This window comes from Molothrus ater, chromosome 9 (assembly GCF_012460135.2).
Source record: "Molothrus ater isolate BHLD 08-10-18 breed brown headed cowbird chromosome 9, BPBGC_Mater_1.1, whole genome shotgun sequence".
Classification (NCBI taxonomy): Eukaryota; Metazoa; Chordata; class Aves; order Passeriformes; family Icteridae; genus Molothrus; species Molothrus ater.
Window position 1 is genome coordinate 26857324 of NC_050486.2, and position 118080 is coordinate 26975403.

General features: G+C 46.4%; 4 protein-coding genes across 6 annotated transcripts; 2 read left to right on the forward strand and 2 right to left on the reverse strand.

Moving 5' to 3' along the window:
* The first annotated feature begins 14399 nt into the window (after nucleotides 1-14399).
* Nucleotides 14400-38301, forward strand: PRKAA2 (protein kinase AMP-activated catalytic subunit alpha 2). Of its 3 annotated transcripts, none has more exons than XM_036387661.1 (9): nucleotides 14400-14493; nucleotides 20703-20844; nucleotides 22802-22895; nucleotides 24185-24329; nucleotides 25151-25238; nucleotides 28090-28314; nucleotides 29268-29772; nucleotides 32151-32277; nucleotides 32500-38301. In XM_036387661.1, exons 1-9 carry the CDS (start codon nucleotides 14400-14402, stop codon nucleotides 32736-32738), a joined length of 1659 nt encoding a protein of 552 aa, XP_036243554.1. In that variant the 3' UTR covers nucleotides 32739-38301. The 3 variants fall into 3 exon arrangements, with proteins under 3 accessions (XP_036243554.1, XP_054371706.1, XP_054371705.1); XM_054515731.1 differs by having other exon boundaries at nucleotides 14401-14468; XM_054515730.1 differs by lacking the exons at nucleotides 14400-14493; nucleotides 20703-20844 and adding an exon at nucleotides 21298-21470.
* A 3513-nt stretch (nucleotides 38302-41814) lies between these two features.
* On the reverse strand, nucleotides 41815-64798 carry FYB2 (FYN binding protein 2). Its single transcript, XM_036387856.1, has 19 exons — nucleotides 64586-64798; nucleotides 60728-61433; nucleotides 59609-59803; nucleotides 58505-58538; nucleotides 55396-55484; nucleotides 55195-55223; nucleotides 54236-54267; nucleotides 53326-53410; nucleotides 52867-53008; nucleotides 50915-51035; nucleotides 50773-50816; nucleotides 50434-50503; nucleotides 48516-48599; nucleotides 47275-47303; nucleotides 46433-46493; nucleotides 45812-45904; nucleotides 44051-44135; nucleotides 42002-42176; nucleotides 41815-41852 (listed from the first exon to the last, which is right to left on the reverse strand). Exons 1-19 carry the CDS (start codon nucleotides 64796-64798, stop codon nucleotides 41815-41817), a joined length of 2325 nt encoding a protein of 774 aa, XP_036243749.1.
* An 8194-nt stretch (nucleotides 64799-72992) lies between these two features.
* C8A (complement C8 alpha chain) lies at nucleotides 72993-94602 on the forward strand. The gene is made up of 11 exons (XM_036388028.1): nucleotides 72993-73099; nucleotides 75186-75282; nucleotides 76211-76355; nucleotides 78070-78214; nucleotides 80404-80593; nucleotides 82439-82639; nucleotides 83926-84166; nucleotides 88489-88614; nucleotides 89235-89392; nucleotides 91383-91605; nucleotides 94451-94602. The coding sequence occupies exons 1-11, from the start codon at nucleotides 72993-72995 to the stop codon at nucleotides 94600-94602; spliced, it is 1785 nt and encodes a 594-aa protein (XP_036243921.1).
* Nucleotides 94603-100146: 5544 nt separating this feature from the next.
* On the reverse strand, nucleotides 100147-117692 carry C8B (complement C8 beta chain). The gene is made up of 12 exons (XM_036387987.1): nucleotides 117622-117692; nucleotides 116150-116285; nucleotides 114960-115101; nucleotides 114155-114296; nucleotides 111986-112118; nucleotides 111161-111358; nucleotides 109565-109805; nucleotides 107968-108096; nucleotides 107096-107259; nucleotides 104300-104453; nucleotides 102328-102396; nucleotides 100147-101014 (listed from the first exon to the last, which is right to left on the reverse strand). The coding sequence occupies exons 1-12, from the start codon at nucleotides 117690-117692 to the stop codon at nucleotides 100863-100865; spliced, it is 1731 nt and encodes a 576-aa protein (XP_036243880.1). The 3' UTR covers nucleotides 100147-100862.
* Nucleotides 117693-118080: the final 388 nt, after the last annotated feature.

The following is a 118080-nucleotide window of genomic DNA, read 5'->3' on the forward strand; positions in this document are numbered from 1 at the left end:
TGAGGCTCTTTAAGGCAAAACCCCTCCCTCCTCCTCCTCCTGCACATCCCAGAGCCAGGAGCACACACCTCCCATGTCCTGGGTGCTCTGCAGCCCCACAGCTCCCAGGGACCAGCCCAGCTCCGTCTCACCCAGCCCAGGCCTCACCTCTGCACTGCAATGCAGACATATCCTCGGGGCACGTCTATCCACCCTGCTCAGGCTGCTCTGGAGCTGGCAGGGAGCAAGTCAGGTCTGGTTTGGGAGCTGCTGGGTGGCACTGGGCTGCAGAGCCAGCCCCATTTGCCCGGGCACGGTGCCGACCGCAGCGGCTCCACAGCTCGGGGCCAGGGCAGGAGGCTGAGCAGAGCTGCTCCTCCACAGCTCCTCCGCTGCTCCCCAGGAGCTGTGGCACACTCCCACCCACCCCTGTCCTGCTTTTCCCTGCCTCTGCGGGCATCTTGCCCTGCCAGAGCTGGCACGTCCCTGCTCTTCCTGCGCCGAGGCCATCAGGAGCTCTCGGGTTGCTGTTGATGTTCTCTGCCCCGAGATGTGCAGGGTGTCTCTGCTTCAGCCCGCGCAACTGAGGAACGAGTCAGAGCTCTTCACTTTTCAGTCTTGAGGTTGTTTATTAATTCTTATCTATAAAATTTTCTTTCTGCCCAGCCGAGATCTGCTCAGCAGGGCAGCCACAGGCACTCTGACCGCCCCAGAGGCGGTGTTGTCTTTTTAGACTACAAACTACGTATAACATATTCACACTTAATTCCCAATACCTATCACCTATGTTAGACAGTGCACTTCTATCTAAATATAACATATTTACACTTAATTCCCAATACCCATCACCTATGTTAGACAGTGTGCTTCTACTCTAAACCAATCCCAATGTGCCAACATCACTGCAAAAAATGGAGAACAAGAAGAAGAAAGAAGGACTAGACACGCCCTGATTCCTCCATCTTGTCCCCATAACCCCCATACCAAAAATCCTAAAATCTACATTTTCACCCTGTGATCATTTTGTTATTACACCATTCAAACCTGTGTGACTTTCAGGTCCTCATACAAAGCTGGTAACTTGCTCCAGGGGTCACAATCAAATCCCCAGGTGCTCTGGGCAGCATGCCAGGGTCTCTGAGCCCCCTGGCGGGGTCCTTGGCAGCTCTGGGCATCCAAAGGGATGTGCTGAGTTCCGACAAGGAGCATTGCGGTGCCTCTGGGGTGGTGCACAGCTCCTGCCCCCTAATTCAGAGGCACAAGGGCTGATCCTTTTGGAGAAGCTGGAGTGGTTCACTTGCAGGCTGGCCTGCTGTTTTATTAACTCAGGGTTTTTTCATCTGCAATTTCAAGTGGTGCAATTTTGAGATCAAAGCCCTGCCCTGCTCTAATGGCTCCGGCCTTCACTCGCACAGGAGGCTCTGCCTCCAGGAAAGATCTGAGGCTCAGCCTCAGCCAACGTGAACCTATCCACAGAGAAGGCAAAGCTGGACTGAATCTTGCTCTCACTCATCCCCATCCAGAGTTAATTGGCTTTAATGTGGGAAGAACGTACCTGCTCGACTGATCTTGGTCAGGCCAGGCCCTGCAGAGTAGTTAAGAAAACCCAGTGGATGTTGCTGCCTATGAAATAGCTGCAGTTCCCCCTGGCCTGAGGAGAGCAGGAGGAGCTGGAGAGTGTCCTGAATGGACAAGAGGGCAGGACACAAGACAGGGGGCTGCTCCATCTCCCACCAGCAAGAGGAATGTTTGTGTTGGGCTCCTGGAGCAATACTCAGCTCTTTCTCATCTTTGTTTAAAGATGTTGTGTACACTCTATCTTGTTTCTTCAACATATTTCCAACAGTCCCATGTGTGCCCTTTCCTCCCCTGCTTCTGCAGGACAGGAAGATTTTAAATGGGGCCATGGCTTATCATAGAACCATAAAATAGTTTAGGCTGAACATAAAGCCCATCTCATTCCAACCCCCCTGCAATGAACAGGGACACCTTCCACCATCCCAAGTTGCTCCAAGCCCTGTCCAACCTGGCCTTGGACACTTCCAGGGATGGGGCATCCACCACCTCTCTGGGCAACCTGTGCCAGTGTTTTACCAACCACATGATAAACAGATTCCTTCCTTATATTGAGTCTGAATCATTCCTCTTTTAATTTAAACCCACTACTCCTTGTCCTGTCAAAACAGGCCCTGCTAAAATGTCTTTCCTCTTCAATTTTTGAAGTCCCAATCTAAGGTGGAACAGACCTCCCAGGCAGCTGGGGATGCTGGTAGATGTTGCCCAACATCATTCAACACATCAGGAGCAGCAGAACCTGCACCTGGGCGAAGGCTGAAGATTAATCTCAGGTGAACCTGCACAGAAGGGTAATGAGACTTCATTTTTGGCCATAGGAAAGCTTGGCTTAAATTGTTTAGGAATTGTTCTACGATAAAATGAAGCCAAATCTGTCAGAAACAGGTGCATTTTTGCACAGCAGTTCTGGGCAGGAAAACAACAGGGTATGGGCAGAGCCAGTCTCACCAGTTATATTGGAATGGGAACGTGGTCTCTACAGGGCATGGTTGGAATCCCCAGCCTGAGGGCACAGGAGAAGATCCTGAGGGTGTCCCAGCTGGATGAGAGTCAGCTCCCCCTTGGAACAGGGTGCCCTGAGCACTGCCCTCTCCCTTGGGTGCTGCCTGAGGCCATCTGTGTGACAGCTCAGGGGTCACTCTGAGCCAGGAGCAAACCAGCCACCCCCAGGCCTGAAATGAGCTTGATCTTGTTCTCACAGACCTATTCCATCATTCCTCATCTACAAAAAATGTTGTTCTCTCACATGAGCCAGCAAGCAGAAGCACCATGCTGAAAGGGGTCTCTTTCCTGTTGGAAGCTGTATTTATTTGTTGTGCTCAGTGCATTTGATATGTGTGTTGCTGATAAAACACAGGCTGTGGTTTAACAAATCAGTGCAACAGCCCTGATCACAGCCCCTCTGAGCAAAGGGCAGCTGGATGTTTCCTTATCTAATCTTTCACACTTCAGCATTTCTTCATGTAAAGCATTGATAATTAAAAATGCAGAAGGGGATGATCATGAGGAGAGATTAAAGAACTTGAACAAAACAGTTGAAACAATTATAGCATTACATTACAGGGAACAATGTCTTCTATTAACTGACTGCTGTGAAACAGTGCTGAGGGATCCCAAGCTATGGCTCAAAATCCTTCAGTGTTAGGTGACAAGAGCTGCTATAAAAAGCAGACAAATTCCCTACAGGGTGCAAAAGGCAGCCCAGCAGCTGTTTACATCTCCAATTTGTCTGACACAAATCCTTAATTTCTTCTTAGTTTGTTGCTGAATTCCAAAGGTTGATAAAAAGCTGCCTGAATTAAGATTTAAGGCGCGCTGTTCTTCGAGCTACTCTGCATTTTATAAAAAAGAGATTTACATCACATGATACATCAGTTAAAAATAACTGGGAAATATCAAGTAATTATAAGTACGTGTCCCACAGGTTTGCATATCTTGAATACTCAAATGACTCTCCCTAAGCAGCGAGTCTCATTTTTGCCCTTGGAAATATCATACACAGTTCCTTCTGTTTCGATGGGGTTTTGTTTTGGAAAGCTGTCTTAATAGACACTGCTCAGCGTTTGTGTCAAAGAAGGCAGACCAAAAACCTCTGCTTTGCAGCTGGAGTAGGATGGGATATGAGGTTAGTTCTTGTGGGAATTTTTCTTAGGGTTCTGTGCTGGCTTTGGCTGAGGCAGAGTTAATTTTCTTCGTAGGAGTTAGTACAGAGCTGTGTTTTGGATTGTGCTGAAAGCTGTGTTGATAATACAGAGCCTCATCCTTCATGAAAACAGGAAAGCCTTGGACTCCAAATGGAGGATAAGCAGCAAGGAATCCAGACTTCCAGCTATGAGCTGTGCAATAAAAACCCCACAAGCTTCTTCATTATGGCTCAAGAAGCACCAGGGCTGCCTTAAGAGTAAAAATTTCTCCTACTGCACATGGAGACCCAAGAGCATCCCTGTACAAGAGCCCAAACCTGTCTTAAACTGCATAAGCAGCCATTAGCCAAAAATCCCATCTACCATCCCCTACCTGTGTAGCTGCAATCACTTCAGAAAGGAGAAAAAGCAGCAGACACAATTTATTTATCATTTATTATTGTGAGCACAATTCCTCAACACGATTACACTCCTGTAAAGAAATACTTCCTCCTAAACCTCGCCTGGTGTAGCTTTGAACCATTCCCACATGTCCAATCACTGGACACAGGGAGAAGAGCTCAGCACCTCCCTTTCCATGTCCCAGGAAGTTGATTCCAAATGAGACCAGCCCAACATCCCTATCCATTTCTCCCAGGATGTGCCTTCCAGATTTGTTACCCTCCTCTGGATGCATTCAAGGACCTTCAGAAGGAGCAGGACAGCTAAAAAAAATAATGATGAAAGAAACAGGTCAGACTGGACACTTTACAAACTGAGAATAAAGACTCACAGCAAATATGGTCAAGTGAATGTAGAGCACAAGACAGTTGAGATGTAACACACAATGAGGAATTCAACAAATAAAAAAGCCCTCAGTGTTAGGATGCATTAATTTGTTCAGCTAATCCCACTGCTTCTATTTGCCCTAACTAATTTAATAACTAAACCAGAATTTGAGATGCAGGCAGGGCAAGGAAAAGGCAAACCAGAAGAGGTGAGAAGCATTGGGAGCAGCACTTTTTTCCACTATAACCTCTTGTATTTTCCAGCTCTGCCTCGTCAGAGCCCACACATGGGAGAACCTTCAGCAGCCGAGTTTGCAGGCTGTCCTACAAGACATGCTGTCAATCACTGTGTCAGTCATTGCCCTCTTTATTTTTCTCATGCTTGTATTGCAGATCAGACTTTCTCAGCAAAGCTGCCGTTCAGTCTCAAGGAGGGTTATATGGTTTTCCAGCTGATCCCTGGCCACAGTTTCTTTCCACTCTGCTCAAAGCAGGGGCCAAATCCGAGCCTGGCTCTGCGCCCTCTGCTTTCAGTACTACTCGATAAGTTCCCTTTGTCTGGAAAACCCTTCAGATTTATCTCCCACTCCTCCCATGCACAGACAAGAGCCAAATCCCAAGCACCTTCTCTGAACATGTGCGACTCAGATGGTGGGGGAGCACAGCAGGGCTCCCTTTCCATGCGCAGGCTTACAAGACCCAAAGTCCTCTGTTGTATTCCTGCTTGTTACACACCCCAGCCTGGTCCAGATATGTCACTGACTCAATGAGACCTCATTTTGCACTGATTAAGCTTTGTCACTCTAATTCCTGCACAGCAAGACATGCTGGTGGAGGGCTCTCAGGGGAAGCCCACGAGATTCCACCTACATCTGCACCTTCCAGATTTTCCCTCCCGGCCCAGCAAACTTGGCAAAAACATTTTGATTTCTGCTCAAGCGGGCTGTGAAAAATGAAGATTCTCATCTGAGAGCAGGTCTCCAAAGACCTCAGCAGAGGATGTGAGCACGGCTCCCACGGCCACAGCAGCCCCAAGGCTCCCATCCCACAGGGCATCCTCAGGCTGGGAGCATTCCATGGCCTCAGCAGAGCAGGAGGGATTAAACCAGGATGGCTGACTGACAGAAATGATAAAACCAGATAAGGAGATCTAATCTGGAGGCAGCAGGAGCAGCTGATGGGAAGGCCAGCTGTGAAAATCGCTTTCATTTACACAAGGCACGAGAATGGGCCAAAAATGCTACTGTAGGATGGTGTCTGATATCACATGGGTTGGTTAGAAAATATTTGCAGGACTATTACAATATAGCATTTCTCCAATCAACCAGTAAATTCCTGACACAACACACACTGAAGTCCATGGGAAAAGCCAACTGCATTCAGCAGGAATTGGAAAAAAAAGTGGAAAATTATCCTAATGCACAGGCTTGTAATAGGACACAAGTAAAATGATATCCCTGCTTATAAAAGCAGCCATAGCAAGACTGTAAAATTAAATTGATGCACAAACCCACTATACAGCCTAAGTAAAATATGATATCCTGACTATCTAGCACTACTGCTGCACACATCTAGTTAGGGTGTCATGAGGCTGCTGCTTAGGAACACAAAATAGAGACCAAAGATTGTTATTTCTCATGGAGGAGGTTTTGGGTTGTTTGTTTTTAACATGGATGGTTAAATTTATGTTTATTTTCCCAATTTGCTGCTGGGTTAGTAAAGAAAGAATTGGATAGAGGTTAACTCAGAAGCCTGGGAAACAGGGAAGACAGCCTTTAATATGTGTGGTTTGTGGTTAATCTCCTGATTGGTAAAATAAGAGTAATGTCCTTTTGGTGGCGATACTTTGGCCCTTTGGCCCTAACTCATTGTGATTTTTCCATGGCAGTGGGACACATGGGCTGGAGGGGAGCTTCCCTTTGGAATGCTGCAGGTTGGTGTTTGCACACACATTTCAGAGGGTTTTGTACACAGTCAGGGTGCTGTGCTGTGCTGTGCTGTGCTCCCCCTTTTAGCTGAGGGATCATCACTGCCCCTGGAAAAGGTCTCACCTCGCTGTGGAAGCCCAGGAATTCCAGGCTCCATCCATGCCAGGGAAAGGCTGGGTGCACAAAATTCCTGCAGAGCAGCCGAGGGACAACAACTTCTTGGACAATGGCAACTTGTGCTAAAGCCTTGAGCAATTATTTCTCATCAGAGCTGCTGGATAATTAAGGCTGCTCTCCAAATGAGTGTGGCAGCTCTCACACGTTCCCCACTGCGGCTGTGCTGAGCTCAGTGACCCACATAGACAGTGCTGCTGCAGCCCTGGAGGAGCCTCCAGCTCACAGCCACACTGCAATGCCACTCATGGAACCAAAATCTGTTTGGTGGCAGCCTCTGAAGGCCATTACAGACATGGCACTTCTCATCCTCAAAGATGATCCCACCAGGATTGATGTGCAATGAGGGGAGCACACAGTTTTCTACCAGTCAACAAAAATCTGAATTTCTGAATGTACATCCCAATGCAAAGGCCATTTTGGCTGATTTTCCATCTCTAGGAGGCTCTGCGCTTTGTCTCTGATCTGGTTGGGTTTCAGGCTGATGCAAAAGAAGGGGAAAATCTCTACATCTCTTGTAAATAAACTTGCAAATAAATCGAGCCGTCCTGTTGCCATGCCATCCTAATTCATAAGGCAAGATTGGCTCTCAGTTCCACCTCTCCTTGCTGTGCACAGGTTCTAGGAATACATGAGAGACCATTGAATGAATGTCTGCAACTTACACCCACTCCATCTTCATGCCACTGCAACCTACACACAGCTAGATTCCACTCCCCGGACACATTTTCTTGATTCATGTTCAAAATCTGAGTGAGTGAGATTTTATATTTGTCCAGACTTTTTTCCCTGCCTTGCTGGCTGCCACATGGCTGGAATACAGATGCACAAAGTGTTTGGGAAGGTCCTGATGAGCCCGTGGCCACAGTGTGAGCCCCTTCCCTCCTGGAAGGTGATCCCCCTGTCACTGACTGTGGATATCCAAAGGTTATTCAGGCTGCTCTCTCAAAAGTATATATTCAGGAGGAGGGGGAAAAGTTCTGCTGTCAGAAACGGATTTTGAATTTGATTTTTCATCAACCGTCTTGCTAATGCTACTGTGGTTTCCCACAGCTCCTACCAAAACTCATTCCCGTCATGGAACCTAAAATGCTTTTCTTAAGACCTGCAGGATGTTCTTATGCATGGAATCTCTCAGCCTTTTTTCCCCAGTAGTTTCTTTATTAAAGTACTTAATCTCAACTGGACCAGTTCCTCAAGAACTCACCCCAATGGCTTCTGAAGGAAGGGGAAGCCTCCATAAAATATCAGAGGCAGAATTTCACAGCCATAACAGCGAGAGAAGCATCAAATCTAGGGACATAATCACATCGAGTTCCCGATGATCCTTATAATGTGGGAGATTATTTAAAGTCATACATCTTCCAGATTTTTTTTTCAATTTAATAATATTTGAAAGAAGCCACTCAAGCCTCTCCAACCAAGATTTCTGATGCAAGAACTCCCCACCGCAGACCCAAAATAGCAGAATTATGAGCGCTAAAAGTGTCTAGCAAGGCTTTTTATTTTAATTCATATTTGAGAAAGGTTCCTAGCAGCTGGGGAAAGTAAGAGCTGTATTCATAAAACCCTTGGCTATTTGCCACACAAATGGTGCTTTTATTGAGCGGGGGGCAGCGGGGTGGGGGGCAGGGGGAATGTGCCTATTCCGCATCAGGAATGTGTTTCTCCGATTCATAAATCCTCCTCCTCTCCCCCAGCTGACTAAAGGAAACCTTTCTCAGTTTGCCACTGTGATGAGAGAGGGCGAGAGTGATTCCCTGAGAGTGCCAGGGCCAGGGAGAGGGAGGCATTTCAGTGAAAACAGCACGGTTATTAAAAACACACACACACACACAAACAGGACTATGTGCTACAGCCCGGCCCAGGGACAACAGCGGGGACAAATCTGTCAAAGGTACAGTCAACCCATCATACTCACAGCCTGCCACCGAGTGTAATGCCCTGCCATAAATACTGACATTTTTCAGAGCAGGTCTGAGAGTTTCCAGCCTAAAATGCCCTCTCAGACACAGGAGGGGAGGAGGAATGAGTTACGAGGATGGGGAACTGAAACACAGACAGATTGAGGGCTAAATAAAAATAATATAATACCCAGGTTTGCTTAAAAAATGGTGATTGAAGGTGATATGTTGACACAACTGGAAATGGGAACTAGAACTCCTGATTTCCCCCAGGTAAAGCTTAGTCCTGAGCTGCAGGTAGCACAAGGCACTGAAGATGCTCCTAAGATGCAGAGGAATATCAGCCCCATGGGTTATTCTGGGCTTAGTGACCTCACAGCTCAGCCCTGTTAAAAGCAGAGCAGTTTGGGTTAATCAGAGGTCTAACTTTTGGCAGATTCCCAGGTAGGGAGCTTGAAAGCAAAAATAAAATAAAAGCCACTTAAAGATTAGGGCTTGGCAGCAGCCAAGTGGGAGGTTTGGATGGGGATTTTCTTACTTCAGCTCAGCTCCATTTCTCCTACTTTGGGCACTCCAACCCTTAACTGCACGTAACCCTTGACAGCTTTCCCAGCATCCCAGAGGGGTTGAACCCAAATCCTGAGGTCCTGGCTGAGACAGGAAGCAGGCACTGGACGTGCAGGGACTGAGCTCACAGCATCCCTCCACCCCAGGCAGGAACATCTGCACACCACAGCCCCATCCAAATAGCAGATCCTGACACTCCAGTAAGCCTCGCTCCAAGCATTTCTTCATTTCACACCATCTGTGTGTGGTTTAATTTTAGCCCTATTCTTGTCCTGGTCATTGTGAACGTGGAGAACATGCTGCTCCTCCCTGGTGGATACAGAAAATGCTTCAGATGGGGCAAGGAAATAGTGGACTGAGGCTGCAAGGTCACAGATCTTTAAACAGCGTTTCATATCAAGGTCAAAAAAGGCTGGATCTACTGCACAGGCCTAAACTCTTCCTCAGTCTGTCCCTGGGATAGATGCTCATGGCTGCAAAGTGAAGGGTGAGGATAAACTTCAAACTCCTCCTCAGCAGCAAGTGCTTTCCCAGAGGAGCTGGGATTATCTCACAGATTATGCCCTAAAAGAAAACAAACTTGGCAAGCCACTGGGAAAAAACTGCTGCTACAAGGAGCTCACAGTCACTGATTTTGCCTTCACCCAGCTGAAAGTTGTCTTCCAGAATTTGCTGCTGAGGCTACAAAGTTTCTGTAGGAACTGGACTGCCCACAACTTGTAAAGAAAAGGAGGGTAAACCAGCATGAAAATAAAAGAATACACCCTGACCTTTCCGTATAGCTCACCTCACACCTCATATTGGGTTTCATATTTGTGGACAAAGCCTAAAAGATTGATTGCATGATTGCACAAAAGGGATTAGTGCATAGAGAATCATAGAATTTTTTTAAGTTGGAAAAGACCTCTAGGATCACAGAGCCCAAACCACAACTATCTGCTTTAAAAATAACCCCCAACCAAACCATCACACTAATCACAGGGCATATAAAAAGATAGCAGGAATTCATTACTGTTACATTCTAATGGGCTGAGGAATCCAATTACTCATTTGTGCCCTTAATAAAATCTTATCCAGAAGTCTCATTCTCATGTAGGAGTAATCCTCTCAGAAATAATGTCCTTCCCTTGCTGCTGGTTAGAGTGTTGTGCACCCAGTGCCTGCACAGGCAGGCAGTGTCTCCTCAGCAGCCTCCTCATGAACTGGCTGTTTATCATGTGCATGCTTAAAATGTCCTATTTTCAATGCAAGAAATGCCACCCTCCTTCCCCTCTCTGAAAACAGAGTTTTCAGCTCGCATCCCCACCAGAGCATCACATATTGCCACACAGATTTTCACCCAACACCAACAAGTGGCCATAATAGGTTCTGGACCCACACCAATTACATTTTTTGAGTAATGCTGTTTGTTGTTCCATTATATTACACTCACAAGATTGTGTTTGAATAACCAATAATTTTAATAACCCCCAGAAAAGTTAATTTCCAACACTGTAGCGCAAATGGTTCAACATCTGCTCTTGCCTGCTACATGGGGCTTGATAAATGGCATCACTTACATAATATAAATGGGAATTGCTTGGTTACAAATCTGATGTGCATAAGCTGCCTCTGATGCATGCAGTTTCTCCAACATTCAAAAAATCCCATTTCACGTGTCACAGTTTACCCACTGCTGCATTATCTCATTAACTATCTCTCCTGAAACAGACTGGGAATGCAAATCCTACTGAAAATCCACAGATTTAGAACACTTACAAGGGTTGGATAGCATGCCCCAGAAGTTGAGCTTTTGTGTTAACAGATGCACAGCATCCCTGGCATTTTTTTTTTGGTCACATCGAACTGGAAAAATACAGCACCCAAATGTGGTGACAGGGGCAGGGTGTGAGGGGGGAGGCTGGACACAGCTGGAGATGTTCACCTACAAATCCTTCTGCAGGTTCTGGACCCATACCAAATGGTGACTAAAGCCAAGTGTTGCAGAAGGCAGCACCCAGCTTTTCCTTGGTGCCCTCCCAGCCCTTCAGCATCCTGCTGCTTAGCCCTGCATTTCCAAAAAAATTCCCTTTGAATATCCAGTGAAAGCAGTTTGGTGCCTGAGAGGAGCCACCAGCACAATGTGAGCACGAGCCAAAGACTCTGTGGGAGCTGCAAGGGACCCACCTGTGTTCTGCCCAGGACTCCTGCATCCCACAAAAGGGTGCAAAAAAATCTCACATTTTAGCACTGAGACCTAATTTCTCCTGTAAATCCAGCCCTGGCAGCAGACCAGGGAGAGGGAAGGGCCAGGTATTCCATGGCAGCTTTCCCTGTGCCATGGCACAGTCCCTGTCTGTGAGGAGGGTGGACATGCAGCCAGCTGGGATGGGGGCTCCTGGTATAACAAGAGACACAGGCACCAAAGGAAGGGAGAACAAGCCCTGGCAGGATGGATTTAATAAGCCCAAATCCAGAAAACCCAACTGCTAACTCACAGTGACTGAAAAAAACAAGAGACAACCAGCCACAAAGGAACCAGAGGCATGTGGGGATGCCCTCCCCTAAAGAGAGACACATATCCTGCTGCTCACACAAGGGATTTCTCAATGAGCAGGGAAAAGAAAATAGAAAAAGAAAAGATTCTCAGACATTGTAAACACCCAGCCTCCAGCTGGACTGAACACCATCCAGTCTACATTTGATTTGTGTTTTAAATGAGCTGCAACGCTACTACACAAAACAGATCCCTCAGAGATGAATGCAAGCAGGGAGAAGAGATTTCTACCCTGCTTCACAGTCAAATACCATTTTGTGTGATCTGCACCAAAAATAAAAGCGCCACTTTGCCAGACTGGAGTCTCCATCTCCTAGCAACACGCCCCACCCAGCCTTTTCCTGAGACCCTCCAGCTCCTGCCTGCCAGCACAGCTCCCTTCCCCCGTGTCTGCAAGTGAGGAGCCCATGGTACACATACACACACATAAATGTAGGTTCTCAAAAGCCAGAGGGAAATTAAGCAAACCTTCTCAAGGCTGAGCCCTGGCGCTGCTTTCCAGGAGCATCCCAGGCTCTGCTCTCAGCTCCCAGCAGCAGTGGAGAGGGTGGAAGGCACTGACCCACCTGGGGACATCCTTGCTGCCAAGCAAAGCCTTTCTGTGAGTCTCCTGCAAACCTTGAGCCCCCCAAATATATCCTGTCAGTTAAAAAACTGATTAATATAGTTTGATGTTTCTAATAGAGAGCTCCTGTGTGTGTCAAGAGGCGGTGGAAACACTCAGGGCATCAGCTTGCTCTGAGATTTAGTGAAAAATCTCTCATTTTCAGCTTTCAGGAAACGAGCAGGACAGCAGAACAGTGCATCTCCATGCAGCAGCTCTTGTTAAACATATTAGTTTAACCATTAAACAAACACCGCTCGAGCTCACACCTCTTTGTGTGGTGTTTCATTCAGGCAGAGCCAGGGCTTGCCGGGACTGGAAGGGGAGATCAAACAAACCCCAAAGGCAGAGCAGAGCTGCCCAGAGCTTGCAGGGTAGAGGTTTGCACGGGCTGACGGCTTTGCAGCTGCCTGGAGAAGGCAGAGCTTTCTCAGGCATTCCAGGAGATTGTAGCATTGTATCTTACCCAGAGTTTGCTGTTTGTAAATGCTGTTTCTCTTATGCCTTCGTGTACATCAGTTGTTCTGGTTGAACAGAGATGGTTTCATTATCCTATAAACGGTTTGGTGTTACAGCAACCTTTCTGTTCTACCCCCAGCTTGTTATTTTAGTTATTTATGTTATTGGATTTCTTGAATTAAGCTGCTGTTTTATTATTTTTGATAGCACAGTTGCATAGGCTGGTCATTATTTTATCAGGGACCCTGTGTTTACACACACTGTTCCAGCTTCCCAAACAGCTCCTTATTACCTTGGAGCACAGATTGCATTTGTGACTGCCTTCTGCTACTTCGTGCAGCTGAATGAGAAACAAAGAGCTACAAATTAACACTATTAGAATGTGGCAGGACCGCTTTCCAGAATGGCTAGGTGCCGATTTTGGTGTTCAATCATGCTGGTTTTTTGGGATGAACATACATTTTTTTTTTTAATGTAAACAATTCATGTGGTCCAGACAGAGTTTATGTTTTAGCCAGGGAGGGTGTCACTGCACGTAGGGAGGGTGCACCCCGAGCACAGTGCCACCAAAGGAGGCTGTCACCCCCAGGCAGGTGCATGGCAATTGAAGGTGCACACAGAGGACAGTGCCACCGGAGGATGATGTCCCTTGTGGCAGATGCTGCTCCCAAGGGCTGTCACCCCAGGCAGGTGTGTGACAATAGAGAATGTACCTTCTGAACAGTGTCACCCGGGGAGGGCATCACCCCCAGGCAGGTGTGTGACAATAGAGAATGTACCTTCTGAACAGTGTCACCCGGGGAGGGCATCACCCCCAGGCAGGTGTGTGACAATAGAGAATGTACCCTCTGAACAGTGTCACCCGGGGAGGGCATCACCCCCAGGCAGGTGTGTGACAATAGAGAATGTACCCTCTGAACAGTGTCACCCGGGGAGGGTGTCACCCCTCAGCAGATGCCTCTCCAAAAGGATGTCACCCCCGGCAGGTGCACGGCAATAGAGAATGTACCCTGAGTACAGTGTCACCAGGAGAAGGTGTAACCCCCAGGCAGTTGCGTGTCACAGATCGTGTACCCCCTGAACAGTGTCCCTGGAGGAGCGTCACACCCTGGCAGGTGCTTCTCCAAAAGGATGTCACCCCCGGCCGGTGCACGGCAATAGAGAATGTACCTTGAGTACAGTGTCACTCGGGGAAGATGTCACCCCCGGCAGGTACATGGCAATAGAGAATATACCCTCTGAACAGTGTCACCCCCGGCAGGTACATGGCAATAGACAATGTGCCCTCTGAACAGTGTCACCGGAGGAGTGTCACCCTCGGCAGGTGCCTCTCTGAAAGGATGCCATGTCACCCCCGGCAGGTGCATGACAATAGACAATGTACCCTCTGAACAGTGTCACCCCCGGCAGGTACACGGCAATAGACAATGTGCCCTCTGAACAGTGTCACCGGAGGAGTGTCACCCCCGGCAGGTGCCTCTCTAAAGGATGCTACGCCACCCCCGGCAGGTGCGTGGCCACGGAGAACGCGCCCCGAGCGGTGCCACCCGCGGAGGGCGTTGCCCCGGCAGGTGCCGCCCCCGGTGGGTGTGTCCCGCAGGTGTCCCCGCGGCGGGCGCTGTCCGTGCCCTCCCCGCCGGCCGCACCTGGCGGCGCCGGGCGCTCCCCGCCCCCGGGCCGGGCCCGCCGCGCTCCGCTCGGCGCCGCTCCCCGCCCCGCCGGCCCGGCCCTGTGCATTGTGGTCCGGCGGCGGGGGGCGAACATGGCCGAGAAGCAGAAGCACGATGGGCGGGTGAAGATCGGCCACTACGTGCTGGGGGACACGCTGGGGGTCGGCACCTTCGGCAAAGTCAAGAGCTGAGTACCGCGGCCGCGGGCGGGGCCGGGCCGGGCCGGGAGCGCCCCTCGCCGCCGCCTCCCTCCTCCCGCTCCCGCGGCCTCCGCGCCGGCATCGCTGCCTTCCCTGGGCTCCGCTGCCTTCCCTGGGCTCCGCTGCCTTCCCTGGGCTCCGCTGCCTGGGCGGCATCCCGGGGGGAGCGGCTGGCGGAGCCGTGCCCGGGGCGCACGGGCGGGGATGCGGCGGTGGCGGGCGGGCGGTGGGAGATGCAGCGCTGGCCCCCCGGTGCTCGGGGCTGTGGGAGATGCAGCGCTGGCCCCTCGGTGCTCCGGGCTGTGGGAGATGCAGCGCTGGCCCCTCGGTGCTCCGGGCTGTGGGAGATGCAGCGCTCGCCCCTCGGTGCTCGGGGCTGTGGGAGATGCAGCGCTGGCCCCTCGGTGCTCGGGGCTGTGGGAGATGCAGCGCTGGCCCCTCGGTGCTCGGGGCTGTGGGAGATGCAGCGCTGGCCCCTCGGTGCTCGGGGCTGTGGGGGATGCAGCGCTGGCCCCCCGGTGCTCGGGGCTATGGGGGATGCAGCGCTGGCCCCTCGGTGCTCGGGGCTGTGGGAGATGCAGCGCTCGCCCCTCGGTGCTCGGGGCGGTGGGAGATGCAGCGCTGGCCCCTCGGTGCTCGGGGCTGTGGGAGATGCAGCGCTGGCCCCTCGGTGCTCGGGGCTGTGGGAGATGCAGCGCTGGCCCCTCGGTGCTGTCACAGCCCCCGGAGCCCGTGCTGCGAGCAGCACCCACCCGAACTTGGCTGCCGCGCTCGGAGGGAGGTGCTGGGCAGGCTGGAGGCGCACCGGCATCCTGCCCCTCCGTGCCGGGAATGCGCTGCCGTCCTTGCCAGGGCCCGCAGGTGCTCCGGGGTGCTCCTGGAGCCAGAACCGAGGCGGTTCGTGGTGCTGCCCCGCCGCGCTCCGAGCATCGCCCCGCGGGATGGAGGGGCCGGGCGGGCAGGGATGGACGGGCTGCGCCTGCACCTGGGGAAGGGAAGGCTCCAGAGAGACCTGAGAGCACCTTCCAGTGCCTAAAGGGGCTGCGACAGAGCTGGAGAGGGACTTCTGGCAGGGCGTGGAGTGGTGGGGCAGAGGGAATGGCTTGGTGCTGACAGAAGGCAGGGTTAGATGAAATGTTGGGGAGAAATTGTTCCCAACAGAAACTACTAGTAATAGTAATAACTACTAGTTATAACTATCTCTGTTGTGTTGTAAATAATTATTAAGTCTATTAGTCTCAGCATTATCATCATCAATGAAATCAGTATTTTATTCATATAAATATATTTTGTCATCCTTAATCCTCGTGGACCAAGTTGCATGAAGATTCCATTGTAATAACTTAATCAAGCGCTTCTCTCAAAAAGGCTTCCAGTTTGCAAATTCCATTTTTAAACGAATTAATTATCAACTACCTGCAAATAAGAGGCATTATGCGTCATTAGAGTGCCTCAAAATTTGAAATTGTCTCAAAATGAGAAATTGTGCAGGTGAGGAGGCTCTGGCACAGGTTGCCCAGAGGAGCTGTGGCTGCCCCATCCTTGGAAGTGTTCAGAGCCAGGCTGGATGGGGCTTGGAGCAGCCTGGGGTAGTCAGAGGTGTCCCTGCCCATGGCAGGAGGAGGGATGAGATGAACTTTAAGGTCTCTTCCATTCCAAACTGTTCCAGGATTGCAGGATCGGGGCTCCACACAGGGATTCCTTGTCCAGCCATGCCAGAGCAGCCAGCTCACATCCTGAGGGCTTTGCTTTACCTGGCTCTGAGGTTTGCAAATATTTGTATTTCTTTTTTTCCCTGTGGATTCTGCCATTACGTGCAAATTTCAGTTTTTAAACAAGACACTAAAAAAACCAGAAAACCAACAAAATTCAGTGTCTAAGCTGTGTTTCCCCGTTGGAATTTGGTTTAGCATGAGCTGGGGGAGCAGCTCAGTGTCCCCTCACCCCACTGGGATGTGGCTGAGCAAAGGGGGTGCTGTGCCTGCCCCCAGTTTTAAAATAAACCCAAATTGACAGCAGATGAAAGAAACCACCACAACCACTGCAGCTAAGTCCACCTGTGGCCATTAATCACGCCCCTAAAAATATATTGCTGTGTATAATCCCAAACCACAAATTTACTGTCTAAAGAATTATCAGAATAAATACTTCTAACAGTAAGGACCATTTAAATCACTCGTGTGTAGTAGCAGACCCCAAAACTGCTCCAAAGGCAGGTTTTTTCCTTGCAGACCAATTTAAACTTGCCAACAATACCCTTTTTTTCCCTAAACTAGCACAAATACCCCCTACCCCACATATGACCCGAGTGTGGTAAAAACAGACGTTTTCCAAAGAAATATTTCAAATAACATAAAAGAGATTTCCTAGCTCAAAATCCTTTATAGGTGACTGGTACCCTTTGTATGTTTTTTTTTCCCTTAATACTTTGCTTACAACTGACAGGTGAGGTTTGTGTTTGAGACTAGGAACTGAAATGAAGAAATGGAATCTCCCATTTATATAGAATTACAGCATTTTAATCGAATGAGTTTTAGAAAAACTTGTATTCACCTGAGAAAAGTAGGGGTTTTTGTTGATAGATTCAAGCATTGTATTGGGTATAATAATTGCTGTTTCAGGAAGAAGTCAGGTGCCATCAGTGACATTTCTTGTTGCTGATGTGTTTTCTTCAAATTCTGCCTTGCACAAGGTTTGGTTTGGTGCTTTTTGTTGCCTTACTCGTCAAAGTTAGGAAATCATAATTTACAGTTGTTCAGGATTATTGTTATTAGGGACATAAGAAATGGCAATAAAAGGGAGGATTTAGTGACATGGGGTACAAACCAGGGTTTCGACCCATGGCTGGAGGAGAGGAGTCATTTTGAGCCATCAGGAGCCAGAGACACGACAGAAAAAGTCCCTGACTGCCTGGGTCATCCTCCTAAAAACTGGCTGAACACTGCAAGAAACTGTTTTGTTTTAAGCCCATTCAGTTTCTTGATCTCATTTACAGAAAGTCCACTGAAGGCATGGAGGGGAGCAAAGAGGCTGGCAGCTGAGGGCAGAGTTTTGGTGCTAACACTGAAATTCCATCTGGAAGTGGGGATGAGGACCCAGCCTCTGTTAGAAGAGAGGAAGGTGGCAGGAGCTGATGTGGTGGATGGACAGGAGGTGTCATGTCAAGACTTGAAGTTACCACACAGCATTTTTACCAAATGTTGTTATTTTCCCTGTCCTCCAGGCCAAAGATAATTTGCAGAAAATAGAATTATTTGCAGGGAAAAAAAAAATCTAATTTGCAGAAAATCAGAATAATTTGCAGAAATAGAACTGTGGAGGTCTTGGATTTGGGAGTTTAGCAGAGCCTTGGAGGAAGGAGGTGGCATCTCCTTCCCAGGGGATTGGCAGGAACAGATGAGACAAATTGTGCTTGCTGTGGGCTTGTCCCACCCTGTGGGTCCCCAAAAGCTTTTTGGGTCCCCAAAAGCTCTGCTGTGACCACAGTGAGGTTCACAGTAGTAACCCAGATATTTTCCCTGTGCGATGCTGCCCGTGGCATCCTTGGTGGCTCCTTTGCCTGGCTTGTTTGCCACAAAAGTGACGGATTTGTGGTCCCTTGAGGGCTTGGGTTGTGTTTGTGTCACCTCCATGGGCTCCAGTTGGGATCAGATCCCATTTTTTCCCAGGCACTGTGGCATTGCTGCTGAAAGACAAACTTGGTGTCAGAGGGAAGATAAACTAAAGGAGACTGAGAGGAGGAAGGACAGGGAGAGGCTGAGACAACACACAAGCAGAATTAACACAGCATTGCTAAATATATGCTTGGGATGGATTTCATTGTTCACTTTGGGCTGAGATAAGGGCCAGCAGAGCTGATAGGGAAGGAGTTTCCTCACCCCTCCACAGAGCTCCTACATTGCCCTGAAGCATTTGCAAAGATGTTGACTGCTTGTGCTGCCTGAGCTGGTAGGATAAAGAAAGTGATGCAGAAATCCATGCTGTCAAGGGGTTTGTTTGTTTATTATCTGTGCTCATGGTGCTATAATCACTATTCCTCCTCTTTTTTTTTTTCTCCCTTTTATAAAAATAAGCAAATGTCAAGAGTCCCCTTTCCACTTTCTGAATCTGGGGAGGCAGTGGGAGGGAAGGAGGTGTCCTCACCTTGGGGTGAGGATCCTCTGCCAGGCCTGGGGGAGACCTGGGACCTGCCCCTCACTTCTGGGATGAACCTGGGCTTCGGTGGCTCTGTGAGCAGAGGGAGGGCTCTTCATACTGCCCGTGTCTGAATTCCTGCAGTCCAGAGAGCCCTCAAAGGCTTGAGAGTCTCCCACCACACAGGAGATTGTGTTCCCTCTTTGTCTCTCTATCTCTCACCGAGTTCAAGGAGGCTCAACAAGTCACTGGGGACAGAAACAATAATATCTCTGTATCCAATGCTTACTGTAAGCAAAAGATGGATTACAAAATAGGCTGTTTATTTTTAATTATTAATGTGTTTGTGCTAGCAAACCTTTGCAGAGTTACACATTGTTTGTCACAGATGGCAAAGGGGATGAACTATTTGGCAATAGTATTAAAAACAATCATTATTCATTCTGGGCATGGCCTTTTTTTTTTTTCTCCCTAGTGTATAATAAAAAATTTCAAAGCATATGCTGAGGCAAGGCCAGAGAGCGTTGTCCTGAAACAAAGGGTGGTAGAAATCAGGGTTTTCCTCCTAGTTCAGTGAAAAAACTTTGCTTTACCTCCCTGCAGCGCTGCCCTGCTCTCCTCTCCCTGAGGATTCACCAGGGAAAATGCCTCCCTGGACTATTTACAGCCCTCTGAGGAATTATCTGCCTCCTCCAGCCCTCAGCTAATCCCTAAATTGCATCTCTGCTGCAAAGCTGAGTTTATTTTCATTCCACCATCTAGTACTTTTAAGTATTACGAGGAATAAAATGGACATGCAAAGTGGTGCTTTAATTTTCAAGGGCGGTAAAGTGTTTTATTTTTAGGATGCTCTTCTTGAGGAAAGAATCTCTGGCAGGTCTTATCTGGTGGCTAATAATAGTGACCTGGTGTGCCCTGAGTGCTGCTGCCCTGCCCTTCTCACACCTCCTGCTCACCCCGGGTGCTTCTGATCAGCTCATTAGGGCTGCCAAAATTACAGGCTCTAATAATGTAATAACAAGGTTTGCTGGCAATAATTAACTCCTTGCACTGGAAGGGTGATGCTGGTAATTAGAGAGCACAAATATTTACTGTAAGCAGGTTTTTCTGTGCAGGCTTTAGGAAACCATCCGTGTGTCACTGTTGAATATCATGTTGGAAAATGCTGAGAAGGGGCAGCTCGTTCTGAGAACCCTTTTTGGGTATAAACCCCACGTTTTAAGCTCTTTCTGCTCTCAGTTTCAATATAAATCTTGCTATTTCAATATAAATCTTGCTTCCTGGGAGTTTTTTTTTGTGTGTGGTTTGTTTATTGATAACAAATGGATCCCACGCTGAATTAGTTTCACATCATTAATTACAATTCCCCCAGTGACAGTGGCGCTGCTCCTCCCAGTTTATGGGTATGATTTTTCCCTGAACACAGGAGATAAACATCAGCATCTCAATGCACCAAGTGCATTTTTAAAAAAAACCCATATTAGAGTTTGCATCCTTCCTAAAAGCAGAGTTTGCTCCTGCAGTCCAGCAGTGTTCCTGCAGCTTGTCATCAAAGCAAGAAGCACGCTGGGGGAAGTATAAATAGAAATTCATTTTAGTAATGCAAATCCTGCAGTCCTATTTTGGGCAAGGAAAATCCCCATACCATTTTTAAAAAAAAAGAAGTGTGATGGTCTAGTTTTAAGGCTGGGTTTATGAAGGATTTTGTCTACCAGTGTGTTATGGTGGAGATTCTCCTCTGCCATTTAAATATATCTGTTTCTGATTATTATAGCTTTTACATGCTATAAATCCTTGCAAATTAGCTTGGGGTATGACCTCCTCCAGCAACTCACTCTTATTTAGTGGAGTGCTTTTGGCAGATAAGTCCCCTCTCTTCTGCCTTCTATGACTCCACTGGGAAAACAGTGAGGAGACAAAAACTTTAAAATATTTCACACCCTCATCTTCTGCTTTTTTCCCCTTCAGAAGTGGCTTTTTGCTTACAGTGCCCCAAGCTGCTTTGTGTGAACCCTGCTGCACTGTTTAGTGACTTTGCAATGCTCTCTCTCTCTCTAATAGTTGGTGAGCACCAGCTGACAGGGCACAAAGTGGCAGTGAAAATACTGAACAGGCAGAAAATCCGCAGCCTGGATGTGGTGGGGAAGATCAAACGAGAAATCCAAAACCTGAAACTCTTCCGGCACCCTCACATTATCAAACTGTGAGTACCCTCCCTGCCACGTGTGCAGCTGCTCCTCTCTGCACAGAGACCTCTCACACACAGCTGGCTGGCCTTCAGGAGGTGGATTAGGGCACTCAAAATTGGGTTTGGTCAAGTTTTTGTGTGTTAGGCGATCCACTGGCACAGATTTCCCAGAGAAGCTTCCCCATCATTGGAAGCGTTCAAGGCAAGGTTTGGATGGGACTTTAAACCACCTGGGACAGTGGAAGGTGTCCCTGCCCATGGCAGGGGTTGGAATTGGATGGTCTTTAATGTCCCTTCCAACCCAAACCATTCCATGATTCCATGAACTGCAGCATGGTCAGGCTCTGAGAGTGCAACCTTGGCCTCCACTCAATAGGATTTATGTTTTAATGCACTGATTAGCCAGAGCTTAAAAGAACATTTTTTTTCTTCTTCTTCTTTCAAAATTTATTATTCAGACATAAGTTTTGAAAGTCTCCACTTTGATGAACCTGAGTTGGGGTCGTAAATCAGCACCTGCACTGCAGCCTCTGGGATTCCTGCTCAATCCCCAGCTTGTGCAGCCAGCCCACATTAATGAGGCACTCGATAATATCTTTGGCATTCCTATAAAAGAAAGCTGTTGAATGGTAACTGCAAGGGTAAGTTGACATTTAGGTCAGCCTTAAAACTGGCATGAGATATAGCAAATACCTGGGACTTAGAGGCAAGGGAAAACAAATTCTCTCTACAGTTAAATAACTAACCGTGCAGCAACTGTTGACTTTAGAGTAACTTCACAGTTCCATGGATTTATTGGAGAACAGATTGGTATTATTTCATGAAAAAAGCGCCAGCAAGACTCCTCAGCTGTGTGCCCAGCATCCTGCAAGTCAAATCCTGTTCACACATTTGTCAAAGCAGTAAAAATTAAATCCAGTTTGACAATATCTGTGTCCTGTGATACATGTTGCATTCATGAAATACAGTGATAAAGATGTGAGGAGACTGGGGCACAAAAACCTCTTTCAATAAGATTTTTAATGTATATAAAAGAAATATTGGGGCAATTAACAGTAGCTTAGATGTCTGGGTCCAAAGCTCTTCAGAAAAATGAGGTTGATGGTGTTGATTTTTATGGGAGTATCCCACATTCCCTTGCCACCCTCTTAAAAATTGCTGAAATCTCTTTGCTTCAAATTACAGTCCTGTAAAAAGTAATGAAATTCATATGAAAAAAAAAACCCCAAAACAACAGCAACAAATCAATGAATCTGAAATAAAAGAGAGGGAGGTCCCAGCTGGTGCTGCTGTGAATTCCTGGGGCTGCATTGACCTCAGTGATCACTGGCAGTTTGTTCCAGCTGGGACACTGAAATGTCTTTGCAGCACTCAGGGATCATTTTGAAGGAAAATGGAGAATAAATCTGCAAGTTGAAGGTGATACCCTGGGTTTTTCCCTCCATTCTAGAAGGATTTCCCCCCATTCTAGAGAGATTTAATATTTGAAAAATAACTTCAGGGGGTCTCCTTTTTGTTTCTGTACCTGTCCAGAGGAAGTTCTCTCTAGTGCCTAGAGCTCTTTATCTCTTTTTTATCTTGATATGAGGGAGACCAGATGGATCCTCTCCTTGCCCTCAGCTAGCCAGGACTTCATTTCTAAAGCTGTTGTTGCAGATCTTACCCAAAATGGAAATTTGAAAGTCAGGGCAGTCCTAAATGTGGTAAGATTGCCTGGCAGATATTTCAGAGGATTATTTAAAGGGCTGAAGGAAGATCATAGGTCTGGAAAAGAGGTCCTTCCACAGACAAGTGAAAGAGTATACTGGAAACGAGAGACAGCTTTTCAGAAGTGGAAAGCTGTTAGAAATGCAAGATCCAAACAAATCCTTATTTGAAGTGTTGATGTGGAATTAATAATCTGTTTAAAAGCCTTTCCCTGTTCCTAATGATGTATTTTTTTTTTTTTTTAAATCTGCTTGTGTTTTTGAAGGTACCAGGTCATCAGCACACCAACAGACTTCTTCATGGTCATGGAATACGTGTCCGGGGGGGAATTGTTTGATTACATCTGTAAGCACGGACGTGTAAGTGCCAGTCCCGAGCCAGCCCCAGCACATGTGTGGGAAGAGGGGGGTGTTCAGGAGCAAAATCACTGCTCAAGGGAGCACAGTTAAGGTTAAGGCCCAAAATAGAAGTTGCTTCACAGCAACCCCATCTGGGGTGTCTCGTACTGGCTCGCACAAAACTTGCGTGTGATTTTTCGCAGAGTTCTCTGGTGTATTTTTGACCCTCAAACCAAAATATCCAAGGTAACGTGTTGCTTAGGGCAAATATTTGGAAAACTGGCTTATTTTTGTGATTTTTAGCTATAGGTTGCCTCTCAAAACCCCCACGATCAGCAGCAAATTTATGGCATGGGAGGGGGAAGACCACTTGGTGTGGTCTCCACTCCTGTCATTCACCTCTCCCAGAGCCCCCTCTTGGTTCCATGTCAGGCTCTTTGAAGGCTTTTCAAGGATGTGGCTTATCTGAGCAACATTTTCAAATGCCAGCAGTCCCACTGGGTATAAATCACCTGTGAAATGTGAGATTTTGGTTAGAAGGAAAATCGCTGGTGTCTGCCCCATGGAGCAGTTGCAGGGCAAGGAGGTAAAAATGGGCCAAAGTGGACATCCAGGAAAAGGGTTCAGGTGAAGGATCAGCCCATCACATGTTCCCTCTCTGTGCTATAAAATCAATACATTTACTGAAGATTAGGTTAGATTAGTGTAGTGGTCAATGGAGCTGGCTCAGTTTTCTTTCCTATGTACAGTTCTCATTTCTCACACATGTTACCCATCTAGATCTTTTCAGTGGCTGATTTGGATCTTTTCTGATAAACTCAGTTTTTCATGGAGGGAATCTTTTGGAATTCAACAGTAAAATAATAATTGAAAATATAGTTTCTCTGATATAGCTCATACAACTTTAATTAAAATCACCACGATATTCCAGCTTCACCTGTTGCTTCCAGAGGAAGTCCACAAGGAATTGCTCCCAGCAACGTCCTCTGTGGTGTTTTGTCCAGCCTGGATCTGTACCAGTCCCACTGGGACAGCAGGCCACTGTCTGATAGGTGCCACCTTTAAATTCTTGTTGACATCTCAGCTGAACCGAGGTCTCACCTTTCATCTCGGGGCTGTATCATTTTCAAACTCTGGCACATTGTAGAATACAAGGGTGAGAAATCTGCTTTATTTGCTGCTTCTGCTCTCAGGCACTCTGAGATTTTCCCTCTGCACTCTGGAAGCTTTTTTGGCTCTCTGCTAAGTGCAACCTTCCCTGCCTGAGTGCACACCAAGCCCCAGCGCTGTTCCCTCTGCTGTGCCCACAGGTCGAGGAGGCAGAAGCTCGACGCCTTTTCCAGCAGATCCTGTCTGCAGTGGATTACTGCCACAGGCACATGGTGGTGCACAGGGACCTGAAGCCAGAGAACGTGCTGCTGGATGCACACATGAATGCAAAGATAGCTGATTTTGGTATGTGAATGTGCCCAGCAGCATTCCAGAGGCACTGGAGTGTGGCCAGGGAGCAGCAGAGCCTGCTGCCCCAGCCACCTGGAAATCCCACACTCACAAACACTGCCCTTCCTGCAGCAGCAGGGATTACCTGCTGCAGGCTGCTCCTGTAGTGGCACTGAGAATGGAGCAGAGAATTTGTAAATCTCTGCTGTGTTTTAGTGTAATCACCCGACATCAGATTTACCTACTTTGTGTTTGAGGCAGGCTGGGTGCAGCTGATTCAGGGTGAGCTGGCTGTGTGTGCTTATTTTCGTGCATGCTCTCCCTCTGTTTGGCCATGTGCTCATGGCCTCAGTTCATTTTACAACCAGCAGTAACAGGAGTCTCTAAGTGGTATTAGGGGTTGAAATCCATTAAAATACCCAGGCTACCAACTCTGTCCTGGTGAGTCCTTTCTAGCAATGTAAATCCTTCTGAAGATTTACTCGTTTCACAGCCCCAGTTGCCATATGAAGTGAGTGCTCTGGGATGAATTATGTCTCTTCTCTCTGTGCTCTGGGATTTGCAACTTAGAGGAGCAAAATTAGCCTGGAGTGAATATTTCTTGGTTGGATGTGGGAAAAAACCCAACCCAACAAAAATAACAACAACAACAACAATAATAACAAAAGTAATAATTTTCAAATCAGTTCAGAGAAGTCTATCTAAATTATATCAACAGTTCCCTTCCAAATAACGCACTCTGCTTCCCTGCCTTTCCTCTGTGTGACACATGTCACACAGCATGTCTGGACCTTCAGATCAAACATCAGTGTGTAATAAGCATTTTGTTTTTTTAGGACTGTCCAACATGATGTCAGATGGTGAATTTCTACGTACCAGCTGTGGTTCCCCAAATTATGCAGCCCCTGAAGTCATCTCTGGGAGGTAAGACATTCCATTTCTCACCAGAGTCTATGTGAGCACATGGAGTTTAAATTTGTTCTTGGTATTGGAAACAGCTTTGCATGTCTAGTAAAAGCAGCTGAATCCTTCCAACCTGGATTTTGTGTTTGGGTGAATCTGTTGGCAAAGATCTGAAGGTTTTCTTGCTTATTTTACTTCTCAGTAGCTGTAATAGCAAACCATGTTTTGCTACAGGTGTTTACTTTGGAGGAATTATTAATACCAGATGTTGACTGTTTATATTGCTAATTAAAGAGGGTGAAAATGACTCTTTGGATGCAAATACTGAGGTTCCAGGTGGAAAGGCTTTTCCAGGCCACCCCCTCCTCTCCTGCCCACCTGTAATATAAAACACGGTGTTAACGAGGAAAACCATTCACTAACAAAAGGAGCAGGAAGACCTTTAATCCCTTCCCAACACTGGCAAAGAAAATACTTGTCTTCTGGTTCCTTGAGCTTGGGGTTTTGGCTGTAGCAGTCAGTTCAACCTTCAGAGCTTTGTTTTGAGCTGATTCATTGAATTGACAAACCTCCTCTGTGGTTGCATCTCTCAGCATGAAACATCTGTACAGCACATGGAGTGCTGGGCACACCCCACAAGGCTGAATTGGACTTCCACGGGTTGATACAGAAATGTTGTCTCCTGTATTTTGCTGTCAGGAACAGAAATTATATAGAATGTACATTTTGCCCTAATTCTCTCTGTAATACCTTAGCAAAGATGGCAAATACAGATTTTCAAATTTCCCTCCTCTGAATGATCCTTCAAACTGCTCATCTCACTATCTGCTCCTATTTTATTTTGATTTCCCTTTGCCATGAGCTTTACTTTTCCTAATCCAGTGTATTTTTGCCTATATCTGTGGCTTTTAAATAGAACATTTTGTTCAGAATGTGTTTGCTGTGATTTTGATTATTTTATCCCTCTTTACACCAGAGCAAGTGTTGGCAGAGCATCCTAGGAATTAGACTAGCATCCAAAAACCTGTTGTGACTACAGCTCCGTGTGTGAAATGAAACCAAGTAAACCCTCATTGTCAAGAAGGGGACAAAGCAAGAAACTACTGGGATGCCAAAAAAATAGTATTTCCATCTCAGTGGAGGCCAGACACGTGTTTTTCAATTTGTATAGGAGACAAGATAGATCAGCAAGGAGGATTTAGTCCTCGAGTGTTCCAAGGGTCCAGGCAATGCAGCTTAGTGACAACATAAGTAAGAATGAAAACCAAAACCAAGCCCACATGTTGCACTTTTTGGCTGGCTGCAGCTGCATCCCTCCCTCACCACTCCCCCCTGCAGGTTCAGGGCTGCCTGAGTTTCATGGCCCTGCTCAATGTGCCAAGCTGGCCCGTTCTCAGAGCTGCATTTGGGGGGGACAGGCACCATCCACCCTCCCTGCCCTGCTGGTGGCTCTGTGGGGCAGGGGGGAGCTGACTCCTGGCTCCTGCTGCCTGCCCTGATAGAGCACAAAAGCAGCAGAGTGTGACAACTCAGGCTTCAGAGCCATAAAAGTGCATTTCATGTGGGCTTAAAGGTCCAAAAAACTATTCAGGCAGTGCTCTTACCAGTGAAAGAATCAGGTTTCTGACCTGTGGGAGTTGGGCATGGAGGCAGGGCTGAGGAGGCATCCAGCTGAGCCTCTGCCTTTACAAAATGGCTTTGCTGCTGTCCCTGGCCTCAGCGGGGAAACTCTCACCCTTGGAGAAGCAGACCAAGTGTTTTGGGGGTGTTCAGAGAATGGTCACCTGCATGACCAGTGTGATTTCCTCCACACTGATAGGTCTGCAGTGATGCTTTTCAGGAGGAGCAAGTGCAGCATGCTGAGGTTTCATGAAGACACTTCTGTAGGTGCATTTCAACTTCTGTATTTTGGTTGGGCCTCACAGCCCAAGGGTGAGTGTTGCTTCCCAAAATCTCTGGGGAGGCATCAGATGTAGCAAAAAGAGATGAGCAGGAGCAGCAAAGCTGTATTATTTGGGGTGTCCTGAGTTGGTGATGGCAGAGAGCACATTTGGCAGCTTGTAGGAAGCAGGAGCACTTAGATCCCAGCACACCAAAAATAAACACTCAGAGATAGAATTATCTGTTGCTGCTTGATCTGCCATGTTAAATGAACACAAATTGCTGGGGCAAAGGAGCAAACAGCCTGGCAGGGCTCTTGGAAATGTGAGGCTTGGCTTTTTGGAGAGTTTGGTGGAGGCAGGGTTGTACACAGGAATGTGGGCAGCCAGTGCCAGCCCTGCCATTCGTTTCCCTGAGCACTTTTGGCTGAGGCCCATTTGGTTTGGGGGGGAGCCATGTGAGCAGCCCTGGTGTGGGCTGGAGATCTGTCCCTGCTGGAGCTGGCAGGGGGTCCCCCCATCTACACCCTGACTGAGGAGAGGATGGGGTGACACAGAGCCTGAGGAGAAGGTGGGGGTGACACAGAGCCTGAGGAGAGGATGGGGGTGACACAGAGCCTGAGGAGAGGATGGGGTGACACAGACCCTGTACTCTGACTGAAGAGAGGATGGGGTGACACAGACCCTGCACCCTGACTGAGGGGAGGATGGTGGTGACACAGAACCTGCACCCTGACTGAGGAGAGGATGGGGTGACACAGACCCTGCACCCTGACTGAGAAGAGGATGGTGGTGACACAGAGCCTGAGGAGAGGATGGGGGTGACACAGAGCCTGAGGAGAGGATGGGGGTGACACAGAGCCTGAGGAGAGGATGGTGGTGACACAGAACCTGCACCCTGACTGAAGAGAGGATGGGGTGACACAGACCCTGCACCCTGACTGAGGGGAGGATGGTGGTGACAGCTTTCTCCTGTCCTTGTCCTCATGCAGGCTCTATGCTGGCCCAGAGGTGGACATCTGGAGCTGTGGTGTCATCCTCTATGCCCTCCTGTGCGGCACTCTGCCTTTTGATGACGAGCACGTCCCCACCCTGTTCAAGAAGATCCGTGGGGGAGTGTTTTACATCCCTGAATACCTCAACCGCTCCGTGGCCACACTCCTCATGCACATGCTGCAGGTGGACCCCCTCAAGAGAGCCACCATCAAGGACATCAGGTGGGCTGGGGTGGGCTGGCTGCCTGTGGGGGCCTCTGGTGGCTTTCCTGGGGGTCACCTGTTGGCAGGTGGGCAGGGTGGTTTTCAGGAGCTAATCCAGATGGTTTTTGTCCCAGGTGATTCAAGGACCAGCCCTGCACCCCTTCTGTGCTGGCTGGAAGTGAATGATGATGAACAGGATGAGGATTTTTATGTATATTTTATATACAAATACTTAAAATTCTATTTCATTGCATTATAAACTAGCCTTAAAAATCTCTTAACAGCACTTAGCAAAAGCTGTAGCATGCAATAATGCCAAGAATTTAATAATATCCAACAGCCATTTTTCATTATTATATTTCAAGATCACGTCCCTATGGGTACCAGATAAAGGGGGTAATCATTGTACTTAATGTATATCTAAAAGAAAAGGAGGAGAAACCCAAGAGTTACTAATTTAATATGTAAATTACGTGTAGCTATATGCTAAGCATGAACACAAATGTTACTAGGGCTTCCAGGAATTCTCAGGTTTTCAATGGACAGCCTTAATTTTACCCTTCAAGCAAACCCATGCAAACTTCCTTATTTTATTCCTTAATTCCTTAGGATGAGAGGACTTAATTACATGTTAGAGAGGCTGCACATGTGGTGAGATTACTGTCAGTACATAGAGCCTACAGACAAGGCAGTGTGTAAGTTTTAGACACTTAATTATCATTCACCACATTGAAATTAGTGAGAATTGGATATTGGGCATGGGGATTGGGTAGGTTTGATGCTCTGTGTCAAAAAAAAAAAGGAACCTTGGAAGTGTTGAGTCTCACTTCAAACCCAGTGTGCAGAGTGCCATCGGTGTCCCTGTACCGGGCTGGGTTTTGCTCCCTGTTCATCAGCTGGGGTTCACTCTTGTCTGGTGGTGCTTTCCCCACCTCCCCTCTCACATCAAGGCTCCTCTGTGCCTTCCCCAGGGAACACGAGTGGTTCAAGGAGGAGCTGCCCAGCTACCTGTTCCCAGAGGACCCTTCCTACGACGCCACGGTCATCGACGACGAGGCGGTGCGCGAGGTGTGCGAGAAGTTCGAGTGCACCGAGTCGGAGGTGATGAACAGCCTGTACAGCGGCGACCCCCAGGACCAGCTGGCCGTGGCCTACCACCTGGTCATCGACAACCGCCGCATCATGAACCAGGCCAGCGAGTTCTACCTGGCCTCCAGCCCCCCCACGGGCTCCTTCATGGACGACAGCACCCTGCACATCCCGCCGGGCGTGAAGCCGCACCCCGAGCGGATGCCGCCGCTCATTGCTGACAGCCCCAAGGCCCGCTGCCCCCTGGACGCCCTCAACACCACCAAGCCAAAGCCCCTGACTGTCAAAAAGGCCAAGTGGCACCTGGGGATCCGCAGCCAGAGCAAGCCCTACGACATCATGGCCGAGGTGTACCGGGCTATGAAGCAGCTGGACTTCGAGTGGAAGGTAGGGAGTGCTGGAGTGGGTTTCCAGCATCCTTTATCCCATAAAATGAGGAGCTTTCACTTGTTTCCAGATAGACAAATGCCTCACCTGTTCCCAGACAAATGCCTCACCTGTTCCCAGACAAATGCCCCCACCTGTTTCCAGACAAAGGCCCCCACCTGTTCCCAGATTGTTGTATTTGCAAGGAGTCCCGACGAGGGAAGGGAGGAAGGAATGATGCATCTAATTCTATGTTCTTAGAAGGTTAATTCATTATTTTATGGTATTAAATGTATAATATTATATCAATATTATTATATAATATATCATATATATTATTATATAGTATATGTTTTATATATTAATATTAAATATATAATATATTAAATATATTATATATTATATATTTGATCTATATTATTATATATGTTAAATATATATAATATTATATTATAGAATACTATACTAAACTATACTAAAGAACAGAGAAAGGATACAGACAGAATGCTAAAAAGATAATAATGAAAGCTCGTGACTCCTTCCAGAGTCCTGACACAGCTGGACCGTGATTGACAATGAAGTCCAAACAATTCACATGAAACCAATGAAATAACCACCTGTTGGTATAAACAATGTCCAAACACATTCCAAAGCAGCAAAACACAGGAGAAGCAAATCAGATCATTATTGTTTTCATTTTTCTCTGAGGCTTCTCAGCTTCCCAGGAGCATAATCCCGGGCAAAGAGATTTTTCCAGAAAATATGACAGGAACATCAGATAAATGCCCCCACCTTGCAATCATCCCTGCTATTCCTTGTTAAGGCAAACTCACTGAATTAAGGTGCCAGCTGTGCTTATTTGTGCTTATCTGTGGTGTTTCTTTATGGTGTGAAATAAGGTGCTCCAAGACTTCAGGTGGAAGGATGATTCTGCCTTGTTTAGCTGCAGGGATAAGAGGAGCTGTTCACATTTCTAATTTTAGTGGCTAATTCCTTGCGAGGTCATCTCGACTGCTCCTGAGCAGAGGAACTCTCATTATTTCTGCCTGGTCCTGTCAGGACAGAAATGGTACAGTACAAATTGTCCTAAAGGATGCACAGATGAGGGGCAAGGGGGCCTTGGGTGCAGAATTTGTATCTTTGATGTGGTGGCTTTTGCCTGATGGAGATGCAGCAGTGCTCACAGACCAGATGTGTTTTCAGACACTTATGGCTTCTTTAGTTTAGGGCTCAGCTTCTTGATTTAAATCCAGATGTTTTAACTGACAGTATTCACTGCAGGTATTTCTCCAGGGCTGTGCAACATTTAGGCACAGTCCTTTTCAAAGTTGGAATAATAAATCCCTAAGTTAGCCCTGGAGCTCTGCTGCTGTGCCTGACTCCCCAAATCCTGGTGCAGCCCCTGAGGTGAGCTCTCCTGGCTCGTGGCCTTTGGCAGCAGTATGATGTGAGCATTGGGAGCCAGGTAAGGAGAATTTCAGCCCAGATCTTCATCACCAGAGGGGCTCCCCTCCTCCCTCCAGGTCCCTAGTGTGGTACTGTGTGCATTTCACTGTTCTACTTCTTGAAAACCTCCTGCCTCCTCCTTATTTTTGATAATATTACATCTTTAAAACCAAGTAGCTTCGAGAAACCCCATTTCCCTGCACCAGACAGGAGATGGACCATGGCCAGGTGCATTTGCCCACATCAGCCAGACATTTTTTAGCTGCAAGGTTTTACAGGCAGTGAACAAACCTGCTGTATTTCTGCTACAGCCTCAAAAACCAACTCAGCCCAACATCTCTGTGTAGGCAGTGCGGCTTATTTCATACGAGGAGGTTTCACAATAGCCTTTCCCACCCTAAGAATAGCTTCAGATGTGACTCTTCATCAGAATTAACTCTCCCATCCACACAGTTGCTTCATAAATATAGCACAGAGAAAAGATCTCATTGTAAATGAGATGCAGCAGATTGTGAGGTGGGAAGCAGAGAGGGGAAATACTCAGCCTGAGGCTGATCCACAGGCACTGGGTTTGGCTGTGCTGATGGGGGAGGCTGCTCTGCTCTGCCCAGCTTGCCCTGATTTCACAAGCACTGTCCATGTGTGTGGGCCCACGAGTGGACTTTTTTGGTCCATGTGGCCATGGCTGCTGCTGAGGAAGAGCAAACATCAGTTTTGTGCCTGGCAGATGGGTCACTGCAGCTTCCCCAGCCAGCAGCTGGTGAATCACAGCCTTAAGAAGAACATTTAAAGATGGGAGGAAATGAAGCCGCTTGCTTCATTTTATAGTGGTTGTCCTTTTGAGAAACTGTTTTTCCCAGATGATGTTGTGCTCATATTTAGAAAAAATAAGGGAGGAAGTGTTCCTGCTGCTGCCTGGAGTGTCCCTGCTGAGGGCAGGTTTCCCCTTGCAGGTGGTGAACGCCTACCACCTGCGGGTGCGCCGCAAGAACCCCGTCACCGGCAACTACGTGAAGATGAGCCTGCAGCTCTACCAGGTGGACAACCGCAGCTATCTGCTGGACTTCAAAAGCATTGATGGTGAGTAGGAGATGGAGAACACGCAGAAGGGCGAGGCTGGAAGTTTAAGAACCATCCTCTGCGTTTTGGAGCTCTTCCACGTGTGTTGTTTCAGCAGAAGCCCTTTCACACCTCTCAAACTCTGCTGCTGTTCCCATTTCATTACCACACCTGCACAGCACCTGCCGAGCTAATCCCGCTTTTCCTCTCTTCTCCCTTTTTTTTTGTTTCTGGCTTTTCCAGACGAGGTGATGGAGCAGAGGTCTGGCTCCTCCACGCCCCAGCGCTCCTGCTCAGCCGCGGGCTTGCACCGGCCTCGCCTGAGCATCGACGCGGCCGCGGCCACCGAGTGCCAGTCTCTGATGGGCTCCCTGAGCGGCTCCTTCGTGGGCACCATCCCCTCGGTGCCCCCCCGCCTGGGCAGCCACACCATGGACTTCTTCGAGATGTGTGCCAGCCTCATCATGGCCCTGGCCCGCTGACACCGTGAGGATCTGCGCCCACTCGTCTGCCCCTCCTTTCTTTTGCTTCCTTGTTCTTCCTCCTCCTCCTCCCCTCACTGCCCCACAGAGCCAAGTCCAGACCCAAAACATGCTCCCCTCTAGCAAGGCACCAAGGAAATTAATTTCTCTCCTTGTACCTTGCGAAATGTATCCAATACTCTTTTTTCTTCTTTCCTTGTGAACCCCATTGGGAAATGTTAAGGCTGTAAAGTAACAAACATTATCACTGAGTTTTTGGAAAACACCTCCCCCCTGGTCCATCCTGAGGTAATGGAGGCATAGCCACGCTTCCTGCAGGGGGTTTGATGTTTTCCTGATGCTGTGCAGAGCAGGGGCAGGCTGGGCTGAGCCAGGGCAGAGGGGTTGACCAGGAGCCCTGTGAGATGGAGTGGAGGGTGATGAAGCAGCTCTGCAGTGTTCACACCCAGGTGCCACCCTCTCTCACACTTTCCTCCCCAAAGCAGCAGCTGCTTAGATGCTTCTGCACTAGTGCAATATGACCTCCCTCCCCTCTCTTTTTCCCTCTGCTGAAGATGGGCAGGGAAGGCAGGATGTGCAAAGGTCCTGGTGCAAACCTGCCACTCTTTGCAGAGGAGTGTCCCTAAGGTGCAATCTTTGCAGAGAGTGTCCCTAAGGTGCAGTCTTTGTCCCTGTGCACTCTTTGCAGAGGAGTGTCCCTAAGGTGCTTTATTTTGCCCAAGGGCTCCGGACAGCACTGAGCTGCTCGCCACGCTCGGAGCTGAAGGCAGATTGCCTTTTTCTCACCCCCCTCCAGCCTGCTCCCCCTCCCCTGCCTCACCACGGGCTCCAGGGGCTGAATCCCAAGCAGGGCTCAGGTGAGCAGAGGACAGGATCTGGATCACCCCCCTGAGGACCCAGCGCTTCCCCGAGGGTTGGGATCATCCCTGATGGGCAGGAGCCATCAGCAGCGCACAGCTCCGGAGCACTCACCTCTCACCTTTCCCCTAGGACACTCTGCCTGTTGTCACCTCCCCAAAATCACTGCCACATCTGCCTTCCCTGCTGCTGGACACTCCCTGCCCAAGGGCTCTCCTGTCCTGCTGCTGCTGCTGCCCACTGGACTGTGACCTTCGCTGCTCCGCTGACCAGGCAGGGATTTCCCAACCCGGAATTTTACTGTTCCTTTGCTACTGGCTATCTGAAGGATGGGATTTTATTTTTTGAGATGAACTGCGGGGATTTTTAAGGTTAAATTCTTGTTACTCAAGGGTAAACCCTAATGCATGTGTGACTTCTTTGTTTAAAAGAGTTGTTATTTTTTATTACACGGGATTAATCTAATGGGCAGCGTTGGCATCTGCTTGGCTTTGACATGGTATTTAATTCCATTTACTTGATTATGAAGTAATAGCCTAATCAAGGAACAAATGCTTTATGAAAGCTTTGCCAAAAATATGTTGGTGGGGGGGGGGGGGCGTTGGTTTTGTTCTGTTGTTTTGTTTTTTTTCTTTTGTGTTCTGTTTTAAGAAACAAAGCAAAGAACTTTTGCTGGTCCCAGGTATGTAGTCATTCGACTTGAAAAAAAAATGTAATCTGTCTTTTTGATAGCTTCTTATGACCCCTTGAGGTTTTTTCCTAGGGTTTTCTTTTTTGTACAGTTGCACTTTAATTTATACTTACTGCAAGTTTGTATGAGAAGCAAGGAAAAGAACAACAAATTAAGCCTTTTTTACTAATCATTTAAGGTTATCAAGACAAACACGGGATATTTTTGCCATCTACTGGCAGTTAAATGGACTTTTTCAGTTTGAAGTCCCTTTTTTTTAAAAAAGAACCACAAAATTGCCTTACTTTTGTTACAGGTTGTGCTTGGATCCTCACTAATGTACTTTACAGTTGCAATTTTTCCAGAAGCCGCACAAAGTAGAAAGCATCAAAAAAAGAAAAAAGAAAAAAAAAAAGAAAAAAAATCAGTTTTTCTCTTGAACACTAAATCCAACACAGCAGTGGTTGGACTGTAAGAAATACTGGAAATATTTGTAGTGCTCCGAGGTTTTGTAACGAGCCTTTTATTACATTATGATTATTAAATAACTGCTCTGGGGTGAGGATGGCTTTGGTGCTGTGCCTGGTGGCTGCCAGGTGATTTGTGTCCCCAGTGCTGTGGTGTGAGTTTGGATGGAGAATCCAAACTCCTACATGCAAAAAAAAAAAAAAACAAAAGCAAAAACAAACCCCACCCCAGAGTCAAAGCTGAGGAACACCCAGCCCTTCAGCAGCTTTTGGATCAAGGCTGAGATGAGCAAAGAGCCCTGAAAGATTTGGAGTGAGGGGGATAAACCCCTTTGTAGGGGAGCAGGAGCAGCTGTAGGGCCAGGCATTAATTTCCATCCAGGAAACAGCAATGAGTGAAATGTATTTCAAATGTTAAAGGCTTTTCAAAGCTTCACTCCCAGCTGATCATCTTGCCAAGTCCTGGCAGCATCTCTAGCCCCCTTGACAAGGGGCTGGAGTGTTCCAGTCTGGGGCTCAGGAGCAGGTAGATGTACTGGTGTCTTTTTTCAAATTGACTCTTGTCCTCTGGGATTTCCTACCCAGCAGAACTAATAGTATTAAGCAGCAGCAAATGCCCTTGGGAGGAAATATTTGCTTCCTGGAGGCAGGTGGGATTTCTAGGTTGTAGAATAAGCCCCTTGTGGCACTTGGCACCTTCTCTGACCCGTGCAAACATTAACTGCTGTGTGGATCTGCAGAACCAGTCCTGCATGCAGGGCAGTCAGAGTTACTCAGCTTTCCATATGCAGAGACACAAAGAGATGAAGCACTTCCCTGCTCAGGGTCAGCAGAGGCAGTGGAAGGAGCAGGACTGGTGGAAGCACCTCCCCAGTGGCCACATTGGACTGACTGGTCCATCACAGCCTTGCCCAAATCTGTGCTGCACTTGGGAACACTCTGAGGACTTTCACTTCTTTTTATTATTTATTTTACCTTCAAATAGGCTGTGTTGTGTTTCCCAGCTGCAGAGGAGCTGCTGACCTCCAGTTACATTTTCCAGAGGAAGAGTTTAACTTCCACACTGTTACACTGTGGTCAGCTCTTTTTGAGTTATGCTGGTACATGCACAAGCGTCGGGAAAAGCAGGGTAGACAATATTTGAACTACAGAAACTTGAATTACTCCAAGTGCAATTCTTCAGAAGCCACTGAACAGCTGTGCTTTGCAAGCCGCAAGCTCACCCAAATTTTGCTTCAGCCAGAGGGGGAGAGAGACAAAATGCAAAGGATAAAGAGTTCAGATAGGCTCCAACAGAAACCTCCAGCTCCTGGATGAGTTAATTCAAAAATACCTTTTGCTGTTCTTCTTGGAAGCTATATATATGTAAATATTATATATGCATATATATAAAATGTAGGTGGCATCCCTGTCACTGACCTCTCAGCTTTATTCTTCCAGCAGGGCAGGTGTGTGCCCTGGACACTGCCACCCCTCACTAATCCCAGCCTCTGAGAGGACCTGGACAAAGGGAATGCTATTTTTACACCCTCTTTTAGGTAAAGCCCATGAGTAGCTTAGCTCACCCCATCAGACTTGGCATGGGCTTGGCCAGGGATGGGAGGGGAAGTGGCTTCAGGAGCTGTGAGAATCCTGCCCTTCCACCCCCCCAGCCAAAGCCCTGCTGATGATGGGGTTTGGGGCAGGTTTATTTTCAGGAGCTGGAGCTGAGCAGGTAAAGGCAGCAGGATATTTTTTTTTTTTCCCCCTTCAACGGGTCAGAAATGCATCTTCAGCTGTGTGTCCAGTTTAGCATGTCACGAGGTGTGTACAAGCACAGGGGAATCCATGGGCAGTGTTGTAAAAACGTGAACCAGCTGGTTAGCGTGTGCTGTGTGTATGTTTCTGTGTGTGATTATAGTGGCATTCGTGTTGGAATTGATGAGGTTTAAACAAAATAACCCTTCTGTCTACTCCTTTTCATTTCACTGCTCTTTACTGTCAGCGTGCAGCCCTGCAGGAGGAGGAGGGAGCTGAGTGCAGGACATGAACTCGTGCCTTCGCTGCGCGCCGCGGCTGCTGGAAGTGGCAGCTTTGTTTCACGAGGTGCACAATTTCCCCAGCTCATGCAGGATCCCCCCTCTGAGACATGCAGGCCATGTTTCTAAATACTTGAAGTACCATTTGTTGTGCAATTATTTGGCTTCACCCTTTTATTAGCTGAGAGGAGAGAGGGAAGAAGAATCGCACATCTGGATGAGCCAAGCCACCCCCAGCTCGAGCTCCTGCTGTTTCTTTCCTGGAAAGTTTTAGGGTCTGGTTTTGTTCCAGGTATATGATGGACCTTACTAGAGTCACCTTTCTTAAGGTCTTTACTTTGCTATGGGCTTTTCATTTAGCGCTTTCCTTTGGCTTCCTTAGCCCTCCCCTTATATATCCCTTTTTCATCATTTGCTTATAAAAAAAAATTGCAACAGCTTCTTGTAATTCTGAATTCCCAGTCTGCCTCCCGGCCATGGAGTTAATGATTCAGCCAGAGGTACCTCAGTCCCATGCCTGAGAGGTGAACTGGGTTTCAGAGTTCCCACATGACACCTACTGATGGAACACTGACTTTTGCAGAGAGCACACCTGGTATTCGATGATCTTTGATGATTTGCTCATGATCTTTGCTCATTTTAATTGTCAAAATTAGGAGAACTAGACTGTGAATCAGAGCTCTACCTGCAAAGCACGAGTACCCTTTTGGTGTTAGAAAAAGTCTGTTTTCAACAAAAGCCTTGAAGTTCCTGCTGAAGCTGCCTTAATTTAAAAATCAAAGTTTATTTGTAAGACTCATCTCTGATGATTTTTTTTTTTCAAGTTTGGAAATAGTTTATTTATCCTCATCTCACAAAGCTGTGAAGTAGATCCTGTAGCCATGGTAATATTTATTCTTGTTGCTGAAAGCATGTTCATGTGTTCTGTATTATCATGTTATATTCACGTGGTTTGTACCTCAATGCATTTGTTTTTGTTTTTTTCTTTTAGAGCACAAAGCAAAACTGAATCCCAGGATCTCTGTGGTGTCCTTGGCCCAGCATCTTTGGGCAGACAAACCTCAGCTCTATGAGAGAGGTAAACGGGACTTGTCCACTGCAGTTCTTAAATTCATACTCTAAGGAGTATTTATGATTTATAATATTATGTATTTACAATTTTAAGAGAAAGATACTGAACTTTAGAAAGTTCTGAGTATAAGCATCTCTTCAAACATATCAGTAGCATGAAGCTCAGAAAAAAAAAAACCTGAGCTCTATAAACACTCCATCCTTCTTGATATTTTCCATTTTGTCAACGGAGGGCCTGGAGAGGGTTTTGTTTCCCAATTCATGGCTGTAGTATTTTTGTTATGGAAGGGCACAGAGCCCTGGTTCAGTTTTGTCCTTTGTGCATCAGATAATCACAAGGAAGCCTTTTTCCTTCCATTTATGGTGTGGAAAGTGTTTCTCGGTGTACTGCACTGCATGTGATAGCTGTCTCCATGGTTGACATTTGCACTTTAATAAACTCAGAGATGAAAAGAGATAAAAGCAACAAATCCTTTGGATTTCCTTTCTGCACAGTCCCTTTCTGCAGGCTGGGGTTGGCTGGTGGAGTTTCCCTCTGGAGATCTTTCCATATCCCAGCTGTGGGACCACAGATGCCCCCAGGGCTTGGTGAGGGGCAAAGGGGAAAGGGGAAAGTTAAAATTTCCACATGAGTAATTTAAACAACTTCCCCAACCCAAAATCCATGCCAGGAGCCAGGCCCATGTATTCACATGTGCTGACTCAGATCTTCACTCCTTACAGCAAAGGAGTAAAGAGAGGGAAGCATTTTAAAGACATCACGCAAAAATAACATTTCACTGCAGAAAAAGTGCTGGGGACAAAACTGGGCACCTGTTTCCTCTGTGCCTGTGATGCAGGAGGATGTAACACCAGTTCAAGCACACAGCTGCAGGGAGTGCCCCAGATTTGTCCCTAAATTATCCCCTTTTTACACAATTTCAGTTCTCCCTCAGGTTCATCAACTCGCAGCTGTTATCATGATTATTTCCCCCTTCGAGGAGAAACGTGGAGAGGAACAGGGCTTAACACTCACATGAGAATTATTGTAAGTTTTGATGTGGTTAGGATGTACCAATAAGACTATAAAAGAGGAAAAAAAAAAAAAAAGGGATGAGTTTAATTTCCTGACCAATCTCTTGACCTAAATATAGCCAACCTGTGGTTTAATTGAGGAAATCTAAGTTGCTGTATCTAAAGCATTTTTTGTATAATCTGGAGTCAGCCCATAGCAAGCTCTTTTCTTCTTTGCATGCACTGGAATGTGTCCATGAGGAAAAAAAGCATTTCTAAGGGTATTGCAAGGCATCCTTGCATTAAATCAGCTGCCTCTGGCACTGCAGAAGTTTTTATTTCACAGGGATTTGGGCACAACCCCACAACCACTGGGACTGGGGCTGCATCACGTCTGTCACAGGATACAGGGGGAAATTCCTAAAAAACCTTTCGTTTAAAAGAAGACAAACTTGTTAAATAACTTCCTTGGGAGGCAAAAAAGAGCTTGCACATGTGGCTAATATAGGATTTGCCCCTAATGCTTACAGAGGGAGTGATGAATAGACTTCATGAGTTGTGAATGAGCGGAGGATGAGGAAGGAGTGGAGGAAGGGGGTGCTTTCTTCAAGGTTTAAATCCTAAAATCACCATGGGAAAAAAAAGAAAAAAAACCTGAGAAGAAACCAGCACTTCCCTGGGGCCAATTCCCTGCAAAGGGATGGAGGTGAAGGGCACAGAGCACATCCCAGCCTGTGCCAAAGCCAAACACACGCTCCAGCTCCCCAAACTCTCCCTCTCCACCAGAAAAATCCAAATATTTGGGCTGGCAGGGCTGCAAAGCTGCGCATGCTTACAGGGGAGTGCTTTATTTATTTTTTTTTTGCTGCAAGGATGGATGCAGGCCAATGCACTTAATAGTAACCACATGGTAAAATAAATAAGAATGCCTGTATAGACTTAAAAGTAAATGTTAAATATTTGCTCTGTTTTTTTTACTGATGTCTCCTATGCCAGCTTTGAAATGGCCCTGTGGCAAACAGCACTTTTATTTTTCTTAAGCCTGGAACATTTAATAATTTCTAATTAAAACATCTTACATTTTTAGGATATTTATGAGCAAACTGATATGGGCTCCTAAAATGTGCCAGGAAGGGGTAAAAGCTGTATGCCACAGTCAGATTTAAGGGTTTATTTTCTTTCAAAGCCATATAAAAACTTTATCCACATTTTTATTTTGCTTTTGAAAAGGTATCTACTGAATATGTGGAGGAGAAGCCATTAGCAATTTATATTTCTCTTCCTACATTTAGGAGCATTTTTCTGAAAATAAGTAATCATCCTCCAGGCCCACAGTGGAGAGAGAACAGCCTGAACACAGGGGCAACTGTTGGGTAATTCCCTGTTGCTGCGAGTCCTTGGGAGCCAGGAGTCAGCTTTTACATATCTGGGATGCCTAAGTTAGCTTAAAAAAATAAAGTAATTTTTGACTGAATGCTTTATTTACTCTTTTTTCATATTATTTTTGCAAAGAAATGAGTCAACTTTTCCACTATTGCTCCCAATACTTTTAAGACCAAAACCAGTTCCAATTTATATAATTTGCTTTTTAAAGAGCAAATCTTTTGGGGAAATTTGCAATTCTGACAGAAATGAGATTGAGCAACTAAACTGCACTACTCTTTTTCTTAAAATGTAGAAATAAATTGGCTATTTCAGAGCTGACCTGAACAGGTTACTCCAAAAAGTGAGAAACACTGAAAATAACTAATAATCAGGGAAGTCATGCTCTAAATGCCAGGAAAAAAAAAGAAGGAAAAAAAAAAAAAGAAGGAAACAAGGAAACATCTCTTGCACATTAAACAGTGTACAAAACTCCAGCTTTATTTACATTCCCATCATCACCCCACAGCTGACCAACATGGGCTGTCACGGATGCAGGAGGCACAGGAGACCTTCAGGGACGCTTCAGGGAAGAGCAGCTCTCAGGGCAGTTAGTACTCTCTGTCTCAAAGAAAACAAAAATAGGAATTTTCCCAGCAAGGGCCACCTGGGTAAGAGGAGGCTAATTTCTATGAATTATGCATGAGCATGCAAGGAAATGCTGCAGCAGGGAATTTAAGGGTGTGCTTTGGCAAGGCCAGGCACGAGTGGCCCATGTTTGCAGCAGATGTGGATTAATATGGCATATCTGAAGGCAAGTCAGGAATCTCCAATTTACACAAGTCATGACTGGACAGGGCTTTTTTTAGCTGCAGTTGGACTGGAAACTTGTCCAGCAGCAGAGCAAAACTGGAAATACTTATTTAATATTTCATACTGGCTGTTTACATTAACTCCCCCTGCCTTCAGAAGTTTTAAGTACATTTCTCCAGCTATCCCCACGCAGGAGAGAGTGCAGAATATGTCTCGGAACCTCTGCTGGTCAGAGTGACTCTGAGATAAGTACAAACTTCTTTTTTCCCAGCCTGGCAGTTGAAGGAGTCAGGATTTTTCTGTTCTCGTTCTCAAGGTTGTTTATTGTTTCTTATCTATAAAATTCTTTCTCCCACCCGCTGAGGTCAGTCTGGCAGGTTGGGTTGAGGCACACTGGTGTTATTTTTTTATATGAAAAATTATGTGTATGTTATTTACAATAACTTCCCAATACCTATCACCTCTATTAGACAGTGAGTTTCTACACTAAACTAATCCAAAAATGCCAACATCACCCAGAAGATGGAGGCTAGGAAGAAGGAGGACAGGGCACGCCCAAATTCCTCCATCTTGGGACCCTGAGCCCCCGTTCTAAAAACCTCAAAAATCTATTTTTCACGCCGTGACAAACTAACTATTATTCTACCTAAACTTTCTTGACTTGTAATTCTTCATATAAAAGCTGGTAATTGTTTTTTCCAAGGGCTAAATCAACGACACAGGGGTTTTGTGCTCTGTGCCAAGGGCTCGAGTCCTCCGGGGCAACCAGAGGAATTTCCTGGGTTCCGACAAATATGCATCATAATAAACAAAAAAATCAGAGATTACCTGAAGTTCAAGTGCTCCACCAGAACGTACCCATCTGAGGGAGGAGGAAAAGTGAAGGGAATTAACAAAAAGGAAGGGAACTAGCAAAACCTGGCCAAAGGTGGCCGAGCACTCAGGACGTGCCGTGGTTTGGGAGGTGGTTTGGGAGGTGGTTTGTCACCCGGAGCCGGGCTGCAGACTCACATCTGCCCTGGGCGTTGCGGCAGATGACGGCGTGGCCCTGGGCGCCGTGGGCCGTGCCCTGGGTGTCGATGACATCCAGCTGTTCCCCAGCTGTGAGCGGCAGGTCGGCGCGGCGCTGGCTGCGCACCGAGCGCGCGGCGCGGGCCCTGGCGAGCACGCGGATCTCCTGGTGGTACTGCAGGACAGGACAGGGAGCGGGCACGGGTTATTCTGTACCTGGGTGTGCAGCCCTGGAAGGGCACTGGGGAGGGAGGGAGGTGGAGATTTCAGGGTGGGTTGTGAGGCTTTGAGGAGAAGGGGGAGAAAAGGCACAGCAACAACTCTGATGGAGATCCAGATTAGGGGAGTGGGACTGGTGCCTTGAAGTGGCTACCTAAAACAGAGGCTAGACAAAATTAATAAAATTTGAAGAATAAAATTTGAAGAAATAAAATCTGAAGAAATGAAATCTGAAGAAATAAAAGTGAGTATTTGTTACCATGATATTTTATGAAAAATCCCCTTGCTAGGATTTTTTCTCTTGAGAAGCCTCAAAAAAGAAATGTAAGCAATAAGTATCTGATTGCTTGAAATGTGGTTTGGAGGTTGTTTACCAACAGGTGTATCTTTGAATGGTTCTATGTGAATTGTTTTTAATTAATGATTAATCCCAGTCCAGCTGTGTCGTACTCTCTGGTCAGTCATGGGTTTTTATTATTCATTCTTGTCTAACCTTGTGATGTCTCCTTTCTCTTCCTTTAGTATTAGTTTTAGTATATAATAACATAAATATAATATAATTAATAATATAATATAATTAATAATATAATTAATAATATAATATAATTTATAATATAATATAATATAATTTATAATATATAATATAATATAATATAATATAATATAATATAATATAATATAATATAATATAATATAATATAATATATCAACCTTCTAAGAACTTAAAGTCAATTTTCGTATCTCACCTCGTCCTGGGACCCACAACAGGTATTTATTGCAGGTCTTCAATAGGTACATGTTGGGCTGTCAGGAGCCTCCCAGAGGCTACACCCAAGACAGATGGTGGTCACGAGTTTTTCTGACAATTATAAGTTTGGTCCAATTACATATCAATTAATCCTCCAATTACAGCTTCAGGTAATTGTGGGAAATGGATTTGTAAAAAAATTCTCAAAGCCTGACAAGGCTCACACAGTGTGCATCTGTATGTAAACCAGAAATACTGACTTGGAAATGCCAACTTAGAAATGCCATGGATCAGGACAGACATTGTTGAGAGAGAAATGGAACTAGAAGCAAGTTTCAAAGGATGGCCTTGGAAATAAGACTAAATACTTTTGAGAAATAGAACTAGGAAAGATGCACTGTAGTAGGACCCCCCAGGGGTAATTTTAGATTATTGGCTTTAAGGCATCTACAGCATGGTATGGCAAAAGCTGATAGGCCAAAAACCACTTATATTGTAATTAGGAAATAGTTGGTTTCTGATTGTGATGGCTTGAATTATAACATCTGTATTGTCTCACACTTCTCCTGAGACTGAAAATGGAATAAAAGTTTTTAAAACACCTCTCAGTTGCCCAATCTCTGGGTCAGAAAATGGCTTAATCTGACAAATTGGTGCCCCATGTGAGGAGATAACTCAGCACCAGTTTGCTCCCCCTCAATTCACTTTTGTCTGTACTTCTCTGGGCCTGAGGCAGTAAGGTGTCCTTGAAAATCAGGCCTAGAGAGATTGTTTTGTCTGACCAAAATGTGAAGACCGTTAACTGATGCTTTATATGGAGTTTAGAGTTATACACTGATGCAGTACAGGATTTGAAAAATATAAAAGCTAAATCCTAAGGCATCAGCTGAGGACCAAGAAGGTTCCACCAGGTGTCTTTTAAGCAAACCACAGAGCTGCCTTTCTCCTCTAGAAACCCCAGCTTAGGCAAGAAGGCAGCAGGTCAGGGGAAAACTTTCCCAGCACAGCTGAGGACCAACAACATGAGTAGTTTAAACAGGCTACAGAGCTGCTTTCCTCCCCTGACAGAAAAAGACACATACCATAAATGTTTCTCTAAAGAACTTCTCTTCTTTGTCCATCTTCTTGCTCTTTTCTTCACTGCTCTTCTTGAATTTGAAGATGTTTCTGCAATAAGAGAGAGACACACACAATACACATATGCATTTCTGAGCTGCAATTAAATAACCCCTGGCACATCTGAAATTGCAACCCAGAGCCTAATTCCAGCCTTGTCTGCAAGGAACTCTTGGAATAGCAAAGCACACAAAGTTCACATCCCTATTTCTCAGAAAAGGGTGAACAGACAACTCAAATTTAGTGAGGCACAACTTGAGCCATTTTGTATCTCCACTTGGGATAATTTTTTTATTCTTTGGTCTGTAAGCAGCGTGGGAACAAATAAACTCTCTATTGAGTGTTTCAAATCAGCCCCATTTCTATGGAAGTCAACAATTCACTTCTCCCCCAGCAGTTTGTCTCCTTCTGGTTTTATTTATGCTCAGAAATAAAGGGTCCCCAGATAAGTCTCATCCTGAGTCTTATGGAAGTGGGGTTTGACACAGCTCTCCAGATTTTCTTTGGGACTTTTAGCACACAGAGGAGAAAGTCCCCCAAGCAGACATTTATGTGGCACTGTAAAGTGGAAAACAAGTTCTTATAATCCACTCTTAAAGGGAGTGGGGCATTCCCTTTATATGGGGATGCCACTCTTTCTGATACGTGAAATTACAGCTGTAGCATTCATTTTAAAACTAAGACAGGAAACAAACACCAAACAAAAAAACCTGCCCACCCATTTGTAATAAATTGTTCATCCCTGGCTCATTTTGATGCACTTAAAGTTAAAGAGGAAGGGAAACAAGAACTGAAATTAGGGAATTCTAAGCTGTGAAGGGATTCCTCCTTGGGAATCTGCGATCTTTAAGGGAAGGTTGAAATTGCATGGACTCCCCGATGGTCTGTAAAGTTATACCTGAGACTCTGCACAGCACAACCAGTGGTGCTTGAGCAGCCCCATGCAGGAACTCTGTGGGGAGAACCCAAAAATGGGCCTCTGATTTACATTCAAATTCCCATGTATTAGGTAATGAAAAAAGTCATTGTGATGCACATTTTTGTGGTCTAAAAGGGAAAGGAAATCTCCCACTTCCATGTGAATTTTTGCAGCACCAATAACAACAATAACAAAAAAAATTTTGCTTTTATGCACAAATGGCACAGCAAGAGTCAAGGCAATCAGCCCAAATAATCAATACTTTAAAATACTAGGCTCTTACCAAAACCATAGAATCTTAGAATCATAGAACGGTTTCACCCCCTGCCATGGGCAGGGACATCTTTCATTATCCCAGGTTGCTCCAAATCCTGTCCAGCCTTGTCTTGGACTCCTCCAGGGATCCAGGGGCAGCCACAGCTTCTCTGGAGAACCTGAGCCAGGGCCTCCCCACCCTCACAGGGAGGAATTCCTTCCAAAAATCTAATCTAAATCTACTAAAATAGCAAAAATGAGCCAAATACATGGGAAGTAACAACTTTTGGCTCAGCTCAGTGGAAAATCATGACAAGACTTCAGGTTAAGACCTTTGGGTATCCTCCCCTTGTGCTCAGCTCAGATCCAAGGGTTTGCTTCACCCTTGAGATATTTTCTGCAAAGACTCCTGAAATTTGGCTTCAAAGGGAAAGGACCCTGGACTATCAGCCAACACAAAATGTCTGTGCAATCAGGGACATCCTGCTCCTGAAAGCACTCAGGGATGTGTACAAAGTCAGACAAAATGGGAGCACAGAATGGAAATCAAGACCTTTCCACGTCGTCGATGCTTTTCCTCTTGTCCTTGTACTCTTTCACCACCCGAAGTTTTGGCATCCGGGCTCTGTACTTGTCATCCTTCCCTCTGAGAGGAGCAGACAGGCAGGAATTCAGGTTTTTCCCAGCAGATTGTGTCCCCTCCCCAGATCCCTGTGCCTACAGAGCTGAAATTTCTCTCCATCTCTCCCCAGCCCGGCACTGAAATGCAAACACTTGCTGTGATTTACACCAGCACGCGCAGCCACCGCAGTCATCTGGCAGCAAGACACCAGGACATGCTGTTCCTATTAAAAGTAATTTTTCTGACAGGGAGCCTGCCAGGACGGGGCTGATAATCAGGTCTGGGAGACGGAGTTTTCCTTCCTTAGGAAAAAGATCTGATTTTTCACGTGTTTCAGGGAGCTGCTCTCTCCTTTTCACGTCTCTGGCGCTAACTGGGTAACAGATCCTGCCAAATTAAACACACACAGGGAGGGCACCTGGATTGTCCCCAGAGGACTGAATCCCAACCAGATCATGACCCTCAGTGGGTTACAGTACCTGGCACAGGTTTGTGCCAGGAGGAAAATCTCCTTGGGTTGAGGACAACCCCAGGACAGGGCACCCTCCTCACCTGGTCTCTCTCTGCTCCACCTCGACATCATCATACACGTTGTCCTCCTGGGACACAGCTGCTGTCAACCAAAATGCAGGACAGAAAATGATTAGGAGATGTCCCTCTGAGCCTGGTTAAATAATCACACCACATAATCTATTGCAAAGGAAAATTTGAGCTGCTGCTTGTTGCTCAACGCAAAGGGGCCAAGGAAATGCAAGAGGAGCCTCGGAGCTCCCAAACACCCAGCAAAGGTTCAGCACAAGGAGTCATGCTTGGCTTGGTTAGTTGTGTTTATGGGCAGTTTTCTGCATGGGTTTGGCCATCCAGCTCCGTGGATGGAGCAGGAGCAGCAGCAAAGCCCCAGGTTTGCACTGCAGCCAGCCCAGGCAGCGTTCCCAACACAAGGACTTGGGTATGTTCACTCCTATGTTCAAATTCTCAAGGTTAAGGCTGTATCCACCCTGTTTATGTAAAGGAACTTGACTCTCCAGCAGGCAGGAATAAAGAGCTTTACAAAGAGTAAAACCCTTTGTAAAGGGTTTTGTAAAGCTAGAGTGCCTTGGGCTCACATACCACTGCCAGCAGTGGTTCTGCATGGGTAAGTGTTTCACACCTTACCTTGCTGGATTTACCCAGATCTGCAGGAGAAATGCTCTTCTTTAAAGCAAAACCACCCAAAAATGAGCAAAACCCTCACCCTCAAGTGAAACACAAATCTCTATCAAGTCTTCAAGGCTACTGCTGCCACAACACATGATTTTCAGAAAGGCACAGTGCACCAGGCTGATCGTACAAAACATTTGGCTCTTCAAACACACAGACAAATCCCCAGGAGTCAGGTACAGGTATGTGCTTACCTAAATTTGGCACTGAAATGGAAACCAGTCTGTGGATAGAAAAAAAGGCTTTTAGAAACAAATCTGCACATCAGCAATGCCCAAAAAGCCACGAGGAGCCCCCAAAAATTTGTCAGTGATGCTGCTGAAGTGAGAGAGACAGGTTGAGGTGCATGGGCTCCATGGTACCAACAGCATTTCCCAAAAAGATATCCCTTGCTAAATAAGAATTTCCAGCAATAAGAGCCATGTGTTCATCAGGCAGGAAAGATCTACACTGCACCCAAAGAACAGTCCAAACTCCTGCTGCCCTTCTCAACAGCAAGGGCTTTGCTGGACAGTTGGGATATTTACTCAGTGGTAATTCCTTCCTGTAAGTCTGCCAGCATCAGGGGCTGTCCAGGAATTCAAAGGTGACAATGTCTGTAGATATCTAAGATAATTTCAGGAGCTTTAAGGGTTCTTTGAAACAGGAGAATGGCACAAAAGCTGGTGGGTCGTTCCCTATATTGATATTTATCAATATAAATAAACCTTCCTGACATGAAAGAGGAAATGTTTAACCTGGAATTCCCAAAGAAATAAGCAAAGGCAGTGTTTTCCTGGAGTTCAGGCACTGTGCACAGGGTGAGGCTCTCGCTGGCAGCAATGGAGGACAGGTTCTGCAGGTTCTGCACGCCTGAGGAAAAGGCAATTTCCCTGGAAACTTATGGACAGTTTTGAATATTAGAATACCCAAAAAGGCGCTGTGGGAAGTTATACAATATTCCCAACCCCTTTAGAATGAAAACTCACTGTTAAACTTCTCCAGTTTAACAGTGAGCTAAACTTCTTCTTCCTTTGCTCTTGGCTCTGAATGGAACTTGGAATAAAACCCCACATCAACAAGGCTGTCCCTGACCCTGGCTCCCAGGTCAAGGCAGCAGGTATCACCTTCCTACATTCCCCTGGGCACCTTGTGCCATGCTGAGGTACCAGAAAGGTGCCAAAGGCAGCAGAAAATGTATGAAAACCTGGAAGCTGCTGTGGGACCAGCTCCAGGAGATTCCTGATGCCACAGATTCTGGAGAAGCTGCACAGATGGACCATTGGCCCCTGCTGCCATAGTAGCTCCTAGTGAGTTGATAGAAGCACTTTTGAGCTATGTTTCCCCCCAAAAAAATCTGTATTCCTTACTTCTAGAACTCCTGCTCTCCAATAATTGCCAGGAGGAATGCTCAGGTTTGAAGTGGGAAGGGGTGAGACCACCAGCATTTTCTTACCTGAGGTTGTCCTTGAGCCTGAAATTGTTCAGCTTCAACTTTTCTATCTTAAACAGGTTTGCAAATCTCTTTTGTTTTTCTGTTCTGTCCAAAAGAGAAGCAGGTTTTAAATTCAAAGAGACACAAGGTGCAGAAGCAGCCCCAGAGATCCTGAGGCAGGGAAAGGAAGGGCAGCAGACCCTGGACCTCAGCTCAGAAGAATTTAAGTGTTGACAGCATCATGTGGATCATAGACTCGCTGGGATAAGCACCAGCACAGCAAAAGGTGCTTAATAATTGAGTCCAAGATGATATTTTTGCTTAGCTTTAAATTTTTCTGTGTTAATTGAAGCTGTTCTCCTCTGACCCAATAACTAGAGGGTGATCCAGGTTTCTTGGGAGTGAAAGCTCCTGAGGAAAGGGCAGCATTACCCAGAAGCATTGCAGTGACCTTTAAAGGGGACATCAGGGGCACCTTCTGAGCCACCCTCCATCACACATTTTCACTGTGTGTGTCCTTGAGGAGGACGGTCCACGGCACAGGCTTCTCTCTGAAGTTTACAAAGGGCTGCAAATCTAAACTGCAATTTTCTTGTAAAGTATCTGCAGGCAACCCAGGTCCTCCCCTGGGGGTCATTACCCCTGCACAAGGACCATTAAAAACCCTTTATATGTCTCAACACACTTAATCCTGCCTGTGGGATCAATAGAGGGATCACAGAAAGCCTGGTGTGAGGATTAGGAGCCTGACCTCTGAAACCTCTGAATTTGGTCCCTGAGGGCCTTGAAATTCCTCTGCAGCCCCAGCAAGATGCACTGCTCCCCTTGAGGGTCAGCAGGAGAGTTTAATTTGTGCACCCACAGGGTGAAGAAGAGGCAGGGATGTGCTTGCCAGGGATGGGGATGTGCCTGATCCGTGTGGGAGCACCTTCCCTCTGGATGGAGGAGCTGCTGCTCCCCCACCACGCCACTCCCACGGACCATTTGCAGAGAAATGACACTCCCTTCTTTTAACAACCATCCTGCCACCTCCAGGGGGTTCAGCTTTCCCCCTTTCCCTCCCTCTCTGTCACACACAGGCTGTACATCCACACGGAAGTGGGGCTGGGATGCAGATGCAGGCCAGTGCGAGCTTCTCATCCATCAGGGAAAAGCAGATGCTCAGCAACACCTTGTTATTCCTCCCACACTGCTCCTCAGGAGAGAGCCACCAGATGCACTCCAGCAATCCTGTGCCACATGTGCCTTTCCCAAAGGCTGTCTCTGTTCCTTACAAAGGCAAACTTTTACTGCACGAGGGTAGGGAACCACACAAAACACAACTAAAATTCACCTTACACCTCCTAATCCATTGGGGGAGCTCAGGCAGTGCACAAACCAGAGGCTGCAAAACTCATTGGTTTTATAACACACCCCGTGGAAAGCAAATATCTTGAGAGGCTACATAAAAAATGAGCAGGTTGCAGGTTAGTTACAGCACATCAGGTTCTTCTCCAGCCTTCTGTGATCTCAAATGGGAGCATTTTGTCCTGTTTGTTCCTTGAGCATCCCCTCTTTTGGCACACACAAAAAAGGTGCAGCCAATTCTCAGCTACAGCTGAGCAACGCTTTGAATGAAGAGAAGGCAAGTGAGGCTGTGCTGAGTGCTTGATGCAGGACTAGGTTTGGGAAGGCAGCATTTCCAAAGGATGGAGGGTGTTACAGGAGGAAAAATCCCCCTCACTGCTCTGGGATTTAATTTTTGCAATGGCTTTCTGCTCCCAAAGTGTTAGCCAAAGGGGAAAGAGGGAGGAGGAAGGGAAGAAACCCACCCACACAACAACTTTCTGCAGTTGAGTCAAGGAAAAAAAAGAAAAAGGCTTCCAGCCAGTACCTGGCATGTGAGATCAGGGCTGAATGGCCAGAATTTCAAAATACAGGCTAAGAAATTGTAACTTACCCTGGTTTTGCTGGGTTATCACCCCCAATCTCAACATCTTCATATGTTTCCTCGTAGCTGTTTCCTGAAACTTAAAACCAAGGCATGCCATTAGGACAAGTTCAGGAGCAGTAAGGTGAGGTTTGCTGGACAAATTGCACCCAGACCTTTTACGAGGGCTGCTCAAATGAATTCCATGCTGGACATGCATACTACTCCCCACTGGTTTTAATGGGAACTCAGAGCAACCCAGCCAGGAGGAGACACTGGAGATGCTGAAAGTGAAACAAAACCATTCCCAGCATCTCCCAGGGACCAGCCCAAATTAAAAGCAGCTTCTGTTTGAGCTTCCCCACTTACTGCTGTCTGAAGTGAAGGAACTGGAGGCATCTGAGCCGTGGCTGCTGGAAGACACAAGTGTGACATGGGGGGTTTCTGCAGGAGGGATTTTAAATGACATTTCCAAGGCACAGGCACTGCAAGAGCCCAGGGCCACACTCACAGTCTGTCCTGCAGCTCCTCAACATCATCATAGATGTCCTCTGGGGCCTGCAGAGACTGCCCAGGGGTTTGGCCCAAGGCTGTTCCTTCTGGCTTTGGAGCACCAAAACCCATGCTGTGCCCTGGAAATGAGATTATAAATAAATACATGAAATGAATAAATGAAATAAATTATAAATAAATGAAATAAATTATAAATAAATGAAATAAATTATAAATAAATGACAAAAATCTTTGTTTTAGGAGCTTTTCTGAGGAACTCCTCTCAGAGAAAGGAAAACTGTTGAGCGTAACACAACAAATAAGAGCCTACAAATATATTTTCCATTCCAGGAAATTCTTTGCTCTGAGACACTTCAAGAAACTAAAGTGAACAATTTTCAAAGTTTTTAGCTTTAAAAGTCATAAAAACATTTTATGTTTAAAGAACTTAAAATGTCTGTTGATTTTTTCAATTATGGCAGCTCTGACCCAAATCTTCCTCACCTAAAAGCATCCAAGAGATTATTCTTGGATCTCCAGAGAAGTGATTGGAGGGAAAGCTTGGCATGGTTGGTGGAAATGTTAAGAACCAAATAATGAACCATTCCACTGGAATACTCCTGTAAATCAACCCCTTGGAAAGGACCCAAGGAGGATGAGCACCCCTGAGACTGATTTCACTGAGGGCTGGAATCAAGCCTGGGAGTTGCACCTCATGAGGTTGGAAACAGATTATTCCTGGAGAGCTCCTAAGTGGCAATGTTAGAACCTTAAAACTGACTTGAGAGAGTGGGAGCAATGCAGAAATGCAGCCACACAAATAAAAGCAGATAATGTTTGTAAATGAACAAGGCAAGTGCTCCAGGCCAGGCTGGGCAGGGCTTGGAGCACCTGGGACAGTGGAAGGTGGCAGGGGGTGCAAGGAGAGGAACTTTCAGCTCCCTCCAACCCAAACCATTCTGATTCATGCAGCAGATCTTGCTGGACACAGGCACTACCTCAATATGATCCAGCTAAAGACCAAAACTTCTGCAAAACATCCAAATTCAGCAGGCAGTGGTGGACCAAAATCTCCAAATCAGCCTCTCTGTTGAAGCAGGAGGCTCACCAGGAGTACTTTGGGAAAAAAAAAAAAAAAAAATCCCAGCAGAAATTACCTGCAGCTGTTCAAAGGTCAAGCAAACCAGCAAGATCTTTTACAGAAACAGACACCAACCAAACCAGAAAATTATTATGAGGTGATTTAAAATAATAATAATAATAATAAAAAAAAATAACCACAGTCACAGTTAACTTACACTTTCTCCTTCACACTCCTGGTCTGTCCACAGAGCCCAACAGAGCCACTTTTCTCTCTTTCATCTGTGAAATGCTCCCAGATGACACCAGTGGCTCGCAGGGCCTTTACAGAACAGGACCCATGAACATTTACAGCTGAAGTTGTGCTTACAGAGGGGATGTGATTTGGTTTAATTGTGCAGCTGAGGTGCCTTTCAGCACCTCTGGCCACTGCCTCAGAGCATCCTGACAGAAAGGAGCCCAAAGTCAGCCTGGCACCACGAGGAGATGGAGCAAGGAGCCATCTCAGGGAGGCACAGAGGGAGGCTTCAGGCTCTCACCCTGCTCATTTCTACCCCAAGCCTTGGCCAGCCCCTTTCCTGAGAGCCCATAAATGATGAGGAGCAGAGGAGATGGGTTTCAGCTCTCAGGATAAGGGCAATCTGCTAGAAAAACAAACACCTCGGCCGGAGCCGTGCAGATGGTTAACCAGCTTAGGAAGCTGCTTGCACAGCCAAAATAAATGATCCACACCAGAATACAAACGCTCAGGCAACCTTTTGCCCCGGTTTAACTAAATTGGTTCAAGAGTTGCATCCAAATTTATCGTTATTTCCCATATGGAAGAGACATTTGGGCAGCAGATGGGGCTGGGGATCGGGGAAACGCTCAGTGGTGCAAGGAGATACTCACAGTGCTCTGCTCTGTCTTTTGCCAGCCCTGGTGGGGTTGGATACATTGCATTTTGGGGACTGGTCACATCCTGCTTCCCTTGCAGAACCTTCAGCCCACCTCTGCCATCTGCCTTGGGGGACATGTACTCATTTCCACCTGTCTGGGGTCCAACGTTGGGTTTGGTCAGTGCAGCCCTTAGAAACAGCTTTCTAATGTGTATATTTCTATTACACATCCATGCATCCATAAGAATATCAATTATCTGTGGACTTAAAACAGTTTCACACCCTTCCCCATCAACCTTTCAGGCTGAAGCAGCTGAGTGATGGACAAGCAAAAGAGAAGGTGGAAACCCCCTGGGATTAAGGGCTCAAGTTTCCCAAAATTTTTCCTCAACTGTTTCCCAAACAGAGGGGGGACAGAAGGAGAAGAGACGTCCTATAATAATTATTAAAATTAACCTCAAGGATACAATACCTCGAACATTTTGTTCTCCTCCAGTTTTGCTCTTTCGTGACTTGGTTTTCCCTCTTTTTCATCCTCTGTTAGAGCTCTTTCTGGACTGAAATGTTCAGAAATGAGAGAGATCTCAGCACACAGACACTTCAGCAAAGCCACAAACACATTGCCCTGTGACAGTGCCCAAACAAGAAGCTCATTTTCCCTCTGAATGAGGGAGATGCCCAAATGACCACCAGCAAAGTGAGGGCAAATCCCAATCTAAAGGCCAGTAGTAACACAGGGATAATACAAATAACTCTTGGAAGAGAGACAAATTAATATTTTTGTTTTCTCACAGCTGGAAAGGACGAAATAGATCCATTTGTGGTGGCACCTGGATCACACAATGTGCCTCTCACCACACTGAATTGAGATTTAGGCAAGAAGAAACAGCAACAGGATGCAGGACTTGATACCTTTTTTTCCCAGCATCACAACAATACCCACAAAAGTGACCCCTTTTTATCACATAACCCTTCAATCACCACCAAAAAACCCAGCCTTCAGACAGTGACCATAAACACACACCACAAGGAGCTCTAAGTGTGACATTTGTAGGGTGAAATTCAGAATGGACCTTGCCTTGCCTTGGACATAGAACCAGGTGCCCTGGTTTGAGAGCCTCATAACTCTCCCTGTTTCCACTTTTCAGGTTTCAGTAGGAATAGAGAGTGTAATTTTTTTACAATCTCCCCCCCCCAGATATGTTTTAGAATGAAAACAATCTTAGAAACCACAAGTGCTGGCAAAGAAAGGCATCATCTCTGCTGTCTTGGTCATGAAATATATGAAATTTCTTTATATTTACTGAGTGTTACAATATTCAATTCCTAACCCTAATCAGTTGTGGGGCTAGAAAAGTTTGAGGGAGAGGAAAGGAAATTACCTGGATTTGGCAAAGGGGAAAATCTTCTGTTTCTAGAATAAAGCAGAGGAAAGCCTTCAGCCACTGTGCTTTTCTCAGCAGTCAAGCTTTCATACAAGGCCTCAACTGTCAACCAGCATTTAAAGAAATATTTCTTTAGAAAGCCCAGAAGTATTTTATGTTTGGAATAGTCATCAGAAAAGGATATTTCATCTCCTTTGCAGGACAGGGAATGCACATATTGACAAACTATCCAGGGATAATAAAACAGTGCTGGGGTTGGACCAGTGAAGCTACTGGTCAGCATGGAAGCTGTTACAGAAAGGAGAGCTTGCAGAGGAGGAAGTTTTTTAAATTTAAATAAAGATTTCCCAGCCTGCCATAAAGTGAGGCTCCAGCCAAGCCAGAGAAGCTCTCTGAAAATCACACAGAGATAAATATGTTTGGAAAGCTGTGCTATTTCCCAGGCAGTGTGATGGCTTTGCAAGCCAGGACTTGAAACCGGAGTTTGACATTTCACAAAGAGTTTGAGCATGGCCAGAGCTGATGGCCAGGACATGGACATCTCCTGGCACGAGGTGATGAGCTCTCCAAGTGTGCTGCCAAGCCAAGCAGCCTGGCTCAATTTTGCCTTTGCATCCTCACACAGGGATTACCAGCACCACCTCACCCCTGGCAGGAAATTCCAGAACATTGCAGTGGATTTTTTTTTTTTCCTCTAAAAATTCACATTCTTGATATTGGTGCTTAACACTTGGTCCACCACCAACATCCATGCAGTCGGTGTTATCACTTCCTTACATTTCTGCAGTGGAAGTCAAGGGAACTGACTCTTCCCACTGGTATGTTTGGGAATCTCATTAGGCTTTGTGTCCCCTCTGCAATTTCTTATTTATTTTTTGAGAGTCTTCACAGACAGCATGCAGGGAAATCTTGGCAGGTAAGAAATACAGATATTAGAAGTTTTCAAGAACACTTACCTTGTGTTTTTGAGGCTCTGCCTTAGGTGCTAGGAAAGATATTTATGAACAGATATTAATTTTTAGTCCGTGTTAAAGTCACTGCACTTTTAGGTGTAAAACTCAGCTTTTCTCAACAAGAAACTGTATTATTTCCTATTTTAAAGGCTTTTTTTCCCAGCTAGCACGTAATTCACCTCCCAGTGCTGCCTTTCAAAGTACCTTCAATGACACACAAGGTTGTGGTGTCCCCAGACTGGTTCAGGTACATTGGGGCTTCTTCATAATTATTCTGCTCTTCAAGCTGAGCACTGAGAAGATGAAAAAGAGAGAAAAGAATATTTTTTTTTCCCCATCCCTTTTAGTAGTATGAAAAAAAAAATTCATCTTGAGGACAAGGAAATCAAGAGCTTTGATAGTGAGCCTACAAAAACGCAAGGTGAAATCAGGAATTCCTCAGAGGGAGAGGAGACCTGTGGCAGATGCAGGGCTCAGCTGAACCTTCCCACTGCTTGTCCTTCGGGAGGCCAGGCTGCATTTACAGGGCTCAAAGCACATCAGGAGACTTCCTACCAGGGTTAGAATCTCCTGCCTACAGCCATCCTTCAAGTAGAAACAGGAAAAAAAAACAAAGCAAAACAAAAAAAAAGCCAAAAAAAAAAAAAAAAAAAAGAAACCAAATAAACCAAACCAAAACAAGGAAATCGAAGCGCAGCATTTTTCAAAACAAGGAAATCGAAGCGCAGCATTTTTCAAGCCTACCCAGGTACTTTGAAATTGATAACAATTCCCAGCTTGCACTCTTGGGCACGTGGGTTCTCGTGGAAAGGAACATTTAAAGGTGCTGCTCCTGAGCTTCTCAAGCCGTGCCAGCACCGTGAGGGGCACCAGCCAGCCACAGGAGGAGGGGAAGCGCCACAGCTCCAGCACCACACAGCCCCAATATTGGGCTCCCCAGCCCAGTTCCCACCTCCCCATTCTCCTTTGCCCTTTCCTCCTCCAGAAATTCATGTTAGTGCAGTTTCGGAGCAGATGGAGGGGTAAAACCCCAGTGTTCCTGAATTACCTGGGCGAATCCATTGGTCCTCCCCCTCCGCCCACAGTGAGGGAGTTTTTGGCATTTTAGGAATGCACCAGGAAGCAGCAAAAGCACAAGACACGGCTCGTAACACACGTGGGGGACAGGGTAAGGTGGGGAAAGAGCAGAAGGAAGGATTCTAGAAGGAACTTCCTCCTTCTAGCTGTAAAAAACCCTCAGGGAGGGTCTGTTTTTCCTGGAATCACCTCACTGTCACCACTCAGCTTCAACTGAGAAAGCACTAAGGGCAAACCAGAGCACAAGGAACAAGAACCTCAAGGTGCACTTTGACAGCAGTGAAATCAGAGAAGGAACAGCCCCCGAAGCCAGGCAGGAGGCTGTGCTGATGGCAGGGGTGTCCCCTGCAGCCCCCCAGCTCTGGGGACACTGCCCTGCTGTCCCACAGGGTGCTCCTCACCCCACACAGCCCAGGAATAGCCAGCACAAGAGACTATGTCAGGGTCTCTAAGAGACCAGACTTCATTCCAGGTGAGGCTTCGAGGAGGGGAATTCCTGTCCCCAAACTGCCGTTATTTTGCTTTTATGCCAGAGTTATTTAATTAATTTCCCCTGTTATCACACAGTTAATATTTAACAAGTGACCTACTGTAAGGACCATATCACAAGTGTTGGAGCAGGACAGCTAACCCTGCTGCATTACATTGCTAGAACAGCAAGGAGGAGGTTATTTTTTGACCAGTTCTCTTCTGACAAGTACAGGTTAAAAGTTAACACCAGCCCTCACAGGCAGGGGCACCTCATGATGTCAAGAACAACTTGCTGTGATAGCTGGAGGAGTTTGGGCACAGAAAGTATTTTAAGAATTCCCCTCTCTTTGTTTTAGTTCAGCTGATCCATTTCCCCTTTCCACACCTACAACAAAACACGTGTATGAATATTTCCCCCCGCTTTTGCCGCTCTTGTACAAATCCCAGGTTGCTGCACAGCCACTCGCGACAAGTCAGACACCAGGAAAGTCAGGATCTCCCTGCATACAAAAAAGAATTGTGTCTGCAAGATTTTTGAGCTGTTTCAGACAAACTCAAGTGATTTTGGACCACCACCCAACAAGAAGCTCACGTCAGCATGTGGAGGCAGCTGAAGGGTGAGGAGGGCAGTGGCTCCTGTGCCCTGGTTCTGCTGGCTGCACAAACACAGGATCACAGAATCATGCAGGAATACAAATTCCTTTGCTGCTGGCAAAGAAACCCCCAACACCTTCTGGCTATGCCAGGGCTTTGTTTCAGCAACAGTTTTCAAAAGCATTTCTGTTCTAAAACCACAAAACTTGAGTACACAGCAAACAGGAAGCAAAACACACACACGGGGTAGGGGTGATGACTGTGCAACTAAAGCAATGGCAGAGTTCTACTCCCCACCAGCTAAACCAGACCTAAAGACATGGATATGGCTCTCCATGAGGCTTTAAGAGCCCACAAGAGAAAAGAGGGGTGAAGTTTTCTCCATTAGGAGAGGGCCCTCCCAGCCAGCTTTGAGCTTGCCATGTAGGTCCATCACACACAGAATCCTAGAATGGGTTGGGTTGGAAGGAACTTTAAACATGATCCAGTTCCAAACCTTCCCTCTCCCACAAGCAGGGACACCCTCCAGTAGAGCAGGTTGCTTAGGATCCCATCCAACCTGGCCTTGCACACTTCCCCTTCCTTGAGCAGCCCCTGGAGCAAGCTGCTGCCTCCAGGATGGGCCATTCCCTCCAGGCTGGATGGGAAATGGGGATGGGGATGTTCCCATTGGTGCCTCAGGTTTCAGCTGTTATATTTTCAGATTCTGTACTGCTTCAGTGTGTAGTTCTGAGCTTCATATGAGGGGATGCTGAGGTCTCTGCACAGAGCAGGGAGACAAAACAATTCCTGCTCCAGCTGGGCACCAAGGACAAATGATCCAAATCTCAGCCCAGGAGCACAAACACCGTGGGCTGGAGAGAGAAAAACAAGCAGGGTGGGACTGCATGGGCTAAAGCTGGAATGGGACAATGAACTGCAAGATGCAAATGGAGCAGAACTGATCCCAGGGACAGAGCCCGTGCCCGGCCGTGCATTTTGGGGCCATTTTGGTTCATTTTGGGTGCAGGCCTGGCTGGGCTCTGGTGCTGCCCAAGGTGGATCCATGGAGGAGATCCTTTGACTAAATCCCTGCTTTACTCTGGAACTCTGCCCAGCCTCTGCTCTAGGGCAGCCTTCACAAGGCATCCCCATCACCTGTGAGCCACACCTGGCCTCTCCCCATGCTCACCTTTCAGGGGTCAGGTAATCCTCTTCTGCAGCAGCTGCACACAGAGACACAGAGGATTAGAGTTGGAAGGCAAGCCCAGGCCCACCCAGAGCACACGGGAGGGGTGACAGGGACAGCCCTTCCTCCTGCACACAAAGGCAGCCGTGACACAGCACTGCCAGCACAAACTGGGGACCCGCCTCTGTTAATTTGTCATTATTAATTCACATTTCCTGCCTAAAACCTCAGGCTTTCTAGAGATAAAAATTATTGTGAGGGCATGGAGATGATAGCACATAAATGTAACTAGTTCCCCCCCATCAGATATATATATTTAGAAAGGACAAGTAGGCTAGAAAACAGTTTCAATGAAAAACTCTCTTTCCTTCTCGTTCTTATCAAAGCCAGGGCACACCAATAAGAACTGGCACTGTAAAGCCAAAGAGACTTCAGCAGAGCCCTTCTTACAAAAGCAGCTCCCTTTGAATTCATCAAAAGTTGTGCCTAAAGATCTGGCTGTAATTAAGGCTGTATCTATAAAGAAACACCACTTAGCAGCTTACTAAGTGGTCCAGAATATTCTATTATGCGACATCAATAGGGTTTTATTATGGGAAACAACTTTTGCATTTCTTGATGTCGGAACGCTTACCGACATTGCCCTCTGTTGTATTTAAAACAGAAGTGGGGGGGATTAGCCGACTGTTTTCTAACAATTTTATTGTGCCTTCCCACAGTTGTGTGCTCCAGAGTCGAGGCATTTCCCATTGAAGGGGAGCGATAAAGATCAGCTGGGCTCACAGGCACTGCTGCTGCTGCTGCTTTACAGCCAGCTGTAAACTTCTCTCAGCACGCTGCACTTGGGAGGGAACCGGGTCTCTGAGCATGGGATGGCCTCCAGCCGGGAAAACCAGATCCCTTCTCCAGATTAAGAGCAAAAATCGGCCCCATTGAAACTGCTGGGCTCTTATTAATGCTTGAGGAAGAAGCTATAAACAAGTAACAACGTCTGATTTCTGTGTGCTGGAAATCGCGGCCTTACAGCTGTCAATAAACTGCTCATTTTAATTCATTTTCTATAGAACAGATCTGGGTTGGGGGGAAAAACGACTAAATATCTCTTACTTGTTTCATTTCCTCTGTGGAGCAAAGGCATGGTGCTTTGGAAAGCACTGAGATCAACTTTTGGGGGTCTTGGAGGCTTCCCAGGGGCAGGACCCAGGGATTCAGCTGAAGGCAGAGGTTTAATCCTTGGCCACTTGCTCCCAGGGCTGTAATTCCATTTTCCTGCTCCAGGCTGGCAGAAGGGAGGTTCTGATTCTGCTCCAGAGAAGCACAAGGACAGGAAGCAATTAGCCCTGACATAAGCAAAAATTCACATAGGATCATTAGCTGGTATACTCACATTTCTAACCAGCTCTGCCTCCTCCATCACCACGGTACCATAATGGCAGAACAAATGGAAATGCCCCTTTTTACAGATTTTTACCACATGAACCATGTTGGGGTCTCAGCTCTTAACAGCTCCCTTCCTCTGGATTACAAAATACCAGCCCAATTTTCTGTGCTGGTAACAGTTTAATCCAGCAGGATTTAGGGCTGTGGCTGTTTGCAGTGCTCAGTTCTGGTGAGGTGGCTTTCCAGGGTAAACAAAGCCTTAAGGTTTTCAGTGCCCCATCACCCAGTCACGTCAGCAAGGGGAGCTTCCCAGCCTCTGAGTCTCCCAGCAGCAGTTTCTCTAAGAAATGTATTCTCAGATCTTAAATATGACCTTTTGCAAAGCTGGGAGGGTGCAGAGGTGGTGGTGGTGGTGGGGATTCAGGTTTAAGCTCTTTTAATTAGAATAAAACTGTCTTTGCAGACCAGCCTTGAACACCTGTGTGAAGTCACATTTACCTTGGGATTGCAAATGGCCAAGGCACAGCAAAACTAAGATAGTTTCCTGTCCTCAGTTTTTATCCTACTCTCAAAATGCGGGCAATTTCTTAGAGTGAATTTTTAAAATAATTAATTGGATATGGGGAATCCTTCTCTTATTCAAGTGGAGCAGCAGTTTGAGACCCATTTCTTACCTCCAGGGCCTCCAGAGTAAGCACAGAGCATTCCAATGGGCCAGCCTGGCCTCTGGTTTGAGGGTCCCAACCCTCAGGAGCTTTTCTCTCCTGCTGCCCTACCCTGCACTTCCAGATCACCTATACACTCATATATCTCTATATTCAGTGTTAAGAATACACCTTTCCATACCTTTCTGGAGCTGAGGTGGCTCTCTGGGTGCACGATAACCTGCCTGGCAGAAGGCAGATGCCACCACACCCTCAGCACCTGCTCCATCAGAGCTCCTGAGTCCTCTGGGAGCCTGAGGAAGGGCAATCCCTCTGCCATGCAGAACATCCTTCCTCTGGGCACGCCAGTCCAGCACAGGGGAGCTTCCAGAGGCTGGCATCCTGGCACTGCCTGAAGCAGCAGGAGCTGAGTTGGCCGCCCGCTGGGCTGGACTTGTTTTCTCCTTGCGGGATAAAGTCTCTTCCCAGATCTGTAGGACATGCTGGAAAGAATCCGGGAGCTGAGCGTCCTCTGGAGTTGTTTGGCTTGATCCTTGCTGGTCAGTGGCACAGGGGAGCAGAGGCTTTTCTGAGCTGCTCTTGGGAGGGCTCAGCCCTTTCTCCAAGGCGCTGCCCGTGCGCTCTTTGTTGTGCCCCATCCGCTCCCTGTCACCCCCAGGCTGTGCCAAGGGGCTGTGCTGGGTGAGCACAGGGGCCTGGGATGTGGCATGGGCAGGTTTGGACACTTTCACCTCTCTCTTAGGCAGGGGCAGAGGGCTGGAGGTGGTGTTCCCTGCAGAGCCAGGTTTGGGGGTGATGTCCTTGGAAGGTTTCTTCTCTGGCTTGTTGGCCGAGTTGGAGTCATTCTGAAATCTTGCTCGGAGGGCTTTGAAATCAGTCACACCTTCCTGGGTGAGGGGAGAGAGGAGAGCACAGAGCAGCTGCTTACAGAGGTGGCAACAGGCAATTTAAACAATCATCCTGTTTTCAGAGAGAAACAGGCTGCACACTCAGCCTTGGTCACCAAGGACATGCCGATCCTGGTGAAAATTTAAAAGCAGCAGAGGAGAATTTGCTCTTTCAAAGGATCCTCCAAAGGCTCACAAATCACTTCTGGTGAAGACAAAAGAGCTGAAAACAGGGGGAAATGCAGCAGCACAGCATGGAAAGCAAGCAGGAGCAGTGTGGCCAGGGGAAATGCCTCCTTCTCCCCAGTGTCACCCAGGGATGGAGAATTTCCCTCGGGAGGATCTGGCAAACACTGAATTGAATGCTAAAGCTTTCCTGGCAGGGGTGCTGCAATGCTGTTTATACACCTGCTGGGCATGAAAGCTGCACTTTATTTTCAGTACACAAGCACCAAACAGGGGAGAGGCCAGTGCTGCTCCATCCAGAGATGCCCAATCCATCCCCATCCTCCTGGAGAAAACCACCATGAGAAGAGAAGCACCAAATATCATCCTTGGTGCTGCACTCCCAATGGCCCCTGGGACAGAATGCTCTTCCTCCAGGGTGCTGGTTCAGCTCAGGGTCCCTTAGGCCATCCAGGGCTCTTTGGATGCCTCTCCCCTTGCCCTTAATGCCACTCCAGGAAACAGAGCACACATGACCCAAACAGAGCATCTCCCAGTGTGGGTGATGGACACTGGCCATGACACTCAGCCCCTCTCCCACACAGTTACCAGACCCCAGGTTCTTGAAGAAAAGCAGCAAATCAGTGACAGTGCAGTTTGAAAGGGCACTTAGAGAACATTTTGTTTCAGTCCCTCACTCCCCTGCATCCCACACTGGAGAAAAGGGAACACAATTTTTGCCTGCAGTGCCGTGGCTTAAATTCAGCCCTGAACTGAACTAGGGAGAAAATATGAAGAAAAATTTATGAGCTACTTAAGTCCTTGAACTGCTCTATAACTTTTTATATGCCATGATTACATTAGGTGCTCTGCTCTGGCAGCTCAGCTCAGCGCAGGGCTTCACGAGAACCTGTCTAATGAGGAAATTGGAAAAAATTATCTAGGACAGAACTTCGTTATTCTGAAAAAAGCTCCAGCCTTAAGTGTTAAGACAGAACAGATGAATAGCATACTGAGGTTTTATTGCATTTAATTGCACGATTTATTAAACACTGACAATTTCTCTTGAATAACCCCTTTCACTGACTTTATTACTTTCACAGGGTAGTACATGATGTAAAGAACCAGCCCTTGGGGGAGAGGTTTGAATTGCTCCAATTATATTTCATATTAGTGGTCAGCAGCCTGATGCTGTGTGAGCTGCCCAGACAGGCTAATCTAGCAGAGAGCCTTGGGAATGGGAGCTTCCAGAGGCACACGGAGGATGAATCAGGTTTGGGGGGAAAAAATTAAAAAAAAAAAATCCCTCCAGTGATGCCAGACAGGAAATAAAGCAGTGAGGTGCCCTAATGCAATTGCAAGGAGCTGTGGCACGTGCTGCAGCAGTGGTTGAAGAGTTCAGAGCTGTTTACCTCCCCACACTGATTTTCTTTACTGGAGCAAACAATTCCTCATCAGTGCCCTCAGAGACAAAGAAAAGAGAAAGGAAAAATACCTGCTTGTCTCAGTGTGCCCCAGGTGAGGCAGACACGGGGATTTTGGTCAGGCCTCTCCCTGGCCCCGGCTGTGACAGAAATGGGCTGTGACAGTCAGGAGCTTGGCACTAAGTTTAATTAAAGTGGGGTGGATGTGAGCTTTCCTTTCCCGCCCTCAAATTGTTATTCTTCTTGCCTTGAAACGGCAGCTTCAGCTGATTTGGCTGATTAAGAGGGAGATTATCTGTGCTCAATGCACTCTCAGTGGATGTGGTTCCCCCAGAGTGCAGCCTGATGGATGCTCATGGGAAGGAGGGACAAGTATGGCCCCAAACACAGAGAACTGCTGGGGTTAAATTGCCACCTCCTGTACACCCACACCCAGCTGGGCAATCCATCCCTTCCCCAAAAAATCTCCTGAAAATGCTGTTTTTCCTTGCACAGGGTCCAGCTTAGCCAGACCCTCCAAGGTGCAGTGAGTTCTCCCAGTCTCTGCAGGGATAATTCTCCATCAGAGCTGGGGCTGCTTCAATCCAAAAACCCCATCCAAGCAGCTCTCCTGTTTGATCCACACACCTTGAGGGAGATGCTCAGCCTAAACACGGTGCTGTGCAGGTCACACGTGGAGCCCCAGGGTCCCCTGAAAATCAGACCAGCTGACAAGCAGGGAGAATAAACTCATACATTTAAAGGCCTGCCAAAAGCTCACAATGTGCATTACAGCTACATCTGGCCAAATAATTGACTGTGAATAATGCTACATTTGGCAAAAGCCCCTGCAAAGATGAGAGGGGAAGAGAGAGGAAAAAAGGAAACAAACTTCCACTGGCCGGAAAGCTGCGAGCATTAAGGAGTCAGGGGACAGAAGCATTACAGAGTCAGGGGGCAGAGAAAATTTCCATATTTTCTCCCTAAAAATAAAGTGTTCTTCTGACAGCAAGATCAGTCTAGGAAGCAGAATAAAGCTCAGCTTAAGGCTGTGATAAGGGTGGCTTTTAGAAGGAGTACCAGCAGGAGGTTTGTGCTGATGCCTTGGACTAAACAAAAGGAATCTGATCCACAGAATCCCAGAATAGTTTGGATTGCAATGGACTTTAAAGATCAACTTGTTCCAACCCCTTGCCATGAACACACTCAACACTGGCCAGGTTGCTCCAAGCCCTGTCCAACCTGGCCTGGGACACTTAAAGGGATGGGGCAGCTCCAGCTTCTCTGGGCAACCTGAGCCAGGGCCTCACCACCCTCTAAGTGAAGAATTTCTTCCCAATATCTGATCTAGCCCTGCCCTCTTTCAGTTTGAAGCCATCCCCCTTACCCTGTCATTCCAGGGCTTTGTCAGAAGTCCCTTTCTATCTCCCCTGCAGCCCCTTCAGGTACTGAAATGCTGCAATAAGGTCTTTCCCAAAGCCTTCTCTTCTCAATTAATTAACTAAATTGAACCGATCCTCATTAGTTTCCTGTAGCTGCTTTTTCTAAAATGAATCAACACAGGAAAATAAACCCCAAATAAACCCCATTCAAGACATGGCACGCCGGACAGCTGAGAGGAAGCACTGCCTGTTCCCCTCTGGAATTTCTCTGGTTTACTCCATCCTGTATCTTGATTCCCGAGGGAGCTGTGGTGGGTAAATGTTTAATCTGTGCTGCCCTCTGCCCTGGTGTGGGACGGCTGGAGCCAAGCCAGGCACCCCGCGCAGGCTGAGGAGAGCACACTGCAGATATCATCGACTCATTAACCCGCCGGCTTCTCCCAAAGTAAATCGATAAACACAACTCAGCTTTTTGTTACAGTAAGAGGCACGACTGCAGTGTCAGAGTGAGAGGGGAAGAAAGCAGGTGCTGGGAGCCCCTGTTTGGGGCAGCAAAGCAATATTTGTGTGGTCTGCACACAGAGCAGGAGCGGCAATGAGAGCACACCTCACTCGCAGGATAAACAGCTCTAGGAACTCCATGGAGAGAACAGCCCCAAGCCACGGCTCAGCAGCACAAACCCAAGCAGGAATCCTTCCCCCAGGCCCGCTGCACAAGAGCCAGAGCCCCAGCAGTTACCAGGTCCATCCCTCGCTGCTCCAGGCCAGCTCCAGGATTCAGCCCGGCATGCTCCGTGTGCCCTCCTGCGCTGCTGCTCTGCTCCAGCCCAGCCCAGCCCAGGCGGAGCCAGCCCCAAACACACCTGGGCTGAGCCTGGCTCTGCCCCCGGGGCGGGGAGAGCCTCACCTGGGCTGGGCTGAGCCACAAATGTCAGCGCAGCACAGCCGCATCTGTGCCCTCTAAAGCCACTGCAGTCCAAACCATTGTGGGATTCTGTGGATCAGATTCATTTTGGTTAGTCCAGAGTATCAGTACAAACCTCCTGCTAAAAGGCACCCTTATCACAGGCTTAAGCTGAGCTTTATTCTGCTTCCTAGACTACGGCAGGCTTGGCATGGAAAGGGACAGGTCAGGTTTGGTGAGGGAAAGGGATGGGAAAGGGACAGGTCAGGTTTGGCATGGAAAGGGATGGGAAAGGGGCAGGTCAGGTTTGGTGAGGGAAAGGGATTGGAAAGGGACAGGTCAGGTTTGGTTTGCTTTTTGAGGGAAAGAATGGCACTTGTTCTCAGCATGGGTGCCCTCACAGCACTGTCTGTGTCCATGTGATGCCTGTGTCTATGGAAGTTTATGGGATCTCTGAGTGGTTTGGCAAGAAGGGACTGTAAAGATTGTCCAGTTCCAACCCCCACAGGGTGTTCTCAGGTCCCTTCCCACACCTGGCAACACTGAGCAGGGATGAGGAGCCCCATGATGTCCAGCAGTAATTCTCACCCCAAATTTCAGGCCTCCCCATAGGTTACACCCACCCTCCTGCACCAACCCAGCCTGCACCCTGAAAAGGAGACTCAGAGGTGACCTTATCACTCTCTTCAACTTCCTGAAGGGTGACTGTGGTGAGCTGGGGGTCGGTCTCTTTCTCCGGGCAACAATAGACAGAACAAGAGGACACAGTCTCAAACTGCGCCAAGGGAGATACAGGCTGGAATTAAGGAGGAAGTTTTTCACAGAAAGAGTGGTCAAATACTGGAATCATCTACCCAGGGAGGTGGTGGAGTCACCATCCCTGGGTGTGTTTAAAAAAAGACTGGATGTGGCACTTGGTGCCATGATCTAGCTGAGGTGTTAGAACATGGGTTGGACTCGATGATCTTGAAGGTTTCTTCCAACCTAGAGATTCTGTGATTCTGTGATTCTTCCCCACAGAGACCTCAGAGTGATTAAACCAGACAATTCCCCAAGGAACCGAGTGTTTCCTGCATCTCTGGACAGCAGAGCCCAGCAAAACCAGCCATCCTTGCTGCAGCTCCTCTCCACGGAGAGATGTCCCTCAGGGTCCTCAGGACAGCCCAGTTAAATTAGGGCAAAAAAGGCTTCTCCTATCACTGGGTATTTCTGCCATGGAGAACAGACTGAAAGCATCTGTCCAAACACTGAGCCCATGTTTTTACAGAGCATGTCTCCCAGGAAAAGCAGGGCTGGTTAGCTTGGCAAGAAGAGAGCTGAGAGCCCCAGGGCTTCCTTTTTCCCTCTGTAACTGGTCAAATATTATTTCATCTCTCTCTGCAGCAGTGCTTGGTGTTTTCCTTGGAGCAGGGACAGCTGCTGCACAGAGCCTGGGTGCTGCTGGCATTCAGAGGTGGCTGATGATGGGGCTGGGAGGGCAGGAGCTGAGCCTGATCCCACACTCCAAGACTCAGCCCCTCTCTATAGATCATTCCCAATAAGATACCTGGAAAAGAAACCATCAGGAGACTTTAAAAATCATCAAATTTGCCCATGGCAGGGGCACCTTCCACCATCCCAGGTTGCTCCAAGCCCTGTCCAACCTGGCCTTGGGCATTTCCAGGGATAGGGCAGCCACAGCTTCTGTGGGCAGCCTGTGCCAGGGCCTCACCATTTTACAGAGTAGATTTTTTTTCCTAATGTCTGCCCTAATAAACCTGCCCTCTTTCACTTTGAAGCCATTCCCCCCAGTCTTAGCCCCTTCTGCACATGGGCATTGAACAAACCCTTGCCCTGAGCATCCCTAATGCCTTCAGGAACTGACCCTGCTTTCCAGAGCCAAATGTAAGGAGAGCTGAAAAATACAGGAAGAGAAACTGAGGGAAAGAAAAAGGCTTATTTGTCAGGGGCATGACTGGAAGCATGAGTCTGGTTCTTCACCACATGAAAAGCCCTGCTGCTGCAGCCTGGAGGTCTTGGAGAAGAAAGGGGGATCCTGCTGAGCTGGAAGCTGGCAGGGAAGTCTCCCAAGGCAGTGCTGGAGCCCCAGCACGATGGGAATCAATGCCAGCTTTGTGTACAGGTAGCTGGGGAGGATTTATGGCCCGCCCAGTGGTGTGAACACAGGCCATGAATTAAAGCACTGTTGGAGAATCAGGAGGTTCTGACTTCAGAGCTGCAGTCCCGAGGAAAAGGACAGGGTAGATTCCTCTAAATGCACTCTAAAATTTAAAGTGAAATGCCAAAAGTTTCTTTAGAACATGCATTTTGTGAGTTCTGGCCCCACCAGGGCTGCCATAAACCACACTGGGTTGCACAGGGGGCACGGGGCAGCCGTGGTGGTGGGAACATCAAACACTGCACCAGGGGAAGCCAAATCTGTTTTTTTTTGGTGTCCCAGCAAAACAGAGTGACCCCCTCCTTCAGGCAGAACCTTGGGGTCTGCATCTCAGGGCCACCAAGCCAGGATGGGAACTCCCAGCTTTATTCCCAGTGGGAACAAACCCAAACACCACTACTGAGAGCAGCAGCCCCAAACACTCCCTGCACATGCACAGCCTCCCCAGAACAAGCTACTTCAGCTTGTTTAAAACGTTTAAATTTCATTTCTTGGTGTTTTTTCCCCCTGCAGTGAAGCATTCAGTACATTATGTAGTTGCATCAGCCTGACTTATCTTCCCCGAATTATTCGTATTCTTTTCAGCTACTTACTGGTGGAGTTTGTATATAAGTCTGTTATAGAGATTTGGGAATTTTTTTTCAACTTTTTAATCCTTTTGGATTTTACAGAGGTGCTGCTAGAAGCCAAGAACAACAGCAGATCTTCAGAATTTATTCTTAATATAATTCTTAATATTCTAATGTCCTAATTTCCTAATATTCCTAATATTCTTAATATTATTCTTAATATTCTAACTTCTTAATATTCCTAATATTATTAATATTCTAAATTTATTCTTAATATTATTCTTAATATTATTCTTAATATTTCATCTTATTCTTAATATTTCTTAATATTCTTAATATTTCATCTTTTTAGAAAGGTAGAGCAGTGTGACTGGTGAAGAAGAGGCAAATTTTGGGGCAATCCAGTCTTTTTTGCAATATAACAAAATGTAGGTATTGCCCATGACATAATTGGTGATAACATTAGCCCAGTGTCAAGATATTTTAGACTGGGATGGTCTGACAAGTTGGTTTTCCTTTGTCACAGCTACTGGCCCCACATCAACACTGGGAAGAGGCAGTAGGGTCCATATCTCTGAAAAAAAAAAAAAAAACCCACCTCAAAACCCCCCAAAATGGGGGGAAATGGAAAGCAGGCACAGCGTTGTGCTAGGGAAGGATTTGGCTCGGGTTTAGTGCTTTATTCTGCCGCCAGGAGGGCCAGGACACTTCCCCCAGCACATTTCATAGGATTCTGGAATGGTTTGGGTTGGAAGGGATGCTAAAATTCCCACCCCCCGCCGTGGGCAGGGGCGAGGATGGCTGGAATCTCCTCCTTTTCCTGCCAGGAGGTCATTTCGAGGTTTTCCAGCAGAGGGGGAAATAGGATCACTGTTCCAGCACCGAGCTGCTCGCTCTGTCTTTCACTCCTGGCAGGAACGAGGGGTTTAGGAAAACGCAGCATTATTGATCCTTGCATTCCAAAAACCAACTGTTGCTGTGGCTGTTTAGGAGCCCAGGGAGGTACCCACATCAAAAGCTGGAAGATCAGCCCCATCAGAGCACTGTAGGACCCAAGGAAATGAATTAAAAAGCCTTGCAAAGTGTCAGGTATTTTCTCTGCCCAAGCCACAGGGTTGTCTCTGCAGTGTGGCCCTGACCCCACACTTAAGTGCACCTTTTTTTAGCAATATAGCCAATCTACCGTTTTTTACCAACAAGCCAATGTAATCCCTTGTGTGCTCAAAGCCAGGTGTTTATTCTGGTGGAGGATCCCTTATCAGAGCAGTTCTGGTGTCAGAACCCAGGAAATTCCTCTGGCTGCCCTGGAGGACTTGGCTCCTGCCCAGGGTCCTCAGCAACCTTGGCACAGAGCCCAAGACCCCTGTGCCTTGACCCCTTGGTAAAACTATTACCAACCTTGTTATGAAGAATTGCAAGCCACAAAATTTTAAGTAGAACAATAGTGAGTTTATCATGTGGTGAAAAACAGATTTTTGGGGTTTTTAGAATGGGGGTTCAGGGGGCAAGATGGAGGGATCTGTGTGTGTCCAGCCTTTCTCCTTCTTCTTCTTGGCCTCCATCTTCTGCTTAGATGCTGGCACTTTTAGATTGGTTTAGAGTAGAAGCTCACTGTCTAACATAGGAGATAGGTATTGGGAAGTAATTGTAAATATTGTATATGTAGTTTTTTGTATAAAAAGATAACACTGCCCTGGGGGCAGGCAGAGTGCCCCTGTCTGTCCTGCTGGATGGACCTCGGCAGGACAGGAGAAAGAATTTTATAGATAAGAAACAATAAACAACCTTGAGAACAAGAGTAGAAGAGTTCTGACTCCTTCTTTGAGCGCCAGGCTGGGAAAAGAGACTTTCTAACGCATCTTGGGGTCACTCTGAGCAGCAGAGATTCTGAGATTCTGGGTTCAGTGGCACCACAGGAGCACTGGCAGGTCCAGCACCAAGGCTGTGCTCACCTGCTGGCCCTTGGGTCAGCTTTTCCACATCTCTGCACAGGCAGGCTCAGGGACTGAGAGGTGAGCTCAGTGCTGCAGGGAGGAGTTCAGCTGGGGAGGAAAAGCTGATGTGGCTGAGGGAATGGAAGGAGCTGATGATGTAGCTGAGGAAGCTGAAGCGGAACAAAATCCTGTGTTGCTATCAGGGAGTTTGTTTACACTGAGTTAACCTGCCCTGATTTTAGATAAAAGATTTTAGAGTTGTGAGTGAGGACTTGCGTGTCTTTTAATCCAAGGGTTCTTCAGTGTCAGGGAGAGAGCTCTGTGGTGGGAACAGACACCAAGTGAGGATGTGAGCTCACTGCCCACCCCTGCTGCTCACAGCCCTCTTTCCATGCTCCTGGAGACTCCATGGCTCATCCTCCTGGATCCCTCCATCACCATGGGCAGCACAGCCAGCACTGCAAGCCAGGGGTCCATAGGCTTAATTCAGGTTTGGAGTGAAGGATCCAACACAAACACTTCAGACACCTTAAATTCAAAATGTTCTAAATGGAACCATTCACTTTTATATATACATATACATATATATCTCACTTTTGGAAGCTATCACCTCTGAGAAAGGTTCTTTAATTTCACCTCTAATGTGGAGTGCCTTGCTGGCTGCTTAAATCTCTCCCCCAGACGACCTCACCTATAAGGGAGAAATTGGTGTTGTGCCTGATTGCACAAACCAGCCCAGCCTTTTACCTGGGAGATGTGCCACAAATAACTTCCATTATATATAGGGGGTGTTTCTGATGCTGCTATCAGGAAAAAAAAAAAAAAAATAGAAGATATAATGCTTCGACAGCCTTGCTTAGATGCTGAGGAGGCACTTGGCTGTGCAAAACAGCCATTTGTATCACAGGACAGCCCAGGCTGGGATGGAAGCCAGTGTGGTGCGTCCCCACCAGACCTATAAGCATGTCCAGAACCTTTTTATGTCCTTCTGTCTTTCCAGCCACCTGCAGAGAGGCTGTGATGTGCAGTGGGGAGGTGACGAGGGGGATCGCCTCAGGCCCGTTACATTTCCCTGCTTCTTCTCCCAGGCTAAAGCAATTTAGGTTTAATAGTATATTAAAAAAATATTAAACCCCTTATTGGAGTTCTTCTTGCACAGGCAAAGAGAGGAGAAGGACTTTCTGAGCCCATCTGCAGTGCATTAGTAGGTAAAGGATTGCATTAAGGTATTCCCCAAGGTCACACAAGGGCACTGCTCATTTCATTTCTGTACTGAGTTTACCCCTGTGCTTCATTTCTTAGTGTTTAGCAAGACAAGCCCCAGGGTCACTCTGAACTTTAATTACATGAAAATAACTTGCTAAGAGGTCCTTTCATTTTGATAATTTACAATACCAGCCATTGAAATGAGCTTTGCAATTGATTTGGGAAATACACAAAATGACACTTCCAGCCCAGCCTTTTGTGGACACAGGACAATTCACTGTCTATTTAACAGCCATAATAGCCCAAGACCAGACTTTCCTACAATAATTACACTTTCTCTTGAATTTATTGAGGTTCAAACTTCCAGTTGTCTGCTGGGAGCACTTCATTTATACACAAAGCATCTCAGGCTGCTTATGCAGAAGAAAAAGCAGGAGAAAGAGGCACTTGTTCGAACACACAAGTCCTCATAGGTCTCTTACTCTTTTTTTAACCTGATACCTAATGAAGATACAGATTCCTTGTGCATTTTTGTGCCTGCCCAGGCCCCATAGGGGCATTTTGGAGGCTGTGAAAGCTTGAAGAAACAGCAATGAGGCTGTGGTGTTTGTGAGGGTCCCCAGGACGAGGTGAGAGATGAGAATCTGACTCCAAGTTCTCAGAAGGCTGATTTATTAGTTCATGATATTATGTTAAAGAATGCTCCCCTAAAACTATACCAAAGAAAGAGAAAGGATACATCAGAAGGCTTCACAAGAATGAATAATAAAAACCCGTGACCCCTCAGAGCCTCGACACAGCTGGACCATGATTGGTCATTACATTAAAACAATTCACAGGCTGGATAAACAATCTCCAAATCACATTCCAAAGCAGCAAAACAGGGAGAAGCTGAAGCTTCCAGCTTCCCAGGAGAAGAAATCCTGGCAAAGGGATTTTTCAGAAAATATCATGGTGACAATGAGGCAACTTGGGCTGTGACCAAGTGTCTTTCCCATGGCCATTTTTATTTTCTTCTAACACGACAGAGCTAAATGTCGTCACCTTGTGATTATTATCTTAAAAATAAATAACCTGTGGTGTTGTTGCTTTCTGTGGTATTGCTTTCCTACACTTGTGCACATCCACTAAGATTCCACCCAGCTAAAAGCATTAGAGCCACCACGAGCAGATGGGTTTGCACAAGGTATGGCCACAACAATTTCAGATGTAGGGGGTGTCTCTCTCCCCCCAGGTCACTTCAGAAAACAAGGAATTTGATTTTCACATTGCAGTGGCTGTGCAGGGCCATCCAGAAGCCAGGTGATAACTCACATCAGCTTTAGAGGTGGCAAACTGCCTCGTGGGGCTGGCAAGGGGAGGAAGCTGAACTGACATTTCCTTCGTGTATCTGGAAGGTACACGTTCCTCATAACACAATTTTGTGCTAATCTTCAATTTGCTGTACTGGAAGCTTTTCCCTGGTCAGCAACCAGACACATCAAAATCACAGGGAAGTCACAGTGGGAAATAACACGAGTTTCCTCCTCCTTCAAATTAAAAGGAGGGCGCAGGCTGGGTAGGAAACACACTGCTGCAATAGGATTGATTGACTTTAATGTGGAAACAGTTGCACAGTTTAATATATTTCCTTGCCAGAAAACTGGGAATTTGTTTCCAAAAGGGCAAAGGCCTCTGGGATGTGTCCTGATTCTTTGTGATTGGATCTGTGCTGCTGTCAATGATTTACTGCAGCATTTTGGAGCCTGGTGGGCTCCATGCTCCTTCCAGCAGTCCTGAAAACTTAAAAGCTTTGGTTTGCAGCTGATCTGCAGCAAACCTTCACGTATGGCAGAGCAATGTGGTGGGGCCTGGCTCAGCTCTGTGCCTGGATCCTGTCTGTGTGCTCGCTGGCTTTAACACCAGCCCAGGCGTGCAGGGAGCTCCAGGCACTGCCTTCCCACAGGTAAGTCTGTTCCCTTCCCCACATTTCCATACAGGAATTACCAGCATGCCAATCAGCCCATCAGTTTTGTCCTGACTTGAGGCATGTGCACAAAGCTACCAGGAAAAAAAAAAAAAAAAAAAAATTAAAAATTGGCAGCTGTCCAAAGCCCGAGTCAGGCATCATAATTCCCTCTTAAAGGAACTGTTTGCACAATGATTTTCCTTTTACAGATGACTATTAAGCCTTCTTAAACTTCCTTACTGAAATTACCAGGCTGGGTTTGGGCACTTGAAATGAATTCTCTATACAGGATGATTTATGAGTTAATATTTTTCATATTCTTTTGCATTCTAATTATTTTACACTCGACAACACGAAGCTAACAAGTGCATGTGAATAACCAGGTTTTCAGTCCAAGCCAGATCCTCATTCCTCAGGTTTTTTTTTTCCCCATGAACAATATTATGAACCTATCCAAGTGTCACTTGGGCTTTGAAGGAAAAGAATAAACAAGTTACATTTTTTCTAAAGCTACAGTGTCATGATAGGGAAATGGGTGGAGGTTTTTTTCTATAGCTATTAATTTCAAGCTTGTTGTAAAGGCAAATATGATTTAGGAGGATCAAAAAAAGGTATCAGTGATAATTGGAACATGGAGACAAGGGGAAGGCAGAAAGGAAAAAAACTGTGGCAGTGATACACTTAATTATGAAGGCTTATTCTGATAATCCCTTTTGAAAATGAACAAAGACAAGATTTTTGATGTTTGATGAACTTATCAAACAAGGCAGAGTAATGAAGAGGTAAATGTAAAATCCAATCGAAGGTGAGCCAATTAAGCACTTTGGGAAGTGCTGAAGGATGCAGCCCACAAAGCCTCCCGTGGCAGCAAAAAGGCACCAACAGCTGCATGTCCTCCAGCCCTGGGCTCCTGCAGGCTCCTGGGTTTTCACCTCACACAGGATCTGCACCCACAGGCTCCCTTACTCAGCTGCTGTGGCTCTCATTTAGTAAATCTCTCTTGCCCAGCCTCTGATGAATCCCCCATGAGCTATATACCTCTGCTAATTATCAACATCTCTCTTTGGACTGCAGTCTTGTAAGCAAAACAGACTGCTCATTGGTTAATCAGCAAAATAATAATAAAAATAATAATGTTCTGACTCAGAATAAACTCTCCAAATGGTTCAAAGGCTGTGGCAAATGCAGGGTTGTGTTTGCATGGCACAGATTGCTCCTCAAGACAAAGAAATGGCTCAAACAAATGAAGGTTTTAGAGTAGAGACAGAACTAGAGATTGTAATGGCAGGGCTGGGAGGCAGGAGAAGGATTTTCTGGCTGTTGTGTAGTGATATTCAGAGTATGTGCAGAGAGTCTGACCCAAGAGCCACTACAATACCATACCTTTGCCCTTTTCTCCTTTCATAATGTTCCTTTAGTGATTTTCTTCTCCTCAGAATTTGTGTCTTTTGCTTTCTCAGAATTTGTGTATTTGGCTTTAGAAATACTCAACCAACAAATTTCTTGGTCAAGGTCCTTTGTACCTTGTTCTCTCAGCACTGTTGGTGCTCTAACAATTCCCAGCCCTCCACAAAGCCCATGGAAAGCAGGATCTGATTTCACACCAGCAAAAATCCTGACCATGAGCTCACATCGGTGTAAAGAAAGTGACATCAAAACAGGGTCAGTAGTGATAAAATCCCTGCTCCTGGAGATTGTGATGTGCTTCTGAAAAGAAAGGCAAAAAATTAGCTTTTCTCTAAAACCTGTCCCTTCATGACATTGCTTGTGTTTACCCAGGATGGTTGGTCACACACATATATCTATATAATTGCAATCTACCTGTTGGAAAGGGCAAAGATGTCTTGGGAGAGCAGGAATCCCAAGACAAAATCCCCAGGCACTGCACCTGCAGGCCCTGCTCAATTCTGATAGTGAATACTTGGATGGGACATCTTGGGATGCTTCCCATTTCCTACAAACCAGTTTCCTGGTGGAAAAACACACACACACACACACAGAGATAATTTTCCCCCTTCCAGCCTTCATCCCCTCTCAAAACACAGCTTCAAAGACCTTAGACCACTCTTTCTTCCCTCCCTAGAAGAAGCAGCAGAGATGTTAATTCTCCAGCTCCTGTTGACTGTCAGCTGAGCCAGTGGTCAGGATGGACTGAGTGCTTCCCTTGCCAAGAGAAAAAAGTAAGGATCCGCTGTAATGTATTCATTTATCTTCAGATGTGTCTGTGATGAGGATGTACACACATTAATTATATATATTATACATATTCATCATTCTGAAGCATCCAGTAAACTCATCCAAATATGATGGAAATGCTCCTTTGCTAGAGAGGCTCTTATTTATCGTGGTGTAAACTGGGGAATAAATTCATTGAAGGCAGCAGAACAGGAAAAGCAATATCAAGGGAAATGGTGGAAGAATCAGGCCAGAATACTTGCCCAAGACTTTCTTCCTTTTCTGTCTCAGATTTAATTAAGTATCCCCTGATTCTTAATGCAAATAGTCCAGCGAAAAGAAATTAGAAGCAGCCTTCATGCATCAGCTCCTGTTCTCATATTTTTATAACATTTCACATATGTCTTCATAGTTTGAGAATTTATTTTCACATATCTGACATAATTCTGCTTTCTATGGAGTTTATCTTATTCCTGCCTTTTTTGTTCCTGTGCTTATAGACAGTATATTATCAGTAAATAATATAGCTTTTCTCCCTTTCTTTTTTTTTTCCCCTTCCTAGTTTAAAGAGCAGCAATTCTCATTAATAATCCATCAGAAATGTTGCAGGATCAGTGTTGTAATTAGTGTCTGTGTCCATCTGAGCCTGGTGCGTTGCAGGACAAAGCATATGCAGCTGGAAAAGTGCCATATTTTTCCAAGGTATAAAATAGAGATATTTTTCAAACAGCCATTCCAGCCCCCTCTAAGTTCACATGGACGAACTCCAGGCAAATCTGAACTCCCAACTCTCTGCTGCCTTTTTCACACACAAAGTCTTCAAGCCACACACACGCATAAATTAGGAATACCTATTAAAATGATAGTTTTGATTGCATTCTGGCCTGTGGAGGGGTGTCTGCGAGGGACACACATGGCTCTGTCTCTCTGCAGCACCGGTACCGGCGGCTGGAGCAGCCGGCAGAGTTCGGAGGGCGACGCTGCGCGGGGCACCTCTGGGATGAGCAATCCTGCCGAGCTGAGACGCCCTGCTCAGGGCCACCAGGGTGTGGGCAGGACTTCCAGTGCAAGGAAACAGGTGAGTGACTCAGCCACAAACCCCTGCAGGAGAGGTTTTGGTCCTGGGCCTCGAGTTGTGGGTTGTTAATTGCAGCCCCAAGATGTCTCTGTTTCGGCCCGCGCGGCTGAAGAACGAGTCTGGACTCTTCGGTTTTCAGTCTTGAGGTTGTTTATTAATTATTATCTATAAAATTTTCTTTCTGCCCAGCCGAGATCTGCTCAGCAGGGCAGCCACAGGCACTCTGACTGTCCCCAAGGCGGTGTTGCCTTTTTATACTACAAACTACATATAACATATTTACACTTAATTCCCAATACCTATCACCTGTGTTAGACAGTGCACTTCTACTCTAAACCAATCCCAAATTGCCAACATCACTGCAGAACATGGAGAAGAGGAAGAAGAAGAAGAAGAAAGGCTAGACACGCCCAAGTTCCTCCATCTTGTCCCCATAACCCCCATACCAAAAATCCTAAAATCTACATTTTCACCCTGTGATAATTTTATTATTATACTATTCAAACCTGTGTGACTTTCAGGTCCTCATACAAAGCTGGGAACTTGCTCCAGGGGTCACAATCAAATCCCCAGGTGCTCTGGGCAGCATGCCAGGGTCTCTGAGCCCCCCTGGTGGGGTCCTTGGCAGCTCTGGGCACCCGGAGGGATGGCCTGAGTTCTGACACTGGGGGTATCAGTCCCCTGCCCCGGGAAGCAGGAGGGTGAAGCAGTACAAGAGAAAGACCAGGGATTTTCCCCTCTTCAGTGTTTTTCCCCCCCACTTTTACAGAAATCCATCCATGCTGCACTCAGATTTGGGTAGAAAAGAAGGCTGTGTGACATGGAGAATGTGAATGTTTCAGTGGAACAAAGGGAGTAGGACTATTCTGCTCTAACTGCTGTGCTGCGTGCTCACACTCCGCTCCCACAATGCGCCACGTTCTCCCCTGCTAGAGACAGAGTTCAATCATCAATCCAACCAGCAATCTGTTGGGGTGATTTAGTTATTTTTAGCCACCTCCAGCTCTGAGGATCAGCATACAAAACGGCTGTTCTCTGAAAGTTTGACTAGCCTTGACAGGTTTTTGTTTCTACACAAATGGCTCAAACTTCCTTCCTGAGCATTTAATGAAAATTATATCAAAATTTGGAGCCACAGGCCAGCTCTGTGACCAGCTCATCAGCTGGAGCAGGTTATCATCACTCCATTATTACCCCATCATCACTGGGGTAAATTAAACAGTGCTAGTCCCCTCCTCAAGGCTTTCTCCCCACTCCCAGAAGCAAAAGCCCTTCCATATTGCCTTTCCTGCAAATATCCATTCTCGCAATTAATTACTGCAATAAACTCCCCAAATGCCTCCTGAAATGGGAAGAGGAAACCTTGCACTTTAATAAGATGGAGTTGACTTCCTTAAGCTAAGGGGTGAAGCTATTCCTACAGCAACTGTCCAAGAGTGTGATTTTAGAAAATATAAATTCAGGGCAGTGAGGTGACCTGTCCTTGATTCCCACCTGATAGAAGCCCACGGGAGTGGCCAGCTTGGACTCTGTGCTGTGTTTAGGTCCCAGAAGCTTGGAAAAACCAATTCCCCATGGCATAACGCCGTGCTTAACATGCAGCATGACTTCTTGTGGCCTTGAGATGTGGGTGAAAAACAGCATAATCAATGCAAGCTGCCAGCCAGGATTTCTGGAGGGGGGATAAGCCACCGCCTGCATCTGTGCCCTTTAGGGCGCTGCATTCAACGGCATCTCGTGTGCAACGGAGACTGGGACTGCAGAGATGGGTCTGATGAGGATAATTGTGAGGATGAAGATATTGAAAACCCTTGTGAACATCTGTTCCCAATCCCAGGGGTGGAAAAAATAGTCCAAGGGTGAGTAATTAATCAATAGCTGCTCCTCTCGCAATCAAAACAGGATCATGTTTCTTATATTGCTCTTCCTTAGTAATAGCAGTGATCCAGGAATTGATAGGGGGCTGTACCCAAAGGGGAGGTGCTGTCCCATGTGACCATGGGTGGCAATGAGGGTTCTTTCCATCTTTTATTTCAATCCTCAGTCTCAGATCTATTACCTGACCACAGTACTTGTGATGCCCTTTGTATACTCCTGAAAAAATAGATCCCAGTTATCTCACAGCTTTCTCCAGTTGTTAAAGGTAAGAGACTAAAGCAAACAGCAGACTTTGGAGATGCAGCACCCTGCTGGCATTCATCCTTAAGGAGATTTAGCTCCAGGATTTAGGACTTCAGAGCACAGATTCAAGGCAGAGAGCCTGAGCCCCACACAAGTATATGTAAATACTCCTATCCACAAAAAGTGTTTCCCTGCTCAGTTTCAAATTTTGATTAGGTAATACAGGCAAAAGAGAAATCCAGAATAAAATGAAAGCGAAAGGCAAATTGTGACTGTGACACTCCTGTTGAAAACCTTGTATTTTAACCAAGCTCAGTTTCCCTTGGAGAACATGGCCCTGTCTGTGGCAGAGGAATTGGAATGAGATGATCTTGAAGGTCCCTCCCAGCCCAAACCATTCTAGGATTTTATGAACATGGGCTGCAGGATGAAAATGGAGCCAGCCATTGTGTAACTTTCCAATCAGCTCAATCCAACACTCTCTGGAGTCCATGAGATAAATGTCTCCCTGGCCCAGGGCCTGGGAGGGTCCATCAAAAGTTTTACAAGGCATGCATTAATTACCACTGAGAACCCTGTTTAATTCTGCTCTCTGAAGTGTTTCTCCTGCAGAACACACAAAAGCAGTGGCATTTGCTATCTTAGTCCTAAAGATGGTTCCCTGTTGAGAAGAGCAGTGCTGCTGCTAGTTTGAATAAAGCTTTCACTTTGGGCCATGCAATTACATGGAATACTAAGTAATAGGAAGGATTTCAGAGGGCAGCAGCTGTGAGGGCTGGAGAGCAGGAAGAAGGAGGAATAAGGAAATAATAAGTGACAGACTTGGCAAAGCACAGGCTTCATGTCTAGGGAGGGTGTTAACTACCCTGAGAAACGGGACCATTATTAAAAAGAAAGAGATTAAATTAAGACAGAAAATAATTGCAGAGAATGCCAGGAAGCACTTTGTGACAATGAGATGCATTAGGCTCAAGAGGAACCTGGAGGAATTCCAGGACTTTGGGACTTTCATAGCTGTGCTTGCTGGGAGGGGCTGGGCAACTTCACTCATTTCTTCCATTTCTTGCGTATGAGCCCAAACTAATGCCTTGGAAATAAAATGGCTGTTTGCCTCCTGGTAGCTTTGGGAAGGAGACAGCAAGGAGATAACGAACCCAACCCAGCTTCAAGCTCTATTCCAGTTCCTCAGGAGGCCTGAGGATGGATAACCTGGTGGTGGGGGTATCAGCATCAGGAGAACCTGTGACAGAGACCGAGGCAATAAAACCGGAGTGATGGATAAATTCCTTGTGAAAAACACCCATCACTTGTTTTTAAAAGTTTTAAAGTTTAATAGTAATAAAATGGTTATAAAACTAGTCATATAATTAGAGTAATAATAATTTGGACAGTTTGGATTAGGACAATACGAGACAATACAAACAAAGAGTTATGGATGTCTGGGTGCCTTTTTCTGGGCAAAATAAGCCCAATAAAGGCCCCACGTTAACAGAGGGTTAACCCTTAAAAGCAATAGCCTGTTGCATATTCATATATCTCATACATGATGCATAAATTCCATTCAAACAAAGGATTTCATCTGGTCAGTGTCAGCTTCTTCCTCTGAATCCCAACAGTGTCTTCATGGCTGAGTGAGGCAGGAAGAAGTTCGTTTCTTCTGACAAGAGAGCAATAAATTCTCTTTCTCTGAAAGATTTGGGTGTCCTGTGGCTGCTATCTGCTGCAAGTACCTCATTCCTTTCTTAAAAAATTATCCCACATACATAGTTCCTATTTTAACTACAAAAGTCACCCTTTAACTACAAAACTGCATTTCCCATACTATTAAAATGTTCATACAGCCCAACTATTCAACACAACATAATACACGCAGCAAATATCCGCGTAGAGCCATATAATATGCACTTTTCACATTCCTCTCTCCAAGGTACAACATCCTGACGGAGGAAGGGAGGCAGAACGTTTATGACCCGGGTTATTTTGGAGGGTTCTGTGAGTACGTGTACAACGGGGAGTGGCGGGAGCTGCGCTACGACGCCGCCTGCGAGCGCCTGCACTACGGCGATGATGAGAAGTATTTCCGCAAGCCCTACAACCTCCACCTCTACCAGTTCCTGGTGAGTGCTGCAAGAGGCCAAATTTAGCAGCAATTCCTCAGCAAAACAGCCAAACTTCCTCTAGGGATTTCTGCTGGTCAGAGTGACCCCAAGATGTGTTAAAAAGTCTCTTTTCCCAGCCCGGCGGTCAAAGGAGTCAGAACCCTTCTATTCTTGTTCTCAAGGTTGTTTATTGTTTCTTATCTATAAAATTCTTTCTTCTGTCCTGCTGAGGTCCATCCAGCAGGACAGACAGAGGCACTCTGGTGTTATCTTTTATACTAAAAACTACATGTACATTATTTACCATAATTTCCCAATACCTATCACCTATGTTAGACAGCGAGTTTCCATTCTAAACCAATCCAAAAGTGCCACCATCACAGCAGAAGATGAAGGCCAAGAAGAAGAAGGAGAAAGGACTGGACACACCCAGATTCCTCCATCTTGCTCCTGAACCCCCGTTCTAAAAACCCCAAAATTCTACATTTTCACCCTGTGATAAATTAACTATCATTCTACTTAAACTTTCTTGACTTGTAATTCTTCATATCAAGGCTGGTAATTTTTTTCATGGGTCAAGATCAAAGGCACAGGGGTCTTGGGCTCTGTGCCAAGGTCTCTGAGCCCCTTGGCAGGGTCTCGAGTCCTCCAGGGCAGCCAGAGGAATTTCCTGGGTTCCAACAACTTCCCACAAAGATATGAGGTACATTCTATCTCCAGTTGTTTAAGGTACCCCAGCAGGCACTCGATGTGTAAATGTTGATTTATGGTGCCTCAAGGAATGCATATGCTGTATCACCCAGGCATCCCCACTGCTTCCTCTGGCCCAGGCAGAGCCAAGTGAGAGGTGTTTTCTCTAAATTCTGCTATTAATGAGCTGTAGAGCTTGCAGGATCCTTTTGCCTCTCTAGGGACTGAGCTGGCCATGTGTAAAATGGTAACAACGCTGCTGGTTCAATCTTTGAAGGCATTTTAAGTCTACAAGGGGCATTAATCTGAATTCTGAGTGAGACAGGCATCCTGCAACCCATCACCAGGGATCACAACACCTCCAGTCCATAGGTCATGTCTGATGCTGGACAGTGATCCAAGCAGAGAAAGGATTCAGTTTGGGTCTCCCACATCCTAAGTGGGTGCCTTGGCCACACTGTTAAACATTAATCGTGTTTTCTGACATGAATGAATGAAAACACATTATTCCTGGGAAACATTACTCAATGCAAGTAGCTTTCATGCCCTCCCAGCAGGCAGAGTCCCTCAGTCCCCAGTTTGAGCACTGGGGCTGGCTTTTTACAGAGCTGGCAAATGACAGAGCTCAGACTCAGCAGAGCTGCTCGATTCCACGTGCCGGCAAAGTAGAGCTGTCAAGGAAAAGGTCACTTCTCTAAAACACAGGCAAAACAATGTTTGTTTTCTAGCCTTGCCATTGTAAATAGATGTTGAATTTTTCTTTTCCTAAATAAATTCATCCAGAAGCAGGCTGGAGAGTAAAAAAAAAAAAAAATGGTCCAAATCATTAGGATTTGGCAGAGCTGTAAGGAACTGGAAGGAAGGTTTTTATAATGAGAAGTGTCAGGCTGTCTTAATAGCTACCATTACCAGCTCTGGCTTTGAGTGGCTAAACACAGACCTTTCCCCTGCTTGGAGATGGAAGAAGCAAAATGCTTGGCTTTATCCACATTTCTCACATATTTCCAAATGAAATGGCACAGGACTTAATTCCTTATTCCACACTCACTGAAGTCAGTGCTGATGCTGACTTCAGGAGCATCATGGGCTTTAACAGTGGTATTCCTTCAAGAAATAGAGATTAAAAAGGAAGGGAAGCCCCTGAAAAATTAATGTCTGCTCCTTTCATTTTAGGCTCATGCTGATTCTGGGTTTTCTTTTGAGTTTTACGAAGATTCAAAGGACCTGCTTGACGCCCTTAAAAGTGATAAATCCAGATCAACAGGCTTCACCATTGGAATTGGGCCTGGAGGTTTAGATGTCATGCTAAACCTGGGCCTCACTTTATCAGGTGGCAAAGGATCCCTGAAGAATTTCACGCAATATGATGCAAAGGTAAAAAAAAAGATCCAAGCAAATCAGTGATGCATCTGCTCCAGTTGCATCATCTGTGCATCGCATGGTCTGGCTGTAACTTATGTCAGTTTATTCTCTCAATTGCATTTTTTAACACAGGGTAATTGTACCTTAATTTGTTCATGTAATTGCAAATGTATGATCGTTAGGAATCCTGTTTGCTGTTCTTGGTATGTTTCAGCAAACAGGGAGTGGGAATAAAATTGAATTACGGAGTGCCACGGCACATGTCATCTCACCCCATCCTGTTTCATGGCTACACTGAGCACATAAATAAAAAAATGCTTGAAAGTGACAATGAGGGAGGAGGGAATATCAAGATGCTGATCAAAACAATTATCCTCAAGGAATGATCTCTAGTAGCAAATATATCTTGCTCAAATTAATACAAGCTGCCTCGTGACGGGGAAATGGGCTACTTTTAACAGGAGGTTAAAATACCACGCTGAAAAAAATAGCACCTGATAATAGGGTGTACTTCTCACAGAGGGCTTGCATCATGGACTGGCAGTGATGACCTCTTTCCAATCTAATAACATGAGTGCTGGTATTTCCCACATTTACCGTGCCCCATCTCCACTTCTCTCCGGGCTGCTGACAGAAAACAATAAAGAAGAATTACTTTGATGGTGTTCCGAGTTAAAATGCCCTTAAAAGCTGTTTGAAATGAGTACCATTATAGTATTTACTGTGCCCTTGTCCAGACTCACATGATGTTTGCAGCTAAATGATGATTAGTTATTGGAGGAATCATTTAAAGGGCTGCTCGTGTTGCAGGGGAGACTTGTGCAAAGCGATGGCAAATACAGAGCTGGAGCCTTGGAGCTGGTGGTATATCCAGGAAATTCTCCCTCCATCAGCATCTTTCTGGCCAAGGAATCTCCCCTCTGCTGGGCTGGGCTTGACCCTTATTCTTTGCTATTCATTGAGTTTGTGAAAAAAGCAAGAAGGGAATAAACAGTATGGAAAGGAGACTGGAAAAAAAAATTGCAGAAACGGAGAATGGAGGGGAATCATGTGGAGCCCAACTCTGATCATATTCACTCATCAATAAAACCCCTGTATTATCCAACCCCCCAAGGCCCTCCACCTCCACAGCAAATCAGACTTTAAAAAAAGAATTACCATTATTTCATTTAAATCAGGCATGTTTTCATGCGCGCACTGACAGCCAGAGACTCAGGCTTTCCCCTGCAAGCCTAAAGCCTAGAAATTCATGTGTTTAAACTCATGTTGGCTGCAGCTCCTCTCTCCTTTTCCTGCAGAATGTTGGGTTCATTAGAGCTGTGACCAAGGTGCAGACAGCCCGCTTCAAGATGAGGAGGCACAACATTGTTTTGGATGAAGATGTGCTGCTCTCCCTGCAGGAGCTCCCAGACACCTACAACTATGGCATGTATGCCAAATTCATCAACGACTACGGCACCCACTTCATGACATCTGGCACCATGGGGGGGGTCTTTGAGTACATCCTTGTCATCAATAAGGAGGAGATGAGAAGAAAAGGTGAGAACATCAAAATATATCCTCTGTTCTCAGCTTTCTGCTTTAAACCTGGCATTTCCAGCCTGGTGGCACTACTGGCCACGCGGCTTGGGATTAACTTAAGTGTCACCAAATGTGGTTCCTGCTCTGATTTCAGAAGTACCTGGGTGAGGGTTTGGCCATTAAGGAAGGAAACTGAGCATCATTTTCTCCATTTCTTGCTAATCTTCTCCTATTTCTTGTCATCTTTGTTCACCATGAAAACTTGAAGGCTGCAGAGCCACCCAGAGCTCAGCAAATCAGCCCTCTCACATTTCAGCCTGTTTGCAGTGAGTGCCACAATTTTCTGTAAATGGAAATATTGCACTGCACTCAGCAATAGCTCTGCCACTTCACTCTGCTTAGTGTCACATCTGGAGATTAACAGACCCCTGTTAGCTCCAGTTCTCAACAAATTGGAGTGTATGAGGCTGGAGGGCCCTACCTCTAAATCTCAGTTAGATAAAACACCCACTGCAGACACCGAGAGCCTGAGAATTGCCATTGCTAGCAAGTCAAAAATGTAACATTTTTCCTAATCAAAAACATGGGATATAGAACAATAATATGGCTCAATAACCAGGTTGTCAACTTTTGTAAAGGTGTCAACAATGCAATAAATCCCATTTTCACCAAGGGCCATCACTCTGCTGTGCTGGGGGTACCACTGCCTTGGTAACTCCAGGCCAGACACTGATGAAGAAGGAAATTGTGAGCTTGGACAACAGCTGCAAATTGCTGTAATTTCAGTAATTTCAGTAATTTTCATGGTTCTGCCCCAGATTCTGCCTCTGGTCTGAAATGGTTGGGTCCCATCAGCATTAGGATAACTATGCATTCCATATTGCACATTAACCATGCCAAATTTTCCACAAGAAATTACTGATTGAGAGAATTTTCGTCAAGTTCCTGAACCTCCAATGTTTAGAAACATGATGCCTCTTCAAATTACTCCTTCACTTTGAAGGGTGAGTGATATAGAAGTGAACAAGGTCTTGGCAAGCAAGTCTTCAGGAAGCAGACTGCCAATTTCAGAGGAAGAATTAATCAAGAGCATGTGGAGGGACGCTATTATTTCACTTTATCTTGTGCTTGCTGTGTATGTAAGGAGATTTACTGCTACGAGATGCCTTATCTTAGGAAAGAAGGATACTGAAGTCCAGCAAAAGACAAAAATGCACCCCGGTAGAGATGTAATTTTCATTCTGATGCAGCACCATTCTGTAATTTTCATCTAATCCAGCCTCTGCCAGAAAGTCCAGCCTCACAAAGCCAGCAGTGCTCTGTGTCACGCAGTGCTGACCCAGAAGGACCCACCTGCAGTGTCTGATATGCCACTGTCTGAAAGCATTTAGCAAAAAAACCCTGATTTCTCTAATGTTGATCACAGCCATGCTTGGAGGCTGTGTTTGCAAGAGGATTATCCTCCTTCCCTGAGGAATGGTTAGGATCAGGATACAAGTGCTCAAGTCTTAAAATCAGAGCTTCCTAAGACGAGTCTGAAGCTCTGCAGATGCATCACTGGGCTCCCACAGGGCTGCTTTAGGTCAACCACTGCATCCTCAGGGCCCACCCAGCCCACCAGGCTGCTTGCTAAATGCTCTGGAACACAGAATATTCATTTTCTTATAGACCAGTGACCAAAGCACAAACTCAGGAAAAAGATCCCTTGGCTGAGTCCTTCCTAAATGAGACACAGCTTAGGTGGTCATTGAGCATCTGGCTTCGACTTTGAGCATTTAGGAAACCTGAATTTTGAAAATGAAATCACCTCCTGTGTTTAGGCATCCACAGCTCACTGCAGAGCTCAGGGCTGCAGTTTTGCTGCCAGACCCATTCCCAGCTTTCAGGCTGCAAGGGCTTATATGGATGTGGTCATGAGTGAAATAAATACGTATGTCAGAGCGAGGTCCCTCGTTGCTCTGCCATCAATATTTTTCATTACTTGTTTTTAAAATAGATTGTTATGGTTCTATTATTTAGCAGAAAACAGTATAATGTGTTCACCCATTACAAGAACATTTATGGGAGGAACATTATGCGTGGAGTAAATTAGAAAGAGTCTTCATATATTCTGATTAATTCAAAATGCAGCAGTAAATCTTATCACTCGAGCACATTTAACTATCGCAAATTATATCATATAAAACAAAAAAAAAAACCCTATCAGGGCTCCCCCCTCAAGCACTAATATTTACTGAGGCCACCCTTTTGCAGTGATAACCACTTTTCATTTATCAAGACCCGATCTTGCCACGACCAATGGCGAATGGTATCGACAGCCCCTCGCTGAACATAATTACTCAACAGGAACCATGGCAAATCAATTAATCAGGGTGTTCCTCAAGTTTAATTTTATGGCACTCCAGCACCAAGATAAGCAATCACGCATGCTGCTTTGGGTGAGTGAACTTTACCCACTGTGTTTACAACTGTTGAACAGTTTAGTACAAGTAATTGAGTGCTACATGTTTAATCTTTCTCAAGGGCCCAGTTTTGCAGTGGGATGCAGTTCCCAGCTCAGGTCTGGAGTGTGTTTCAGCTCTCACCAGTTTGAAGCCCCTTTCTCAGGATGCTGAGTTCCTGAGCAGGGTTTGGATCCACCAAGCCAAGGAGCAGATCTGTGTCCCAGTGAGCCTCTCCTGTAGGGTGGGCAGAAGGGAACAAGCTTGCAGGTGGCATCCCAGGGGGACCTGGGCAAGCTCTGGGCCCTTGGGAACCTCATGAGGTCCAGCAAGGCCAAGTGCAGGCGTGGAAGGGGATTCTGCCCCTCTGGTGAGGCCCCACGAGCAGTGTTGCATCCAGCTCTGGGTGCCCAGCACAGCAAAGACATGGAACTGGTGGGACAAACCCAGAGGAGGCCACAAAGCTGATTAGAGGAGTGAAGAACCTCTCCTATGAGAAAAGGCTGAGGGAATTTTTGTTTTTCAGCCTGGATTTTTCTTATCCAGTCTTCAGTGAGACCTCACTGCAACCTTCCAGTGCTTAAAAGACATTATAAAGACAGGTTTTAATCAGGGCCTGTCGTGACAGGACAAGGGGTGATGGTTTTCAACAAAAGAGGGCCAATGTAGATTAAAGAAGCCACGTTTTACAATGAGTTTGGTGAAACACTGTTGCCTGGAGGGGTGGTGGATGTCCCATCCCTGGACACATTCAAGGCCAGGTTGTATGGGGCTCTGAACAAACTTGTGTAGCTGAAGATGTCCCTGAGTCCATGAGGGAGAGAGGCTGGACCAGATGGGCCCTTCAAGGTCCCTTTTAACCCACACCACCCCATAACCCCACAAAACCAGAGCCACGAGTGTCTGGGCAATATTTCAAACACAAGCAAGGCAAGGCCCTGCTCCCCAGTGCTGAGGGGAGCCTGTTCAGCAGACAGTGCTCCAGGGTGGCACCTGGACAGAGGTTTAAACTTCAGACCATCAAACCACAACACACAAACCCCACTGACCTCTGTGCCTCCTTTCAAACCAGGCTTCTTTGGAAAACACTTTAAGGTCCTCTTGACAAAAAAAGAGCAATATGAAAGTTTCCTGTTACTTACAATACCTGCATTTACTGAAATCAATGGACTTGGAACTACTAGAGGACGGCCTTATATTTGCAGCACACTGAAGTGCTTGCATAAAACCAGGCTGTATGAAATATGCACATTGCTTACCTTGGTGAAACCACCTCATTAGTTCCCTTCTCCCCTCTGCAGTTGCTTCATGGCTCTCCAGTTACATATTTTCATGATGTATGTGGTGGTGGTGCTGGCAGCAGCAGGCAGGAAAGCTCTGGCAGCTCTCAGCACACCTTTCCTAAGGTACTCCTTAAGGTGCTGCTTAACCCATTAATGATCAGATTCCTAAACTGATCTGCTTTTTAACCAGTAATGATCTGATTCCTAAATCAGACCACCTAATGATCTGATTTCCTAAATTCAGATCCTGAATTCAGGAAAATTAGTGAGGATCTATTGATTTCAGCTGCTGTTCCTGGCTTTATTTATGAGTTAGTCTGTGAGAAAACCAAAGTTTGTTGTTAAATATATAGATCAAACAGTGCCTGAAGCCTTAAGATTTTTACTTTCTTCTATTATTTTCTAAGGAAACAATTTTTTACACCTAATATATGATAGGCCAAATATACCCCAATAAAATATTGGGGTTTTCCACTGTCCTCTGCCCTGAATAGCTTTTGACTTCAAAATAAAAGCCATGAAAGTAACTGAATCTTTTCTTCAATGATAGAAAAGAGAAGCAGGAAAATGAACACCACGAGTCACTGAATTTACCTCTCTCTTTTCTGGTTTGCAGCCATCAGCATGGAGGAGATAAGTGCCTGTGTTGGGCTGTCCCTTGGCCTTACAGTCAGCAAGAACCTGGATCTGGGTGTAACCCTGACACACTCTAAATGCAAACAGAAAGGACTCCTGAATACTGGTACAGCAGCAGGGCTGGGGTCTCCTCAGGCTCCTTGGGTCACTTGTTTGGGTCACTTGGGCACAGAGATTCGTGCAGGGTCACACAAGGTGTGAGGATGGGAGCTCTGGTGCCATCCCCCAGGCAAGGTGGGACCACAGGAACTTTGGGTTCACATCTCCAGGAGTACTGATGCCTCTTAAAAGAGCAGGAATTAATGTAGCAATATATCTGGATGAGAAACAGAGGCTGTGGGGTGGCTAGGAGGCTGCAGTCCACAGCAATGACAGACTGAGTCAAAATTGACTCTAAAAAGTACTCGAAGAGCGTAGGAATGCCCAGATTTGTACATTTCCTAATGAGCTATAGAGAGTGTGACCTATTGCCCATGTCCTACCCAGAAACCAAGGCTGGAGGAGTGCAGGCTCCTCAGGTGTTATCAGCTTAGAGGATTTGGGATGCTCAAGTTGTCAGCCTGTGATAAGGTGGCAGGGCTCACCCCACAGGCAGGGAGCACTGAGCTCCCATCGATCCCGGGAGGCAGCCCCCTGACAGCACAATTGATCTCCCCTCCACTGAGCAGAGTCTGCAGCCTGTGTGGAACAGCAGCTGAAAATTACCTGTGCAATTCTACTCTGCAGATGCTGAGAGCCACAGTGCAGTTGTGGAAGATATTATTCCCCGGATTAGAGGGGGAGACACCAGTTCCAGTGGAGGGCTCCTGAAGAGTTGGGATGGCAAAATGTACCGTCACTGGGGCAGGTCATTAAAATATAATCCTGCTGTTATTGATTTCCAGGTAAGGCTTTTCTGCAGTTGAAGAAACTCTGCTGCTCTAAGGAATGAAAGTGTAGTCGAGCAGATCATTTTGTATTTTTATTGTGATCCCATCACAGAACAAGATTAAATGTAATGGGCCACTGATCTGGTAACCTCTTATTCATTTCACAATGGGGAGTACATCTCCCACTGACTGCATCCACAGGGAGACAGACAAGGAGCTTAATGCTGGATTAGTGCCAGGTTAAGTTTCTGATGTGTTCCCCAACAGCTTTACAATGATTTGAAGCTGTATTCATCTCTAGTATTCTCCCTGATGCTGTCCACCCTCCTGTAAAAGCAGGGGACTCACAGGGGACTGCAAAGACAGCCCCCCTCCAGGAGTTCTCTGAGCAGAGAGCTCCTGGCCACTTTGTCAGGTGGGTCCTGTCTTTCTCCACGCTCTAAAAAGAAGGTCTGTGGCCATAAAAATCAGTGAGGCTCTATTCTCCCTTTTGTTTCACTGGGTGCCCCATAAAATGGGAAGATCAGTGAAGCATCTTATAGGGCTTCTGAGGGGGAGGAGATGAGTGCAAGCAGAGGGGATAAAAGGGACAGAAAAGAGTGATCCTACAAACAAATAATCCAGGGTTGAGCTGGCAGAGGCACGAGGGGGTGGCCACAACTCCTCAGCTGTGGTCAGCAGGACCACAAGGACCCCAAGATGCCAAGATCACCAGTCTGCTCCAGGAGAAGCTGTGGAGTGTGGGGGAAGGATCTCTGTCATGGCAGGGACATGCTGCCATTTCTATCCCTCTTGTCTTCATTTGAAAGCAGGTCTGAAAGCTCTGACAGAGAGTGGGAGAAGGGAAAATGGATTTGGGAATTATCTGTGTTATTGGCAGGGCAAGAAGGACTGTGCAAACCTTCCTGGGCAGCAGCTGGTGGCAGAAAGATCTGATAACACAGAAGTGCTTTCAGTTCCAGCTGCAGGTCATTCACCTTTTTGCACAAAGTCCCATTAATTCTGGGCAAGATTTCTTGCAGTTTTCCAGTAAACCATGCACTGACCTTTCTATTTTCCAGTAAACCATGCACTGACCTCTCCAGAGCTCCCTGCAACCAGAGGGGCCACTTCAGCAGCTCTTATCTGCAGTCCCCTCAGTTTGTCAAAGAGGCTTGTGCAAATTTGCCTAAGAGCTCTTCCCAAAGCCCAGCTGATGCTGATCCTACCCACAAATCACCCTCACAGTGCCTTGCACAGTGAGCTGACACCCAGCTCTTCCCTGGAACAAATTCCTGGCCTAGACAAGGGAGCATTTGCCCAGGAGCATCGATGGACAAATGTAAATAAGTGTCCTCACACAGTCCCAAGTTTTTAGCTTTAATGCTCATTGAATATTAATATTCAGTTGGGCAAGTTATAATTGCTGCCCAGACTGGACTATTTTTGCTGACTGGCATATAGGAGCTGGATCTTGCTGCTGGAAAATACGATGAGTGAGTTACATTCCCAAAGCTGTAGATGACAGTATTATTTCACAACATCAAAGGGCAAAAATATATAGGCAAAATTCCTCATTCTCAGCATTTACTGGATATTTCACAATCTGGCCACTGCACGGGATAGGATGGCAATAAATTTTGATGATACCCTCTGTCCAAGCTCTTACCAAAACATTTTACTCAAAAAGGCAAAAAGCATGCAAGAATCCCAGGGCCTGTGACAGCACTAAGAAATCAGTCCAAAAAACGGGCTTACTGGGGTGTTTTAATTTATCAATCCAATCCCTGCTGAAACTCCAAAGCATGTCCAGAAAAGCCAATCCCACACAAACCCCCAAGATGAGGAAGGTTTTGGAACGGTGGCTCCTCACTGGGGCAGCGCCACATTTGCATGATGCACATGCAGCTGTCAAGGAAGACAAATGAGTTTTTCCCCGAGTCCTGAATTTATCCAGCAATGTCACAGCATCCCAGTCGATGCCCAGCTGAAATTGTTCCCATGCCATCCATCTCCATCCCTGCAGCTGCAGCCCATCCACGAAATCCTGCGCAGGAGCAGCCTCGGCCACATGGGGAGCAAAGAGCAGCACCTGAGGAGGGCTCTGGGTGAGTTCCTGCTGGAATTCAGCCCCTGTCGCTGCAGGCCCTGCCACAACAACGGGGAGCCCGCGCTGCTGGGGGACAGCTGCTCCTGCCACTGCCGCCCTGGCCACCGAGGAGCCGCCTGCCAGCACACCCAGCGCCCAGGTGAGAGCCCAAAGGGGTGGATTTCCCTCTCCGCGTGGCTAAACCAACAGCTCCTGGCATCCACACATCAATCCCTTCTGTGTTTTGTGGCTGGCTTATCTCGGGTTGTTAATTGCAGCCCTGAGATGTGCAGGGTGTCTCTGTTTCGGCCCACGTGTCCGAAGAATGAGTCAGAGCTCTTCAGTCTTCGGTCTTGAGGTTGTTTATTAATTATTATCTATAAAATTTTCTTTCTGCCCAGCCTGAGATCTGCTCAGCAGGCAGCCACAGGCACTCTGAACACCCCTGAGGCGGTGTTGTCTTTTTATACTACAAAATATGTATAACATATTTACAATTACTTTCCAATACCTATCACCTATGTTAGACAGTGCACTTCTACTCTAAACCAATCCCAAAGTGCCAACATCACAGCAGAACATGGAGAACAAGAAGAAGAAAGGCTAGACACGCCCAAGTTCCTCCATCTTGTCCCCATAACCCCCATACCAAAAATCCTAAAATCTACATTTTCACCCTGTGATAATTTTATTATTATACTATTCAAACATGTGTGACTTTCATGTCCTCATACAAAGCTGGTAACTTGCTCCAGGGGTCACAATCAAACCCACAGGTGTTCTGGGCAGCATGCCAGGGTCTCTGAGCCCCCTGGTGGTGTCCTTGGCAACTCTGGGCACCTGGAGGGATGCGCTGAGTTCCGACAGGTTATGCTGAACAGCCCCTGAGCTGAGCAGCTCAGGGCATGGGGGAATGGGTTTAAATTGACAAAGAGCAGAGTTAGGTTGGATATGAAGAAGAAGATCTTCCCTGTGTGGGTGGTGAGGCCCTGGCATAGGTTGTCCCACCGCAGGCAGTGTCCAAGGTGAGGTTGGACAGGGCTTGGAGCAGCCTGGGATAGTGGAAGGTGTCCCTGCCCATGGCAGAGGAGTGGGAATGAGATGTTCCCGTCCAATCCAAACCATTCTGTAATTTGTTATTACTATAAATAGAAATAGTAATAATAAATTTAATTGCTGGATTAAATCCAGGAAATCTTCTGGAGGCCTTGTGGCATCCCACTAAGGATGGCTGCTCCAAGGGAGAGAGCACAAACCTCAGCAGGCAGGGAGGGGAGGGAAGGGGAAAGGCTCAGGTCAAGCAACTCCTCACACAACTCGCCACCAAAAAAACCATTTTAGTAAAAAATTGCTACGTTGCCAGATTTCCCACCCCCTCCTGGGTTGCATTTTGACTAGGGTGTCTATTTTGAGGTGAAAGAATATGTTTTTCCAAAGTGACAGGCTTATATTTATGTTTTCTTTGCCACTTTCTATACTATCCTAAAAAGTTAAGCGGGTAGCAAAAAAAGCTGGGGTCAGAACAGGCTCTTTCATTTCCAAAAAAAAGTTGCAGCTCTCTTTGGATATTTTTGTCCTGATTCATGATGACAAAAAAGAAAAAAAAATCTAAATTTCAGCACATTAAGCTGGCAGAAAAATCCATCTTCAGAGCAGTTCCACCAGGCAGAGCTCCAGACCTTCAGCTGTGGGCTCATCACTGGGGTCTCACCGAGTGGGAAATCAAAACTGTAATGAGACAAGGAGTTGGAGCAGAGCTGGGGAGATGGTTTGTGAGGCTGAATGCCAAAGCTTTGCTTCAATGACTGCAAAGTGGTTTTTTTTTTTTAAAGCTCAGGTTCTTTAAGTTGTCTCCAAATCTCAGGAATTTGCTTGGGAAGCCCAGGACCTGCCACCAATGCAGAGCACTGGACCAGCCAGCCTTGTGCTCGTGATTTTAGCAACAGTGGGGACAGCACTTCTAAACTCCTGGAGAATTTTTAATTTCAAATTTTCAGTTGCAAAACTAATTTAAGACCAAACTAATTTTGTTTTTTAAAAGCACGATGTTCCAGCAGATGGAAAACGCAGCTTCCCAGCCAGCACTAAGTAAGAGCACACACATCCATTTGCACTGTCTGGATTAATAAAGTGCCCAGGCCAGGCATGAAGGCCAGATGAGTAAATAAAAAACGACAGTAAATGACAGGCATCAAGCATTCCCATCATTCAGGAGCACCACCATAATCCATAGTATCGACCACTCCTGACAACTCAGTCTGTACTGTAATGAAAAAGCTTTGAAATGACCCATCTCCAAAGGGACTTTCCACAACATCCCCACAGCTTTAGGGGACTTCTGTCACTCTGCCTTGGTCAGAGGCAAGAAGCTGATACTGAGAGAGCTGTGAGCTGCACTTTGGGAAAGGAAAACCAGAGGGTTTCAGATGAGATGGACAAGAAAGTGCTGTTGGTATTTGGTGTGGTGGTGTTCGCAGGGGTCCCAGGGCGAGGGAAGAGATGAGAATGTCCACTCCATGTTTCAGAAGGCTTGATTTATTATTTTAAGATATGTATTATATTAAAACTATACTAAAAGAATAGAAGAAAGGATTTCATCAGAAGGGTAGCTAAGAATAGAAAAGGAATGGAAATGATAACAGAAGCTTGTGTCTCAGACAGAGAGTCTGAGCCAGCTGGACTGTGATTGGCCATTAATTAGAAACAACCACAGAGACCAATCACAGATGCACCTGTTGCACTCCACAGCAGATACATTGTTTACATTTTGTTTCTGAGGCCTCTCGGCTTCTCAGGAGAAAAAATCCTAAGGAAAGGGTTTTTCAGAAAATATCATGGCTACAGTTTGGGGTGATGCTGATTCATCTCCCCTGGCTTTGAGTGCCTTGATCTCAACAGCCCGGGCCTGGCTGGCAGAGAGCAGGGAGTCCATATCCAGAGAAGCTTCAGCCAGACCTGAAATCCCTTTTTTTGTTTGTTTTTCCCTTTCTCTGCGTGTGTCCCAGGCGGTGAGACGGACGGGCGCTGGAGCTGCTGGTCGGGCTGGTCCCCGTGCCAGGCGGGGACGGCGCGGCGCAGCCGGCACTGCTCCAACCCTGCCCCGCAGCACGGCGGGCAGCCCTGCGCTGGCAGAGACCTCCAGAGCAGAGCCTGCTGAAAGCACAAGGAGCCTGGCACGGGCTGCTTTGGAACCTGGGCTGGGCTGGAAATACTCAGGGCGTGTGATGGAATTAACCCCTGGAAGGAATCATTGACCGGTGAAGCGTTTCTGCGTCTGCTGGATTCACCGTGTGAAACCTGACCAAGTGCTCCTGTGGTTTTGCCCCACCAGATGTGATGGTTTTGCCCCACCAGATGTGATGGTTTTGTCCCACCAGTGCCCAGCACTACTTGCTGCAGCACAGGAGATGGCAGAGAACCCACCCAAAGGAGGTGGAGCTGCTGGGTGACCACGGGGCAACAGCATGCCATGAAATAAATCCACTGCGAGTGTTTACACAACTGAGCTTGACTCCCAGGGAGTTTATGTATTTTCTTTGGGAAACACAGGAAGAGCTCACCATCTATGCAGTTGGTATTGACATATGTACCACGAAACTTTTGTAAGTTGGCACTGTCAGATCTGTAAGTCCAGCATATTGGCCAGGGCTGCCTTTGCAGCAAAGCCATATGCTGCTCTGCACGGAGAGGGATTCAGCCTAAAGATGCTGAAGCATCCTTGCAGAATGCAAGCCCATGCTGATGAGGAATTTTAAACAAATAAATAAATAAAGCAATAAATAGAGACGCTCAAAGGCAACCGTTGGGCAGAGGATGTTCCCACACAAGCAAAGGCTTTTCCTCTGTAAGATCAGTGATGAATTGACTATTAGCACGCAGGCATTTTATCTCCCAGGCACACAGAGCCTGAGAAGATGCTAACAGGCTGCTTGATTTAAGGGGCTTTTTTGAATGTGAGACGTAAATCTCAGCACAAGAATGCACACAGTATTGAACTGTGTCCAGAGAGCAGGGCGAGAGCCTGCAGCTCCCTGTTCTTAATGAACTGCCACAAAAACCTGGGATGGACGAGAGGCCAATGGCACTTCATTTTACTGAGCTTTTCATTGCAGGGGGAGAAGGGGGGGGAGAGAAAAGCCCTGAGAAGGAATCAGGCATTATGAACAACAACAGCACCAAAACCTCAAAGCACAAAGCAGCCCTTCTGTAGGCATTTGAAGGGAGAGAGGGAGCAGAAAGGAATGGTGGTTTAGTGAAAGAAATTGCTCAGGTGCTTGGAAATGCTTGTTTTTCAACTGTGTGTCAGTGGGGATTTACAGGCTGACACTCAGCTGATGTAAATCAGTGTTGCCCCTTCACTGCAGCTGATTTATGGCACCTGAAGACCTGGCCCCATATTTTCTTTTGTGGGCATGTTTGCCAAAGGCCAATTTTTTCACCACTTGTTTTTTTTTTGCTTGTAAATGAAACTAGGGGCTGAAAACAACAAAACCATACTGTCTCAACCTCTGAGATGGATTGTTCTGTGGAAAAATCCCTTTGCTGGGGGGCAAAGCTGTGGCCTTTTGGGCCAACCTTGCTATTCCAGGTGAAGGAGCTGCTCACCCAGAGGGGAATTTGCTCCCAAGGGTTTGAATTTGGCGTCTTCTGCATTAGGAAATGCCGCAGCATGAAGCACCCATGGATCAGTGTGACTTGGGCATCCAAAGAAATGGGAAATGTAGGATCACAACAGGTGATTTAACGAATTTTCTTTGGCATTGGGCTGCCTGGTTATGTGGAAACATGAGACAGGGCTCTTACACCAAGGACCAGTTTGGATCACAAACAATTCTTACCTTTACAGCGACTTCTTAGGACTCAGGAAAATGCCTGCAAGTAAATGAGTACAAAGTCAACTCAGTCAGAAAACCAAGTATGCTTCTTTTTTGACCAGAGGGGAGAAATTAATGAACAGAAAGATCTGATGCCTTGGAGGCTGGGAAAAGATGGGGCCTGCAGGAAAACAACCTGCATCCTCAGCTTTTAGAGCTGTTTCTAAAAGGGTAAATCACAGAAGAACCAAAAAAAAAAAAATCAAAGTGATTAAAGAAACTGCATGCAAAATCCCACCATGAAACATATAAACAAAAGCAGAAAAGCCATTTTTTACCTGCAGTTGTTCATTCTCATCACTCACCTCCCAGCCCAAGGCACTGAGACACAAACCCAAGGGCTTCCTCCAAACACCAAAGGCAGGTGGGGAGTGCCCCTCTCCTCCCCCTGCACCCCAGGGCTCAAACATCCACATGCTGAAACCCAGGAGCAGCGAAGCTGAAGTCAGAAGAAAGGAAGAAGCTGCCTGTAAGGTCTAGGGGAAAAAAAAAAAAAGAAAAGATTATGAGCAATTACAGTTTACAATGGCAGTGGAAGAAGCTAATATATCTCATGCTGAAGTGGGCAGCAGGAGAGTTGTGCAAGATGAGATAAGCAGCAAAAATGTATGTTTCTTAGTTAAACTAAAAGCTTGGAGGGTACAATAAAACACTGCGGTTCCACCTGGGTTTTAATGAATGGATTTTCCCCTCTCGCACACTGACATACATTTGATACAGTTATTTATCCTATATATTTCTGGAGGCATATTTCCCAGGAGACCTTGTTTATCTGGCTCATAAGCACATGATGGATGTGTGGCGCTTTGGATAAATGGTATCACAATCAGATATTTTTATGGATATAGGCAAACTGGGTTATTAACAAAGGAAGGGCAGAGAGGAACCAGCACGCAGAAGAATATAGGGAATGATTGATGACAATACACCTGAGGTTGCAAGGTGTAGGCTCCAGATAACCAGCTAACAGAAGAGGAGATAAGGGCAGTGCTTGAGACAGAGCTGTTTCCTACCTCAGGGTCAATGTCACATCAGCTGCCCCAACTCCTGCGTCCCTCTGAGCCTGGCAGTTCAGAGCAGGCAACAATTCCCTGGCAGGAGCAGCTCAAAAATTGTTGCCTTCCCCTTTTATAAAGTGGGATGCACAGGCAGATACAAAACTCTTAATCCCACCAGAAGAACCTGAAACAAAAGAAATTCCACGTTCTGGTGAGTTTGGGGAGGGACTGGCGTTGGTGGTGCTGCCTTACCGTGTCCACTACAGTGGGACCTGTGGTGCTAAAATAAGTAAAAATATTGGTTTATAATGGTAATACACAAATAAGTAAAAATATTGGTTTATAATGGTAATAATTACCATAATATAGAGTTAGAGTTGTATTCAACTCTAGCTTTTTGATTTACAGAAACAGGAGGAATTAAAATGGGATATGAAAGGAAGATAAACCTGCAGGCATGATTTGACCTGAAATCTGGCAGCTGTGTTGGGTGCTCACTGGGCTCTTCAGCCACCAGGGTAAAACCAGGAGTTGGAAATCTGGGGACTGCTGATACCTCTGCATGGCCTTTCTGGGTAGCTTCCAACAAAACAGCTCCACGTGGGAGAGAACCTGGGCAGGACCAGCTACATCCATCCATGAAAGTGGGAGGAACAGCAGCATGATAAAGCAATTTGGCAATGCTGAGTTTGCAAAGCCCCAGGCGCAGCCTGGACGGGGTTCCAGCCTCACAGGTGAAGTGTCTGTGTGATGTGACACCACAGGCAGCACATGAATCCAGGCTGGAAAGCACTCCAGCTCCCCACTGCTGATGGAGATGTTAGAGTGGCAAGATTCCAGCTGGTTTTGTGCTGGGAAAGCTGGATGAGGCCATCACAACTCACCTGAAATACCCTCCTGGGAGTTCCCAGAGCCAGGCTATCCCAGCAGCAATGTCTTCAAGCAGGGAGGTGCAAATAAATAACAGCCTCTCCATGCTTATCCTCTTCTTCTCCTCATGAAAACTTGTGAAAACACAACATGGGATGCAGGGGAGCCCACTGAGAGGAGAATCTTAACCAGAGGAATGGGCAGGAGCAGCAGAAGCGGTGCTGAACTCGTGCTCTCACATCAGGGTTATTAATCTGAACTTACACAGGGGGGGAGAATTAGGAACACCAGTAAAAGACGGTACCAAAATTTAATGCCAACCAAAATGAAACAATAAAAGCTTCAGCATAGTATTTTTATTGCCCTCCAGGTTATAATAAATCATTAGTTAGGTGAATCAAAGCACAAAATCACAAGGACAAGATAAAGTTATGTCCTTTATGAGAGGTTTCTAAGCCTACAGCCTGAATATTCAGCCACTGCTGAACTCATACTTCAGTCAGGCTGTCCTGATGATCTTGATGATTGTCAAACCTCTCTCTCTTCCTCAAAAAAAAACCCAAAAACAAACAAGCCACAAACTCAGGTGCTGTCACCACTTCAAAAAATCTGTGTTTTTCTGGTTTGGGAACAACATTCCCAAGTCAGGTTGCTGCACTTGGCTGTCCTTGCCACAGCAGTGGAGAGAGGCACCACTGCTGTGTGTTTAACCAGCTTGATGATCAGGAAAGGTGGTTAAATTTACAAAAACCACTTGACTCATCTGGGAAATGTCCTTAATCAGATTACACTGGTGATTCTCCAGAAGGGCAGGCAATGACACCGCAGTTTGTGTCCTCAGAGGTGAACCATGCTCAGGATCCTCCTCTCCAGAGCTTCTACTGCCAAAAACCTGCCAAAAACCTGGAGGAATACCCTCCTTCACACAAGCACTGACCTCTTTGACCATGACCCAAAATAGAATCTCTTGGCAAATTTCCACCACACAAAAGATATTGCAGCTACACAGTGGAAAAGGGAAATGTTTTGGGTTGGCAGCTAAATGATGAAGGCCATAATGAGCACGGAGCCCTCTTGTTTTACATATGCAATGTGCTCTGCCTTTCTTACAGCTGTCACAGGAGCCCTGTGGATAAGTGTGGAGGCGGCATGAGGGCTACAACTAAATGCATGTTCCATTGTTCAGGTGTCAGGGAGCCTGAGCTGCTCTCACAGGAATTGCATTCAGGCAACGTCAGTCTGAAAGGAAAGGAAGGGATGATGCCAGCCCACCAGCACCAGCTCTGCTAAAAACCCCTCAGAAGAAGAGTTTGACCTTGCAGATGTGTTAGAAGACTCACAGCACTCATGAGCAACTTTGCACTGGTGGAATTGCCTTCTGGAGCAAAGCTGTGGCTGGTTATTTCACAGCAAGCCCAACCAAATGCCTTTGCAAAAATCATTTACCACCAAGTCCCTGGAAGGATGCAGGCTCAGGAAATGGTGCACAGTGCTGTAAAGCTCCCCTTGTTAGACCTGGACTGTGATGCACAGCCCCAGGGATGGTAACGAAAGGCAAACCAGTTTGTCTCTTTCACAGTGAACTCTCTCTGAGTGAGATGTCCCACCCTGGGCAGACCCAGCTGTAGGGAGAATAGAACATAAGTAAATAAAGGTAGTATAGAAAGTAATCATATCCCTTAAAGAGTTGCAGCTGGCTTAATTATTAAATATTAGGAGCAGGCCTGACTTTAACAGGCTGCAGTGTAGCCAATAAGAGGAGTGTTATAAAAGAGTGGATTGGCTGGTGGAAGGGAACTGGAGTCTGTTGGCTGCTGTGAGAAGGAAGAGGCAGTGCCTAGAGGAGCTGCCTACAGGAAACATCAAGGAGGTATGGAACTCTGGCAATGTGGAACCCTTGCAATGTAATGACAATAGAGCTCTTGCACTATAATGACAGCACCCAGCAGTAGCTGGAATACTGGATTTCATGGGACCAGACTTGTTAACCACAGCTTGTCCGAGGCAAACATAGGTACTAAGGGCAGAGGACCTTAGGGGATGTGCAGGCAGCTTTTCAAAGTGTTCCATTTGTCCCAGAGCAGCTGTGGCTGCCCTGGATCCCTGGAAGTGTCCAGGGCCAGGCTGGACAGGGCTGGGAGCAGCCTGGGACAGTGGAAGGTGTTCCTGCCCATGGCAGGGGTGGGAACAGTACAAGGAATTGTGAGAGCAGGGTAGTGAGGCACAGTGGCTCTAAATGTCACGTTAGATACTGCTGTGCTCATTGAGATTTAGGCTTTAATGTGCTGGGTTTTGCTCCACACGACACAGGAGCTGTGCATCAGTGCACACCCTGCTGCACGTGAGATCAAAGTGTCTCCTCTTGTCTCAGAGGAATCTTCACCAACAAGACAGTACAATTTGAAATCATGCAACTACCAAGTACAGACAGAGATAAAGCTTGTCTCATTTAGCCCACTGCAACAAACACAGGGAAAAGGCAAAATATTGGTCAACAAGAACATTCAATCCCACAGAACAATGCACACCCAGAGGTGTGGTTCCTAACACCCTCCCAGCTCCCAGTGTCTTGTGAAATTTGATTTGGGTGAGACCCATGGGCAGAGCAAGGCCGGCTCAGCCAGTGAGGTGATGCCTTCCCAAGCAGGCTGGCCATCGGTTCTGTGTGATTCCTTCTAGCAAGGAGCAGTCTCAGAGTCTGGCCCTGAGCAGGAGGAGCCACCATTCTGTGGGGCAGGGTTGTTGCACTGTCTCCTTCTCGTCCTCTGAGCTCCTGAACACGGGGACCAGCTGGCCCAGCACCCCCAGCCTCCACTGACAGCAGCATCTGGAAAAGAAACAACAACAAAGCTGGAGAGGAGCAGCAGAAACAAGCAGCTCTTTCCATGGGAAGAGCTGTCGGCTCCCATGAATTGTATTTGACTCTGCCCCTGTCCACATCACTAACAATACACCAGAGTCATTCACAATGAGGGATTGTTTCAGAGGTGTTAATTCTCTGTTCAGCATTTCTGGTGTTTGTTCAAACTACACTTCAGATAGACGTGAAAGGTGGGGAAAATAGGCAATTAGCTTTATATTTGCTTGAAGGGTGTTTCTCTCTTTGTCTTAGACTGAGCCTAGATGGGAAACAGACCAACTAAACTGGGCTCAGCCACATTTCAAGGTGGTAGGGGCAGTGTTAGCACTTCAGTGAACAACAGCTTGACTATTCAGCTTTCCCTCCATTGCTTTTCCTATTACACTGATTCTTCTGGACCCTGAGCATGTGAGTGACATAAATTCAAAATACTGAGAATCACGGAGGCAACACATAAAAGGAGGAAAGGGGAGCGAGAAATGAAGATACAGTGTTGACAAATGGATGGATGTGAGCTTTGGGAGGCTTGGATGTGACTGTGAGTGTGAAAAACAGACTGAAGCAAGGTGTTAGGGACTCCACTATTCAGGGCTCCATGGACTGCCTTAGAAACACCCAAAAATTGACTCCCTTGTTCAGAGAAATCTTGGCTTAAAGTGCATTTCAGCCTGGCTCAGTTTGGACACAGCCATGCAGAATGAGTACTGGGTAAGGCTGTAAACAAAGCCAGTGATAAATGCAGTGCATCAAATTGTGGGTTGGTGCCAGAGCTCTGGGTGCCTGGGATCTGGTGTTATTTAGCATAACTTAATGAGCTGGAGGAAGTAAACAAAATGATTAAATTCATAGATGATCCTAAACTAGAAGGAGTTAAGAACATCAGTCAGGAGGCAGCGGAGACATAAAGTGACCAAGAAGCATTAATAAATGCTTCAAAACAGAATAATAAGATTTTAAGATTAAAATGCATGGTAGCATATCTGGTGGAGAACAGTTTGCAACATGCTGGCTTTATCAAAGGGAAAAGCTTAGGAAACAGAGCTGTTTCCTAAGGAGGAGACCTGAGGCCTTCCAGGGATTGTAAATCAGGCAGGAATTCCTATTTTGATCCAATTGTAAGGCACGTACATGCAAAAATAAACCCACCCCCTCAAGAGGGCACAGAAATTCAGAAGCGGGCAGGGAAATACATCTGTCCCCTTTGCAGGGGCCCAGCTGGGTGCACTGGGCTGGCATCAGTCCCCTGGCCACCCTGGCACAGCTGGGGTTGTTCCTCTCACCTCTGCTCCTGCTGATCTCACAGGCGGTGCCCCTGGTGCCCAGGGGACACAGGCACTCACACTCTGCTCCTGAAAGCAAGCACAGCACAGAATTACACACCTGGAGAGAGCCACGTTTCCCAGCAGGCACCCACTTCTCCACAGCACTTCATCTTCTGGGAGCAAGGGACAGTGGGGGAAATGGCATCATTTTTCTCCAGTGCTGAAGGGATCAATACCAATAACCAGGGGAGCTGTGACTGCCCTGCACCCCCTCTCACCTCCCCAGGCATTTGTTCCTGCCCTGCAGCTCAGCCTCAGCCTCACTGCTGCAATTCCACAAGCCAGGGCACCACAGAGTCCTCCTGCTCTTCTGCAAAAGAGGCCACAGAATCCTGGAATGGTTTGGGTTGGGAGGGACCCTGAGGCTCATCCCATCCCAGCCCCTGCCAGGGCAGGGACACCTTCCACTGTCCCAGGCTGCTCCAAGACCTGCCCAGCCTGGCCTTGGACACTGCCAGGGATCCAGGGGCAGCCACAGCTGCTCGGGGGACCCTGTGCCATTCCCTCACAGCCAGGAATTCCTTCACAACATCTCATCTCATCCTGCCTTCCCTGTGGCCTTCTCTGGACTCACTCCAGCAGCTCCTTTTAGTATTTGGGTTTTCAGACCTGGACGCAGCACTGCAGGTGGAGAAAGCTCCTGATAAAGAACAAACTGCAGCATCAGAAATGAGCAACCAGGACAGGAATATCCTAACTTGGCTTTGTGGCAGAGGAAAAACCCAATATCCCTGCTCTGGCTGCCCGGGGATGTGCATCCCATGTCAGGAACCTGGAGAAGAGTTCCCACTTTGGAAAATACACGGCCATTTAAAACCTTTGCTGAGGAGCTCCTAAATGAAATACTAACCTGGACTCAGCTCCTATAAAGTTATTTAAACAAAGGTCACCACGAGACAAATGCTTGAAGTACTACAATCAGCTGCTGGTACCTGAAGTGATCATTTCTGCATTAGATACAATTTGATGATAACAATTCTCATCAGGACTTTTGCAGATGCAGATTGGAATTAGGCACTTGACAAAATGGTCCCTTTGTTAGAAGCTCTCATCACATCATATATCTCTTGTTTAGGCAGAGCAGTTTTCATTCAATTTATTTTTCCCCTTCATTTTTTAAATCACAGCCTGCTCACAGAGGAGGACAGCTTCTATCAGAAACAGGGGAGGTGGTGATCACTGTGCTTGTGGTGCTTATATGGGGCTTTTCATCTTCAAAACCCTTTTACAAACACTAATTAATGCTGAGACAGTAGTCACTTCTCCAGGAGGATGGAAGCAATCTTAAAATCAAAAGGAGGAGACTTAAAGATGTCAAGGATTTTTTTTTAAATTCATAACTGCGAAGTAACAAATCCTTCTTTAAACTGATACAGAAAATGGTCTCTCCCATGACAAGGACGCATCCCTTGACTTTACTGTCTTTACTTACCAGGAATCTACAAACACAGCAACTTAAAAAACACAGAGTAATTCCCTGATAAAGAAATGATGGGAAAAACTAAAGAGCAACTTGCTTGCCACAAGCTCCCCACAAATCCCCAACTAATTTCCTTATCGCTCTCTACAACCCCCTGAAAGGTGGCTGTGCTCAGGAGGGGTTGGTCTCTCTCCAGGCAGCACTGACAGAACCAGAGGACACAGTCTCAAGCTGTGCCAAGGGAAATAAAGGCTGGAATAAATTCTGAGATTCTTTATCTTATTAAAGACAAAGTTTCTGGAATGGCTGCCTGGGCAGGTGGTGCAGCCCCCATCCCTGGGTGTGTTTAACAAAGCCTGGATGTGGCACTGGGTGCCAGGGTTGAGTTGAGGTGCTGGGGCTGGGTTGGACTTGATGATCTTGGTCTTTTCCAACCCAGTGATTCTGTGAATTCTGTAAATTCTGTGAATTCAGTCAAGAGGGTAGGAAAGAGGAGCAGCCCCCCAGTACCTCTCAGGAAGGGGATGCCATTCCCAAGGCAGGGAGCACAGCGGCAGGAGCTGCTCTCCAGCTGGAACTCATCCAGAGCCCGGCGCAGATTCTCCTTTATTTTCGTGGAATCAGCTAAGTCAGAGGGAGTCACCAGCTCATACAGTGGCTCTGCCTAAAGGGAGGGGAGAAACTGCATTAATTCCCAGTTAATTCCCATCAACATCCCAAGGTGGCACAGCTGGAGGGGGAAATGGAAGCTGTGTGGCACAGACTCCAGGTTTCCCATTGCTGTTTGCTAAAACCTTGTGAACAACCAGGCCATAATGTCAGGAATACTCCCAGGGATGCTCCCCTTGGTTTCCAACACCAGAGGAGTAACAAAATTTTCTGTGTAACAAAATAAAGCAGCCAACCTGTTGGATAAGAAACAGGCTCAGCTGCACAGGAGTTTAATTAAATCCTTTCTCATCCATTTTTCTGGTACAGACATTTTTAGATCAGATTTGCCCAAACTTACATTTTCTGAGTGAGCTCTTACTCTGATTTTAAAAAGATCCCCTAAAAACCGTCCACAAAAATCTCCCCCAGCACAGCCAGAGGCACCAGTGACAGGGATTCACACCAGCACTTCCACCTTCACCACTCCTGCATTTCAAGGCAGGTTTTTATCCTTATGGAGCCCAGATAAGGGTTTCATTGCCTTCCAGAAGGGAGAGGATTTGATCTCCAACTGCAGATGGGGTCAGGGAGAGAAGAAAAGAATTTGCACAGTGTAGTGAAGGTACAGGACCAAGGAGACTTTGGCTCACTTGTTTCTTTTCCTCCTGAGAACAAGGGAAAGTTCAAGTGGGGTGTCAACACTGCCAGTCAGCCATTGCTGCCTGTGGGATGATAATTCCATGTGCCACCAGAGGATCCATCCCAAATTCCCATCCTCCCTGCAGGGATGCTGCCATGCAGCCCACACACAGGAAGCACCAAAGATCACCCTCCTGCCAACACAGGCTCACACTACAAGAACTAAAGAATGTTCCAATAATATAAAAAAAAAAATCCTCATTTCCTGCTGCTGCACATCCACTCTTCATCAATTATCTGTGATCCATACTTTGCTTTTTGAATTCAGACCATACAAATGAGGAAATACACTAAGAGTGACCTGCCAAGTCCCTCCAGCAGATGATTTATGAACTGATTTGCTTTAGTTTTCCCTAACTAAGCATTCTTGGCGTGACATTTAGTCACACTCCACTGGTACTTTTGATCTTCCGGCCCCACAGGGATATTGGTATGGAAATGAAGATACCAAATCCAAATTACATCTGCCTGAGGTTTTTCACTGGGCAGCCTGGTCAGTGATGCCAGGCAAGACAAAGAACACCTCAGTTCCTCATGGGAGGTTTTTCTGAGAGGGGGATTTCGTGCACAGGGCTGCATTTCTCTTGTCTCCTGCCCTGAGACCTCCCAGGGCATTTCTGGAAGGTCAACCCACAGCACCCCAGGGGCTGCAGCAAGTGCCAGATGGGCACTGGCTGTATTTCCAAATTACTGCTTTTTGCTTGCTTCACCTTTTTAGAATTCTTCTTTCTTGAGAAACAACCCCCTTTTACAAATGTAAAGATTTTTGCCTAAAATTAAATTTTAAATTTAGGTTTTACCTAAAATTAAATTTTGCCTAAAATTAAATTTTAAATTTTTAAGGAAAAACAACTATAAATCAACTTCCAGCTCTACCAGTCCAAACTCCTGTTTAAAAGGATGCTCTCTTGCACCTTTGTACTATTCACTCATTTTGACATTACAGATGATGAGGCAGAATTGCTGCACACTTCTGCTTGCTTTTTTGCATTTCTAAAACTGTCCAGGGATCAAAAATCCTCGACTCTTCCAAGCCTAACTCCTGTTTTTAAGGTTCAGCTAAGCTGCACAATGAAAATGCACCTCAAAGAATGGGCACTGGTGCTCACAGAAATAAACATCAAGGAACATCAAGATAAATAATAAGGAAAATAGAAGTCCTTATAAAATATATTATGCCAGATGCAATTTCTGGTAACTTATACATTGGTAAAACAGAAGGTGATTATCTGAATTGCCTGGCAGGCAGCAGGAAATGACATCTGCACAGCCAAGTTAAAGGGTTAAAGCTGTTTACTCTGTGTATTTCCAACCACAGTCCCTTTAAAGCATCCCACCTCTGCATTTCTGAATGCTCACTTAGAGAAGCTGCACAATAAGGTCTGTTGGCACTGACATATTTTATGAAAATCCTTTTGCTAGGATTTTTCTTTTGAGAAGCTGAGAGGCCTCAGAAAGGAAATGTGAACAATAACTGTGTGATGACTGTGGAATATGGTCTGGAGATGGTTTACCAACAGGTGCATCTTTGATTGGTTTCATGTGGATTGTTTTTACTTGATGACCAATCATGGTCCAGCTGTGTTGGACTCTGTTCAGTCACAAGATTTTATTGTTCTTTCCTTTCCGGCCTTCTGAGATCTCCTTTCTTTTTCTTTAGTATAGTTTTAGTATAGCATTTTTAATAATTAGTATAGCATTTTTAATATATATAATATGATATATGATATGATATAATGATATAATGATATGATACAATATAATATAATCAACCTTCTGAAACATGGAGTCAAGATTCTCATCTCTTCCCTCATCCCGGGGACCCACAAACACCACCACAGTATTCTGTTGTTTTCTGTTGTTTTTTTTTCTTTTTTTTCCTCTAAATCCTGCTATTTAAACACAGAGTTCTCCAAGGAGCTCAGCTGGGGCTGGAGGAAGGGGAGGATGCAGTACCTTCAGCTTTATGATCTCAGGGTTGTACTGCACAGCATCTCCCCACTGCTGCATGAGCTGGGCCGTGGGCAGGTCCTTGTGGGCCAGGGTGGTGATTTCTTCACTCGCTCCTCCACGGACCAGCACCTGGAAATCCTCCACAAACTGCTTGCTGGCAGTGCTGTCTGCAAAAATGCACTCAGGGAAGAGCCAGCTGTGCCCACCCTGTGCCTTTGTGGGCTGCAGTCATCACTGACACCAAAATCGCTCCCAGGCAGGACCCGTCCCACCCAGAGGGCAAAGGAAAAAGGCCACAGGTGCTGCTCACCTGGTTCCCTGCACAGTGTGTCCTGTGTCCCTCCTGCTCCCCTGCAGGAATTCTCCATCCTGCACCCTGCATCCCTCCCCTGAATTCCCTCCCCGTGGTTTGAAGCTCACAGGTCCTTCCACAGCCCCATGCTCCTCAATATTCCCTGTTCTGCCCCATGGGTTTCCAGGTGCACCTTCCTCCTGTGCACACCCCCGGCTCCCCACGTCCCCAGAGGCTCCCACAGCACCATCACCTCCCTGTTTTCCCCATCAGGATGCAAAGAGAGGCGTGCTGGGTTGCCCTGCTGAGAGCTGGGGGTTGAGATTTGACACAGAGCTGGCCAGGTGGGTGATGGTTGATCATCCTTGGGATGCTGAGCAGATATTCACTCTCCACACAGAAAATCTTGGGAAAAACCCCAAGCTCTGAGGTATTTCCCCCTCTGTTAAGCCTGGCTGGGGTTAGCCCCTAGACTCAAAAGTGGCTGTGAGGGAGTGGGGGAATAGTTCAGGCAGGCAAGATGACAAAACCCTTCCTTTCACTATGACAAAGAGATGAAATGGCAGAAGTGTTTCATGCTTACCTCCAATCTCTTTCAAAAGGGCATTACAGCCAGCTAAATCTACTCCAAGCCCCGCAGAGAATTTACCAAAATTCACAGCAATGTTAAAGCCCCTCTGTGCACATTTCTGGACATCACTCAGAGAATAACCTTAAATACACAAAAATTGTAAAGTTTTAATACAATTGTTTCATGTTTTATGTCCACCTACAGAGAAAATGAGATTTATAAGTATTTTTGCTTTAGGAAAAGAAAAGAAAGATATGAAGAAGGTTACTTTTTAGGGTTTTTTTTTGATACTTAACAGAACTATATGAAATTAAATATCTACATTTTACAGGACTCAGAAGCCAAGTGGAAATGAGAGGTAAATGCTGGAAGAGGAGGATTTTAGTCACCAACCCAGCTGGGCCCACAGCACCAGCTGAGAATTTGGGAAACTCTGTTAGAATGTGAATACCTGAAATGTGAATCTAAATTTTGTCCCTCTCTGTGACTGCAAGGTAAGGAACTTCCCACACAGCAGAAGAACAAACAATCAGAGTATTACACAAAGCAGAGCCCAGTAAATGCCTCTGCAAACAGACAGCAGAGGCAGTTCCTCACTCCCCTGCCAATGAATAAATAATTGAGAGTGCAGCTATTGATTAATGTCACACTGCTCACTCTGTCCTACACAACAATCATCATTTCTCACAACAAAGGGAGCCAGAGCCAAAGAGCAGGAGCAATGTCAGGCACAAGAGTCACCCAGCAAATTATTTACTGTTTCCAACATGCTGGAAAAGCTCTCGAGGCTAAAGGTGTTCCAGGACTGCCATTTGAAAGGCAGTGGAAAAAGATCGTGGGTGAAGCTTTTCAAAGCTAACAGAACTGTTAAGATCCATGATTCTCATTCATCTCAACATCTTGTCAGCCTCTAAAATGCTGTTGTCTAAAATGCTTGCCACAGGGCTTTGTGAACTAAATCCAGCCCATGACGCTGAGCATGCTTTGAAAACCTCTTTATTCACTGCCTCTACTCCCACATTTCCTGCAGGATTTCTTTGAGATGTTGTTGAGCCCTTCTCCCATCACCTCCCTCTCCCTCTCAGACCTGAGTCATCCCCGTGTGCCTGCACAGAGGTTTTCACACCCAAAATCCAGCCACAAAGTGTAGGAATGTGCCCCCCTGTTGATGGAGTGACAAAATTTTCCTTTGTCCCCTTAAAAAGGAAAGAAGCCCAGAAGTTTCCCTCCTCAATTAGGTGAAAAAGGCATCTCATAGGACCTGGGGGACTTCACCTCACACTTAAGGATAGCTAATTAGACAGGAGCCAAAAGTCCCACCTGGGCAATTTACCAAAAAAAAGAAGAGAACAAAGAAATTGCTCTTGTGAGGTGTTTGACCAAGAGCAAGAACCTCTTGCACCTGGCTGTTTTTCTCTGTAAAGAGTTTATTATTTTGCCTTTTATTAAACCTTTTTGCTTCCAACAGAAGCCATCCTGCTGATTTTATGCCTCCAAAGGCAGCTGAGCTACCTTGGGTGAGAAATGAACCTCCAAGAGCTGATGAGACCTGGCTCCAGGAGGGCTCCCATTCCTCCAAAGCTCCTTCCCCACCATCAGCTGCACGTACCTGCCTTGTGGAGCTCGTGGCTGTTCATGACCAAGGTGTACTCATAGATGCCTCCAAGAGTGGCCTCCTGGATGAAGTGTGTCCCAAAGTCCCTGAGGAGCTCCCGGTACTCCCCGTAGCTGTACTCCACAGGGAGCTGCCGCAGCCGCCGCAGGAACTCGTGGTGCAGCATCAGGGCCCGGGGCTTCAGCTTGTAAGCACCAACAGCCAGCTCACAACGGGCGTGGAGGAACTTGCTGGACTGCAGGAAGGGCAGGAGAACCCAGGAGGAGTGAGGGATGGCATTCTCAGGACATCGGGAGTTTGTTATTTGCAGTTAAACCATCAGCGCCGGTCGGGATTTATTGATTTCACAGTTTCCAACTGGAAATCCTATAACTGGAAATCTGCTATTTTTCATCTCCTAAAAAAATCTCCTGTTTTTTGCAAAAGCAAAACTTTTAGTAGTAAAAGTTGCTGAGAGTCAGGCCATGATGGGGCACAGGAAAAGGCAGGGCCCAGGTTCTGCTGTGGCACATCCAGAATGCAAGGACACCTCAGCATCCTGCAGGACTGCAAGACTGCTTTACCCCTAATGAAACTTCATCTCTCACAAGCTTCCTCCTGAAAAATTCTGACATCTGAAATCATTATTTGTATGGGAAATGGTCACTCTCTGGCTGAGCCAGATTCATATTTCACAGACTTATCAAAACTGAAAGGAAAGAAAACTCAAACACTCTCTCTCTCACACACACATACTTATATGGCTCTTTGTAGATATGTAAACATGGATAATTTTTTTCTCTCCCCTTTCTGGCATCAAAATCTGGAACAGAAAATGTCTTCCATTATGTTCAAAGGATTTAGTGTTCAGTTGTCTGGGCCAGCAGGACAAGCACATCAAGGAGGGATCAGTATAGAATACTGCAGCTTAAATAATAAATTCAGAACTTAACATTTGGTTTCTTTATGGGTATCTGTTGCAGATGCTTCTCATCAACCTCTGATCTTGTTGTGAGGAATTCCACTTTGCAGGAAGCAAATGCAAGGAATACTTTGCCATTCCTGAGTACACTTTATACTGAAAGGAGACAGAGATTGGGGATAGTATTACACCACTGATATGAGCTACCTTTGTTTATGGCAATAACAGATGAAAAAGAAACAAAACCAAATGATGGCAGTCGTAGGAGTTACAGATTCAAGTTGAACAGGCTTTTCAGTTTCAATATTTCACTACAAGCATTCAAAGGTGGATGCCCAGCAGGGCAGTGGACAGACCACACTGAGAATCAGAGAATTTCCACAGCTGGAAGGGATCCTCAAGCATCACTGAGTCCTCTCAACAAAGTTGTGGCTGATTTCAAAGGCCAAGCAGCCCAGATCCTGGCTGAGAGCTGAATGGAAAAGCTCCTGGATGCTGCAGACACAAAGGAAGGCATCGTGGGGGTAGTCAAGCCTTGAACAAATGGCAGAATCCAGTTGGGGAAAGGATTTGATTTATCCCAGTGCTGGCTGCTGACCTGAGGAGGAGCCTCAAACCAACACACACACACACACACACACACACACACACACACACACTTAGAGGGAATTAAATGGAGCAGTGCTTACACTTGAAGAAAATCTTTTCATCCTCTGCATGAACTTCTTGAACCTCATGTCATTTGAGCTGTAACCAAGTTCAAACATTTTTGGTATTTTTATACCGAAGCTGAAGCTTGACTGTTTAGCTTTTTCCTTCAGGACACTGCTTTCATAATTTGAGTAGGAGTCATATTCAGTCATTGTAAATTCATATTTGCCTTTGGTCTAAACAGAAAGGAAAAACAACACGTCTCATTTCCTGCACAGTGATTGTACACCTGAAGCGTGGGGAAGGAATGCAGACACAAATATGGTCGTGAATTAATGCTTGCACTTTGAAGATGAAAAGCCTTGTATAATTGCAAAGCACTATTATTATTAACACAGGTACTTCAAGAATACTTGATTTACAGCAGCAGGAAAGCTCCTATCTCCTCCATACTGCAAGGTCCTCAGGCTTTCACTTAATATGTCAATCTTGTGCAAAGAAGGTGAAATCTTAAACACAGACATCAATTTAAGAACAAATTCTAAAAAGAAAAGGTTTTCAAGTGGGCAGCACTCAAAAACATCATGCCATCAGAAGCACTAAGGTCAAATATATGATATTTGAAATACAGCTTTGATGCATGACAGGAACAAGTTTTCCACACAAAGCCTGTGGTGTGTTCAACATTGTGGAGTGTGTGGGGTATGAGGATGTTCTAGAACATGGTAAAAATCAGCCTGATCCTATTGGGTGTCAAGAATTTTGTGATTTTTTTTACGAAGTGATCCAGCAATTATCTTTGGGCACTAAATCCATTGGAATGTGTGTGTGTGAGTTTATCTGCAGGCACATCTGGCACGCACCTCTGGTGTGTAGCTCTCCACGTTGTAGGGCTTCCTGAACCTGGTGTCTGTGATGTACTGGGGAGAGCATCCCCCAGCATAGTACCTGTGATCAAGGACCAACCCCTCCAAGCTGTTTGTGAAGATATTCAACCTGTAGGTGAAGCAGAACAGCAATCTTTTATGGCACCATCAATTCAGAGCTAAATACCGAATGTCTTGGCTGAGAGAGACAAAAGATAGTTTTATTTGGCCACAGGCTCTTTGTTTCACACTTCTTTATTCTGAAACCCCAAAAGAAAGCTTGGCCTCTTTCACTGTCCAGCCAAGCCAGGTGCTGCAGAAGGACCTGACTAATGAGAAAGCAAAAGACAGAGCTGAATTTTGACACCTGATGAATATAAATGGCAATTTTCATCCCCCAGCTGTGAATGACACCAGTGTTACTGCCACCAGCACTGGCAGTAAAAACCCTGTGGCCTTTGCTGGAACTCTCCAGGAAGAGCAGAACAAACTGGATCAGCCAGCCAGACCCTCACCCCACCAGGCTGCTCACTCTGACTATCCCCAAATATCCACAGCACCCTTCAGAACCTTCAAAGACAGATTTGCCCATCCAAGCCATCAACCCAGACTGATCTGTAATTCCCACGTCTTCATTCTGGTTTATCAGCCAAAATCTTTGCCAGGTTGGCTCAGGGGCAACCAGAGGTCAGCAGATCACAGTAAAAATTGTTGGGGAACAAGAAAAGAGGGACTCAAGCCACAGCTCAAGTAATCCCTGAAAGCACAGGGAGTTTTCCTTTGATTTCAGTGGATGAAGGACAGAAACCTTAACCTGTCTGCTCTAAGGAAGGGTGCAGCACTGCAGTTTGTGGAGATGAGGAGATTAAACCCCATCACTTGCTTTTCCCATTGCTGCTGGTGGGGTGAAACTTCATCAAAAAACCCCACAAAAAAACTATCAGCGCTCCAGGACTCTGTTGGATCTGCCTCTCCTGATTTTGGGGAGAGAGGCTTGCATGATAATGACACTGAAGCTGTAAAAAAATTAACTCTAATTTTAGAACAATCTGGAAAAAAAGGGAAGTCCACTAAAAGCAAATTACTGAGCAATTGTAGCTTCAAAGAGATGAGAAGCATGTTCCTATAATTGTCCAACATTATTTTTAATTTTGATTAAACTCAGAAGTACAAAGCATTAGTAATGACATGTGCAGAAGCCATATCTCCAGAGAATAATGAGAATTTTTTTTTCTTGCAATATGATTTTCCTTTTTCTTTTTTTTAATGTAAAAAGCAATTTTTTCGCTGCAGAGTAAGAAAAAAACCCCCCTCTTTTCACACAGTCTGATCTTACAGAAAGTTGTCACAATCTTAGCCTGCAAAAGCTGAATCAATTCAGACTTAGATTTTAATCCCCACAGAGCTGCTAATAGGCAGGTTTACTCTACCACCCTCATACAAAGCACAAAACTTCCCCCACCTCTCAATGTCGTGGAAGAAATCAAAAGAATTTGAATACCTTTTCCCCTCCCCACCAAGCCCATACAGGGTGTAAGAATACAAACCCAAGGATTAATGGAATTATTTGGGTTAGGAGGGACCTTTAAAGGTCATTTAGTCCCACCCCCTGCCATGGGCAGGGACACCCTACACTATCCCAGGTTGTTCCAAGCCCTGTCCAGCCTGGCCTTGGACACTCCCAGGGATCCAGGGGCAGCCACAGCAGCTCTGGGCACCTGTGCCAGGGCCTCAGCACCCTCACAGGAGGGAATTTATTCCCAATACCCCATCTAACCCTGTCCTCTGGCAATGGAAGCCATTCCCCCTTGTCCTGTCGCTCCAGGCCCTTGTAAATCACCTCCCTCTGTCTTTGTTCCCTCCTTCAGGTGAAAAGCTGCAATGGCTCACCCCACAGCCTTCTCTTCTCCAGGCTGAACAAGCCCGATTCCCTCAGCCTTTCCTCTTAGCAGAGCTGCTCCATCCCTCTGACCAACTTGGTGACCTTCTCTGGACCTGCTCCAACAGCTCAATGTCCCCCAGGCTTTGGATCAGGTTCCTGGATCCCAGCTCACTCCTGGGCACAGCAACTGCTCCAGCTTTCCTCTGCTCAGTGTTTGTCTGAAGTCACATTAGATCATGCTCAGCCTTAAGTAAGAGAGCATCTCACCAAAGTCACAGCCTTACCCTTTTGCCAGGTTCTCTATTCCCCAGTACTCTTCCATCTTCTGGTCACATTTCCTGAACACTTTTTTGCAGTTTTTCTCATCTGACTGGTCCCCACAGTCGTCATCCCCATTGCAGAGCAGCCTCCGTGCAATGCATCTCCCTAGGATGGAAGGGGAAAGTTACCTATGAAACAATCTGTGTTCACACTCCCTGACACTGAGTCTAGAGCAAAACAAAAAATTCCTGGAATTGGATGGTTCAAATCTGGCTAGGAAAAAAAAAAAAATTCTTCTCTATCTGCATGGATCCCCAAAGTCCATCTGCTCAGTTTCACTCAAAAGCGTCATAATCTTAAAATTCCTTGCTCATTTTAGGAAAAACCCCCAATAATTAAAAGCATAAAAAAGTACAGAATGTTTTTGGTAATTTTTGTTTCTTTGAAAGAACAAAGATGCTGTTTCAGCAGGCCTTGTATATGGTATTATTTTTTGTCTCTCTCCCCATGTCCAAAATTATTGAGTGTTCTCAGTCTCACCAAAACACTGGAAGATGCAGAGCAGAGGCTTTTCCTTTGCCCCATTCAGGTGCTGAGCTCCTGTTGCTGTCCCTTGTGCTACAGATTTTGCTGACATAATCAGGTTACAATTTCCTGTTTGGAGGTTCTAAAGATGGCCAATAGACTCACTGACACAAACACAAGCCCGGAAGGAGGCAGGTCAGCTCCTGGCATCCCTCTGGCCCAGTAAACTCCAGTGGAAGCACAAAGTTCAGCACAGTGGCATCAGGAATGACACCTGAGCAGCACCAGCTCCCAAATCCATACCTGTAACTGCACACACAAAGCCATCACAGCGAGCTCTGCTCCTGCAAGGGCTGTTGGTGACACACTGCTCAGCCTCCCTGTCAGAGCCATCACAGGGATCTCCACCAAACTGAGAGGGCTGTTCCAGGCGGGCAAACCTGTACTGTGATGAAATAAAAAATATTGACTCAAGTGCACAGAAATGGTGAATTTTACGCTTCTCTGGTTGAAAAACAAACTTTGTGTCGCCGGGATCTGATCTAAGCGCGCTCTGTCATATTAAAAGAGAAAAGTGTCAGCACACAAGTGTGAAGCTGGTAATTTGCCTCATTTCAAAGGTTTCTGATCTGCGACAGTTTTAATTTTACTGAAGAAGGGTTGAGGATTGGGAGGGATGAAGGAAAGTTTGCTTTTCTTTGACAGTTTGTTTAAATGAGTCTGACAGTGCAGTGCGGGACTTTGCAAGAGTAAGGAAGGATCCAGTTCCATCTCCTCTCTTTCAATTAGCGCTGGTAACGACATCCCTTGTTATTTTCTGTCAGTGTATTTACTTGCCCCTCTGTATCATTAGGGATTTTTTTCCGCCCACAACACTGCTGTGAAGCAGTCAATTACTCCATCCAATATGTTGTCCCTCCTTTTTTTCCCCGGCTTCTGAGATTAACTCCTTGATATGAAGCTTCGCTCTCCCCCCAGCTCCCATCACTGGTTATTTCTGCTTAAGCCTGGGAACAGCTTCTGCAACTTGTTAGCAGAGGTCTCTCTAGCAACGGGGATTTTGCTCTTCACGCTGTTGGGATCATTACTTTCATTTGATGGGGCTTCTCGGGTGGAAAATGCTGCCTGGCAGACAAGAAAAAACCATCTTAATCCTGAGAGGCACCGAGCGTCTCCAGGTCCCACAGGAGACCATTAGTGGGGAAGGTGCCTTGCACTGACGATGGAAAGACAGGACTGTGTTGGAAAGTCCCTGCAAAGCCTGGCCTTACACCTTCTCAGGACAGTGAGGCACCCTGCAAAGCACTGGAATCACTGGGGGTGGAAGCTGAAGAGCTAAAAGCCACCTGAAAGCAAAGCCCGTGGTCTCACCCGTACAGGGCTTTCCTCATCAGCCCCCCTCAGTTTGCCCAACCCTGCAGACAAAAGGGACATGGCTCAAAGGAGGTCCCACCTCCTGGTTTCTCAGCGGTCCCCAGAGCAAAGACACTCACCCTTTTCTTCTGGCAGGGGTCACACTTGCTCCAGGAGGACCAGGAGGAGAGGATGCAGTCGCGGGGCTGCGGTGGGACACTGGCGGAGCGGGCGTGCCTGGCCCTGGCCACACTGGGGCTCAGGGACTCCTGGCCACTGTGTCCAACAATACGAGAGCTTCAGGATGTGAAACTGTGAGCTGTGAGGGCCTGGCCCCTCAGCCTATGCCTGTGTGAAACCCCACACCAAGGAGAACTAACACTCATCACGCTTTGTATGCAACCTCTGGATTTCAGTCCTCATCCTGATGGCATTCGTTCCACTGGCACAGATTCTGTAAAAACCTGATCCACTCTCCAGTGCCTGCATGGGAAACTAAACCCACAGTCCACCAATCTGGGCTTCACCTCAAGCTGTGCAAGCAGTAAAACCTTCACCACCAGCTGCTGCCCTCACTCCGTGGCTCCAAGGTCACATATCTCCATGATGAACATCAATCTCAAGAAAAGGCCTGGCATGCACTCAGCATTTCTCAAAACCTGGCTTAAGAGTCTCTCTTTGCCCAGCAGCCCATTTTCCCCCAAGCTGGCCAAAGACACTGGTCTTAGATTGTACTCTCAGCTCATGAGTCATTAACACATTAGTCCCTTTCAGCCCAGTAATGAACCTGAACCCCAAGTGTGAGCTTTTACTGCTCACCCCAGCCACTCTCACTGTCTCCAAGGTTTCCACAATGCCAGAGTTAAAATGCTGCCTCCTCTTTTGGTGGATTCAGGATTTCTGATTAAATCCTTGTCCCAGACAAATGCTCCCTTGTTGCACCTCCTTCAAGTGGGGAGCTTTAGTAAAATGTTGACAATTAGTTTCTTTTCATACCCAGTTTGACAAGGAAACTACCACAGCGATGTTCCCAATTCTTCCACCCTGACAAGGAACAGCATCAGCTGAAGCTTTAAGTATGATTTAGTGCCTGGCATGGGGTTCCCATTATAGCATATTAAAAATCACATTGAATAAAGGAATTACAAAACCTCATCAGCTTGCTGAGGCATGAAATCAAAGCTCAAAGTTCAGAGAACAGTGCAAAAATATAGTTAGATTGGAAAGATTACAAGATGCAGTTCTCTGAAACAGCAAAATCTATTACACCAGCAGAGACAGGAACAGCTCTCAGCCACATTCCCACCACTTCTGCACTTGAAGGAAACAACCCCCCGTGTGCCCAGCCCTCTGTGGGGCAGCCAGCATGGAAGGAGGCTGCATGTTCAACGAATTCCACATTACAGCATGAGCAGGGCAATTTGTCAGCTCCAATTCATCACCAGGACTGCTCCTCTGAAGGCAGAAACGCTGCTGCCCTACGCTGACGTCTTTTGCCATTCATTAGAGCTGCAGAAATCACTCAGGACAGCCATTACAGCCCCTACAACGCCCAGGCCTGTGCTGACCCTGCTGGTTTCTCCTGCCATCCCCTCCAGAAGCTCTCACTCACCCAAAGCCATAAGCAGTGTGGGTGCCCAGCACGGCGCAGAGCAGCAGCAGCAGCAGCAGCTGGGCGCTCATCGCTCCGAGGTTCTGCTGCAGGTCCCACACCACCAACACCCCCACCCTGCCTGCTGTGGGGGCCTGAACAGGGTTCAAGCACAAAAAAGAAACTGCAGAGCTGCTCTGCCACCCTGTAAACAGCAGATGAGCCAGCAGCTGGCAGGCTCACAAGGTAAACGCTGCAGTGGCTGGTCAGCACACACACGGCTTTCCCGAGGCCAGCAAAGCTCTGCCGAGGAGCAATCTGCACCTTCCTTTGAAATGCTCCTTTCAAGGGATGGGGGAAATGAATATTTCAACAAATGAAACATATTTGAGTCTTGGCAAGAAGGAAGTGATAAGTAAACTGAAGTCGGCTTTCTAGGAAGAGAGTGCAGAATCATTTATTTATGGCTGCTTTTCATGT

Excerpts from the sequence above, each read along its gene's own strand:
- FYB2 (XM_036387856.1), bottom strand. The coding sequence starts at position 64,798 with ATGATATCTGCAGTGTGCTCTCCTCAGCCTGCGCGGGGTGCCTGGCTT. Across the intron at positions 51,036-52,866 it reads AAAAGACAGAGCAGAGCACT|GGCACAGCATGGGTTTTGGT; the intron begins GTGAGTATCTCC and ends TCTCATTTCCAG. Across the intron at positions 50,817-50,914 it reads GAGGAGCTGCAGGACAGACT|CAGCCACGGCTCAGATGCCT; the intron begins GTGAGTGTGGCC and ends TGTGTCTTCCAG.
- PRKAA2 (XM_036387661.1), top strand. The coding sequence starts at position 14,400 with ATGGCCGAGAAGCAGAAGCACGATGGGCGGGTGAAGATCGGCCACTAC. Across the intron at positions 20,845-22,801 it reads CACCCTCACATTATCAAACT|GTACCAGGTCATCAGCACAC; the intron begins GTGAGTACCCTC and ends GTGTTTTTGAAG. Across the intron at positions 24,330-25,150 it reads TGCAAAGATAGCTGATTTTG|GACTGTCCAACATGATGTCA; the intron begins GTATGTGAATGT and ends TTGTTTTTTTAG.
- C8B (XM_036387987.1), bottom strand. The coding sequence starts at position 117,692 with ATGAGCGCCCAGCTGCTGCTGCTGCTGCTGCTCTGCGCCGTGCTGGGC. Across the intron at positions 115,102-116,149 it reads ACCCCTGCCAGAAGAAAAGG|TACAGGTTTGCCCGCCTGGA; the intron begins GTGAGTGTCTTT and ends ATTTCATCACAG. Across the intron at positions 101,015-102,327 it reads TGAGATCAGCAGGAGCAGAG|ATGCTGCTGTCAGTGGAGGC; the intron begins GTGAGAGGAACA and ends TTTCTTTTCCAG.
- C8A (XM_036388028.1), top strand. The coding sequence starts at position 72,993 with ATGTGGTGGGGCCTGGCTCAGCTCTGTGCCTGGATCCTGTCTGTGTGC. Across the intron at positions 73,100-75,185 it reads CAGGCACTGCCTTCCCACAG|AAGAAGCAGCAGAGATGTTA; the intron begins GTAAGTCTGTTC and ends TTCCCTCCCTAG. Across the intron at positions 84,167-88,488 it reads GGAGGAGATGAGAAGAAAAG|CCATCAGCATGGAGGAGATA; the intron begins GTGAGAACATCA and ends TCTGGTTTGCAG.